The 132,125-nt window shown below is 33.0% G+C and overlaps 4 protein-coding genes and 1 long non-coding RNA gene across 11 annotated transcripts; 2 read left to right on the top strand and 3 right to left on the bottom strand.

The window, feature by feature from the left end:
• The first annotated feature begins 14,772 nt into the window (after nucleotides 1-14,772).
• On the top strand, nucleotides 14,773-23,933 carry LOC136275748 (uncharacterized). The gene is made up of 2 exons (XR_010714247.1): nucleotides 14,773-16,206; nucleotides 23,793-23,933. It is a non-coding gene; the product is annotated as an uncharacterized lncRNA (long non-coding RNA).
• On the bottom strand, nucleotides 19,939-23,557 carry LOC105335392 (uncharacterized). 3 transcript variants are annotated; one of them, XM_066085663.1, is made up of 9 exons: nucleotides 23,302-23,557; nucleotides 22,254-22,489; nucleotides 21,813-22,001; nucleotides 21,451-21,657; nucleotides 21,247-21,353; nucleotides 20,864-21,078; nucleotides 20,708-20,782; nucleotides 20,519-20,618; nucleotides 19,939-20,340 (listed from the first exon to the last, which is right to left on the bottom strand). In XM_066085663.1, exons 5-9 carry the CDS (start codon nucleotides 21,289-21,291, stop codon nucleotides 20,080-20,082), a joined length of 696 nt encoding a protein of 231 aa, XP_065941735.1. In that variant the 5' UTR covers nucleotides 21,292-21,353; nucleotides 21,451-21,657; nucleotides 21,813-22,001; nucleotides 22,254-22,489; nucleotides 23,302-23,557; the 3' UTR covers nucleotides 19,939-20,079. The 3 variants fall into 3 exon arrangements, with proteins under 3 accessions (XP_065941735.1, XP_065941737.1, XP_065941736.1); XM_066085665.1 differs by having other exon boundaries at nucleotides 20,864-21,013; XM_066085664.1 differs by lacking the exon at nucleotides 23,302-23,557 and having other exon boundaries at nucleotides 22,254-23,254.
• Nucleotides 23,934-37,723: 13,790 nt separating the features above from the next.
• LOC117692401 (uncharacterized) lies at nucleotides 37,724-72,563 on the bottom strand. The gene is made up of 24 exons (XM_066085457.1): nucleotides 72,397-72,563; nucleotides 60,640-63,037; nucleotides 60,164-60,385; nucleotides 59,900-60,069; nucleotides 59,435-59,617; nucleotides 52,664-52,810; nucleotides 51,979-52,103; nucleotides 51,411-51,539; nucleotides 50,585-50,683; nucleotides 50,117-50,269; nucleotides 49,909-50,017; nucleotides 49,224-49,480; nucleotides 48,921-49,148; nucleotides 48,321-48,762; nucleotides 44,689-44,882; nucleotides 43,592-43,813; nucleotides 43,252-43,422; nucleotides 42,452-42,612; nucleotides 41,452-42,290; nucleotides 41,047-41,285; nucleotides 40,744-40,918; nucleotides 39,347-40,606; nucleotides 38,738-38,835; nucleotides 37,724-38,657 (listed from the first exon to the last, which is right to left on the bottom strand). The coding sequence occupies exons 1-24, from the start codon at nucleotides 72,455-72,457 to the stop codon at nucleotides 38,439-38,441; spliced, it is 8,301 nt and encodes a 2,766-aa protein (XP_065941529.1). The 5' UTR covers nucleotides 72,458-72,563; the 3' UTR covers nucleotides 37,724-38,438.
• Nucleotides 72,564-76,882: 4,319 nt separating this feature from the next.
• Nucleotides 76,883-105,399, bottom strand: LOC105335227 (uncharacterized). Of its 3 annotated transcripts, none has more exons than XM_066085454.1 (24): nucleotides 105,259-105,399; nucleotides 97,590-99,861; nucleotides 97,197-97,418; nucleotides 96,926-97,095; nucleotides 96,609-96,791; nucleotides 95,775-95,924; nucleotides 95,072-95,196; nucleotides 94,831-94,986; nucleotides 92,974-93,072; nucleotides 92,700-92,852; nucleotides 92,108-92,213; nucleotides 86,830-87,086; nucleotides 86,477-86,704; nucleotides 85,887-86,328; nucleotides 85,564-85,757; nucleotides 85,153-85,374; nucleotides 84,776-84,946; nucleotides 84,458-84,618; nucleotides 83,492-84,324; nucleotides 83,100-83,338; nucleotides 82,816-82,990; nucleotides 81,435-82,694; nucleotides 79,433-79,530; nucleotides 76,883-79,348 (listed from the first exon to the last, which is right to left on the bottom strand). In XM_066085454.1, the coding sequence occupies exons 1-24, from the start codon at nucleotides 105,320-105,322 to the stop codon at nucleotides 79,100-79,102; spliced, it is 8,229 nt and encodes a 2,742-aa protein (XP_065941526.1). In that variant the 5' UTR covers nucleotides 105,323-105,399; the 3' UTR covers nucleotides 76,883-79,099. The 3 variants fall into 3 exon arrangements, with proteins under 3 accessions (XP_065941526.1, XP_065941527.1, XP_065941528.1); XM_066085455.1 differs by having other exon boundaries at nucleotides 76,883-77,198; XM_066085456.1 differs by lacking the exons at nucleotides 81,435-82,694; nucleotides 82,816-82,990; nucleotides 83,100-83,338; ... (6 more) ...; nucleotides 86,477-86,704; nucleotides 86,830-87,086.
• Nucleotides 105,400-117,529: 12,130 nt separating this feature from the next.
• Nucleotides 117,530-128,237, top strand: LOC105335221 (outer dynein arm-docking complex subunit 4). Of its 3 annotated transcripts, none has more exons than XM_011439016.4 (11): nucleotides 117,530-118,443; nucleotides 122,572-122,703; nucleotides 123,871-124,024; nucleotides 124,442-124,497; nucleotides 124,656-124,917; nucleotides 125,031-125,795; nucleotides 125,947-126,154; nucleotides 126,265-126,351; nucleotides 126,442-126,638; nucleotides 126,732-126,800; nucleotides 127,076-128,237. In XM_011439016.4, exons 1-11 carry the CDS (start codon nucleotides 117,985-117,987, stop codon nucleotides 127,531-127,533), a joined length of 2,847 nt encoding a protein of 948 aa, XP_011437318.2. In that variant the 5' UTR covers nucleotides 117,530-117,984; the 3' UTR covers nucleotides 127,534-128,237. The 3 variants fall into 3 exon arrangements, with proteins under 3 accessions (XP_011437318.2, XP_034336014.2, XP_011437319.2); XM_034480123.2 differs by lacking the exon at nucleotides 117,530-118,443 and adding an exon at nucleotides 119,856-119,992; XM_011439017.4 differs by lacking the exon at nucleotides 117,530-118,443 and adding an exon at nucleotides 120,911-121,083.
• Nucleotides 128,238-132,125: the final 3,888 nt, after the last annotated feature.

The raw sequence follows: 132,125 nt of genomic DNA, 5'->3' as shown, positions 1-132,125 counted from the left end.
TCAAAACAATTAGACATATGTATGATAGTAAGAAAGTAAAAAATATGGAATATAGTTAGCATTATTCGACATTCTGTTGTTGAAATATATAATTGTTGGACTATAAAAAGAGATAAATAACAACACTCTCATTCATTATAATGTTAAATAGTATGTAGAAATTAGAATTTATATGGACAAGATCAAGTGTAGAATTCATAAAAGATATTTAAATGAAGGAAGAAATAATTTCGCATGTAAAAATGTCCGCTAAAAATGTTTAAAAAAAAATCAAAATTCAGGAACATTAGCATTAGATAAGTTAAGGCTTTTATTTGAAAAGCTGTAATATTATTTTTGAAACAAGATACATAATGAATAACAGTCTTTTATGTTGATCATACATCTTCTGAATGTCTCGTCTTAAAATATCTTTATCCCTTTTATTAGACGGGGGCTATATAACAGCCTCCGTATATTGTAATTGTCTTGCCCGTTACGTCAAATAATATTAATGAGGATTCCTGAAGTACCATCTAGCAGTGAACGAAATAATGAATTATTATGGGATTCAATGAATAAACATGGTATGCCTCTTTTATCTCTATCGTATATCGTTCGCGTTTTATTAATTAATCTACCGCGGAGGCGTATATTTCTTTAGAGCTGCAACAACATCCCCCCATTCATTCTTAACCTGCTACACCACTGCAATTTGTGCGATTATCCGTGAAACTTTCAATAAATTAATTCAAAATTCCTTTCAGTACTTAAACCGTGAGCATGTCGTAGTATGACATGTTTTCGTTAAACATGTCTATTTTACTTTCTATTCCTTTTTGACTATATTCATAAAGTGTTTAACATGCTAACTATAACGATAATGAAACAAAAAAAATTAAACATCCAGATTTTACTCTTTATTTAGTGCAAGAGAAAACGATACAGTCAGTACTTGGTGGAGAGGCAAAGTACTTAGGCCACGTGCGATGAGGCGTGACCAATAATGATGTCTGTCCAGCACTGTCGGTAAACAAAATGATGTCGGAAGTCAGCGTTTTTTAACAAGCTCATAAGAGTGTTGCGCGTGAAAAAATAGATACATTAATTTGACAAAAATATTTTTATATAATGCAAACAATAGCCATAATATGTATAATTAAAACTGGTATCATATAATGAACTTGGGTTTTCTACAAATTCAAAACAAATAGCAAAATAAAGTTCATATGTTTATTGTGTCCACATTTCTAATCGAGAGATTATTATTTTCTGAAAAGTTATATCATTTGCTACCTATTTTCTTTTTTAACCAAGCAGTTTAGAATAATATATGATAATAATAATTGTCTTCTGAACACAGCAACACAAGCTGTAAAAATTTCAAACTAGTAGTCATATATTAAATAAGAAACAAATCAAATTTAAAAAAATTACTTTGAAAAAAAAAAGTAAAACCACTATAATAATTTACGTTAGAATATGTCGTTTACACACAATTTCCCCCTTAATCGAATTGGTAATGGGGAGATTCTTCAACTTCTTAGATTCAAAATTTTAACAGGTACAGTGTATGCGTATAAACACTGTATTATATCAGGCAAGAAAATCTGAATGCCAGTCTGTAAATGGAATAATGCATTTACAATATCTAGACCTATATCATATAAAAGTAGTTTTAAAGAGACATTATATTAAAGGGACTAGAGTACCAATTCATTCCCCATAGGGCTCAATGTTAACCTAAACACATCTGGCTAGTTTGCTATTTCCTTAAAGACATTCTTGGTCACCTTTGAAAGTTCATTCCAAGCACTAACAAAAAATTACTAGTAAACCATAGGATCTCATGACGTTTATAGGTCAAAATTGAGTTTGCATACAACTTACAGCGATCCACAGCAAATAAATTCAGGTCTTAAAAATGACACCCACCCCCTATTTCAACCCATCTTACTTCATTACCTTCTGCAGTACTTCTTCAATCCATTATTAAATTTATACAGTGATAAATTTACTTTGAAATATCATCATTATTATTATTATCAGAAATTAATTCAGCCAATCACCTTAGCCATATCTTTTTCTGCGCGGCCAAATCTATTAACACTTCTCTGCTGTCAACATTTGGCGCATTGGTACTCTCATTCCTTTCAGCTAATTTTACTCATGTTGGTTATTTCCCTTTTTTAACAGAAGTCGAAAAAGGAACAGAATTTGTGCATAAATTGAATGATTGATCTACCGGGTATTTTACTGCATTAAAAACTCGCAATTGATTGTTCAAGACCTTTCCGGAATTCAAAAGTTCTTGAAATATTCATTAAACTAGAATGTGATTTTGAATGACAGCAGTTGTCAAAGGATAAACACTTTAGAGTTGACCCGGCATGCCTTCAATCTAATTTCTCCTAAAGATGCACGCTTTATTGCAGGTGTAAAATGCTGTATGTTATTTACATGCAACTTGCCACTACAATACACACTCTCCATATGTACTCTCTGCAGTTTTATTTCCGTTTTCGAAATATCATGGCTGACAGGTACAAATCGACAAATGTAAAGTCTACAAGTTTGTCAAAATTTGACATGACCATATATGAAAACAGTGACGTCGCCGATAGAAAAAGGCTAGTCGCAGGTACAGGCATGCCGTAATCGCCAGAATAGGGACGGAATAAAAAAAAGATTAGGTAGACCTATTATTTTATTATCTCTGGATAAGAACATTTCTTAGAAAGTATTATTTTTCGGAAAAATAAATTATGAGATTGGTGTACATTTTACATGTATCAAGAGAATGTATAAAAGAGGCGAGTGAAGAATTAGATCGTCTTCAGATATCTTCTTAGAACTGGAAAAAATACATTTAATGACTTTGTTTGAATATACGTGTATATCGATATACACGCATATCTATTAGAGTACATGGAACTAGTTGTTAAAGTATGGAGCTCGGCTGAATTAAGAAAATATCTCCAAAAGCCTCCTTATCGCTACCACAAAGCTAGAACCCCCCCCCCCCCATCCACCCATCCCCGCGAAAAATTTACACGGGGTCGGCCAGCTGGTGAATTAAATAACTGCAAAGTTATCGATAAGAAAAAAACTATATTTAAGAACATTTGTTTTTAAAATTTTGATTAATATGAGACATAAAAAGCGACACCCCCTTTAAAAATAAATAAATAACAATTCCAATGATAAAACAAAAAATTAACTGTCGTAAAATAAAAATAAGTATAAATTATTTTTAAAAATATTTCATTTTGCAATGTTGGCAATAAATAGGGAAAAGCCTATCATGCAGGTGAATTTTTTTTAATTTCAAGCAATTATTACGGGACATGAGTATGACGTCATGAATGTCGGTTCAATACTGACCCACTTTGTGAAGTTGGTTGATAAAAAAATTTCTGAAGAGCTCTTATAATACAGTTTTACAGCCACATATGAACATATACTGTTTACCATAAAGCAGCTACAATATGTTCTTAATTTTGTAAAATTTTCGTTTATAATATTTTATAATTAAAACTCTACCAGTTCATATACGATCAAATTCATCTCACCCACACCGTTCCTTACTTTCAGAGATCCAATTTCCGAAGAAAAAACATAATAACAAAAACATAAACATACTAGACTAAGTATACCCTTACTATTTCTTTAAAACCTTTCAATTTTTAACAAAACTTGGTGCTTTATTTAATAATTATAAAACTTCTTTTTACTTACAACAGTTTTAGATTGTTTTATTATTTATCTTTCACTTGCACAACAAAATCATTTTAATATTTTAAAAAAAAGTATAAATACATATAATTATAGTTGCATACATTTTCCCGCGAAATTTACCAAATCTTTGCAAGTCCTTCATTCTAACTAATTCAAAAAATAACAAGACAAAAGCTGTCAATGTGACAGCAACCGGGTTTTCTTTTGTGTAAACAGTATCCATAATCCATTTGTCAATCCTAAATTGATAAATACTACCTATCCATAGAAATGGGATACTCTATATGCAATGTTTTTGCCAAAGTTCAACAGCTGATATTTAAAAAAAAAATTATCAGAAATCAAAATCCTACCAATTTGCATACCTATGATATATGTATAATTGATAAAAGAACAGTTACTACGTGTCTTGAAAACTGTACGGGGTGATATCGGTACAAAAAGGGTACTTTTTGGCAGCCACTCACCCACCCGCCATTTTCACTATTTCAATAATCGGAAAACCCGTTTAAAAATTCTCTCTCAAAATTCTTAAAATTCATAAGAAGTGGGGCTACAAGGGACCTCACGGCGGTCTCTGAACCCCATGCTGCTCAAAATATATTTACCCTCTTAGGACATGTCTTGATCCGTCTCATTTCTAGAAAAGAGTACGCATTAACTTATATTCCAGTTTAAATAACATGTCAAATTATTTTTAGAGAAATAAGATATAAGGCATTTCTTTTTAACCCTTATCTTATATTAACATGAGAATTATTTTACAGAAACTAGCGCATTCAGCACATCGGCAACGATTCTTATATACATGAACCTCTTCCTGTTTGGTCCAGTTTCAATTATACCTCAAAGACCTTTCTAAAGATAATACCGGTATTTTTGATAGAACAAGTGTCGTTCATTAAAAGCTGATTGCAGTTAAGGTGAATATTATGTTTATTTTTCGTCCATTCCGGCGATTACGGCATGCCTTTTCCCGCAGCAAGGCAGCTGCCATATAAGGTCATGTCAAAATTCGACAAACTTGTAGACTTTACTTTCTTTCATTTTTCATTGTACTATTGCCGAGCCTGGAGATACAAATGCAGAAACTACGGATTGAAAGTATGCAGAGTTGAAGGTTTAATTAACCAATGAAAACAATAAAGCTCAAAAATGTGCATCATGCGAGGAAACTGAAACACAAATCTTACATGTGTGTTTAGGCCCGAGTTTTATAGGTCACACGATCAGAATTACTCATATTCATACTCTGGCTCACACACCAACACAATTGCATATTCGGATTTACAAGTTTACATGTCTGGATTTTTGAAAACGATTACCCTCTATAGTGTTAAGACTTTCCTACACTTAGTACGCCTCTGAACGTAATGTAAATGTCGAAATTCGAGCTCCTTTTTTCCTCTTGCATTTTTTAAACAATCGATGCTCATACTTGTACACTGTTTATCAGAGAGCTGAGCCAGCAATATTTATAAACCGTCTAAATTATTTATTTTTACAACTGAAAACTTTTAAATTCAAAGCATTGTTTTTGCAAAGTTAATACTTTAAACTTTGCAAGAAAATTCACTGAGGTTCAGAGAAAAATATCATTTCATGGTATTTGTGCAAAGTAAGCTGTCAGTGGCGTTTCTCTTATATAAATATTATATATTTATATACATGTATATATTATTTATATAGATATAAAAATCTGTATTATTTCATGAAATGCTTAAAATTATATTTATTCAATTTCCACAACCGAATCATACTTTCAGTAAAATCTCCGAGATTGAGATCATATTACCTTACATTAGGGGTTTTAAGCAGGGGCAATAATGTATATGAAAAATAGTTCGCTCTTCAAGTGTTTGAATGTATTGATTATATTTGCATAAATTTTTGTACATATTGTGAATTATGCATTATAATCGTAACTGCTTAATTATTTTTTTTCCTTTTTTGTAAATAGTTATTCGTGGATTCCAAATAAGAGCATGTATATATTAGTTTCTCAACCTCTGGGTTTTTTATTCATCGTTTCGATGCGGTTTTCGTATTAAGGAGAGAAAAACATTCATTTATAGGAAGAAAAATTATATATTTTACATTGTAGTCCTTCTAATATGGTGCCGTTTTTCATTTTCAAATTACTGTATTTATGCCAGTGAACTCTGCATGTTTATTCAAAAAGTCGAAATTATTCACCCTTATCAAGGAAAATAGAAAATGAAAAAAATTCTGTTTTATTATAAATCTATAGCTACCTTTGTCATAGCATGTCTTCCTTAAACACACAAAACATGAATATCAATTTTGATATTTGTTTACAACTTTATTATTTCGTGGTAAAAAAAAGACTTTTGACTTCGGGTATATAAATTTGTAAATCATTTCCTGAAACTTTAAACCCTGAGTAAACGTAATTTTTAAATTCAAATAGATAAATTTAAAGACATTAGTCTCATGGGCTGAGCTGCAGGTAGTGCAGGTCTGTAGCTCCCGGTCTGAAAAAAAATCGGATGGACGACCATTTACAGTGCCTCCCATTGTAAATTTCTGCAATTTACGGCGCACAAAATATGCGCTTGTTTTGACTAATTAACCTTATTTACATACGATTTTTGTGGAAAAAATTAGTACCAATAAACTCTTCAGTCAATTTACTACTGATATCGGTACTTTACCTGCCTAAAACTTTCTCTTAACCACGCTAACCTACCTCTGAAATTGAAGTACGTTAAAATCACGTCGAGATCGAGAGTCGTCATTTTTACATGTAAAAGCACCACTTCAACTTACGAAGCTGGTGATGGTGTTTAAAAGAATATCAGAGGCAAGGAAAGTAATGGTATCTATAGTAAAATGTCCGATAATTTTTTGGGAATCAATTGTATAAAACTTGTCCGAAATAAAGTTAATCAGTCCAAAACTAGCGAATTTTTTGTGTGCCAAAAATTGCAGATTTTAACACTGGGATGCACTGTAGCTCCCAGGTCGTCATTCCGAATTTTTTCAGACCGAGAGCTACGGGCTTCACAAGATTTGATCACTTAACCAACCAACTTCATATCCCGGTGAACTTTTTAAATTGCCAATTTTTCTTAAAAATACCATAAGATAACATACCATAAATTAATTACCATAAAGTCATAAAATTTAAATATCTCAACGAGTTTTTTATTTAGGATTAAGCATATCTGTATATGCTTACACGGACTATTTATAATGGACCAACTAGACCAAAAAAAGGCACTCGATCATATTTCAAGAATAACAGAATAGCAGTGACCAATGTTTTTAAATAAACCATGCTGTCAAAAATTATATGAACATGTAGCAAAAAAAAAATTAGAAAGATTCTGCGATCTCTCAAATTTAAAAAAAATACCGTTTTCAAAGAATATACGGTTATATATGTATTACGTTATTTCTGTCTACTCGTGTATGCACGTGAAGGTAAAATGTTCTACAAAATTTCAGTACATGCACATAGGCACTACAATATTTGCACTCTGTTTACACGTTTTAACTTTTTTTTCTAATTTGTTTCTAGGTGATTAAGGGAATGAATTTTTACGTTTACTTACAAAGTTTACAATCGTGCCATATTGAAAAGAATTTACATGATCGATATAAGTGAGGAATTAACGAAATGATTTAAAGTGGCTTACAATGAATCTTAAAATAAGATTTAGTCAACTGCGTTACGCTGAGAAGTTTTGTGAAACAGCTATGATAAATAGTTGGAACTTCTTACGTGTAAGTTATAACTAAGGCATATATTAAGTTCTATCTTAGGAAATATTTGAATTATCAGATGTTTTAAAAAAAAGATTGATACAAAACTATTGTGCTTTTAATAATAAGAACACTTAACAAAGTGCGTAAAAAAAAACTTGAATTAAAAAAAAATAATAAGCGCCTTATATATCGTTTGATTTGACAAGTTAAATTTTTAACTTTACAAAATACATGTATTTAATTAAAGTACATAATCTAATCAAATATAAACTTTAAAATTTTAATTTTGAAAAACTTACCACTTGCTAGACTTAAAGTGTTCAGCCGAAGAAAAAGAAGAATAAACCAGTGAAGATGCTGCATGATTGTATGTTTTTGCGCACTACCTAAGATCTCTTCGGCACAAGGTACCCATGCTCAATAGCTGAGAATATCTGATAATTGCTGGACTATTTCTATCTATGGGGCACTGGGCATGCGTATATTGGGCATGCGCTTATTTCATGCTATGTTGGTTTATTATTATTCAAACAAATTTCAAAATTCCAGTTCATCTCATTTTGATTCCTTGGAGATTATATCCTCAAATAGATTATAAAAACCATTATTGATGTTGGTTTTCGACAAATTTCAAAATCTTGGTGAACTAAAAAAAACGCAAGAAAAAGAAAAACATTTTATTTCATATCCTTATATATCTTAGAATATAATCCGAAATCGTAATCCTGACTTTTATTAAAAAATATTTTAATCCGTAAATAGAAAAGTAACATGTCATAATCGTGATACATGTATCAGACATATATAGCTATAAAACGAATAAATATTCTTTTAAAATGCTGCACATTTTTTTTAAACAGAAAATTGGTGATTAAAACCTGCTCCTTCCCAATCATATGTTGCATATACATGTACTACATGTATATGTATTCATATAAATGTCAATATTCAAATGTATTACTCCCTAACAAACATTAGAACTACTTTTAACAAGCAACAGCAATGTGACGTAGGCCTGTCCATCTCATTGCTGGACATTCAGCCATGGTTCTCTGAAATCAACAAGATATGTCTGGCTTTTGAGCTAAGATAACACAATTTATGCATATCCACTCGAAACCAATCTAAAACTTGTTTTGATGCAAGAAATAGATATTTAGGTCATACCGAAAGTCCTGTTAAAATAGTTCTATTAACTGAGCACAGTGACGGGTATTAATTTTTCATGAAGGCAGACATTACAAAAGGATGTAACTGTTCACAGCCTACGTTATCTATTTCAGACTGAGTACAAAGGCCTTTATGCTATAAATCTTTAAATATTAAAAATGTTTTAGGCCTACATTTATGTATTGATTTCCTCTACATTTACACTTTTGATTATCAAATATTAAATAAATGCAATACAACGTTTTGATAAAGATTCGATTTTAATGAATATTCCAAATTGTCTTTACTTACGAATTATTTTTATCGACTTCATGTCTGATATTTTAGAAGGTAATGAATCATTTCAGGTTTACCAATCTCATAAAGAATTTGACAGTTTTGGTAGTTAAGGAATTGTTCAGTTCTCGGAAAACTTTTTGATCGTCTTTATTTTGAAGCATTGTGCTTGTGTTTATTATATTAAATAATACAGTTATTGCTCGGAACTGTAGATATCTTTGAATTCCAAACAATTACAGCATATAAAGATCCGATAAAATAATCACGAATGAAATACAATTGGTAAAATATCAATAATTAATGCGACACTCCTCATGAATCATGATCAGCTGTTCATTTCTGACTATGAAATATTATACCCATATTACATGACTTTGAGGGCGACATATCTCAATGACAGGAAAGGCTAAAAAACTTAAAACGTTTCGGTGAAAATTGGCCCAATTTACCCAACAAATGAATTTATATGATCATGACATGCAGATATTTAGTGAAGGGAAATATCGGGCTACGACACGAGCTCGTCGTATTTACCATAAAGAATTTGACAGTTTTGGTACTTAAGGAATTGTTTAGTTCTCGGAAAACTTTTTGATCGTCTTTATTTTGAAGCATTGTGCGTGTGTTTATTAATTTAAATAACACGGTGATTGTTCGGAACTGTAGATATCTTTGTTTTTTAAACATTGTTGTATTACATAAAGAGGGGATATAGTTTTTTTATTTAAAAATTGTTTGTTTTAAGTAACTTTGTGTAATAAATGTATACATTAGATTATAGACATATCACAAAAGGATAATTTAAAGAAAAAATTATTTAAGTCTCGTGGGTCTAGATACTTGGGGGTGACGGGATGGAGGGGAGTGAGGGCTGTAGGTCCATTTTTCAAACGCCCGTTCTTTTTGCTGCAGATTTGATGACACTTAAGTAAAAGAAAAAACTCCTTGAATGCGTAGTTGCCATTTAATAGTGTTCACAACATACTAGTACATGATAAATATATCTTTCAGCGAAATATAAATTGTACTTGAACTATACAGTTTGCGTTGTATAAGTTTTAAGAAATAAAACTTATAATTTACAGGGCAAAAAGTAGTCTGGTCATTATTACATGTTCAAATATATAAACATTTCTAAATACTTACTTAGGCCGGGGTCGACCTACATTTTCTGCCACCTGGTAGACAATTAAGCACATAAGGGAAAAAGGGCGGAGTTAACTACATCACTGTCAGTGTTGCTGATAAGACCGGACTCTGCATGCAGAGAGCCTGAGTCAGCAGTGTTTATAAACATACGGGGAAACCCACACATCTCTTTACATCAATGTGTTTTTGTGATTAATAAGTAGGGTGTAATTTTTTACAACTGTTATCTAGCAGTAAAATTTGAAAACAATTATTTGTACTGAACTGAAAAGAATGTATCGACTATATAGTCAATTTTGCAGTATATCCCAGTCACTAAAAAAAAATAAAGCAATCAGATAATACTTTATGTATTTGGATTTCTTCTTTTTCTTAATACAGATTTAATATATCTATTCCAAATATTTTTCTTAAATTGATAAGTACATTTCTTGTAATTTTTCTTTCCTTTTAAACTCCGCGGCATTCTATGGTTTGGTTTCCAAACTGACGTATATTCCCTATCAACATTCTCATTCCAGTGACAAACTGCTAAATTAGCCCTTGCATTATACTGTTCATCAGAAAATGAAATTCTTTTGTCCTGGTATACATTCACAACATTATTAAAGCTTTCAACATAATATGTATCACGACACAGTCTGTAATCTTGAGGATTTTTGAATATAACTGAATTCTTAATAACTCCTAATAAAAGTTTTTCGGCTTGTGGATTTGTTAAAACTTTCCGTGAACTTTCATAATTTGGATCCTTTCTACATCTTGATGTTGAGTGGCATGATCCATGATCGTTTTTATAATGTTGTACAATATTTAGCAATAGGGACTGAAGTTTTTGGGGGTTCTCCTCACAGTTCCTGATAGCCCAGTGAAAATTGGTGGCCACAGGTTCTACTTTGTCGTCTAGCTGGTTTGACCAAGTTTTACCCTCCATATACGCTGGCCCACATGATATTTTTTTCAAGGCTGCTTTTACAAATTTCACTGCATGCCAGGTGTCATTCTGACTTTCGGAATCACATTCTTCCCTAATAAATTTATTGATTGACAAGTTTCGATCATGGGCATGAACACCTGCTGTTACATTTTGGTTCTGTAGATGTTGATAGATTTTTTCAGTTCCAAATCTTTCATGCCTCTGTGTCACAGAATCATCAGATTTGGTGACATGTTCACAAGACAGAACTTTGTGGGTCTTTTCTCCAATGGCCACAACACTACTGTCCTTTGCATTCTTCCTCCAACCATGCCTGGCATCTGTCATTATATCAACTGTGCCTAGTTCTTCATTCTCATAGGAAGCAACTTCTTCAAGGACTGAGGTATAAACCGAGTCTTCATATTCCTCCTGTATATGCATTTTAACTTTTTTAAAGAATGCATGTCTCTTTTGTTTGGATATCTTTCCGATGCCAGCGCCATCTACAAATCTGACATAATGGGATGGTAACATACCACCGCAGGAGAATGAATGGTTAACTCTGGTGTTTACCAAATATTCTTTATTTGGTAAATAAGGAGAAGAGGACCATAAAAAAGTGTGATCACAAGATCCGTCTCCAGAGAGTTTTGTAGAAATGACATGTCCTTTCTCAATGATTTTCTTAATTTTTAGGTGTTCTTCACAGTATCCTCTGTGATGCTCAGTCACTTCCCTAAGTCTCTGTAGAGATTGCTCTGCGCATAAAAACACTTTCTGATTTGTATCCCTTTTGGAGTGTACTTTTACGTAAGTACTAGGTGCCGGTAGCTTCTCTTGAACACTCTCTTGTCCATCAGCAGCTTTATCAAACCAAAGTTTGAATAAATGTTCAATAACCTGAAGATTCCCCACAGGTTTGTTATATCTGGTGGTTAATTCACTCCTGATCTTTTGTAAATTTTCCAAAACAGAATGTTTTTCATCATCATTTCCTGCGAATTCAATGCGGAAATTTGGATTTCTTTTTCTCTTCTTTGCTGGACTTGCCATATTCAATGAAAACTGAGTGCTATTTAGCAATTAGGAAAATAGGTAACTTTTGTTTTAGGATTGGTTTGTTCCATATTACATTGTGTGAAGCAAAATGGCTGGGTCGTACCTTTATGTACTGCAGTATTGTTTACCATAAACTAACTTTGTATTCTTTTATCAAAAGAGACACATTTTAGTCTTTTCACCAGTTTGTTTTGTAGTTTTAATTTTCACATGTCAAAATTAATTGCACACATTTTTGTTTTAATACACCCCTTTAATGAAAATGGCTCAATCTGACACCTAATCCTCTCACCATTTAGCATTTCCCCGCCAAATTCCTGATCTTTCATCTGTAGGTGACATAATCAAGCTTAGAGCAGTTATAGGGGAAGGGGGGGGGGGTTCTGGGGGAGATGAAGAATAAACCAATCTTTGTTTTAAAACTTGATAGAAGACAGGGGTTGATTATATATAAAAATATTTTAAATAGATATTGTAGATACAGAAGTAGTTTATTTATTTGCATGTAAGTTTTGTATATTACTAGTAAAATATGTCATAAAAATAAATATCATACCCCTTATGAACCCCCGAAAATGGTCTAAATTTCTAGCATCAGGCCGGAGTAAAAATGGAGGGAACTGAGGAGAGATCTATTTTAGCAATTCAAGTCACTGAAACTCAAAGAGAAACAATTCGTCATCTTTTTAATCATAATGATTGGGATTTCTAAGAGGTACCAATAGAAGAGAGCACTGACCAGAGTAATCTGTCGAATAATGATCAGGAAACTGAGGAATTCATCATTTATCAAAATCAGGAAGCAGAGGAGTGCCAGTATTGTCTGAGTCGCCCTTGTATAACCTCTGAGACAAACAGACAAATGTGGTGGATTGAGGAACCAGAAACGCCAAACAGAAGTAATACCCATCGAAGAAAGGATAAATATAAACGATTCTGGACAATGCTTTTTCATAGAAATGTTTGGGCAGATCCAAGATATAAGGAGCGAAAAAGAAGATTTCTGCAGCATGACCCCCGTAGACGAAACCATGCATACCATAGGAGAGATATTATGCCTAAATGTGTAGTTGATTTAGTGAGACATTGGCTTCCAAATCTGAAAGACCAACCTTACATGGGTCACATGTGGGAATAATCTTACACTCATTTCCGTTATAATATTTTTTAAGTGTTTTATTTATCATTCTCATCAATTAAAATGCTTATTTGCAACTGGAGTTGTAGTTATGGATTTATAATTCAAACATCAAGGTATGCTGATTTAATTGAACAAAAATATAAACATTAAATAATATCAGGGTGATATCATAATCAGAGATAAAAAAGAAAACCATTCTTCACCCTAAGTTGTGATACAAAACAAGGGTTTAATTTATTCATTTAGCAATAAAAGCTAAGAAAAAAGACATGAAAACAGTGTTTATAAGCTCCTCTGAGCACATGGCCACAGCCACTTCCTGTGTAAACAAAACATTGGTTATTTCCGCCCACAATGTCAATCACTGAGGAGAAATTCAAAATTCTGGACAGCTTCAGAACTTTATTGATCAAATACACATTTGATAATTTTTTTTCAACCATTATAAGATTGAGACTTTATTCTTAAACAAGGTAACTACTTCCAAGCCAAAAATGAAAATTTATTATATACAGGAAAAGCCTATTTTTTCAAATTTGCTTCTCAAATCTGAAAGCTGCATAGAAAATTGAATTTCCCCAACATTTTTCGATTGGCTGCTTTTTATACCTGGGCCCCGGCCTTTAAAGGAAGTGAACATGAAAAAAAATAACTCTTTTACAATTAACTTGAAAAGTCCTGTACAACTTGAAAGTTGTAGCTACTTAATTTATTTATTTTGAGAGATTTTATCAATTAAACACTCTCAGTGAAAGGTTTATGGAGGCCATCAATTATTTCCCAGCATGCATCTGTGCTCTGACGTAGATGAGACATATTGCTGCTGCTGACTGGGTCAGTATTACAAACTGATCGCAATACGGGAAAACATGCCTGAATGTCAAGCAAAATTTTGCACTTTCAGAAGGGGATTAGGATTTAATACATTTTCTATTCCTGACCCTAAGCGTGACTATGAATTGTGCAGAAGATGGATTCATAATTTGGGGAATGAGAAATTAAACATAAAGACTTTTGTGTTTGCATATCATAAAATTGTATGGTAAAAACACTTTGAAGAGGATTGCTTTGAAGATGATCTTGAGGTAGGAATTTGCTTTAATGTTTTCAATTTAAGTTAAATATGAATTTGATATACGAATGATTTTCAAATACAGACAAAATATAAATATTTTGATAAACAATCTTCAATAAATAACATATTTTTTTAATAAAGGCACGCCTGATGAATTTCAAACCAAGAAAAAAACTGAAAAAGGGGGCAGTTCCTACTATTTTCCTTGCCAGCAAAACTCCAAAGAAAAGGGAAACAAGTCAAAAAAGAATAAAAGAGAAGGAAAAAGTGGAAGTGAGTACAGGGTAATTTTAATAACTAACGTGGATACAGTCAAATTCATGAACAATGAATCTGTGCATTAAATAAAAGCCTTAATTTGTATCATTCTTGAATTCACAGCTACTTGAAAATATTCTTGTCAATGCTGAAGATGATGACAATATAGATGAGCCAGGCTGTTCTTATGATACTGGGAGATCGGGGCAGAAAAGGAATTGAAAAGAGAAACAATTCCTGTGGGAAAATAAAAAAAACCAAAGGTAAGAAATTTAAAAGTTTAATGTATATATCTATTTTGTAAAGTAAAAGCAAAGGCATTTTACATTTAAAATCATACTGTTTTGTAGAATTCAAAGAACACTGTTGATGTTGGAATTCAGTTTGAATACATGGATGAAAGAACTATGAAAGATATGGGAACACAATGTGACACAAGAACTGAAAAATCAACAGAATTCTGTGTCAACTGTAGATCAAGAGAAAACCCTGGTCTAGCAACATCTGATCACGGAATTCAAAAATATTCCAGGATATTCCTTCAACATCAGAAACTGACACTATTTTTTCTCCTCTACACCTATGAAATCTGCACAGTGCTTCTCGCACACATTTGAATCGGATGAAATATCGCCTGTCAAATCAATTACTACCAAAGCTGACCCAGATTTCTCTTTCATTCCATCAGATGAGTCAACAAATGAGTTATCAAATTTATCAAGTGATGAAGAGCAAGATGTTAATCCTACTGAGGATTCAAAATTTATTGTCTTTTGGTCATGTATCAAATCTCTTTTCTGTATGTTAATGTGCCAAGTTTGCACACAACCGTTTGATGCCAATGCTACAAACCATTATGTCCATGGGACAGGATTGTCTGTGGAGTTTAATTGCATGAACAACCATAAATTTACTTGGAAATCACAACCCTTTGTAGGGAAACAACCCATTGGTAACATTATGTTATCAGCAGATTATCCACATATTTTAGTGGATTAACTTTCTCAGGCATTTCAAACTTTGCTAAGTGCATGAATTTACAAATAATATCTAGAACAACTTTTATCAATAACAGCAGAACATAAGTGTTACCTGTCATAGATATGTACTACAGAGAACAACAAAATGATATTCTTAAAAAAATGAAAAGAAAACCACTAGTATTTGTGGAGATGGTAGATGTGATTCTCCAGGTTTCAATGCTAAATACTGTACATATACAGTCATGGAGGCCATGACTTCTGCAATTTTAGATTTTAATGTTGTTCAAGTAAGTGAAACGGGGTCATCTTCTACAATGGAGTTAGAAGGATTTAAAAGATGCTTGTCAAAATTAAAAGAATCCAATATATCTATAAAAGCTTTAGCAACTGACAGACATGTACAAATACGGAGTTTTCTTAGAAATGAACACCCTGGTATGAAGCATCAGTTTGATGTTTGGCATTTAGCAAAACGTATATGTAAAAAGCTTCTGGTTGTTACATTTACGATGCTGTTTTAATTTGTCTTCTATTTTTAGTTATCCTGTACTGGACCTCTTATTCTATAACCCTTTCTGGTACCCCTCGATACCTGTATATATCCACCTGAGTTTGGGTTTTTGGCTCTCTTTGGACCGGGTAAAATCACCTGCACGTTCTTCCTGATATTATCAGTTTCGTTAGTTCAATTCTCTAATTTTGTAATACAGACACGGCTTCTGAGGTGAGTAAACCATTTTACTTATTCAATTCTCTTTCTATTTGTTTATTAAATGGTCCTGGGATAACTTTGTTGTTTCAATGTGTTTTATTTGTAATTTGTATTGTTTGAATGTCCCTTTCGTAAGTTATTAATTTGTTATGTTCGTCATATAGTTCATTACTAGTATTTCTTCAGTTATATATTGTCGTGAGTAGAGTATATTCATAGGGCTGCCGTAATTTTAGTAGTAATGTGTATGTCGTGTTTAGCAGGTTGGGCACAATACCCCAAAATGGTAATAGTCTCGATAAAACGGGATTATCCCTCTTTACAGTAATAAAATATATCCCATAAACGCGGAATTTTTACACTTCTTCCGTTTGTATACGTGTTTTCCTTGTAACGAAGAATAGGCGGGAAGATGTCAACACATGTGGTAATTATTTTATGCAAACATTGTACCTGCATGGCAAAAAAACTTAAATTTACAGCTGCATTTTCATAAAATACAGCATTGAAATACCATGGGGGCACATTTGGTGCACATTTTCGAGGTAAAATCAACATAAAAATGGTAGTACTCACTAATAAACTTCAAATCCAACTATCATACTAGAAAAGTCAGTCCTTTGGCAGCCATATTCAATGTACCTTCATTTAAGATTGTGTCTCGACCAATCACAATGCGCAAAAGATCATGCAAGATTGCACATTTTCTATGGAAGCTTTAAAGTGTTATAATTTAATGCTTTTAGTTTTTGATAAGTCTTACATCAAATTATTCGTATTTTTCTAATTTGTAATAAGATGTGTTAATTACGACATGTATTATTTATAAACATTATAAACCCATGGTAATGTATTTTTCAACATTAATGTTTGAAATTTGCATATTACTTTTCTATGAAAGAATATTATAAATTAAAAAAAATATTAAAACCAAATCACACACATACTGAAATCAATGTTGTTATATATTTTTTAGAAATAGGTAATATGCTTCATAATTAAGTCCAACACATTTTTTATAGAAAAAAATAACAAAATCTGGTAAAACCAGTTTTTTTGCCATCGACAACAAAAAAAGAAAACGTCAACCAACAAGAAAGGAAAAGACCGTGAATATTACCAAAACGTTTAGCGCAAGAAAGGAGACAATGTTCACTAAGGTAAAGTTCCATAAAGCATTCGTCATAGTAATTTTTAAAGTAACCCATACTAGGCACCCGATCCAATCTCTATCATTCTAGGGCTCCATGTTTGCTCTGCTTTGAATTGGTATTTTGTTCTATGGATTTTTGAGGTGGATGACAGTTAATTAATGTCATTTTTCATTGTACATGTATACATAAGATAAAAAAAATCAGTTTTGACTACACACAGTCATTCCTTCTGTAAATCCTTAAGAAAGTTTATGATACCCTCTTTTTTCCCTTCTTAATCTTCTGCCATTCTTTTTTCTTTGTATCCCCCATTGAATGTTCCTCAATTTTTGTTTTTAATTCTTCTTTTGTAAAAGATAAGTAATTTTCTGAAATAATTTGTTGTTTCTTGGAAATGATAATTGGCTTAGGCTTCAGTCTCTTTTGGAGGGAGTGTGTTTTGGAAACTTCCTCTGCATAGTCTTTAAAATTTTTCATGCACACTTCATGGAAGTTGCAAAATTCGGCAGCAAGCTTCTCTCCACACAGCCCCTCTGTGGAATCAGAATCCACCATTTTACTCTCTTTGATGATGGATCTTAAAACAGAAGTTGAAACATAAAAATAACGATATTGAGAAATAAAGAAATAATAATAAAGTTATATAACATTATTGCACCCCCCCCCCCAAAAAAAAAAATCAAAAAAATAAATGAAACATACCTAAACTGTAGAATTTCATTCTTAATTCCGTACATATAGGAATACTCTGGGTCTGTAGAGTCAGATATGCCCAGTATATTTACCATATATTCGTTCACCTATAAAATGTATAAACATTATGAAAATATTTATATTAGGCAAGAGACCTAGAAATGACTACGGGGGCCATTGTAAAGATGGCCATCACGGGTCCATCAGGGACGAAGTATGTGTATATGGAGAGGTACTAGTATTTTCTTTTTTTTTCAACTTTAAAATTAACTTCCCACCCCCCGTGTTTATTTGGATTTTAATTATATCATTAATCTTTTAAAGGATTTTTCAAAACTTGAACACGTCTTATTTATTTAGGATGATTTTGTTGTATCTGAGGGCCAATCAAAGGCAACAACTCATGTGGCCACTCAGACTGAAGAACAACACATGATAACGAACTCGAAGATGTGTCGTGTATGCGGGGAAGGTGAACTTGCAACACGAGTAAGATGGATCGGGTGTGATGGGGGTACCAAGAAAAGAGACTGTGAATACTGGTGTCACTGTCATTGTTTGGGTTTTAGGGTGAAAACCCAGGCTGCCCTCTCCAGACTACAGTGGTTTTGTCCGGCACATCGGTCCGAGGCCATGAAATAAATTAAATTTTGGTTACATTGTCTTGTTGTAAACTTTTAATGTACTAGGTTAAGTTTTTTAAAAAATATTTTTGAATATTTTTTTTTGCAAACACTTAAGAAAACTTATATAAGTGCTCACCCAGAATAAAGTATTAACGATATGAAATAAGCACATTTATTTGTCTTATAGTCGGGGGTGACTGATTTCCACTTAAATTTAAAAAAGTTACGAAATTGTGAAAATGACACATCATTTTATTTCGTAATTTTCATATTATTCTATTTATCAGGGTGAACACTTAGAAGTTCTGCTGATTGTATAATTACATTATATATTTTTTAAGCTTAAATTTTATTCCTAACTAGTTAATTCATAATTTACATCATGCCACTTTTGAGTGCAACGTCTAAACACGAGGTACAATACAATTAAAGTAAAATTAAGGTATTTCTTTTTTATTACTTTTGCCAGTCTCTCCACATTCCTGCATGCCCTGATCCAGCCTTGCTCATTTGGTAGGCCCGATGGAAACAGCCGCTTGACGTTTCGATTGAAACTTTCAAGCACAAAATCTCCACCCTCTCCTTTGCAATCGTTTCCTGAAACACTATAGGATTCGTGCTTCTTCAGAAAATTCAGCAATTCTGGCGGACATTTAGTTCGCAATACTGAATCTCTAAAGAACGTTTCCATATAGAATGGCATGCTCAGTCCAAAGAACAGTGGTGCAAAACGTGCTTTGGCAACGTTAATTGCATCGGAGTTGTTCCTCCTAATACCTGCTCTAAAGACGTGCAGTGCCAAACAGTAACCAAACACAGCATCTGATAAAAATCTGTGCATTTCAGGCCGATGAGGTATCCATTGGAAATACCCATCGGCTGTTGGAAACTCCTGCTGGATACGGGCATAATCGACATATTGCTGCAAAAGTTCAAACGAAAAGCTGAACAAGAAAATCTGTATTATCTGCCAGCTTTTGTGATGATCTAAATATATAAAAAAATTAATATAATTATAAAAAACTTCAATTAAAAAAATAGTAGTAAATTACTTATTTCTGTTTTAAAAAATCTTAAAATTGAAATTACCTGTTGCATTTTGGCAGGACAGCTGGGCTTTTGGAGAACAAAACCCAAGCATTTTGGCAAGACTGTAAAAAGTGTATACAGTTTTGTATATTTTGGTGTTAACCACCCCCCCCCACCCCCCCCCCCCCCCCCAATTTCTCTGTTTCTAATACATGTATTATGTACAATGTACATATAAATAATTTACCTGCTTAGTCCAACATCCCACAGGAGTTTAAACAAAGCTTTTACCATGTTTATTTCATAGTGTCCCAGTCCTGTGGTATACAGAAACATGCATTTATTCGAAAATCATAAAAGTTTGGAAAAAAATACATAAATGTTCAAAAATAACAATACAAATCATTACCTGGTACAAGCATAATATGTTTGTATTTGCGACACAGTTTAGGGTCACAGTCGTGTTTATTCGTGTTAGCATGGTCTACGAGTTCCGCTTTGGTTAAAAATTCGTGGTGGCAACTTGGGCAGCTATGGACGTTTTCCAGTACACGGTGCCCAATCGTGTATGGCAGGGCGTCGCATCCTACAATGGCCCAACTTCTTTTGGACTGAGAGACTGTGCTCAAAATGTCGTCGAAAACCTAAACATTTCAAATAATAACAATTTTATCAAACCTTGGATATGTCTAGACTGTTAAAATCTCTCTCTCTCTCTCTCTCTCTCTCTCTCTCTCTCTCTCTCTCTCTCTCTCTCTCTCTCTCTCTCTCTCTCTCTCTCTCTCTCTCTCACACACACACACACACACACACACAATTTACTTTTTCAACGGATTCGTAGGAGCAGGGGTTCTCGATTATTGGTTCACCCATGGAACACAAAGGTCTTTCCCCAGAGTGCCCACTTTCAATAAACGTGTATCTGTCATAGAAAAATATTTATTAGCATTCTCATATCTAATATAATGTATTTCATAGTTTATATCAATAAATATCTCATTATTCGTTTACCTCTCGCTTCCGGAATTCGGTTCGAAAGCAACACCATCCATTATCTTCTTCAAGATATCATTAATAAAGGTGTCCCTTTAAAAAAAAAAAGAAACATGCGTAAAAATATTGTAAATCATTTTAATTAATTATCAGTACGAGTAAAACTCAAATTACCTGTATCGATTAAACTCGTCATGTTTCATTCTAATGTCAGTGATGATGGAGTTCACTTCCTTAGTCGACACTTGAGGACTCCACCATACAGCTGGAGAAAAATTATCTTCTCTTTGGAAATCAGATTGCATATCAGGTACGATGTTGACCCTTGTGGTGATGACGCTAGATTTAGACTTGTAATCTGCTTCCACGTGCCATTTTCTTTCGATTACCTATAGATAGATAGATAGATAGATAGATAGATAGATAGATAGATAGATAGATAGATAGATAGATAGATAGATAGATAGATAGAGAAAGAGAGAGAGAATATCATTTTACGACTTTTGTTTACCAAAGTAATGTTTGTTACCAGAGAACAATTGCACAAATTGTCTAACCTGATTATTATCAATGAATATAAATGTATCCCCTTTATTTGGCATTTGAAGTGCTTCTGTATTTGTCAGAAAATTTGTTATTGTGGAATATGATCCTGATGGATTTCCTAAAAATGTGAAAATGCGTAAAGTTAAAAATGGATAAAACCTACATTAATTAGTTTCTTGATATTATAAATAAGGGCAACTAGTAAAATAATTTACCGGCTGAGTTTATTTTCACTGCAGTCTTGCTGCCTGTTAAGAAATATGTCAACACGTTCTGGAAAAAAGAAAGCGGTGCCACATATTGTTTATTTGCGAGATAGTAACATGCATCAACAGCTTTTGCAATCTCCAATTGTTGATCACAGTGACCTCCAATGCCTTCCAAAAAAGAAACCAGAACTGGGTTTTTGTTCTTCAACCATTCTATATTAAAGAAAAAATGCACACGCTATAGTTTAAAAGTGGGGTTCAAATGGGAAAAAAATGTGATTACTATTATTTTTAATTGAAATTTTATAATACAAAGATGATGAGAGAGATATTGTTCAATTGTATTGTGATATGAGAATTTTATATACCGGTTAGTTTAAATTCCTCTAGAAATGTGTCACTACCATAAACCTTTTTATTTTCATAAACGTCTCTGCTCAGAGAATTCGAAATCTTCGAACCCAGACACTTGGCTATGGAAGACAGCTCCTAGACAGTGAATTTGTCCCTCATAATACCATCCATTACTGCCTTACAATTAATATCTGTTGGTAATTCTGTTGAGAATATATATATATATATATATATATATATATATATATATATATATATATATATATATATATATATATATATATAATATTATTATAATCATTAATTTTAATAGACACTTTATAATTCTATATTTTCTTCTTTAGGATTGATGAATTAAATAGGTGTATTACATAGTTTTAAAATTTATAGGTTTAGTTTAGTTTAAACTAAACTAAACTAAAATTTATAGGTAAACGCAATAACATGTTTCGTACCAGTCAGCTTTCTTTTTTTATTTGTCATCATGTTTTTCTCGGCGTACTGCGCACATCCCTCGCAGAGGTACATGGCTCTATCTGAAAGAGCTCCATTCGAAATAAGAGCTCCTATAACTTCTTTTTTTATTTTGTATCCGTCAGTTCTGCGAACAGGATAGCTGCTTTGTTCATTGCCCCCACAGTATTCACTGTGTTTTCTACAGCTACAGGATAGTTTCCTTTTTGGTGGCATTCTTTGAGGGAAATATATTTAGAAGTAGTAACATTCACAAATATATGTACATGTAGTGAATAAACGGTTGTGTTATCATAACAGTTTACTAGTATATTTTTAATTATTTAATAAATTAATCATTAAATATGTAACAAATATACAATATGATTGACAAGCAACTAGTACAGAACGATATTACAGATTACAAATTACAGAACGATATAGGCTGACATAGTGTCTTATTTCTCTTTTCCAAAAAATCTACCAAACAAGAAAAAAAAGGGGGGGTATAGGTTACGATCTTGAATTATTAATAATAGAATTTTCCAATACGTTAAGGACACATTATTCAAACAGATATATAGATGCATGGGTTGTTATGCATTTGTTACATTTTCATTGTAAATTGTTGTTTTTTTAAATCATAAAATTATATGAAATACATGTATGTAAAGCTATCGTGTTCAAAATTTGATATTTCCTCATAATCTCTAAAATTTTATGCAATTTTTTTTCAGTATATTTAACATTAAAGTGAAATTTTCAATAAATAATTTGTTTAAAAACGAAACAAAAAAATAACGCTTTCTCATATAATTATCTGTCCTTTGAAAATTATTGCAAGTACAGCGTTCCATACTTTATACGCCTTTTCCAAGATCAGATATTAAAATATTAATCATTGGCTGATAAAGGCACGTGATCTCTACTTCCTGTTAATGGTTGCAAAAGTCTGAAGTCAATGAAGAAATTCTCGGTAAATACTACTTCTTAAATAAATTAATTAAGACTTAGAAGGGAAAAAAAATTATCACATGCATTTTAACTTACGATTTGCGATGGTGAATAACGTCCTACCCTCAAATGCAGCTGTGAAGGAATGTAAAATCTGCCCAGCTGGGTTACTTTTATAGAGTAAATTCGCGCCACATTGTGTTTTCCATCCGCTTTTTCTGTATTGCACGGGTTTTACGTTTTATAAAAAAAACAACATCAATATCCTTGTGTTGAGTAATGTTTTTATTGCTGTAAAGAGGGATAATCCCGTTTTATCGAGACTATTACCATTTTGGGGTATTGTGCCCAACCTGTTTAGTGACTCTAACAGTGTAATTGGCAAGTAACTGTCGTTACAGTATTTTAAGTTACGTGTAAAGTAATTTGGTTTATCATTATGTATCGTGAAATGCAAGTAAATGTAATGCAGCGCTGCCACGTGTACCACGTTGTCTCACTGTTATGTACGGTGGGTCATGTGAGTCATTACTTGTATGGAACTTTATGTGTATGTGTAACTTAATGTGTATGTTCTGTGTACGCAGGTCCCGAATATCGAATACTGAGTAGTGTTTGTGTACAGGAATGGAGTGACCTGTGAAGTTCAGTGTACCAGTGTCCTGACGACGACTATCAGCCCATGAATTTGTTTCAAATTGCGTGTAATATAAATTGTGAAAACGTTACTTTTGGTGTTTTATTTTATAAATTCTGGAGGTGTTTTGAAGCCTGTCGGCCAGCCCGCAACACTGGTAGCATCAAAAAAGAAAGGATGTGAAGATTTAGCTCCTTGGATAAAGAGTGTAAACAATCATATTTGGTATTGTGCATGTCGATGTAGAGGTGATCCTGATTTGCTTGTTGAAATGTGGAGGTCTTTAGAACATCATATTTGTAATGTGCACGAATTTCCTGGTAACAATTATACAAAATGTGGTCACCCACAACTCTCAACAGAGGAAACGAGAAAGAAAAAATGGCTGCTGAAAGGTAGCAAGGCCCACAAAGCCCTATTGACTGTTATTTTTCACAAAAGACTTCTGAAAGATATTCGCCACTTGAATCTGTTTTGTCATACTGGTGAACTTGAGGTATATCATTCAATAATGCTGAAGTATATTCCAAAGCGTCAAGAATTCAAATATGAGCAAATGGTAGCCCGTACACAATTGTCAGCTATTGACCATAACTTCAATATTTGGAGAAATAAAAAAACTGATGATGAGGGTCAACCAAAATTTTACAGAGTTTTCTCAAAAGTTACTGGGAGATGGACTGCCAAGAGACTCTATGAAGAAAAAGATTATGGATTCAGGTTAGACTTGATGGATATGGTTCTGGAGCAAACAGAATTAAAATCAAACTTAACAACAATGCATCAGACAAAAAAGAAAACACTACCACAGAATATTGCTAAAATTCCAGCTTCGTTGAAGCCCATATTTCAAGATTTAAAATTAATTAAATTTCATCCACCTTATTCAAGTGTTTGATATATAGATATCAAGGTAACTGGGTGGTTTTTTTTTTATCAAATGGTATTTGATACTGTCATGTCATTTTTACAATGAATACATGCATGCAAGTATATAGGTATACATTAGGTAAATATCTGTATTCTTAATTACAGTCTTTTTACACTGATAAATATATGTACTTATTCAGAATCTGAATCAGTGTCCGAGGCTTCATGAAATCCTTCATAATTTTCATGCTCATCGGGAAATGAATTCCTTATTTTTGTCACTACACATGATGGAATAACAACTCTGAACTTTTTCCAAAGAGGCTGACCTCGTATCACCCAATTTATAAACTGTCTGTAGGCTATTAATCTTGATTGTCTGTAACAGAATTAGATTGTATCAGATGTATGTGCAAGTGATTATACACAAATGAGATGTTTAAATATTTCAAATAAATATTGATTGTATCTGAAATCATTCTTTGGGAGTCTTACTTGTTATCTAAGTGCTCTGGGGCTCTTCCGCTCTGGCTTTTACCACAGGGGCTTGGTTGTTGGATAGTGAAGTTCTTAATTATTTGTTCCCGAAGAAAAAAATGATTAAGATTGGAAATCTGAGATGTATTTCTGTGTATTGCATTAAATAAATACATTGAAACCCCCGTTTCAGTCATATTAAAAAAGTGTATTCAATGTATATTTAAAAAAGTAAAGGGACGACACTCGCCATCTTGGATTTATAGGGGGTCCTCTTTTCAAGCTATGTTTTAAACAAGTTCTTTCATTTCTCCAACGATTTCTGACGAGATCTAGGTTGTAAAATGTTAAACTGACTTATTCTTATCGTCTGACTACATCTGTACGCTGCATAATAAACACAACGTTCCGAAATGTACTAGATACTCGCCAAACTTATCGAAAGCAACGGAAGTTGATGCAAACTCTCCATGTAATCACTGAGGAGATCTGAAAACATTGGATAAACCAAGAGGAATATCTTTTTGCGGAATTTTTGCTCTCTCGAGATTTATCATACATTTTCGGAACATCTCAGTGATTATATAGAGAATTTACGTCACTCAAAAGTAAAGTTCCGTTGCTTTCGTGAGTTTGGCAAGTATCTAGTACATTTTAGGAACGATGTGTTTATTATGCAGCATACAGATGTAGTCAGACGATAGGAATAAGTCATTTGAATATTTTCCAACCTAGATCTCGTCAATAATCGTTAAAGAAATGGAAGAACCTGTTTAAAACATAGCTTGTAACGAGGACCCCCTATATATCCAAGATGGCGAGTGTCGTCCCTTTACTTTTTTTAATGTACATTGAATACTTTTTTAACATGACTGAAACGGGGGGTTTCAGTGAATTTATTTATTGCAATACACAGAAATACACATAAGATTACCAATTTTAATCGATTTTTTCTTCAGGAACAAATAATTAGGAAATTCACTATCCAACAACCAAGCCCCTGTGGCTTTTACCGGTATATCTTAGATAGATAATATAAGCTGTCTCGAGGATGACAGAACTAAGACACACTGTATCAAAATCTGGGTGCTGGGATATGCAATTAATGTGCTCATTAATGTAGTCCGCCACATAATTTTCAAATTCATAGCAACAAAGACATTCCTTAAATGTAGGTAGAATTGTACAGTTTTCACAAGTACACCAATCCAATGATGCTCCTCTCTCATTCACATTAACTGCAGGTGGAGGGGCATCATTCTGGGCTTCAATTTCTTCCTCTGTAAACTCTGGTTCAAATTGATAGCCCTCAACTTCAATTTCATTGTTTAATTCACTTTCTGACGATGACATTTTGAGTGTTGATTAACCAATGTGCCATCAGTGCTGCCCTCTCTTAGATGCTTAGAGATAACCCAGCAGGGAGGTAACGATTTTTATCAATATGGCGGCTCCCTTGGATTGCAAGAATTAGTTACTTTTAATGGAATATCTTCTTACTGAGGAAAGCTATGTCTAATTGGTTTAACAAAATCATTATAAACATCAAACTGACAAATTTGAGCCCTTGATAATTTTTTCATGTCCACTTCCTTTAAAAAGACAGTACAGCTGAAAACACAGGTGTGAATAACTTCATATTAACCCACTGTATCGCTAGGAAATAAGAAATAACGTTGATTGTAATAGTTTAATTACATAAAAATCCCTTTAACATACCCAATTAACGTAATTATGGGCTTCTGGAAATTTAAGGGTCGTTCAAACTGGAATAATCTTATATCGTTTATTTGTACCTCGTGGACTTTGATTGACAGTAATTGACAGGTGCTGAAAACTACAAGATCTTCGTCCGACTACAGTCATCATGGTATACGAGTTAAAAGGTCTCTCTAAACGAAACACATCATCACTTTCTCGATAATTTATTTATGGTTTACAATTTCGGTTCATTTTAAAATGAACAGACATAAATACGTCAAATAATCCCTCAAGGGGCCTCATTTACAAAAATGAATTTAGGTTGTAGCAACTCCTATGATAAACACGCAAAATACATGCTTACAAAATAATAATTGTGGCTATTTTAAAAGCTTTGAACTATTAATACCTAGGAGAAGTAGAAATGACATATTTTTATCAACAAACATGTCCAGGAAAATCTTCGCGAGCCCTGCATGTGTTTTGTTTACAGTAAATACGCATGCGTATTAGTATAGAAAGCTGAGCCCCGTAACACGTTGCGATATTATGTATAGGTTAAACGTAATTATTAATTTTATTGAGTTAGATTTATTTCATGGAGAACTTTGTAATTTTCTGAAAGTATATACATTCATGAATAGTACAAAAATACCGAACCCGATAGGAAACATTCTTCAAGTCGGTTTTTTTTTTATAAGTTGCGCCGTACTGTCTCTTTAATAAAGAAAAATGGCTGTGCAGAGGAAGGGCAACAATAAAGTAAAAAAGATCCCATGTTCATAAAAGGAAAAACACTAAAACAGTTCACACAGTGAAGAGAAAGTGGATAAAGGAGACGAAGCTGAAAAATCTGTGGCTTCTACACAAAGTTAAAATTAAGCTGAAATTAAGCTTTCCGTCGTCAGCAAACAGTTAATTTATATTAATCAGTTGAAAGGGTCACTTTACACTGTACCCTGTGAAACGTAAGGTGTAGTTTCCTAAGGTAAATGATACTTCTGTACTGAGGTTTTTCGAAGCTAATCTCTTATAAATACAAGATATAACGTTATTTCAAACACATACAGAAATATGAACGAAAAAGAGCAAGTTCCTGTATCACTAAACAAGAGGCCAAATGGCCTTAACTGTCATCATCAGTTACATAACCCATGCACAAACTTGTCGAAAAATCTTATATACTGTGTTTTCATCAATATTCCTTGAATACCAATTTTCGTGGATTTCGTTATTTAGTTGATCCATGAAATTAAGGGAGTATGGGACTGACACCAAAGTAATTAAATTTTTTAAAAAATTGGTTCAACAAATAGCATTGCATTTTTTCTAACAAAATATAACAATTTTTTGATAGGTTAATATGTTTGTTTCCATGGTAACGGTATCCAAACATACCCTTGTTGGAAATACTTCCGTTCATCAAAATACACCACTTACAACAGAAATGAAGCAATGCTACATCGTTTATAGTAATTTTATTTCATTTTTCTTATATGCTATTTATAATACATTGACAGAAGAACAATTTATTTAAAAAAAAATTCTGAAAGCCTCCTCAGTATCATACAATGTGCGACCGAATTTCCTCTGCATGGTTCAAATTTGTTACTTTTTGTGTTGACCTTCAATGCAAAATGGTCAAAATATCTGTTTTGATATAATTGGAAGTTTTATTTTTGAACTTAAACGAAATAAACAAATGTTATGCTTTCACTGGAAAAGGAGAAACTCATATGTCAATGACTTAGATAAAAAGATATTGCAATCTGAATTTACTCTGGTCTGTTTTTACAATTTCGCGCCATTTTCACTTGATCACTATTCTAGTATAGATAAAATAATCAATACCAACTTTTTGTTCAATAAACATGGAGTCAATTAATAATATCTTTACTACAATGCTGGTACTTTATAAAATTCAACAAAAAAGTAAAAAATTATTCATTTAAATCTCAAATTTCCTCTGCTTAACTTGAAATTCCTCTGCTAAAATACAAATTTTTAAACCATTTGCACCTTATAACACTATACCAGGTAGGAACAAAACAATTCTAGTAGGTATAAACAAATAAATATTTAATTTATGATTTGCTACATGTATTATAATTATTTTTTTCAACTCTGAAACATAAAAAAAAGATTGAAATCAGCATTACATCATGTACAAAATGCACAGTACAAATGCCGAATATAATTTTAAGCTATTTTGGCAGAACAACATCCATTACTATTACAACCATATATTATGGTATGAATTTTTTTTTAAACTAATCAAGTTTATACTGGACATTTAACTCCTCACATGTATATGTACAATGTAATAGATCAACAAACTTATACAAATAATGCACCCAAATCAAAAGCCCTTTCAACATTGTTACATGTATTACCAATCTAGCATAACTAATGAAGCTGACAATTACCGCTCCAGAACGAACGCTATCAACAATTTTATTATATATCTAACATAAATATTGAAGCAGACAAGAGCACATCCTTGGCTTATCCTTGCAACATCTGCTTTTTATTTGGGCAAAGATGTAGTATAAACATCTTTTGAGATACTGTATGACTTTGAAAGTAAAAGTTGTGTGTTATTTTTTCACAATATAGATGGCTCCTTAAGATTTCCTTCACATGATAAGCATCCAATGTTTTACCAATATTTGTGTCAATGTTTGTCCGAAGTTTTGAAATCATTGTGCTATCTTCATCACCAACTATTGTCTTTATACAAATAGACCCATCATTCACATCCTTGACCATCTCTTCTATCATGTCACTCTCCATGGCCTTCATTGAACTTTCCGTTCCAGTTGATAATGCAATCATGTGGAGGAGGTGTTGATTTGGAATTGAGAGACAAAGTACATGTGCGACAGGATTTCGATCTTGTTGAAAAGTTTTCTATTTTTCCAGAAAATGTCCCGATCATAGATGAATGACCTGAAAGATGGGGTATAGCATCAACTTAAATACTTATACATAAAGAAATATCTAAAAACTGTTGTGACATTCGAACACAAGGATTTCTTAGGATGTACAATTTATGGTTCACAAAGACTAGGCCTCGGACAATTCAGGGTTTATTCAACTACATGTGGTTCGATTTCCATGGCATTCAAAAATTATATAATTTAGAATTTACTGATATAATAAACAAACGTTTTAAATGAATGAAAGACTTTCAATTCGCACACTCATGCTAGGAGTATTAAAAAGAATAAAATAAATGACAAAAAATATATTGCACAGTGATAATCTCTGGGACTAAGGATTCAGTCAAAATATATATGGAATAATACATTAACTTTTACCTTACTGTATGGGGGCTTTAATTTGTTGATATGAAAGAGTATACCCTTGAAATCCATGAAAATTTAAACCAATCACAGTGATACACTGTACCAAACGAAATTACCCAGTAGTTTATGTACTAGTAATTTATCAAATACCTGATAAACCGTCATGACTTCACTCTCTCTATCTATTCTGCCAACCAGCATATTTCTATGTATAGCTCTTCTTCATTAGAAGATCAATACAGTCTAAAAATGGCCTCGACCATCGGGCTCTCTTAAATGCGTATCTGCTTACATCCCTAATTCCACCAAACTCCTCCACTGTCTCCAACCACAATCAGACATTTGGACAACTTCTTCATGGTCAACATCTGTAATATCAAGTTACATAATCAGGAATTTTTGCACCATGAGAGAATTTTAAATGGAACACCAGTTGGTTGCAAAGTTGATCAGTAAAACAAATATATGCATGTGTACTTGATATTATAAAGGCATAAACAGACTCTAAGGTTAACTCAGATTTAACAAACATAATAATATTTACTAAGAGAGGAATAGTTAATATAAGACAATGACTTCTGAAATCTTTACTTTTAAATTACATGTTCTCCAATCAGATAAATGCAAATATTTCAACATGGAGAAGGGCATGGGGCTGTGAAAAGTAATTTTTGAGGGAGCATTATTGTGAAAGACTGAAAGTCACATAAAAGCTCCAGACACTGTACAGGTGTTTTAACGGGAAAAAAAGATACCATCTGAGGTTGACAATGTACTTGACATCTATTTCACACCTATTTGAAATTTATTTTGCTGTCAATATGTAAATTATGAGTTAATGTGTATACCATAGTGTATATCATTACAGAAAGTGTTCAATCTGTCTTTCTATTTTAAAATACATCTCCAGACGTCATGGGTTTCCAATAGTATAACTCTTAACCCCACACATAATGGCTGTCAGTTTACAATTTCTATCAAAACTAAATCATTTTTAACCTCACTCATATATAGCATCAGAAATTACTGATACAAAATCAAAGTAATCATCATTTGCAGTCTCAACTTGTAGCTTATAGTCTGTCCCGAGTTACTGCTTCCATCACTTTTTGATTATTTTTAATAAAAATACACATACCTGTGAAAGAAATGCTGTTGAAGTCGATAAAAGGGAAAATATACAGGATATCTTGATTGACAAATTATCATTTTTCACTCATAAAAGTTCACTGGAACAAAAACAAATTTCTTACAGAGATTTATAATGGGAAATGTTTACATCTTTTCTCCATTCGGAAGTACTCCGAACACCTCGCACAATTTTTCAAAGTTATCATCCGGGCTTATTTATGGCTGATGCAATGCAAATGCAAAATCTCAGCAGACTTTTTATTTTGGGATGTGTATTGAAACCCGAAGAGGTAGAGGGGGCGTTTCAAAACATATAATCTGGACATTTTTTATAATAGTGGATGAACGTAGTTTGAACTCAAAGGTATTTATGATTATCGAAGTATCAAGCGAAAAGAAGTGGAAGCAAAAACTCGGGATAGAGTATAAATATAAATTGAATGCCAGATAATTTGACTAATGAATATGCATAGAGACGACAGGAGATTTCGTATGTGTGGTATGACATCATTTTGAACCATGCATTGAAAATCGACTACTGGAAACATCTGATTATCTGAAACATGTGACGACATGATACACATTCTGATATATGTTAGAATTAAGTTTAACTATTTAAATGAGAGACATAAAGAATTCTACTGTGTTCTGATATGTGTATTGAACCATAGTGGCATACTGTCAAAGACTTGTATAAATAATTATAATTATTTTTTTTATTATGAAATTACATCTCAGGTGCTTGGGGCTTTACTAACGAATATGTACGATGCTTACTTTGATAGGTATAGGTATCTTACATATCAATGCTTGCGCTTGTGCATTACAACGCCATAGCATTTATACAAGAAAAAATTAATGATGTCCATACCAATTTTACTTTTACTCTAGTCTCAGCAAGATTCGCCGAAACTGAAAATCTGAAAAAACGTCTATCAAAAACTTTCAGTCTCGACGAACTTAATCCTGCTGAGATTACAAATACTTTTACTCTATCAATGAATGTAAGTCAAACCTGGACATATCGCTTTTGCTGGCGTCGAGTCATCTTCCTCCATCTCCGATGAGAATTTTTCAGCTGTAATATCAAAATATGTGATTGATCTGCCCAATAGAGCGTCCACGTTCGCACTACACTATCCCTTTTCTGAGCTTTAGCAACCTTTATCTGGCGATTGGTCTTCTCAGCGTTCAAAATCAAATCCACGTTTCCTCCGCATTGCCGAAAACTGAACCGATATTTATGTCGTAAAAAAAGAATTTTGGGTTAAATTAACTCTTATTATCATTTATATTCACGATTTATTATTTACAAAACCTATAAAACCCTTTCCACTATAAATTTTATTGTTTAATACCTTAGAATTGAACAAACAGATTTAACGACCGCGAATTGGTTTACGTCATTCAGAGTTGCGCGGTAGATTCAAAATCGTGAGTCCCATACTTCCTTAAGTGTTCATTGAAGTGCAATTTCTATTATACTCAGTCCCGAGTTTTGCTTCCACCACTTTTTGCTTGATATTTCAATAATAGTAAATACATGTGTGCTCAAACTACGTTCATCCACTTATATGAAAAATGTCCAGATTATCTGTTTTGTAACGCCCCCTCTACCTCTACCGCTTCAGGTTTCAATACACATCCCAAAATTGAAAGTCTACGGAGATTAACGGAGATAAGCCCGGATGATAATGTTAAAAAATTGCTCGATGTATTCCGAGTGTATTTCGAGTGTATTCCGAATGGAGAAAAGATGTAAACATTTCCCATTATAAATCTCCGTAAGAAAATTGTTTTCGTTCCTGTAAAATTTTATGAGTGAAAAGGGATAATTGTTTAATGAAAATATCTTGGATATATCTCTTTAATCGATTTCAATTGTATTTCTCTCACATGTATTTTTATTAAAAATCACCATAAAATTGATGGAAGCAATAACTTGGGGCAGACTATAGCATTTTGTATTGATAGGGTCATTGGCCACGAATTTACGTATCCTTGAAACTGTGATTTTCACTTTATCCACGAAAATTGATGCCTTTGAATACTAATGAAACCACAGTATGCTTGTAATCAAGTTTGATTGTGGAGTAAAAAAATTATAATTTTATTATAATTATGATGACCAACCCCCTGCCTGAAAACTATGAAACCAATACTTTTAGCGGAAATCTTAAAGATCATCATAAAGATTTCCTATTTTTGTTAACTTTCAAGATGTTTTCATAAATAAACTACATGTTTTATTTCAAACAACCTTCAAATCCCCCATTCGAGGGACATAGAGAAAATCTCCATGTTAGCACTTAAAACAAAAACAGTTTTAAAAGCAATAAAGTGTTTATCACTTCTCCTGTTTTAGCTTTTGAATATTCAACCTTCATTAACAATCATTGTTAACAATCATACCATATGCATCTGGCAGTTATACAAAAATTATTATTTTACATGCACTGTTATCAGTGATTTGGTAAGTGAATTATTACTTTACTAATAACAAGTCTATGCGTTTATTTAGAAAGTTCAAACACTGTTTTTGTTTAGAATGATAAAAATACTTACATTACTCTTTTGATCATACAACTTCAAAATTACAGTATACTTAATGATTAAATACTAAATATGAACAAGCAAAGAATGATTTGGAAGAAGCAAGGCAGGATAACTCCATTAACTGCCTAGACTCTTTCCAAACGGTTCACAATATTTTAACTTTGATAGACAGCTCCATTATCTCATTGTGGAAAACAGCTTGTAAAACTAAATCAAACAATATGGGGATATATATTTTCAAGAGACTATCAAACAAAAACTAGCCGGTCAAATAAGATAAAGTTTTTTTGTCAGCAAATATATAAATCTTAATAAGATTTATGTTTAGTAAAAATAGTGAGTAAACGTTTTAGAAATTTCCATTTCTATGAAATTTTGTAAATTTTTGGCAGAATTGTGTAAAGAAATGATTTTTTTTTTTTTTTTGGGGGGGGGGGTATATTATCTGTAGAAATTCAATAAAAGTTTTTCATTTAACAACTATCATTAGATTTTCTTACATTATAACCTCAAATAATTTACTTCAGTGCGAAATTAATAATCATGAGATCATGCATCATAGTCTTAAAATTTAGCAGCTGAAAGTTTGAGCCTTGTGAGCTGAAGCTCACTGCAGGGAAACAAACGTGAAAAGGTACAAATATTTTGGCCTCTTTAGGAAGTTTCCTTGAAGGGGCCATGAATTTCACAATTTTTACTCCCCTTTACCCAAACATGCTACAGGTATAATCCAACTATGGCTGAAATCGGTTTAGTGGTTCCAGAAAAGAAGTTAACCTGTTTAAAAAATTACGACCGACATACGACGATTGACGAACGACTAACGACGACGGACAAAAACAGATAGCAATTGGTTACCTGAGTGACGCAGGTGATCTATACCAGGTAACAAATAACCCAGTTGTTTTCTAGTAAAAGTTAAAAAAGAAAAATCCTTAAAGCACGACGGACGACGCATGATGACAGACGAAGACCAATTTCAATAGGTCAACTGAGTGACTCAAGTGACTTTAAAATTCAAAACATTAGATGGTGAAAATAAAAAGGAAATGTAAAGTCAATTAATATATTTTTAAAGCATCGCCAAGTTTTGTATTGGGATGTATTTGCTTGAGTCGTTAAAATCATGTAACACAACATCTACACGTGACGTGGATACAGCGCCAAATCGAGAGATGGCCCTGTCTTTGAAAGCATCTTCATCGTTGTTCTCTCTCGACAGGTCACGACCATTAGAAGAATCAATTTTGAGAGAAATTGCGGTTGCCTCTGATATCGAATGACATGATTTTTCGTCGGAACAATTGCTTTTCTTTATCGACTAGAATTGAATCACAATATAAGGTTTAAAAAAATGAAGAAAAATGTTTTTTCAGATATTTTCAAATAACGGCGTACGAACCTTTAGTTCTTCATTACCCATAAATGGTGACAATATTTCAAATTAACATCATGACGTTGACAGCATTAATCTCCTTTTTTGATGAGTTACCTGCTAAATTCATTTATGGAAATATCGCCTGTATGTTGGAATTATTACGTATCGAATCAAATATAGACTTCGGTAAATCAGACAGTTAATTGTTTATCTGCACAAAATGATCAAAATCTGATGCACTAATAACATATTTTATTATGAATACAATACATTCTTTTGGTAATTCGGTACGATTTCTACGTTATGGTTGATTATAATGAAACGTGGTTTGTTAAGATAATCTGCATTTTCAGTCTAAACGGAGATTGTTTTTGCTGCTAGAAATATATAGGTATAAATATATTATGAAAAATAAATTGTACTCTTTCTTTGTTTTTAATTTAGTGCATGTTTTCTTTTGTTTTAATTGTTTACAATTTTCTTATTACTAACCATATTCAGCTGTGTCAAGTTTCGAATTATAAGCAAGATACAGAGCTTTGCTCACAGAACTGAGGCCATGCTTTTGTTCATTCTGAATAGGAAATACAAAGTTATGTATCTTGCTTATAATTCTACGATTGACGCTAAAAATGTTGATTGATCAATAGAAATGTCTTGCCAAAAGGATGATATGATGTAACTGCTTTCTGGTGCACCTTCTTCAACGATGAATTGCATAAAATCTACACAAAGAAGATGGGTGAAGAAGGCGTGCAAAATGCCCATATGAGGAATGATTAGATACTGCAAAATTAAAATATCATTAAAATCTAATAATTGTTTTAAAAATAATTTTAAAAATGTATATTTAACGTAACATCGGTTTGTAACCCTTAATTATTTCAAATACTTGTAATAGGTTGATTCAAACTGGCGTATGTGTCTCAAAACCTCCAAATAGTGTCATTTTTATAACTTCTATGCCTTTTCTTTTATAGAGTGGGTCTGAGCTCCGTATGTTTGGTATAGTCTGATTGCAGTTTAATTTAAAGGAATTTAAACCGATTTTAATCAACAAAAATGTGGAGAGATGACCCACTATACTTTAAAAATGTCATTTTGTAGCCCAACAATTGAACTGTTTAGAAAAATAATACAAGTCCGTAAATTCGTGGCCAACGTCTCATAAAGCATTTCATCAACACACTTTGTTGTGAATAAAATGGCTCAGTAGTTAGAGCACCAGACATTAGGTAACTTTATAGACTGTAGGTTTTTAGTTTGTATGTTCGATACCAACACTTTAGGACTTATTATTTTTTTCTTATCATTTTTTGAAAAATTTCAAACTGAATATAGTTAGAAATTACCCTTTTGTTAACTTGTATTATGACAAATCAAATATATTTAATTGAAAAAAGTGTTAAATTTGAAGTTGTATTTTACGACTAAACCAAATGAACAGTTGTACCATTTTATTCCCCCATCTTCTTTTTTATAGTTTTTCGAACACAAGTATATGAAAACGACACTTTTTAAACAGTTTCCATAGTCCTGACACATTATTATTATGAGAATAAAAGCATTATCGCTGTTCTTAAAAAACTAATGCAACGGTTAATCATCTTCGTTTGTAGACATTTGTTGTTTTTTAATAACGATGAAAATAATGGGTGGGCCTTGGTACAATAGAGCGACATGCCTGCCAATACATTGATTTGAATTATAGCTCTTTAACATATGTGAGAACATGTTTTAGTTAAGTTTATTCTTCAATCAAGTGAGTAAGAATATGAAACATCATGCGAAATAAATTCATGCCTGGTAAATGACAATCGTTTATAATGGAGAAGGCCAATTAAATTTTTCAATGTTTTTATTTTGAGGAATTAAGCGCATTTATTCTTGTGCATTGAGATACACTTTTCTTCTTTCATAATATATAGGATTTTTAAAAATAAAATACAATAACTAGTAAATAGTGGAGGGAGAAAACGTACTTTTATGCTCTCATGTATTTAAATCTTTTTATAAAGTGATTGGGGGGGGGGGGGGGGCTAAAATAAAGGGAACTGGAAGTTAACCGTGAACACCAACTGAAAATATAGTTATTTATATTGCATATAATCTTAATTTCGGTAAAAATGGTATTCCATAAAGGTAAATATGTGAAAGATTAAGTACATTTATATGCTAAAATAAGTGTATAATTCGGATATTCATTTTTGGTTAATCTACCGAGGGGCCATATGGCACAATATCCTTACAACGACCATATAAAGCCAGTGTTGCTCAGGTAAGCGATGTGGCCCATTGGGCCTCTTGTTTCCATCCCCTCACCAAGGCTCGGAGATAGAAATCACACAACTGATTTTTGAATAAAAATAATATACCGTCGCATATCATGAGAGATCCTATATTTTTTTAAAACCACGAGACATTATTATCTGAAATAATATTTTATAAGATAAATAAGAATGAAAAAATAAGAGTTTATTAAGAAACGTTTATACATATTACAACATCAATTACATTATATATTAACAACGGTGTGAACGGTATAAGCGAAAAAACTGTCTTATGAGTATTTGTAAAGATCTAACCGAGAGTATAAAAGCGCACAATAATGAACTATGAATATATATAACCCTTTAATGCTTTTAACAACTTACAAAATAAGCGTAAAAAAAAATGTGTTTTTTATTAATTTTTGCATTCTATCAACTCAGACCAAAATAAGCGTATTTCAATTCTTTTGTAAGGACATCCAGGTTCTTAGACTTCAATATAATATGCATAATGTTTAAACTGTTTGAATGTTTACATCTCTTGCGCTGTGCTTGCGTCATCATGAAGACAATGATTGATGTATTTACAGTGTAATATGAGAACACCAATGATTATAGTCACAAAAACTTTGTTCAATTGGATTCAGCAAAAATTGATAACTACTGTACTGAAATTATTCGAATGTTTTTTCTCTTGATTAATTTTTCTCAAATAATATTTATATACAAACTATACAGACAATTAATCAAAAAGACGAAAACAATCTTCAGAAAACGTAACTCCAATATATGAAATTCACGTGTAACGGGGAAATTCAAATGTCAATCGCAGTAAAATTAGAATGATGACGTGGTAGCAATCATGGTATAAAGATCATATATTATCTAAACCATCGTCAATTTCTTCATTGGTGCAAATTGCATGAATCCTCCGAAACATGTAACTTAGCATCTATATTTGAGATGGATACAGCATCCAATCGAGAGATGTGTTTGTTGTTGGAAAATTCTTCGTCGTTGTTCTCTTTTACTAGGTCATGACAGTCACAAGAATCAAGTTTGAGAGAGGAGGAATAATTCTGTGTGCATTTTTCTTCGACGTTGTCGTTGCTTTTCTCTTTTAGCTAAAATGAAATCATATAATCAGGGTTAAATGACAAACATTTGAAATTTTTTTATGTTTTCCTTAAAACGACGTACGAACCATTAGTTCTTTATTCCCATAAATGGTGACAATATCTCGAATTAACGTCATGACGTTGACAGCATTGATCTCCTTTTTTACTGTGGGCTCTTCAGATTCTATTTAAAGATAATGATATATTAAATTAAAAAATATAGTTTTGTTGAAATCAATATATTAATAAAACTTTATATAAAGCAAACTTTCGAAATATGATTGTGTATTAGAAATTTTTTTGAAAATGTAACACAGTAAATTAAACTTTGAATTTAAAGACATTATACTAACAAAATATATTTACACTTTGTTGTGAAAATATTTTAACGATAATTTAAAAAAAAAATTCTTTGCTAATACCGTGATATTATTACATTTTTCATTAAAAGGATGTTTTTTTTCGACTGAAACATATCTAAGACAACGATGTAATTTGTTTTATCACACAATGACTATTCAATTAATATTTCTCAAAAAGACAACCTCAAAAAGGGCACTATATGCATTCGTTTTAGTATCGTGGGTATTGGTTTTGTTTTCTGGAAAATAACGACTAGAAATTGTTTATTTTATAACAAATCCTTCCTAAACCTATTACACAATATTTAAGTCAGTTTAGAAATTTTAACTTACTCTCATATTTAACGTTCTTTTTAAATTTGAGGAATTTCTCATGAAAACGTCTGAATACATCTTTCACGATGTACAAGATTCCCAGAGAGTCTAAAGTCATTGCCGTGTCCGCTCGAACTGCTGAAATACTGTTATTCAGGATCGACAAGAAAATTGTTAACATGAACATGATGACAAAAAATACATAAGTCATGTAAAAGAATTGGGCTGTCAACGGCGAGGCAATTACTAAAGGATCAAGTTTGTTTTTGCCAATAAACGTGTTTGCTAGACTTCCACATGTGATGTATATAGACTTGTAGTTTTCTAGCCTTGATCCAAAAAGTAAATAAGCTAAGAATACAAATGCAATTAGTAAAATCGCCAAAAGAACTCCAAAAGAAAGCAAATCCTTTCTTGCATTTGTAATTACTGCTAGAATTTCAGTAAACCGTTTATTGTATCCTAGAATTTTCAATATTTGTATTGTTGATACAAAAACAAGAACAGCGAAGAAAATATTCAACGCGTTATCCCAAATAACAATGTGACCATAGTTTATGAATCGATTGGCACCAGTCAATTTGTCTTCATAGAACATGTTCATAGCTGTACTCGTGTATTTCATTTTAACTACAATTATCACGAGACAGGAATATGCCAAACATGTACTTATGCAATCTACAATGTTCCAAGGCTCTTTAAAATATGTGATGCAACCAAACTTGGAACAGTTCCAAAGAATTTTAAAAAGCAGGAAAATATAGTAACACAGTACTATTATATACGCCATAACCAGTCCAAATCCAAGGGAAGAAAAGTTCAATATCGGCTTAAATGCTTGAATGTCTGTCCAAGTAACAACACCTCCAACCTCGGGAAACTCGGTAAGTAGCATTGCATAGACAAAAAGGTTCACGTTTGGATTGTACATTGTGAACTCTAAAAAAACAGCACGTGTTTTCCGGTCAATCCAATCATGTTCAACGAGCTCTTTCAAAAGTAAGTAAGCATTTGCTCTATTCTTTACAAACTTTAAAATATATCCACCCCCGCTGTATGTATTGTACTCTCCCATTCTTGTTATTCCCCATATGTCACTAGCTTTAGTGTATTTCCAAGAATCGGCTGTATAAAAACGATTTTTATAATCGTTGGTTCCACAAATGCTTTCATTAAAGGATTTCCATTCCAAGCAATACAAACTCTGGTCTTCATTTAGTTCGGAATACGTCTCTATGCATGGGTAGGTCCCAACCAACTTTGAATATTTACAACTACCTAAAATTGAAAAATAATTATAGCAGTTTTCATGTTAACTTAAGGTAATTTTCAAGTTGAGTATGGTAGATTAAGGTTAAAATAAATAGTATCTTTGAAATATTATGTGATTTTACATTTTGTTTTGTTAACTGTACCTGACTTCATTCGAACTTGTCGCAGCCGGGCAGGTCCAACACGAATACTCGCCATATCTTGAAACCATTGACGATCTACAACCGTCAAGGGTTTACTTGCGTAATTACTGACTGGATAATAAGTTGGGATGAAGGTTTCATTCAGCCATGTATAAAAACCTTTTTTATCCGTTATCTAACACAAACAAAAATTATTTGATTAACAACCTTCATAATAAAAACTTAAAAAGATTGTTCGGAGAAAAACTGGTAGGCAAGATAGTATGTTAGTAATAAAATTCAATTTCAATAAAATAAACTTACAGCTGAGGGTCCTTTCTCCCCAAACATTAAATAGTTGTCCAAATTTTGTTTTATATGAAACGATCTTTTATCGCGTTCAAAGTAGCTAATCAGGTAAATAGCGATGATGTAGAGGGTGAAAAAGATTATGTTCCGTAGAGCTGATTTGGCTTTTGATTTTTCTTGACATATTTTTCTCAAGTTTGCCCGTTCCTCTTCGGAAATCAAATCATACGTTGGAAGTACGTAGTTAGTGAGATCTTTAAAATCAATTTTAAAAAACCACATAGAAAAATATGTAATAAAAACAGGTATTGTTGAATTTTTTTTCATTTTGCTAATTATCTATCAAATTTTACACCTCTTGGCACAAATAGGATTTTGATGAAAAGAAACATTGTGTATTGTAGTATCATATCTTATTACCTGAAATGTTTGTTTCTTTATATCCTTTTGAAATCAACGATATTTTTCTTAATTTTCGTAGATTAATATTGGGTGCCCTCTCTTGGTACCAGTTTGTTAATAGAGTTGAAAAAGAAATTACTATAATAAGTACTTTCATCGGATCAAACACAACTAAAGATTCTACTAGAGAGAAAACAAAAGAAGAAAGCCATTCTTCTGATTTCGTACTCCCCCATTCCATGCTGTATAGGATTAAGAAGAAACAGGATGATAAAACGGACATTGTTAAAATTATCCAGGCCAAGTAGTATATCCAATGAGGAAATTTGCCGTCTTCTTGTTGAAAAACATCGGTATCAACGTCGGACAGAGAAACTGAGATATCATTACTCTTATAAGGTCTGTTGATATGTTTAGATTTAGAAGATTTTTGTTTTGTTTTAATATCGTTGTTTATATGTCTAAACACATGGGAAGCAAATAAAACAGGTAGAGTTGAAATCAAAATTCCAATACAAGACACGTATAGTGTTGATGAAGAAATTCGAAGGAATCCAAACTTCACTTGATCCACATTTTGGTTCTCTGAGGATGATCGAAAAAACATGGCATTTGATATCATGGTTAAACATGACAGAGCCAGTAAGCACGAGATTCTTTGAACACGCGTGAATTTACTTTGTCGTGGACGGAAAAACAGCGATAACCACAAATGGTGTTCCGTAATTTGAGTCTGTGTTTCGTCAGATAGACGTTTTTTAAGAGAAATAAGATTTGGAGCAGATACTGGAATAATGCGATCAAGAGTACAATCTCCATCATCAATAGCTATCCATTTGTTACAATAGAAGAAATACCTGAAATCAAGAACACCATGCAACTATTATCATTTGGATAGTACAACGGCTATCAAACACTTTAAATGTCACTTGTTTTAAATATACCTCCCGTATTTGCTTTCAAAAGTGGCTTTCAGAATCGACATGATAATGAGCTTTTAATACTGTATTTTAAATACCTCTTTTTGGTTTGCAAATCGTCGATTATTACTTTGCCCAAAAACCAACTTTGATATCCAGATGGACCTGAATTGTCATGCCATATTCTTATATACAATAAATCTCCTAAAGGTTCCGTTGTTCCAAAGAAAAACTTGTTAACACTGGTTGTAGAGAATTCCTTGAAATAAAAATGTAAATGACTTAAATAAGATGTAAATATATTTATTTTAAGGTAATGAAAAAACGTCCAAATCAAATTTAAATAAAGCTTCAGGTAATATATTAATATAAAATCACATTAGTTGAAAAGTAATTTAAATATTTTTTATAAAATTAATCTTAAAAAAAATAATTGTAATGAAAATAACGTCAGAAAGGTCTGTGTTGCACAATGATAAATCAATAATGTATTAGGACGTTGATAATATCACATAAATCTCTATAATGAAATATTCCCCATCATATGTTTGCTGTTGCCAAACTTTAAAACTCTACTGGGTAACACAGGTTAAGAAATTGAACATGACACAACTTTTTAGCATTGGGGGGGGGGGCATTTTTGCGCAGGTTGTTATTGATATTGCATTTTCTAAACATTCTTATTATATATATTTCTTTTAAAAATATTTCTCGTATAAAAGGTTTCTACCTTTTATTTTTGTTATATACATGTATGTCAAATGTAAAATGTATAAAGTTAGTCGAGGAAACAGGCAGACGGACGAACGGCGAATAACAAGAAATTCGAAAGGCTCACTTGAACATTCGGTTCATGACAACTTAAAATAAAAAAATCTTGTTTTGTAAAAGCAAATACCTTTGTCTTTCTATCGTTTAAAACACGAATTCCAGAATCACAAAGGTCTCCTGTTACAATAAACTGTACGTTTGATTTTGTGCCAGCATCTCTCCGTAATCCAGTATGAACGCTTATCAGATAGAAGTACACATGTGATGTAGTATGGTCAGAGAGAAACGTCACTGCCCACTGTAGAATGTAGAAATAATTCGTCTGTTTTAGTGATCTTATCTAATCTATGAACAAGTTAAGATTTCGATATGTTTAAGGGGGGTTAAGCCAATCTCAGTTGTGCAAACATATACATGTACAAATTACAAGTCACATTTTAAATGATTTTTTATTCAGATTAATAAACCTGATCTACATCCTTTCTATCTTGTCTTCTAAGAAAGATTACTGCCACCAGGTAGATTATAAAGACGCCTATTAGTGTTCCATACACGGACGCGTTCGATGCGTCAAATTTCCCCCACACCGTCAGAAAATTGATGACATTTGGAGGAATATAGAACGAGGAAGAGAACGTGTTTCCTGTACATCGACAGACTGTGTAGTTTAAATCACTCATTGGAAGTACCTAGAAACATAGTATTGATTGAACTTAAATTGTTTGACACAGAAATTCGAAAATAACATATAAATTTGATTAATGTTACCAAACAATTCAAATTAATATTTGTGGAAAAAGATGAAAAAGTCGTATTCTTAAAAGGCCCATTTTAAGAATAGGGTATCCTATTTTGAGGAAACGTTGCCACTTAAATGAGCAAAATTCAAACTTTTTCTCAATAAATGGTTGTAGAGAGGAAACCAATGAAACTCCTTCATAATTTTTCAGATATTTAAATCTTCAAAATGAGTCAGTTTGGCCAGTTTCGGGCAGAAACAAGCCAGTTCAAGAAAAGTTTACATTCTTATCCTTAAATGTACAAGATGGCTGCACATCCCTTTTGAATTTATAAAGGAATGATATAAGAATTAGTCGGTCCGCACGCTGAATAATTAAGTGCGAATGAAACCTTATTTTTTGCTTGCGTAAATTGGAATTCTTGAAAGGAATTATATTGACAGTCCGTGTTAGAGAAATTTGAAGAAGTTATGAAACTGGTCATTTTGTAGGTCAAAGTGCGCATTTCGAAGACTATCCAGTATCGTCCGCAGCCACGTTCTATATCTTCCCGACTCTCTTAGCGAGTTTCGAGAGGGAATATATTGGCAGTGGTTTACCACGGAACCATGAAATTCAGATTGCTATATTTGCAAATTTACAACTTTAAGTAATAAATAAATGTAGTCATAGATTAATCAATATTTTGATGGCTAACACACATGTACCTAGCATTTAAAAAAGCTTACCTTCACTCTGGCGTTAATAGTTTTTTATTTCTTTCTTACTTTTACATCTGTGCTGCTACTATATGTGCTTAAATGCAATCTGAATACAAAATTTACCGTGCAACCCTCCATAGTCCATGAATTGTTATCATCAGTCCATGTACGACACCCTGTGGTTGTGAATATTAAGCTAAAGTTTGCCTCAACTGGCATGAACTCCAGAGATGTCGCATTCCCAAATGGTTCCTCAGTTGTGGTATTACTTACTGCTCGTTTTTTTCTTGATAACAAATGTTTAACTGAACTGGACCCTGGAAAGTTGCAAACAAAAGGATAAGGCTTATGATCGATCGCTTCATAGACATAAATATTAAAATTAATATGTGATACTGTTGTGGTATTGAATGTTTGTAAATTAAAAATCTGATATCTGCATCCTTGAAGACATGCTTTTCTCTGTTCATGAGATGTGGGTCACTGTTACAGATTGTTTCATTTAAAGAATTTTCATCTTTTGTAATCTTTGCTTGTTTAAAAAGACAATATTTTGATACTTAGTTGAACAGATTTTGTATTTCTCTCGAGTTATAGTGCTAAATCATATTTACAAAACATCTTATTATAAACTTTTTTATCTATTATATCATAAAATCAAAATGAATATATATGATTACAATCTACAAGTGTGATTAATATTCAAATGTCATGTTTACATTTCTTAAATACAGGAAAACAGAAGAATTGTGATCGAGTAAAGATTTAACAAAAATCTCAATACCTGACTGTGCGTGCGTGTGCGTGAGTGCAAGTTGTGTGTGTGTATGTGTGTATGTATCAGGCTTGGGGCGAATTACATTGTAAAGTAATGCATTACATTACCATTACTTCATGAATTTGGGCATTAAATTACCATTACCATTACTTGATTTTCTTGAAGTAATGCATTACATTACCATTACACGAGTAAAGTAAAGCATTACCATTACCATTACTTTGTTTTAAAAAAGTAAAGCTAATAAAGAGTTTTTGCAAATGTTTCAAATATAAAACACTCTTTAACATATCTACAGCTTCATGCTCAGTATCAGGTTCAAATTCAATGACTATACAAGAGTCATTCTTTATTTGCTCAATATATAATCATCTTGTGGCATTATGAACAACATATTACATAAGTAAAATGATATCTATAGACATTTGGCATGATACAATGAAGGATACGAAACAGAGACACAGAATTACATGCATAACAAAAAACAAATTATGGAATAATGTTGCGGTTATCAAAAGCTAAATAGAGATATTTCCCCAGATTACACAAATCTTTATAATTTTGGACACTGAATTGTATTATAATTCATAAACAGATGGTTTTCCAAGTTATATTTCTTAAGATACTGTATTTGAATGTATTTCTTTCTAATGAGGACACTTTAAGACAAAAGATTGCTGTTGCACTTTATGATCAAAGTTTCAAAGGGTTCATCTTTTAACTGCATCCTGTTAGTAATCTTCCCAGCTATACTAAATAAATGTTTTACAGGAGCAGTCGAAGCTTGGACTGAAAAGTACTGTTTGACTATCTTTATCTTAAGATATATTAAGTGCAATAATAGAAAAAATACATGAATCTTGTATTTTCTATCAGTCCAAACTAATGTACAGTGTACTTAATATACAAGAGAGAGAGAGAGAGAGAGAGAGAGAGAGAGAGAGAGAGAGTAAAAGTAAGTAAAATTATTTTCAAATGGGCTATAATATTGGAAGTGATATTGATTTTCATCATGGATGGACAGTGCATTCATTTTGCTTTTCAAGGTGCATGTCTGTCTTCTATTCTATTTGGACATAGCGAAGGGAAGGGGGTTGGGGTATTTAGCACTTCTTATAACAATAGATTGTTTTGATACTTAGATTATCCTGGGGGCATAGTGTGTTGTTGACACATTTCTTATTGAAGTGCAAACTAATTGGAGTAAATTGTTTAAATGATTAAAAACTCTTAATAACAACACTCCTAAAAATGTTATGAAAATTTGCTGTAATATTTAGTGATATTAACAATTCAAAAATAAAATTTTGAAAATCTTTTTTTAATAATACAATTAAACTCAAAAATTTTATCTCAAGAATTATTTCTTTCTTCTTAAAAAATAAATTTAGTCAAATTCAATTTCAACTATTCATTTACATGTATTCATCACATTTTTTAAAGTGAACATTCATAAATAAGCATAGTAATGCAAAGTAATGCCATGTAATGCCAGCATTACACTAGATTTTGGAAAGTAATGAATTACATTACCATTACTTGTAATGCTAATTTTGTGGCATTACGCATTACTAGCATTACTTTGAAAACATGTAATGCATTACAATGCATTACCATTACATTTAGCATTTCCCCAAGCCTGGTATGTATGTAAGTATGTATGTGAGTCCATTGTCAGCTCTTAGCAAAATTCCAAGATAACCCTCACATGAATACTAATAACACTTCTTTGGCATGGCAAAAGGACAAATCCTATAGATTTTCAAGTCAATTGATCCAATATTTTTTAAGTTATCGTAAAAAAAGAAGTTAAAACAGGAATTTTATGTACGACTTGACAATAGACATTTCCGGTAATTTTATGTACGACTTGAAATAAATCGCTACCGTATACAGTTCAAATTAACAATTTGACATTTTTTGGGATTTAAATCTAGTAAAGGTAAAAAAAACGAAACCTTTTGTAGTATTGGAGGGTGAGAAGATTGCCCATAGTTAAAAGTTGAAGCGGGCAACAGATTAAAGTCATTCAATAAACATCGAAACAAGCAGTCGATTTATGGACAACATTTTCCGTATTGCTTACAATAGAACTAGTCTAAAATTCAGAAAACACTTTGACAGATATCGCACATTCATCACCGGAAAATTGTTGTATACTAATAATTGCTGCATATCTACTACTATGGGTTGACATACGACAAGCGACTAGAATTGTCCATCAGAGCAGACTACTGATCGCTGGGTGTTCAGCTATTCTTTACAATGTATATGGATCGTTTATGTATGCTTATATAAAAATGACTGTCACTAAATTATTAAACTCTAATGCATATGTATTGAGTTTCTGCTATGAATAGGAAAACTGTGCAACCACGTAAATGTAATTACCCTCCCCCAATTTATAAACCACAAAGCTATGGGATTGGGATAAAATAGTTATTATGAATTCAAAGTGGTTTTAAAAATATTTGTGTCATATTTATTTTGATTAATATTTTCATGTATTTTCCTAAAGAATGCATTTCCCCCTATAACAAGTCATGTCGTGAGGGGATACTCCGCTTAGCGTTGCCCTTGTTAAGACTTTACTTACCGTATTGGGTAGCAAATAGAAACATCTCGTTTAATACAAAATTGAGTAGAAACAATAGAAAATTTTCATTTGTTGTCATAGCAAACTAGCAAAACAAATTTGTATAAAACATAATTTTCACAACAATGTAAACAAAAACATGGCACGAGCTTTGTTTTGAAAAAAAAGAATTAAAGATCTATTTCTGACAAATTGTCAACTGACATTCAAAATTAGCTCTTGATGTTCTTTATTAAAGCAATATACCTGTAAAAATTTAAAAACAAAAATTAATTTTTTTTAAAAATCTCAGCTAAAATCGTAACAATGTTCTTTTAAACTTTTATTCTTTTATGTAGTTTTCCTCTCGAAATACAAACAGTTTTACAAGAGAAATAATACCTGCATGTGGTTGTATTCCAAGAAAGCAGTTCCCTTTCCGACAAATACCTCCTGGTAAAAAAACTTTAAAACCATAGTCGGTCCAATCTCTGACTCCCAAGACTTTTAAATAATCAAAATTTGTAGCTTTGGGAAAAGTTTTAGAACTAAAGAAGAAAGAATACAATGTCATGTTTCTTTGGCTAGTTTTATCAAATCCATCAGGTTTTATGTAGATAATACTAGCATCCTCATCATTAATTAAATCAAATGTGAAATAAATCATTTTCTCTGAATATGCTGGGTTCATTAAAGGAATGTATCTCTTATACACAGGTTTGCCGATATTTGGGACATTAGAATCCACCGATACGTTTTGCGGTATTTTTATGACAGGTACGGACGAAGTGGCCACTGATGCATTTTCCCCGTAAATATAGGGGTTCCTTAAAAAATTTGCAATCTGAAAAAAAAATTTCAAAATGGAGCATATGTATCGTCAAATCAATATTACTTCTCTCAGAGTATTTTTCATAAACAAACACATGCAGACTCATATGGAGCCTATAATTCATTTTGTATTTTTCACAGAAGAAACCTGCTTTGAATTAAATACCATACCGATATTGTCAAGTAGGAATAGTGATGTTCGGAATTATTTCTTTGATACAGTCCAGCAAAAAATGGATCGTTGGTGTTTGATACATTGTTGCCTGATACTTTTCGAATCATTATTTCAAGCACATGAAGACCATTAAGGAATAATCGCTCTCCAAGAGCGATTGTGTTCTCCATAATTTTAATGAAGACAGACAAAATGTTTTTAATGCAAGGAATGTTTCTTTGTGCCTAAAACGTTGAAAAAAGATTGGTATTAATGGAATACAATTATTTACTCCAAATTCGAAATATTACAAGACTTACCAGTTCTCTTTGTTTAATCTGCTTGGATCGCTCATGTGACCTTATTTGAAACAAAAACGAGGCTTGTAAATTGATGAGGTGATGGTCTAAAGTTACGTTTCCTTGCGTTTTTTTCAATAAAAATGTCTCTTGCAAAAATCGAGTAGTTTGTACAATGATGGTTGATCTAATGTCTTCTTCTGAGAGTTCCTCATCTAAATTTTGAAGTTTTTCTGGTAGCATTTTGTTCAATGTATTATCCAGTACTCGGTGGAAAACTACAAAAAATAAAATATTCAAAACAATATATGTAACACATTAACAATAACATGAGGCACGGCACACTATCCATAATCAAAATCAGTTCCTTATTCTAAATCTTTATTCCAATACTAAATGAATATCGACAATATCGAAATATGAAGAGAATGTATATCCATATGGTAGTTTGTTTCTTACCATATCATGTTTAGACTATCGGTAACTTTGTTAGACTTTAATAAAAGATACGAAAAAGTGTGATGCATAACGAGAACCTAAACATCTGATATTCAGGTCATATGTCAGTTTTTTGTAGAAGTAGCAAATGAGGGCGGGGCTATGTATGCTTATAACTGTACTCACATAATACAGAAACTATCGATATTTTTTTTTACACATGACAGCAATTCGTATCTTTAAATTATCAATAATAAAACTCTCTTACCCTTGGCTAATAATGTTAATTTGTCCAACATTGTTGTCGAAAGAGGGCGATCAACAGTCTCAATTTCCAAACAACCAATAACTGTTTTCAGAATATCTGTTGTTGTGTTCTATATTAATGCAATCAATTTTAAATCTATTGACATTCAGTATTGATAAAAAAACCCTGACATTTTAAGCAAAAAATACGAAGTCTTAAAAGGCCCTACCACAGCTTCAAGTGTGAGGTAAGGCTGGTAACGAGTCAGCGCATCCAGAGTGCTGTATATGGTCTGTATGTCTGCTAAGTTGTATCTTCCGTGTGTGTTGTTGCAACCAGGTGTGATGATCTTTTCTACCAGTCGGATTAGCTTTAATACCCTCTGTTGGTAGACATTAATTGTTGATATAAAATAATAGATAAAATTAAAATCACAATGTATTATAAAATTGTTCATTATGGTTAATTTATTGTATAGTAATTATCATGAATTTGTATCGTATGTGAGAGTTTTCTTGAATATAATACTATATTTACATTTGACAGTACACTTCTTTTTAAATGTATGAATCCACTGATCGTTTTTGTGTGTAAAATCAATACAACTGAGTGTCATCTGATTTTATGCGAAATTTATCAGTTTTGAAGTAATTAGAAGAAATATTCTAAGAGATTAGTAAATATGCCAATGTATTACTTGTTGATAGTTTATAATTTCAGGTCCTCCATCTGTATCGTCAATATATATAGACTCCACTCCACGGAAGACATCTTCTTCTTTTGTAGTTGCATCAGTCTGTATCATTAAATGATAGGACACACGACAAAATATTAATATTTTACGTAAATAAAAATATTTATTGATTTTTTACATCTCTCCGATATTTTAAGGATATTAATGATTAGATGATGTATCCATTTATACTTGTCTATTTACATAAAAGTTGGAATTATTAATTTTTTTTATTAATGATTGTCCAAAATGGGCAATTTATGAAATCAACATTAAAAACATAAAACTATAAACATATTAAAGTTAAAATCCTAAATGAATACAGCTTTCTTACTGATAATTGAAATAAAAAAAGTTTTTGTAGTTGTATAAATTGATATTTCCCTGTACCATTCATTCTCGCAAAATTTTAAAATCAATCGATCGACAAGGGTATCTCTTGATAACTTCGTTCACTCAATGACTAAAAGGATTTATTCCATAAAGGTATTTCAGATGTTCAAGTGTGTTTCTTTTTTTATGCCAGTAACAGACAAAGTCCAACTGCTATAATTTATGTATGATTTCAGTAAGATTAGTTTCATTTGCATGTTGAAAGGTCACTTTGACGTTCCCTCTTACAAGACTTGTTGCTCTTAGATACCATAGAAAAGTCATTATGATCATAAATAAAATTAAAGCAAGTTGTGAATTTTGTTTTTGCGCATTCAAATTAAGAAACATATGTATAGCTGTAAAACAAATCACTCTGTTTACATATCTTAGAGGTTTAAATGCGCAGAGTACATACGTAAGGAAGCTGCCTCAAAGAAGAAGCCGCTGCTCCTATAAAATTAAGCGTCTGTATGTCGTTTCCAGAAAGGTTATATTTACTGAACTGTTCATCAAAGCTCTCGGAAGATACTTCATTTGAAAACACCTACAAAAACACCACAACTTTTAATAAAGTTACATAAATCAATATCATATTTTTATTGAAGTCAACCTGAATTCATCTTTAAATAAATTATAAAATTCTTGTTTAAATCTGTCATCTATCTACATTTTAAGACAATCAATTTATAAAGACAAAAACAAGTTTTAGATAAGGGAGACTATTTACTGAGGAATCATTAAAATTCGTGGAGGTAAATTTTTGCGGATTGCGGTTTTTTGTGTATTCGTAGGTATGTAATTTCGTGGATGCATAGGTTTTCATTTTCAGTAAAAAAGATAACTCTTTCTAAATTTATTTTTGTTGAGTATCTAAACTCTTGGGGGAGGGCTACCCATGAATACCATGGACATTGAGCCACTACAAATTCTAATGATTCCACAGTATCTTAAAACAGAATGATTTGAAATATGCTTTTGCTGACCGTGATGTTTTTCACAAAGGTTGCGTAATCCCCATAAATATCAAAGATTCGAACTCTGACCGTCACATTGTAACCAAAAACTGGATCCCCGGCCTGAACAGGCACATCTGCAATACTGCTTTCACCTAAATCAACAAAAGTTTCAAGGCCACTGAAACACTCTAGAAAAAAAAACTTGTCGAAACGATAAAATGTACATAAATAAGGAATCCTGAATATTTGTGGAAAAAAAGTTTAACATTTTTTACACCAGCGGTAAATATTAAATGCAATAATATTAAATATTATACATTCACTGATCATTCACGTGTAAACGGAAAAAAATAATCATTGCATTGAAGATCAAGCAATCTTAAAAATTTGAGAAAAGGGTAATTAATTAATATTCAGCTGTTTTATGATACTTTATAAAAATCCATGATCTTTATGATAGATATACCGAGAAATGTTGCATTGTTTTTATTAATTCAAGTGTAGTTTCTTTCTGCATACATTACATACCCTGGGTCATAAAAGTTAGTCGAGCCCACCTTTGATATACTTTTACACATGAAATCTATTGGTGGAAAGAGAGACTGAGATCAAAAGAGAGCTCATCTAACTTTTTTCGCCCCGGGATCTGATGTTATTTTCATAACGACTTATATTTGATATCTGATATCCGAACTGAATGTAACATACATACTTCCTTCATAAACAATTGAGACAATGTCATCTATTCCATGCGTCAAATTCCTGCGTATTACTGTTTCATACAGGTACACAAACGTTTGTAAACTGTCATCAGGGTCAGTCCAGTTTGAGCAATTAACGCTTATCAGAGTAACCGCATCTATGAAAAAAACCACAATATTCATAATAAGTGCAAAGTAAAACAAAGAAGTTTATTCTATTTTTTGCATTTATGTCTTACGTATGTACGACGCTGTTATCAAAGTAGTGCAAATATTGATGTCGCCTCATGCTGGGAATTAATTACTTCCATTGGGTATTTTAAATCATGCGCATACAAATCCCATCTTTCGTCTTACTACTGCAACAATGAGGTTTGCCATTTTATTAAAACCAAAATTTTCCTCGGAAAATCAAAGTTTTCAACAAAAACATTTTTTCTCTCTTAACTTTACCTTAGGTAGCAAGGGACAGTTTCGAATAAAGTACCCGTCAATATTTTTGTAAAATTGAGAGTTGCTGTACTTGAAGGCTTATGAGTGTTGCTAAAATTCATGAAATGATTTTTAATGATTATTATTAGTTAGAGGGGTGTCTCTTGTTGAAATTGATATGCAATATGTAGGCCCCTTATGTTAGGTACATGAGAATCAGAAGTAAAATGCGAAACCTGCGGCTATGACTTGTGCTGACTTTACACAGTGAAATTTCAAGTTACAGACGGGAGGTAAAATAACACGAAAAGTAGAAAGATGGACATTGTAAACTATACACCGGTAAGTTTCTGACATTTGATAGTGCAACATGCACGCGGTACCGAAGGTCAACCCTCTGCAGGGAATTAGCTGGGGGAGGTCTAAAAAGCTGAAAAATCATGAAAGATTAGCAAAGTATGAAAGGGTCAAAATCTCATAAAAACCAGAATGTAGAGAATTTTACAGGTTTTGATTAGTAATTTTCTTCAGAAATTGGTGATTGGCCTTATAAAGAGTGAATTAAAGGTATTTGTGCTGAATGGGAACTGAGGAAATTCTTGTTACAGAGTTCCGAAGACATGCATCCCTTGGCTACAATTAATTGTATAAAAAAAAAACTGTCCCCTGCCACCTTAGTTAAATTATACATGCTGGGCATAATTTTTCCTATTTCAACATCCTGTAGATGTCAAGTGTAGATGAACGTAAATGGTCATCCGAAACCTTCATAAGCAACTGCCTCAACCAGTTGTACAACTACTAAGTTATTTCAACCACCTCTTTAGGAGACTCAGCCACCTCCACAGGCTCTACAGCAGTTCCCACTTTTAAGCCCCCATTATCCAGGAGAAGGTAATAATATATTACCGATACAATCTATTCATAACTGTTCTAGTCAAATTTATTGAACTTTACCTTTTTTACCACAAGTAACAAGAAACGCCTCCTTAGAAGTGCAGGGGAGATTATTACAAAGGAAACTGAATAAAAAAAATGTGTTTTTTGAAAATGGACAGTTTCTATGCATATTTTTGCATTTTGCATCTAAAATTTTAACTGCATACCTTTCCAAGTCTGCTGAATACAAAAGTATATTCATACCGTAAGATTAATGGCCGCAAGTGGGCACATGGTTGGTATGAACATGACAAACAGTTAACACTTTACAAAGCCACTAATCCAGCCAGCACTTGTGGGGATTGTTTTAGAGTTGTGGCTCATATATATGAGTATGAAAGATCAATCCCTATCTCATTACACACAATCAACTACACCTGCGTACAAGTATTTCAATTATAACTTTAAAGGAATTTGCACAAAGACTCATTGTTAGTACTCACACACTAGCTACTGTTGTGCTGGCATGCACTCCTTAGTTAGCTGGAATCAAACAGACAACGGTCTTATGCACATTATGATGATCGGTTGTTAGTTATCCCAACCGCTCCGTTATACCAACAACAATGGTGCAAGTACCACAAACAAATCAACCAACCACAATTATTGGTTTCAACCACAACAACAATAGAGACAACAACAACCGTCCCAAAAATTTAACAACCGAGTAATCCTAAAATATATTGGAGCTAGGGAACACCACAATCAATAAATCTGTTTTAAAACAAAGACTTGGTCAAATATCCAAACTGGTCCGTAGGAAATGAAATATATCAGGTTTTCAGTTGTATTTCGATTGCATTACTCTGGTCCAAGAACCCATTTAGAATGTTTCAATTTAGTTTTGGCACATCAACAAACATCCCCATATTTCCTATCTCTAATGTAAGCGTATCAACAATATGAATTGTTCCTAAAGTGACAAATCATGGTGGCGTCTTATTACACACACCTGTCTTTCTAGAGGGCAATAGTGTTAACCTATTCATTCATCAAGAAGAGTGTACAGTACACTACCCATCATTCGATTTATTTGTCCAAATCTTAACAAAACAAGGCACGGGGGCATGTATTGGTAAGATGGACATTAAGTCAGCCTTTCGGATGTTACCAATAAACCCAGCGGATTTTGAGCTCCTCGGAATTAAAATCGCCGGAAATAAATTATTACATAGACAAGTGTCTCCCCATGAGTTGTTTGGTATCATGCAATGTTTTTGAAGAGTTGTCTACTATTTTTAGTGGACTATTAAACAGAATTCAGGCCTTTCTACCATTAATCATTATTTGATGACCATTTGCTTGGAAAGATTATGACTCTTGTTAAAAGTTAATAGACACATTCAAACAAATTACCTATGAGTTAAGGGTTAAGGGTTTCATTGGTAGATAAATCTACTTGTTCAACACATAATCTCACATTCCTAGGATTGGAATCCCAGCACAGACCAAACCATTGCCGATCCCCAGTTCCTTCCAGCATTTTGTATACAATACGAATTTAAATCTCTTGGCCACCATCCTCAGAGTATGTGGCTAATGTTGTAGTTTACTATTCAGTTGAAGGCCTTTCTCACGCAGCAGAGCGATCTTACTTATCAATCTAATCACATCTTACAAAACTTTAAGGTTTCCAAGACCCAACAGACCATTTTTTTTTATCTAAGCTGTTGTAAGGTTTAAAGCGCATCAAACACACCCAAGACGTTAGATCACCAAGTGACAGTAACCCCAAAACAGAATAAGAGGTTGCTGATGAGGGAATATCTCCATATCGACGAATCCGATTTATTTTTACATTTGCAAGTAAAATGTTTTTAAAACCGACTAAACGGGTAAGGGAAACAAACTGTATATACAAAGCATACGCGCTCACAATGTTATTATTGACATTTCATCATTATACAGACCCATTGTTCTGTCATTAAAAAGTAACAAGATACCAATTTTCGTTAGTATTGACCAAGGCAATATCTGTCCTCCATCTTGATACAACCGTTTACAAGTCACATTCATTTAAGATTGGGGTAAGCACTAATTTGACAATGATATGTTTTTCATCCGACATTATTCAGACTTAAGGAAGATGTCAAATCGTTACAAAGCGTACATATGTATTCTAAATTTATATTTAGGGCTTTTCGACTTTCGGTCGAAAAGACCTATTGTTTTTGTCTTTTTTTATTATTATTTTCTCGACAGTTTTTTGTCAACAATTTCTATAAAACTGGAAGGTATATAGATACAATTATGCAACGGTCTTACAGCACATATATCAATCTATGGAAAGTAAGGTTTTGAATTTCCGGTTCCGGTACTTCCGGTTCATATAAGGAAAGTTGTAAAAATTGAACGAAACGCAATATTTTGTTTAGTTTTTGAATTAGAACGTTCAGCTTTTGGAATTATATACATCTTGTCTTGTTGTACAAAATTGTAAGCGTAGACAACTTTCTATATCTTACCGTTTTTGAGATATTAAATCCTAAACTTTAGAAAAGGCGGGATGAAAAACAAAAACTTTCAAATGACCTTTAAAAATTTAAATTATACCTTACCATTGTTAAGATAGAAGTAATAAACGTACATTCCGAGTTTCATTGACATATATTGACTACTTCCGGTTTTATAGGTCGATAAATTCACCTATGGGAGTTTCAATGTTAAACAAAAATCACGCGTCGTTCGTTTTCTCAAAAAGTTTTCTAGTTAACATGACAATATTTCAGATGTATAATGGTACACACAATGCACAGACCGGAAACGTTTTTGGGTAAACAATTTGAAAAAATTAGGGATCTGCAGGGGCCAACGTATAAAACAGCAATTTATCTGTAACTTTTTTATTTCTCTTCCGATTTTAAAAATCTTTTCAGTTTATTGTTAGGAATAAAGAGTACAGTCTTAAAATTATGGTCCGAGGGGCCACTTTTTGACTCCTAATAGGGGTTTGGAAGGCCCAAAGATCATCACTTGTTTAAATTTCAAAATGTTTTTTAGTAAGAGATATCTCGCTTTGCTGTAAGAATGTAGAGCACAAATACAATAAGCATACTAAGTTTTGTGTCCGAAGAATGAATACTTACTTCAATATGATTTTTTGAAAATATTCCTCTGGAAATTAGAAGTGTAGCTACCTGTAAAGTTCTGGAGTTATCTTTCTTTTCACATTGCACTACTCATAAGTTCCTATCTAAGCAACTGGAGATACCAAGGCGTTTAGAACACATGAAATAAATTAGAGAATAATTTTTTTTGGACATTCAATTAAAAAGGGATAATGGGGCTGTCGAAAAGCCCTTACTTTTTGCTGAAGACAAAAAAAGTTCTAGTTAATTTAAAAATTATTTCAAATTATCCGATTGTTTGGATGTTTGGGTAATCACATATCGAGAGAGAGAGCATTTGCTCCGACCTTGTGGGTCTAATCACAATCAAGAGAAACAAAATCACTTTATGGTGGCAGCATTATGGTGAAAGGAGTTGCTCAACGCTATTTAGAAATTAGAGCTACTGAAGCAAGTAGCTTGATTTAGCTTGTAGCCAAAATGATATCTTTATCCATTGTGGGGGCAATGATCTTAGCAAAACTTTTGTAAGAAAAATTACGTTAGCATTTATAAAATTACTTCAGTATCTAACAAGTGAGTTTCCACATGTACACTTCATCAGTCATTTTGCCCAGACGTACATGGTGCTACTTTTACAATGCAGTGGCCATGGAAAGACAAAAGAAACGTTTTTATTCCTTCATGGTGAAAAAGGCCTTTGAAGATTTCAGTAATCCAACATCCAGACATCTCGAAGCATCCCCAATTTTTTCAAAGGGATGGGGTCCACTAGCCTTATCAGGGCAACCAAATATTTCTTAACACCATTCAAAGTGGGCTTGAAAAGATTATGAACCACAAAGTCTCGATCCATTTGTAATCATATTACCTCTAAATTCCCCATGGCGAGACACGGCTTACCGGATGCAGCTCTAAGCCCCACCTCGTGGTGACGGAGACCCAATTATGAGTGTTCTTAGAAACCAATCTAGGTTGGATTCTATGGCGCATTGAACGACTTTTCCATGATTATTGAAACTTCGACTTTGATCTTTGCACCTCAAAGGGTCATGGTCACATGGATTTGAGATTTGATTTGCTTGAATGATTTGATTTGCTTGAATGATTTGATGTGTTGAACTTTCACCTTGAGTCTGTAGCTCTTACAACCATAGTCACTTATTTGATATGTTGAATGTTTGATGATACAGTTGTGCCTTTAGGCCTTGTTGTTTGAATGCAGCCAAAATTAATTATTTGCTTTGTAAGTAATTTGATATATGTTTTGCTGATAAGCAATGCCCTTTAACTCCAAGTAAATATTAATAAATACTTTCTGTGTTTACTTGCAATATCTGAGAATTCATAATTTCTTTCACGAAAAGAAAAAAGATAAACATTTGCTCTAAAAATCGTTTTTCCATTAATAAATTTAAGTCTACTCAAATTTTTTATGGTAAGTTTTTAGTGTCCTGGCCTCCTTGAAGCTTAGCGTTTAAAATGCTGTGTTCTGATGTATTGTAATAATTATTTGATTAAATGTTATAGAGAAGGCAGATATTGTCCAGTCAAAATATAAAAAGTCCGGTCGCGCGGTGGGTCAATCTGCTTCTTCTGCCTTCTACTGCCTTGAATTGGGGGATGGGCGTTTTCTCATGCCTGTTATAGATCGTCCTCCACTCATTCTCCGCGTTTAGTCTTTAATTGGCCACTACCATCTTGCCCTCTTAAATACCACAAATATGTGACAAAGCAAGGCAAACTGTTTACAGACCTTTTATTTATTAAAGGGGTACATGTATAAAACAAGGTGTTCTAGTGATCAGGAGAATTGTAGAAAAAATGAGCAATTCAATAGGTAACTCGGCTATCATAATGCATCCTGAAATATTAATAATATTAAATGGGCACTGCTACGCTGTTGTTTTTCCGTAAGCCGTAATTATTCTCCCCACTTAAAATTTTCGTTTGTCTTTATAAAACATTTATATGAAATGTCATTTAGACGCAGAAAGAAAACGATTATTTTTTAACATTGAGTGGAAACTAAATGGGTAGCTCGGCCATCAAAGTGCCTATTGTATCAGTATAAAAAAAATTCCTGGACCCGTAAACGTACGCTGTTGTCTTTCTATTTCAGGATAAATTATTCCCATTTTATCTAGTATAATGTTCTTCTGTCTTTATAAAACACTAAACTGAAATGTCATATAGACACAGATACTTGATATGACAGATAATGAAACGAATATTTTTTTAACATTGTATTGTTGTGTCAACTCATAGAAAGTAGAGAGCAACGTAAATAATTCAGGTAAAATACAATTATTTAAAATGTTTCCCGTTTTAAGCTGACCTTACCTGTATCTTTAGAGACCGAACATACTCCATCGGTAGGTGGTGTGTTGGTTTGTATTTTTCTGTAGATTTTCCTTTCATGTTTTGTATGGTTGGCAATTGTGACAAACAGTGTCACAACATACGATTTACCAGATAGTAAAACAAAACTAGGCACATTAAAAGCTTGGCTGTTACATGTAGTATCTAAAAAAAAGAAACACTTTTATGTAACATTTCGTATTAAACATGTGAAACGAACACGGGAATTTAACATTTTTATATATTTAATATGCTAATATAATATTAAGATGCAATTTAAATAGCATAACTTCGTTGTTTCATCAATACTCGTTGAATACTAATTTTCGTGGATTTCGTCGTTAACACGCATTGATGTATCTTTGAAACTGATATTCACTTTATTCACAAAAATTGATACCCTTGAATTTTAATGAAACCACAGTATGTATTGTACTAAATTTTCACCGTTTTCTTGACTTTCTGTTGACATTAGAACACGTTCATATCTTCCATTTAGATTTTGCCATAAATGCCAATCATATTTAACATCATCGCCTGGCACACAAGACTGGCACCAAGCAACAAGAGTCAGTTTGGACGACACAGCAACCTTGTCGTTGCAATTTAAGCTACAGCTGTGAAACAGAATACAAAAAATGGAAAAGATGATAACAACTTGTAATAATTATGAATGAATGAAGGGAGTATCATTACTAAATTGAAATGTACTTTATAGCTAATGATGGTCCTGTTTCTGTCATTGATGCAATCTGTGTAAAGGTTCTTTCTAAGGATCCCCCGTGTACTGTCACCGTAACGGCATAATCTAAGTGAGTTGACACCACGGAGCTAAGCTGAACAATACCACGTGACAGTTCTTTAACGAAACAGTTGTCTAGTGGTGTTTCATCGATGCGAATTTCAGCCACACTCATATACGCACGTGGAAATCTAGAATTCATTGAATAGTAAATATTGTATTTCTATTTGAGGAGGCGTGAAACTTTATAAAAGTAACCAAATACAGCAATCAGTCTTTGTCTAAATAATAATAAAGATATATGTAAAAAAAAAATTATAATCATTTTCCTTTAAATAAAAAATATTGGTAACTTTGCCAACTAAAAGAGATACAATTCACTTAGAATACTATTGTCAAATGTACACAAAATAGATTGATATTATATCTACTTCTTTATAAGTACCTTTTACATTTCCAGGTAAAGGTTAGATTTCCCTTTATACCAAGGTCTAGGTAAGCAACTCGTGATTCAGACAAAGCGTCGAACGTCATATTTTTTAACCCAATGACGTAATCACCTCCCACAATGTAAGCAAAAGGATGCGAGCTATGGAATTGAATATACATGTATTCCGTTATCCAAGTGGTACTAAGTGTCACATTGAGATGTAAGAAAATTAAACCTTCCCTTAGCGTATTTCTCCTTATTAGCATTCTACCTTGACCTTCTTGAATTGGGTTTTCATAGTCAATCGTTAAACCTAATTCTTCCGTGTTATTTGTTTCCAGTTTCCAATAAAACTTAATATTGTCTTTACAAAATATTTCCATTCGATTTGAAATGTATAGCTCATTTGCAGAGAAGACTTTCATTGGATTTGTTGGTATTGAATACTGACGATCAAATATGCCGCGAGTATCAAAACAGCTATTAACAGTCGTTACATTTTTTTCCATTGTTTTGACAGATATGTGGTTTGAACACTTAATGGCAACAATATTCGTCCCAAGGCTTTTATACGCATAACTAAATACCATTGGTTCGGTAGATGATACATTTTGTCTTATAGTGAAAACGCTGTCGCGGTCAACTGCATCCCCAGGTTTCATTTCGCAAGTGACAAATGGCCTTGTAGTAGTCGAAGATGAATTCACGTAAATAGAAGCGTTTCCCGGAGGAAGTGGTATTTTCCTTGGTTGAACATTTAGACTGAAGACATCATCCACAGAGAGGTCTGCTATAAGTGGTTCATCAAGATATACTGTCTCTCTCTCGTTGTTAGTGTGTATTCCATAAACAGACGGAATGTAGAACCCAAATTTTGCATACCTGAAGGTGTATGTCGTGCCATTCATATTTTGGTTCACTTCATATGTTTCTTTTGAGACAACAGTGTTAAAGTCAGAATTTACATTAAAAGTATAAAATGGATCACCAGAAATTCCCTCTGCTTTCAATTGTACGTCGGTAAACCTTAAATCAAACTTTTTAGTATTGCATGTTAGTTTAATAACTCCTAATGTTATATTTTTGTAAACTGTGTACTCACTATCACTGTTATTCATCTTGATAACCATGTTATAAATTCCACGTTTGCCTGCAAATATGTGGGTTACAGTCGATGACACAAGCTCAAAATGTTTAAGAGGTGTTCCGTCATCAAAATCCCAAAACACTGATATTCCAGAAGGTAAGTTTGGAAATTTGCTTATCGAAATGGTGAAAGTCACCTTTTTTTGAATTGTTACTGATTTAAAATAATGATTGTATTCTAAAGTTGGAATTACTTGCTCTAACTTCATACTCATGGGAACTGGATTTTTATAATGAAAAAAAATCTCAGATAGCTTATAAGTTTCGAGGTTAACAACTGTTTTTACGACTTGATGAGACAAATCATTTGTGCATGTAAATACCACATTCATTTGTCCCGCTGTTTTATAAAAGTGAATCCGTTGAATTGATTGCTTATTTGTTAAGTTTACAGCGAGGGTTTCATTGTTATCTCCGTAATCAAATATACATCGAACATTAGAGGGATCGTGGTTTGTTGATGAGTAAGATAAAGTGAAGGTTGCCTTTCCATCTGGAATAGGAATTTTGTAAGCAAATTTATTGACGGATAAACTTCCATTGGATATCGGATACTCGATCCTTATTATTGTGCTGTTAACATGGGTATACATTGAGTTCCAAGCATGTAGCGTTACATTATACAACCCTGGAAGTGCATACGAATGAACTATACTACGATCCATAAAGGCAATTTGAAATGATCCAGCTCGGTGTAGAGAAATGTTATTATCTCCAAAATCAATTGTGTAATAGACGTTCCACTCCGGAGGTGATATGAAAACGAACTGAATCTTTTCATCAACTGCTGCAATGGATTTGGATGATATATCCATGTTTATTGGGTTCCAGATGTAAATTGTTTTATTTGGAGTTACACTAACGAATCCATTGCATGTTAGTTCCCCATAAACTGAGTAGTTACCTTGGTGAGAGTACGAGTGATTAATCGGCACTGCAGTGTATAAACTTTGAATTTCTGAAGCTGTTGAGAAATAAGTAAGGTTCGAGCCGTCCCCGTAAAATAACGTTATGGTAATAGCATCATTGGAATGGGTCACGTTTGTTTTAGCACTGATATTTGAATCGGTTATGTTTATTTCAGCAGTGATATTGAATTCGGTCATGTTTGTTTCAGCAATGATATTGAATTCGGTGACGTTTGTTTCAGCAGTGATATTGAATTCGGTCACGTTTGTTTCTGCAGTAATTTTAAATTGAATAGGTTGGCCTGTTGTATATACACCAGACTCAATGAAGTGAACCGCTGGATTTTTTAGGACATCGCCTGAATTAAACAAAAACGTATACACATAATTCTATTTAATTGATGAAGGATTTTTTTTTTTGGAAATGAATATGCATTTTATGCATTGTAAGCTCAACCTCACTGTATTTAGCTTACAAAAAGCTTATCAATGCACGAAATAATTAGAAAATCAACAAATATTTTATGTGAAGAACAAGCTCATATAATTCAATACTCTAAATTGATGTCCGTTTTTTCACAAAGTGATAATTATTGTATGATTCTGATTAAAAAGGTAGACATTATTTTTGACAGTAACATCACAAATAAACAGGACGTGCACGGTTGTATGTGTAAATATGCAAAATGTCATATTTTTAAAACTTTGATTAGGAAAAATTAAATATTTATTGATTAAGTTACCAATAAATAATGAACCTGCTGTATAAATTTGTGTTCTAACTTTTTTTTTATTTTGATGATTTTAGTGTAAACTTTTATCCTGATATAAGATTCGATTATACATCAACTTTTGTTTAATGAATTAATTTGTTTGTTCTTATAAACAAAATTTTATTGAGATGTTTCAAAAGGTCATTACTGATGATAGTTGGTTTGTGAAATAAAGTTAAAAAAATAAATAAAAGATTCGCTGGTTGAGATGTTTTGTAACACCGTTGCAGTATTAATGGACAATGTATATAGTAAATTCATAGATATATTTCTAACTTGGAAAAAATAGTTATTTTCCAATTTCAATTGGATTGTGGCGTTTTTTAAATTCTGTATATTCCACCTTCTTTTATCTACATGTAAATCTTCGTATGTTTATTGTTTCTGTTGGTTCATCTGAAATGTTTTGACGACAAGTGTGTACGTAATAACAGGTGCTATGTCTTGGTCTTATTTGCTAAATTTAACTGTCCTGCGTTATGCAAAAACTTTTCCCAATCAGAAAAGCTCCAAAGGTTGCGTATTTGTTTGTCTCTTGGTCAATCTTCTATTTTTAAATCGAATCTGAGAATTCGATAGGATTCGACCAATCAGCTTGGCTTCTCAAATTAGTGACTTCATTGTTTGTAAATCAGAGGAGAAGCCACGCTCAAAGCTGCTAAGAAATATTTTCGGCAAAAACTCTCCATCCATCCCTTTCTTCCACCTTATGTTATTTATTTCACTTTTAATATGATGTATAATGTTTGCGGTTTATTTTGTGTTTGCTTTTTTGTATTTTGTATATCCTATCCTTTTTTGATGATTGGCATATCAGGGCCATACTTTTTAATGTTTATTTATGTAGGGGGTCAGATGCCATATTATATGTTGCCGAATATTTAGAAAATGTATCAGCGGTGTTTTCTTAGTCCCGTCTGACCCCCTCAATATTTACAGGGTTGTTTTTTTTTTTACATTTTTGTCATTTATTTGAATAAATGGCCTATTTTCATCTTTAACTATGTTATGTGTTTCTAATTCATCAAAAAACCTAGTGCAGTTGTGTTTAATTACAAAGGAACATAATCAGTTTCTTTGATATTCGAGTAGACATAACACAACAAATACATTTAACCAAATTTGTTCCATATATGATTGAATCTTTAGATGGGAAATGGTATTGATTTTATTTTTTTAAAGGCTTCTTGCTTCACTAGTTTTTAGCTCACCTGAGCCAAAGGCTCAAGTGAGCTTTTCTGATCACAATTTTCCGTTGTCTGTCATTGTCGTCGTCGTTGTTGTAAACTTTTCACATTTTCACCTTCTTCTCAAGAACCACTGGGTAGATTTCAACCAAATTTAACATAAAGCACCACTAGGTGAAGGGAATTCAAGTTTCTTCAAATGAAGGGTCACGCCCTCTTTAAAGGGGAGATAATTGAGAATTATTGAAAATTTGTTGGTATTTTTCAAAAATCTTCTCAAAAACTATTCGGCCTTAAAAGCCAACTGCTAAGACTTGTGTAGAGGCATCCTCAGGTAGTGTAGATTCAAGTTTGTTCAAATCATGGTCCCCCGGGGGAAGGGAGGGGCCACAATTAGGGGATCAAGTTTTACAAAGGAATATTTAGAGAAAATCTTTAAAAATCTTCTACTCATAAACTATCAGGCCAGAAAAGCTCAAATCAAAATGGGAGCATCCTCAGATAGTGTAGATTCAAGTTTGTTCAAATCATGGTCCCCCGGGGGTAGGGAGGGGCCACAATTAGGGGATCAAGTTTTACATAGGAATATATAGTGAAAATCTTTAAAAAATCTTCTTCTAAAAAACTATTAGGCCAGAAAAGCTCAAATTAAAGTGAAAGCATCCTAAGGTAGTGTAGATTCAAGTTTGTTCAAATTATAGTCCCTGGTGGTATGGTTGGGCCACAATGGGGGAATGGATTTTTACATAGGAATATATAGAGAACATCTTTAAAAATCATCTTTTAAAAAACTATTAGGCCAGAAAAACTCAAATTTGAGTGGAAGCATCCTTATAAAGTGTAGTTTCAAGTTTGTTCAAATCATGATCCCCGGGAGTAGGATGGGGCCACAATTTGGGGATCAAGTTTTACAAAGAATATGTAGAGGAAATCTTTAAAAAATTTCTTTTAAAAACTATTTGGCCAGGAAAGCTCAAATTTGAGTGGAAGCATCCTCAGATAGTGTAAATTCAAGTTTGTTCAAATCATGGTCCCCGGGGGAAGGGTGGAGCCCAATTGGGGGATAATTTTTTATACAGGAATATACAGAGAAAATCATTTTAAAAAATTCTTTTAAAAACTATTTGGCCAAGAAAGCTCAAATTGGCGTGTAACCATCCTCAGATAGTGTAGATTCAAGTTTGTTCAGATCATTGTCCCTGGGGGTAGGGCGAGCCACAATGGAGGATAAATTTTTATATATAGAGAAAATCTTTGAAAATTTTCATCTCAAAAACTATTGGCCAGAAAAGCTCAAATTAAAGTGGAAGCATTCTCAGGTAGTGGAGATTCAAGTTTGTTCAAATCATAGTCCCTGGTAGTATGGTGGGGCCACAATAGAGGAATGGATTTTTACAAAGGAATATATAGAGAAAATCTTTTTCTCAAAAACTATTAAGCCAGGAAAGCTCAAATTAAAATGGAAGCATCCTCAGGTAGTGTAGATTCAAGTTTGTACAAATCATGGTCCCTGTGGTTAGGGTGGGGCCACAATAGAGGGATCAAGTTTTACATATGAATATATAGAGAAAATCTTTAAAAATCTTCTTCTCAAAAACTATCAGGCCAGGAAAGCTCAAGTTTGAGTGGAAGCATCCTCAGATAGTTTAGATTCAATTTTGTTCATATCATGGTCCTCAGGGGTAGGGTGGGGCCACAATAGGGGGATCAAGTTTTACATAGGAATATTTAGATAAAAAATCTTTAAAAATCTTCTTCTCAAAAACTATGAGGCCAGGAAAGCTCAAATTTGGGTTGAAGCATCCTCAGAAAGTGTAAATGCAAGTTTTTTTAAATCATGGTCCCCGGGGGAAGGGTGGGGCCACAGATAGGGGATCATTTTTTATACAGGAATATATAGAGAAAATCTTTTTTAAATTTCTTTTAAAAACTCTTTGGCCAAGAGAGCTCAAATTGGCGTTTAACCATCCTCAGATAGTGTAGATTCAAGTTTGTTCAAATCATTGTTCCTGGGGGTAGGGCAGGGCCACAATGGGGGATAATTCTTTACATATAGAGAAAATCTTTTAAAATCTTCTCAAAACTATTAGGCCAGGAAAGCCCAAATTTGAGTGGAAACATCCCCAGATCGTAAAGATTCAAGTTTGTTAAAATAATAGTCCAGGGGTAGGGTGAGACCACAATGAATTTTTACATAGGAATATATAGAGAAAATCTTTAAAAATCTTCCTTTTAAAGACTATTTGGCCAGAAAAGCTTAAACTTGTGTAGAGGCATCCTCGGGTAGTGTAAATTAAAGTTTGCAAAATCACAGTCCCTAGTGGTAGGGCGGGGCCGTGATGCCGGTTTGAATTTTTACATAGGAATGTATAAAGAAAATCTTTAAAAATATTCTAGGAAAGTTTTCAGTCCAAAACTCAGTACTAAGTGTGAAAGCACAGGTTATGCAGATTTAAGCTTGATGAAACCATGATTCCCTAGAGAAAAGTGGGACCGCGAAATGGGGGGGGGGGGTATAAAGGAATAGAGAAAAATCTTCTAACAGGTACAACAACAAAAGGGCCTTGGTATTTACCACAAAAAAAGGGGTGGATAAAAATTGGCAGATTTTCATTTGTTTAGCAAGATCTACTGTACTTAGTCGTCAAGATGTTTTGATACTGTAATGCAAATTTGATCAGAATTAAAGCAATTGTTACGCAGGTGAGCGATGAGGCCCCTGGGCTTCTTGTTTTTACTTTTATTCAATAGCATTAAATAGGTAAAAAGCAAATATCAAATCATTTAGTATTTTATGGACACTTTTTAACACACGGGCCCATAGAATGTATTTAGGACCTAAACGTTCAGAAAAATGAAGTTTTAAATATTGATTGTTGTTTATTTTCTTTAAACATAAAAAGTTATAATTGACTTTTAAGACAGGCGATAGACAATTTAAAAAAGTAAGTACGTGTATAAAGCAATTGGAAAACTTGTAAATTAAAGAAGGAATCCACCAGAAGTGTGAAATTTCTTCAATTATAGGTTTTAAAAATATTATAACATTTATCCATTTTACATTAATTCAAAAGGCATTAAAATGATTTGGAAAATGGAATAGCGTTCCGCAAAATATATTTACAATTGGCATTTCAAGGTACATGTACATGTAATGCACTGCAATGAATTACTTTATCGAGGGTTGAAATAAACATCGTAAAGAAGTAAATGCCACTTTAAGATTTCTGTTTAGAAATATGTTTAGTTTTTTAGTTAAAACTAACCTTATATATGCATTCAGGAGCACGCTATAACTTTTTTTTTAGGGTAATGTATAATTTCAGGTTAAAATCGAAAAGAGTCCGTACGTAGAATTTCTGTAAATAAATGGCTGCATGAGGAGCTGAAAAAAGGGTTCTAGTACATGCTTGTAATGTAATCTCCATATCGAAACAATTAGACATATATATGATAGTAAAAAAGTAAAAAATATGGAATATAGTTAGCATTATGCCACATTTTGTTGTTCAAATATGTAATTTCTGGACTATAAAAAGAGATAAATAACAAAACTATCATTCGTTATGATGCTATATAGTATGTAGAAATTTGAATTTATACGGACAAGATCAAGTGTAGAATTAATAAAAGATAATAGAAGGAAGAAATAATTTCGCATGTAAAAATGTCCGCAAAAATGTTTTACTCAGCCCCGAAAAAAAATCAAAATTCAACAATCTTAACATTAGATAAGTTTAGGATTTTAGTTGAAAAGCTCTTTATCCCTTTTAGACGGGGGCTGTATAACAATGATCTTGCCTGTTGTGTCAAAAAAATGAGGATTCCTAAAGTACTATCTAGTGGTGGAAGAAATAATGAATAATTATAAGATTTAATGAATGAACATGCTGTGCCTTTTTGTCTCTATCGTATATCGTTCGCGTTTTATCAATTAATCTCACACAGAGGCGTATCTTTCTTTATAACTGAAACAACACTCCCCAATCCATTGACTGCTACACCACTGAATTTGTGCGATTATCCGTGAAACTTACAATACATTAATTCAAATTTCCTTTAAGTTCGAGGGTTGTTCGGAAATTATTGAGACAACTCGAATATTTTCTTTTTTTAATTGACGAATTTTGGTGAAAATTGGCATAGACACTGAAGAAACGCCAACAAATAATAAAACAAAGTAATTAAAAAAAAATATTTAATATTTTGTTTACGACGGTAGATAAACAAGTCGGTGGTCGGTGTTCATTGAAAACCCTCAAACTGGTGGAAATCTCAGAAGAAGACATTTTAAGGCCACACAATTGACACACTTACTGTTGTCAACAGTTCTAAAATATATAAAGAAAATGACTGCAGGAGACATTCACAGTAATTAGCCTTTCGGAAAAGAAAAATCGATTTTTTCCCTAAAGAACAAGAATGAGAGAAAATGTAAATGATGTCATCTTGAAATGAAAGCAAAAGAGAAATAATTCTTATATCCGTTCGTTTGAAGGGTGTTTAAAACATGGGAGCAATAAGAAGCGTTAAAATGACGTTGCAAAAAGTTTGCAGTTGCACCGGTGTAACGAATAATTGTGAAAATTGCCGCGGGGGTCAATTTTCAATCAATGTTGAATATTGAGGCCAGGTGTTGAATTAAGACCGCAATTGAAAATTGACCCGCATCGTAAATTTTGATCATGAAACCGGTTCAAAATTCAACAGCAAATAAGCACAAACTAACAAATCAATATTTATATCTTCGATTTATGTAGCATTTTTTAAATATTTATTCTTTGGATTTACATGTTTTAGCAGTTGGACGAAAAAATGAAACAATTCAATGATTAATTTTTCGAATTGACATATTATCACTTTAAATATGTATTAGCTATTTTATTCGTAGTTTACTATTTGCGTATCACAGCTGTTTTGTGTGGTATTTATGTTTCATTGATATTGATTTAAAAGAATATTAGTATATTTGGTTACACGATAGACTAATCAAGTTAAAACGTGATTATTTTAATATTTGCTGAAAATGTGTACAAATATAAATTATTAGTACAAATTACAATACGTCATATTGTTTAATTATGGTTTAACACTCACCAAGTACATCTACAAATTGTGATATTGTTCATAGTAAAAAATTTTGTGAGTGTTGCAATAGGACATATTGTTAATTTGTTCTTGAACCTTCTTATTATATGTTAAAACTATAATTATCTGAATTTTGTATACACACTCGCCCAGTAAATTAACATATGATGATACGATAATCTGAACATAGAAGTTTTGAGATACACTCGCCCAGTAAATTAATATATGACAATACGGTAATACGAAGTTAGAAGTTTTGTGAAAGAAAAAAAAAACAGCATTTATTTTTTATTAAAAAATTAATTTTCTAATATTGGAATTTTATTATTTCCGAAATGTTCATGCATACTCTTTCCTGAAAGATACTTTATCAACTATATATATCTTAAAGTCGATTTTTTTGCAGTACTTTATTTTGCTGTGAAAAATTGCAAAGTTTTATTTTGCCGTGAAAAATTGCTAATTGGATAAATCAGGTTGTATTTAAATATGATGAACATGATTGAAACCAATCTTTATTTTTTCTAGGCATAACAATTTTTTAATTGGAATGTATAGCAAGTTTGCAACCTACAGAATTTTGTACAGAATGACAATAATGTAATTTTGCTTGTGTGGTTTTAAATAGCTTTGATTATAAATACTTAACAGAAGTTTATTAGCCATAATTGTTTTCGTCAATGAAATTATCTTGCGTCGGGGTCGGAGTAGGTAGTTGACTTTCATATCACAGGCACCTACATTATTAACGAAGAGGGTATACATTTGAAATTATGAGAAAAAATTTAAACGTAGTTAATGAAATTAAAAACTCAAAACAATAGCGATCAATTGAGGAACTTTTTTAAATTGCTAATTATTTCTTTAAATACCGTAAGATATAGTAAAGTCATAAAAAAAATATATGGATATCTCAACGAGTTTATTTAATTTAGGATTAAGCATATCAGTATCACCCCTGACCTGCGAATGTGTTCGGAATGTTTTCTTTATCGTTGCTAAGTATGTAATAAATCCAGAGGTGCTCGAATGAAAGTTCACGAGACTTCACTGAGATTTGTTCAGTTCCTGTGAAATTTCGACCGGAAGTATTAGTGTTCGGATAATATTCTCAAAATACGTAAGTATTGGTCGTTTTTCGTATCATATCCTACTTGGATTTATGTTAAAACATGAAAATCTTTGAAGATGTATGTCTTATTTCATCGTCTAGCGGTTATTTATATTAAACGATTATATTCAGAACCGAGTTATCGTTCGTGTTCAACCACGTGTTATTTATATTAAACGATTATATTCAGAACCGAGTTATCGTTCGTGTTCAACCACGTATAGAGTGGTTGAAAATATAAACATTGGGTTGCTTAATAAAATCATAGCCATGTTTAATGCTTGTGGTGTGCAATACCATGTTTTTAGAAAAAAAATGGGTGTCTGTTTTGCATAAAAACTTAGTATATCGAGCCATTTTCAAGGAACATTTTGCATAAAATAGTATAGTCTGTTTCACTATTGATGCTATTACTAGGTCAGGCGCAGATCGAAAATTAATGCTCAGGGGGGATCTCTACAAGCATGTTAATTGTTGCAACAGCAGACAAAAACTTTTTTTGCATTGTCGCATTTATTTCTAGTACACATTTTAACCACCAATTTAGGAAGATTAAAGATAAAGTTTAAAATCAATAAGCCTCTAGATTTTATATTTTACTATAAGTACCTTGATTCTATGAAATGGACTATAAACACGAGGCATGAATTTTACTGCGAAACTGAAAGGGTCAAATAAAATCACGTGATCTAAAATTTAAATGACAATAACATTCGCAGGGGTGTGTATATGCTAACACGAACTATCTTTAATGGACCAACTAGACAAAGAAAGGCACTCGATCATATTTATAAAAAATAACAGAATTTCTAGCAGTGACCATGTTTTTAAATGATTCATGCTGTCAAAAATTATATAACATGTAGCCAAAAAAAAACTAGAAAGATTCTGCAATCTCTCAAATTAAAAAAAATACCGTTTTCAAAGAAGATACGGTTTTGCATATAATACGTTTTTTTATCTACTCGTGTATGCACGTGAAGGTAAAATGTTATACAGAATTTCAGTACATGCACATAGGCACTACACTATTTGCACTCTATGTACACGTCTTAACTTTTTTTTCTTATTTGTTTCTAGGTGATTAAGGGAATGAATTTTTACGTTTACTTACAAAGTTTACACCCGTATCATATTGAAAAGAATTGACGTTATAAGTTAGGAATTAATGAAGTGATTTAAAAGTGGCTTATAATGAATCTTAAGATAAGATTTAGTCAACTGCGTTACGCTAATAAATTTTTGTGAAACAGCTATGACAAATCTTTAGGACTTCTTACATGTAATTTATAACTAAGGCAAATCTAAGTTCTATATTAGGAAATATTTAATTAACCAGATTGTTTTTTTTTTAAAGAATGATACAAAGTTTTGTGCTTTTAATAGTAAAAATACTTTACAAAGTGCGTAAAAATAACATTTGAATTAAAAAGAATAAGCGCCATATATATCGTTTGATTTCACAAGTTTAATTTTTTACTTTACAAAATACATGTATTTGATTAAAGTACATATCTAATCAAATATAAACTTTTAACTTTTAATTTTGAAAAACTTACCACTTGCTTGACTTAGCGTGTTCAGCCGAAGAAAAAGAACAAACCAGTGAAGCTGCTTCATGTTTGTATGTCTTTGCGCACTACCTAAGTTCTATTCGATGCAAAGTATCCATGCTCGTTATCTGAAAATATCTGATGATTGCTAGACTACTTCTATCTATGGGGCACTGGGCATGCGTTTATTGGGCATGCGTTAATTTCATGCTATGTTGGTTTATCATTATTCAAACAAATTTCAATATTCCAGTCCATCTCATTTAGAATCCTGGGGAATTAGATCCTCAAATAGATTATAAAAACCAATATTGATGTTGGTTTTCGACAAATTTCAAAATCTTGGTGAACCTAATAAGACCGCAAGAAAAAGAAAAACATTTTATTTCATATCCCTATATATCCTCGATTATAATCCGAAATTGTAATCCTGACTTTGTATAGTTTATTAAAAATATTTTAATCCGTAAATAGAAAAGTAGCATGCCATAATCGTGCTATCAGACATAATTTGCTAAAAAAAAACAATATTTGCATGTTTTTAAAATATAGCTGTAAAACGAGTAAATATTCTATTTAAATGCTGCACATTTTTTCTTAAAGAAATTTGGTATTTAAAATCTGCTCCTTCCAAATCATGTATTGCATATACATGTACTATATGTATTCATACAAATGTCAATATTCAAATTTATTATTCCCCAACAAGCATTAGAACTATTTTAACAAGAGCTTGGACTTTGGGTAGTTGTGTCGAACAGCAATGTGAGCCTGTAGGCCTGTCCATATCATTGCTGGACATTCAGCCATGGTTCTCTGAAATCAACAAGATATGTCTGGCTTTTGAGCTAAGATAACGCAATTTATGCATATCCATTCGAAAACAATCTTAAACTTGTTTTGATGCAAGAAATAGATAGTTAGGTCGTACCGAAATTCCAAGGTCCTGTTAAAATAGTTCTATTAACTGATCACAGCAGCGGGTATTAATTTTTCATGAAAGCAGGCATTACAAAAGGATTTAACTGTTTACAGCCTACGTTATCTATTCCAGACTGAGTACAAAGGCCTATATGCTATTAATTATTGAATATTAAAAATGTTATTCAGGCCTAAATTTATGTATTGATTTCCTCTACATTTACACTTCTGATTATCAAATATTAAATAAATGCAATATAACGTTGTAATAAAATTTCGATTTCAATGAATTTTCCCAATTGTCTTTACCTAAGAAATATTTTTATCGACTGCATGTTTAATATTTTAAAAGGTAATGTTCAGTTCTCGGTGAATATGAGCCAAATTTACCCAACAAATGAATTTATATGATCATGACATGCAGATATTTAGTCAAGGGAAATATCGGGCTAAGACAAGAGCTCGTCGTTTTTACCGGTATACATAGTTTATTAGCACATTTCAACAATTATTCACCGGCAGTACTTCTCGGCAGGCAGACTATATTAGCAACATTGTTGTATTTAATTTACATAAAGAGGGGATATAGTTTTTATTAGTTCACCTGAGCTGAAAGCTCAAGTGAGCTATTCTGATCACATTTTGTCTGGCGTCCGTCTGTCTGTCCGTCCGTCTGTCCGTCCCTCTGTCCGTCCGTCTGTCTGTAAACTTTTCACATTTTCAACATCTTCTCAAGAACCACTGGGCCAATTTCAACCAAACTTAGCACAAAACATCCTTAGCCTAAGGGAATTCAAATTTGTGAAAATAAAGGACTACGCCTTTTTGCAAATGGAGATAATAAGGAATATATTTTTCGAGAAATTTTCAAAAATCTTCTTATCATGAACCATAAGACCAGGAAAGCTGAAACTTGTGTGAAAGCATCTTCAGGTAGTGAGGATACGAAGTTGTGAAAACCATGACCCCCTGGAGTAGGGTGGGGCCACAGTCGAAGTTTAACATAGGAATATATAGTGTAAATCTTTAAAAATCTTCTTGTCAGAAAATAATCAGCCGGCAAAGCTGAAACTTGTGTGGAAGCATTCTCAGGTATTGTTAATTCAAAGTTGTGAAAATGATAAAAAAAACTTCTTCTCAGAAACTAATCAGCTGGCAAAGCTGAAACTTGTGTGGACGCATCTTCGGGAAGTGTAGATTCTAAGTTGTGAAAATCATGACCCCTGGGGGGAAAGGTGGGGCCACAATGGGGGGTCGAAGTTTAACATATGAATATATAGAGGAAATTTTCAAAAATCTTCTCATAAACTAATCAGCCAGGAAAGTTGAAACTTGTGTTAAGGCATCCTCAGGTAGTGAAGATACAAGGTTGTGAAAATCATGACCCCCAGGGGTAGGGTGGGGCTACAATGGGGGGGGGGGGGTGAAATTTTACATCGGAATTGACAGAGTGAATCTTTAAAATTTTCTTCTCAAAAACTAATCAGCCAGTAAAGCTAAATCTTGTGTGGAAGCATCCTCAGGTAGTGTAGATACAAGGTTGTGAAAATCATGACCCCCGGGGGTAAGGTGGGGCCACAATGGGGGTCGAAATTTTACATAGGAATATACAGAGTAAATCTTTAAAAATCTTCTTCTCATGAACCATAACACCAGGAAAGCTGAAACTTGTGTGACATCATCTTTAGGTAGTGTAGATACAAAGTTGTGAAAATCATTACCCCCCCGGGTAGGGTGGGGCCACAATGGGGAGTCGAAGTTTTACATATGAATATATAAAGTAAATCTTTAAAAATCTTCTTCTCAGAAACTAATCAGCCAGGAAAGCTGACACTTGTGTGAAAGCATCCTCAGATAATCTAGATACAAAGTTGTAAAAATCATGACCCCTGCGGATAGGGTGGGGCCACAATGGGGGGTCGAAATTTTACATAGGAATATACAGAGTAAATCTTTAAAAATCTTCTTCTCAGAAAGTAATCAGCCAGCAAAGCTGAAACTTGCGTGGAAGCATCCTCATGTAGTGTAGATTCAAAGTTGTGAAAATCATTACCCCCGGGAGGAAGGGTGGGGCCACAATGGAGGGGGGGGGGGTCGTTTAACATAGGAATATACAGAGTAAATCTTAAAAATCTCCTTCTCAGAAACTAATCAGCAAGGAAAGCTGACACTTGTGTGGCAGCATCCTCAAGTAGTGTAGATTCAAAGTTGTGAAAATCATGACCCCTGCAGGTAGGGTGGGCCACAATGGGGGGGGGGGGTCGATGTTCAACACATGAATATATAGAGGAAATCTTTAAAAATCTTCTTCTTAGATACTATTCAGCCAGGAAAGCTGAAACTTGTGTTAAGGCATCCTCAGGTAGCGTAGATATAAAGTTGTGAAAATCATGACCCCCGGGGGTAGGGTGGGGCTACAATGGGGTGGGGCGATATTTTACATAGGAATTGACAGAGTAAATCTTTAAAAACCTTCTTCTCAGAAACCAATCGGCCAGCAAAGCTGAATCTTGTGTGGAAGCATCCTCAGGTAGTGTAGATTCAAAGTTGTGAAAATCATGACCCCCGGGGGTAGGGTGTGACCACAATGGGGGATCGAAGTTTTACATTTGAATATATATAGAGTAAATCTTAAATAACGTTCAGAAACTATTCAGCCAGGAAAGCTGAGACTTGTGTGAAAGCATCCTCAGGTAGTGTAGATACAAATTTATGAAAATCATGACCCCTGGGGGTAGGTTTTGGCCACAATTGGGGGTCAAAGTTTAACATAGGAATATATAGAGTAAATTTTTAAAAATCTTCCTCTCAGAAACTAATCAGCCAGGAAAGCTGAAACTTGTGTGAAAGCATCCTCAGGAAGTGTAGATTCCAAGTTGTGAAAATCATGATCCACAGGGGTAGGGTGGGGCCACAATGGGGGGTCAAAGTTTAACAAAGGAATATATAGGGTAAATCTTTAAAAATCTTCTCAGAAACTAATCAGCCAGATAAATCTTTATAATTGTTAAGACTTTGGCCCCAGGACAATTCTTTGGCCTCACGAGAAGGTTCAGAGTTTGATGTACGTTTATATCCCATATATAAACTATTGTTAAGGAGCTTTTTGAGAACTGCAATACTCAACATATGATATGACTATAAAATCATCCTGTTAGCAAAGGGACTAATGATTTTAAACATAAGAATATCCAGGGGAAAAATGGATTTTATTTATACAGGATCTACATGTATTATTGTACATTGTCCAGATAGTTTGTATTATGACTCCATTAAGCTGATTTTATCACACCTATTGTTCCTCAAGTGAGCGATGTGGCCCATAGGCCTCTTGTTTAAAAATGTTTGTTTTAAATAACTTTGTGTAATGAATGTATACATTAGATTATAGACATGTCATAAAAGGATAATTTAAAGAAAAAATTAGATAAGTCTCGTGGGTCTAGATACTTGGGGGTGAGGGGATGGAGAGGAGTGAAGGCTGGTCGGTCCAGTCTTTTTGCTGCAGTTTTTAGTACAATTAATTTAAAAAAACTCCCAGAATGCGTAGTTGCAATTTATTATTGTTCACAACATACTAATATATAATAAATATATCTAAATATAAAATGTACTTGAACTATACAGTTTGCGTTGTTTAAGTTTTAAAAAATAAAACTTATAATTCACAGGGCAAAAAGTAGTCCGGTCATTATTACAAATGTATAAACATTTCTAAATAATTAATAAAGAAAAATGGTTGTACAGAGGAAGGGCAACAATAAGGTAAAAAAAATCTCATGTTCATAAAAGGAAAAACACTAAAATAGTTCACACAGTGAAGAGAAAGCGGATAAAGGAGACGAAGCTGAAAAATCAATGGCTTCTACACAAAGTTAAAATATAAGCTGAAATAAAGCTTTCTGTCGTCAGCAAACAGCTAATCTATATTAATCAGTTAAAAAATTCACTTTACACGGTAACCGGTGAAACGTTAGGTGTAGTTTCCTAAGATAAATGATACTTCTGTACTGAGGTTTCTCGAGGCTAATCTCTTATGAATACAAGATATAACGTCATTTCAAACACATACAGAAATATGAACGAAAAGGAACAATTTTCAGTATGAAGTTCCTGTATCACAAAACAAGAGGCCAATTGGCCTTAACAGTCTCCTCAGTACCATAGCCCATACAAAAACTTGTTGAAGAATGTTATTTACTAGCATACTTGTAATCAAGTTTTATTGTGGAGTAGAAAAATTATAATTATATTATAATTATGATGACCAGCCCCCTGCCTGAAAACTAGGAAACCTATACTTTTGGCGAAAATCTTAAAGATCATAATACAGTGCAAGAACTATTATTAAAAACGTGTAAGCCTCTGATAGAAAATAGATTTCCCATTTTTGTTAACTTTCATGATGGTTTCATTAATAAACTACATGTTTTATTTCAAACAACCTTCAATCCCCCATTCCAGGGACATAAAGAAAATCTCCCTGTTAGCACTTAAAACAAAAATAGTTTTAAAAGCAATAAAGTGTTTTTCACTTCTCCTGTTTTAGCCTTTGAATATTCAACCTTCATTAACAATCATTGTTAACAATCATCACCATATGCATCTGGCAGTTATACAAAAATTATTATTTTACATACACTGTTATTAGTGATTTGGTAAGTGAATTATTACTTTACTAATAACAAGTCTATGTGTTTATTTAGAAAGTTCAAACTCTGTTTTTGTTTCAAATGATAAAAATACTTACATTACTCTTTTTATCATACAACTTAAAAATTACAGTATACTTAATGATTAAATAATAAATATGAACAAGCAAAGGATGATTAGGAAGAAGCAAGGCAAGATAACTCCATTAACTGCCTGGACTCTTTCCAAACCGTTTCAAAATATTTTAACTACAGCTTCATTTCTCAATGTGGAAAACAGCTTGTAAATCTTAATCAAACAATATGGGGATATATATGTTCAAGAGACTATCAAACAAAAACTAGCCGGTCAATTTAGATAAACTTTTTTTGTCAGCAAATATATAACTCTTAATAAGATTTATGTTTAAAAAAAATAGTGAGTAAACTTTTTAGAAATTTCCATTACTATGAAATTTTGTGAATTTTTGGCAGAATTGGGTAAAGAAATGATTTTTTTTTGGGGGGGGGGGGGTATATTATCTGTAGAAATTCAATAAAAGTTTTTCATTGAACAACTAGATTAGATTTTCTTACCTTATAACCTTAAATAATTTATTTTAGTGCAAAAACTAAGAATTATGAGATCATGCATCATAGTGTTAAAATTTAGCTGCTGAAATGTTGAGCGTTGTGGGCTGAAGCTCACTGCAGGGAAACAAACGTAAAAAGGTACATATATTGTGGCCTCTTTAGGAAGTTTCCTTGAAGGGGCCATGAATTTCACAATTTTTACTCCCCTTTACCCCAAAAATGCTACATGTATATGCCAATTATGGCTGAAATCGGTTTAGTGATTCCATAAAAGAAGGTAACATGTTTAAAAAATTACGACCGACGTACGACGATTGACGAACGACTAACGACGACGGACAAAAAACAGATAGCAATTGGTTACCTGAGTGACTCAGGTGACCTAAACATGGTAACAAATGACCCAAAAGTTAAAAATGTAAAATCGTTAACGCACGACAAACGACGCACGATGACGGACGAAAACCAATTGCAATAGGTCAACTGAGTGACTCAGGTGACCTTAAAATTCAAAATATTATATGTGAAAATAAAAAGGAAATGTAATGTCCACTAATGTATTTCTAAAGCATCGCCAAATTTTGTATTGGAATGTATTTGCTTGAGTCGTCCGAATCATGTAACACAAAGTCTACACTTGATGTGGATACAGCGCCAAATCGAGAGATGGCTCTGTCTTTGAAAGCATCTCCATCGTTGTTCTCTCTCGACAGGTCACGACCATTAGAAGAATCAATTTTGAGAGAAATTGAGGTTGCCTCTGATATCAGATGACATGTTTCTTCGTCGGTACCATTGCTTTTCTTTATCGACTAGAATGGAATCACAATATAAGGTTTAAAAAAATGAAGAAAAAAAATGATATCTCAGATATTTCCAAATAACGACGTACGAACCTTTAGTTCTTCATTCCCATAAATGGTGACAATATCTCGAATTAACGTCATGACGTTGACAGCATTGATCTCCTTTTTTGATGAGTTACCTGCATACTCTTTTCCAAGGCAAAAAAAAAAAATTCAAAGGTTTTCGAAGATATCAGAAGAAACCCAAATTTAAATTGAAATATTTTGGAAGCAAACCTTATTAAGAGGTTTTAAAAAAAATCAATTATTGTTCTTAAAGCAAACTTTAAAAAGACACTTTTCAGGAAAAAAAATTGATTTTTTGCAAAAAGTAACACAATGAATTAAAGATTTGAGAAATATGATATCCTAATATCAAAACATATTCATCCAATTTTGATAAAAGTATATTTACTATCATTCAAAATATTTTTTTTGTTAAGTATGGTGGCTCACTACACCTTTAAAGATATTTTCTTAAATCAGCAGACATTTAGTTGTTTATGATAAATATTATAATGGATAAGAAGATATTTAAGTCAAATAGGCAAAACATATGCAATTTTGGATGAAAAATGACATTTTTGATAATTAAATCTAGTAAACATGAGCAAAAGCTCCGGGCGCATTCTAACTCATAATCTGCGGTTCAGAAGCCCAATACTTTAACCACTGAGCTACGACGTTATACAACCCAATCGAATGATATAAACAGTTTAACAAAACATTTAAATCGCCATCTTGTGACGTAGTGTCTTAAAAAGTACAAGTCTAGGTTTAGTGAGGTACCTTAACATTATAAATTTAGTTCAGCTTTTAAATAGAAAGATGTTTTCACAACCGGAACAGCTCTGCAACAGCGATGTTACATGTTCTTAATTTCTTTAATATCTCTATTTTGGATTTTAAAATTCTACACTCACAGCTTAACCAAAATTCAAAACAAAAATTGGGGGTTCATATGCTTCTTTTTGTGCTACGGTGCATTTAATATGGCCTTTCTGGACTAAAATTGCAATTTAAAGATAAATCTCTTTTTCTTCTTTTATATATATCGGAATGAACCATGGCATCAAATACATATTTATTCTATTAAAAATGAATAAAATTAAAACTTTTATGAAAAAATTGTTCAAAATTCCATCCCCTAATTAATATTTTGACCTTTTTGTACCAAAAAACCCCCTGTCTTCAGTCTTTAACAATTCAACATGCAAAATTATAATTTAAAAGTCTCAAACTTTTACATAAATTATAAAAAAAATGTTGAAAAAATCTTACAAATTACGAAATTAAAACCATAAATAAGGGTCTTTTATGTATTTTTTTAGATATGGTATGAAATAAGCTAATTTCGGGCAAAAATTGGAGGCAATGTTTTCTAGACCTTTTTGAAATATAAGCTAAAAAAATGCCAATATTTGTCGATCGAAATGTAAAAAATTGCTCAAATACTTTTTTCAGAACAAAATAAAGATATCCCAAAGCAGAAACTATCTGGAGACTCTATAACGATTGAGTTATGAAAAACTTTTTTTTCATCTTGAAAACTATCCACCACAAAATATTATACCTTACTTATCTCTGTAAATTCGTAAATTTCCCTTAACAGTTTATTCAATATATATTTTGGCACTGTGAAAAATAAATATACGAGTAGAATAAATATATGATGTATAATTCATAGACTATAAGTTTTCCAATATGGAACGAACCTATTTAAATGGTTTATAAGAGACCTAAGTATTCAAAATAAAACATTTAAGTTCCTGCAGGATTCGAACTCATGACTGACCAATTGCGCTACGTTGTTAGTTAACAATTTTGGGAAAGAAAATATGAATAAAATTGTACTTGATATTATTGTTTATTTCGATTGGAATTATCTAACAATGCAGAAGTATCCTATTCCACCTTAACTATCCATAAAAAGATATCTGCAGGAGTCTTTTTTTTTTAATGAATAATGTAAATTGAATGACTATTAACCCATGCCAGACCCGAAATGAAATTATTACGCGATATTTGAATCACTGTTGAAAACGTGACTTACTTTCTGATTTTTCTCTCTGTTTGAGTTTGAAGACACTCTCAATGAAGTTTCTGATTGAATTTTCTACGATGTGCAACATTCCTAGAGAAGTTGCGGCTCCGGTAGTCTCAGCTCGAACTGCTGAAATACTGTTATTCAGGATCGACAAGAAAACTGTCAACATGAACATAATGACAAAAAATACATATGTCATGTAAAAGAATTGGGCTGTCAACGGCGAGGCAATTACTAGAGGATCAAGTTTGTTTTTGCCAATAAACGTGTTGGCTAGACTTCCACATGTGATGTATATAGACTTGTAGTTTTCTAGCCTTGATCCAAAAAGTAAATAAGCTAAGAAAACAAATGCAATTAGTAAAATCGTCAAAATAATTCCAAAAGAAAGCAAATCCTTTCTTGCATTTGTAATAACTGCTAGAATTTCGGTAAAACGTTTGTTGTATCCTAAAATTTTCAATATCTGTAATGTTGATGCAAAAACAAGAGCAGCAAAGAAAACATTGAAAGCATTATCCCAAATAACAATGTGACCATAGTTTATGAATCGATTGGCACCAGTCAATTTGTCCTCATAAAACATATCCATAGCCGTGTTTGTGTATATCAATTTCATTATAAATGTCAGGAAACAAGAATAGGCTAGAAGGGTACTTATGCAATCAACAATGTTCCAAGGCTCTTTGATGAATGCTAAGCACCCAAACGTAGACCAGTTCCAAATAATTTTGAAAAGCAAGTAAATGTAGTAAAAAAATACTATCGTATATGACATAACCAGTCCAAAGCCAAGCGATGAAAGATTCAATATCGGCTTAAATGCTTGAATGTCTGTCCAAGTGACAACACTTCCAACCTCCGGAAACTCTGCAAGTAGCATAGCATATAAAAAAAGGTTCACGTTTGGATTGTACATCGTAAATTCTAAAAAGACAGCGCGTGTATTTCGATTGATCCAATTATGTTCAATAAGCTCTCTTAAAAGTAAGGAGGCACTTGCTTTGTTCTTTACAAACTTCAAAATGTATCCGCCTCCGCTGTATGTTCTGTACTCTCCCATTCGGGATATTCCCCAAATATCACGAGCGTCAGTATACGTCCATGAATCAGCTGTGTAGAAACGTCTTTTATAAATTTCAGACCCGCAAACACTTTTATTGTAAAGCTTCCACTGTAAGCAATATGAGCTCTGGTCTTCGTCTTCTTCCGAATAAGTCTCTATGCATGGATAACTTTCTAGCAACTTTGAATATTTGCAAGGAGCTGAAATAATAAAAGAAAATGCTTTCATGTATAAAATGTTATGTAGTTTTTTTATTCAATTCAGAATTGCTGAATAAACTAAAAGTTTAAACACGTACATATGATATTCACACTTTCTTACTTGACTTCATTCGAACTTGTCGCAGCCGGGCAGGTCCAACACGAATACTCGCCATATCTTGAAACCATTGACGATCCACGACTGTCAATGGCTCGTTTGCATAGTTATTGACGGGATAATATGCTTGGATGAAGGTGTTATTCAACCATTTATAAAAACCACTTTGGTTTTTTATCTAAATTTAAAGTTGAATAGTAGTAGTTTAAAATAACTTAACAATATTGATTTATAAAGTGACAAAATACATTTGATATATAAATTGAATTAAAACAAACGAAGCTTACAGTTGAGAATCCTTGTTTTCCAGTAAGAAGATAGTTTTCTAAGTTCTGCTTTAAATAAAAAGACCGTTGGTCGCGTTCCTTGTAGCTAATCAAGTAAATAGCGATGATGTATATGGTAAAAAATATAAGGTTCCTAAGAGCTGCTTTTGCTTGGGATTCATCATGACATTTTTTCCTTAACTCTTTAATTTCTTCTTTGGAGAGTATATCATATGTTGGTAAAACGTAATTTGTTAAATCTGAAGAAAAACATCATCATAAAAAGACAGGCAAACAAATCGCTATTCAAGTATCAAATGAAAAAATATTTTTGATATCGAATCTTTCACTGTCATCTTAAAATCACATTCTCGGGTATTTTCTAGAATATTCAAATAAACGTGTCTTCCTACCTGAAATGTTTGTCTCTTGATACTTATTTGGCACCATAGCAAATGATCGTACTTTTTGTAGATTAACCCTAGGCGCGTCCTCTTGCATCATATTCTTCAATACTGTTGTAAAAGTGATTGCTAAAATGAGAACTTTTATGGGATCGACTATAGCCAAGGATTCCACTACAGAGAAAACGAAAGAAGAGATCCATTCCTCTGATTTTGCATTACCCCATTCCATACTGTACAAAATTAAGAAAAAACAGGATGATAACACGGCCAACGCTAAAATTATCCAAGCAACATAGTATAGCCAATGTGGAAACTTGTCAATTTTTTGTTGGAAAACATCCATTTCTGAGGCGTCAATCTTAGTAAAGTGACTGTCATCTTTTTCACATGTTCTAGTCAATTTGGAATAGTTCCGTTTGGTAGATTGTTCGTTGTTAATGTGACTAAATACAAATGAAGCGAAAATAATAGGTGGGTTAGATATCAAAATTCCTATAATGGATATAAAAAACGTCGACATAGAAATTTTAAGAATTCCAAACTTCACCTGGTCTACATTTTGGTTCTCGTCGGAGGATCGGAAAAACATAGCATTTGATATCATTATCAGACATAAGAGAGCCAGTAAGCACGAAAGTCTTTGAACACGTGTGAATTTACTTTGTCGTGGACGAAGAAGCAGTGATAACCATAAATGGTGTTCCGTAATTTGAGTCTGTGTTTCGTCAGAAAGACGTGTTTTGAGAGAAATATTATTTGCTGTCGAGACTGGAATAATGCGATCAAGAGTACAATCTCCATCATCAATAGCCAGCCATTTGTTGCAATAGAAGCAATACCTAAAATTGATTAAATAGACATATCATTGCATAAGCCGTACAATAAATTGTAACTAAACATTTAAATCATTTCAGTGTGTTACATACATGTATTTCATTTTCACGTTGTATATCAAAATATATTGTATAATACCTTTCTCTGCTCTGCAAGTCGTCGATAATTATTTTGCTTAGAAACCAACTTTGAAGTCCAAGTGGTCCAGTGTTGTCATGCCATATTCGTAAATACAATAAATCTCCTAAAGGTTCCGTTGTTCCAAAGAAAAATGTGTTTACGCTCGATGTAGTGAATTCCTTTAAGATATAATATGCATTAAGAAAAAGGTTTTAAAAAAATGAATTTACTTGAAATTAAAACATACATAAATATAGAAAGCCATAATAAATAAAGATATCTTTTAATGATTCTAGTAGATTTAATTCATACATCATTTCATTGAAGGTTCTATACCTTTTTTCTTCCATCATTCAAGACACGAATTCCTGTATCGCATTGCTCTCCCGTCACCATAAAGTATACATTTGATTTTGTACCAGCTCCTTTTCGTAGCCCAGTATAAACACTTATCAAATAGAAGTATACATCTGATGTTTTATGATCCGAGAGAAATGACACTGCCCACTGAAAAAGATTTTCTTTTAAAATATTTTAGCACCTATCAGTTCTAAAATAACTTACTTTGAATGTGTATAAGGTAAAAAGGAATACATATTTATTTTTCGATTGCATGATTTTTATTGCACGTTTCTGCATCACTAAGAAGTGTCACTTTTTTTTAAAAAAGCAAGACTCACGATTTTTTAATCAAAATGTTTAACTTACATTACCTTTTCTGAATCCTTTCTATCTTGTTTTCGTAGCAAGATTACCAACACCAAATAAATTAAAAAGACGCCGATCAGCGTTCCATACACCGATGCGTTTGATGCGTCAAATTTGCCCCAAACTGTAAGGAAATTGATGACGTTTGGAGGGACATAAAACGAAGATGAAAAAGTATCTCCTATACACCGACACAGAGTGTTGTTTAAATCACTCATTGGAAGAACCTGAAAGCACAGTTTGATAAAAAAAAAAACAACCAAATGTTAATGTGCCAAACAAAGATTATATGATTTAAGTGTGCATTTAACACTGTTTCGTTTATTAATGATAACTATTTCATAAATCTCGTGTGACCTTTCATCACTTATTCAATCGAACATTACGTAAAGTAAAATCTCAATTAATATTTTTACAGTGCAACCGTCCATTGTCCATGAATTATTGTCATTATCCCATGTTCTACATCCGGTTGTTATGATTATTATGCTAAAGTTAGCTTTCGCGGGAACAAAATCTAATGTTGTCGTATTAGTAGTAGTTTCATTAGCGCTGGTGTTTCCTAATGATCGTCTCCTCCTTGATTTCAGCACACCTAAAGCTTTTGTTACTGAAAAGAAACAAAGAAGAATAAGGTAATTGCTAACCAATGTGTTTTCAGAATTTACGCAGAATTAGTTTCACAGACTGGATTCTTTTTAAAGCATAATTATTTTGAAAACAAATATTTTGCAAATACCTGTAAGTGGTTTGATTCCAAGAAAACAAATTCCTTTTCCACAAACTCCTCCTGGTAAGAAGACTTTAAAACCGTAATTAGTCCAATCTCTTATTCCTAACTCTTTAATATAATCATATCTACTAGATGTTGGAAAAGTTGTGGAACAGAAGTAAAACGAGTATAAAGTATTGTTTTCTTGGTTGGACATATCTAAATCATCGGGTTTTAAATATAAAAGGCCAGCATCTTCATCATTTATGACATCAAATGAGAAAAATATCATTTGTTCTGAAAATGCTGGGTTCATTAATGGAATGTATTTTTCGTACTTTGGCTTCTGATTATTCGGAATAATGGAGTCTACTGATGTGTTCTGTGGTATTTCTATGACGGGCACGGAAGAAGTGGCAAGAGATGCATTCTCACCGTATATAAAAGGATTCTTCAGAAAGTTAATGACCTAAAATGATACAGGTTACTTATACATGTAGCAAAATCATTTTCAACGTTGAAATTTATCATTTTTTCTTTCACAAAAGACAAAGGCATTATAAATTTAAATGATAAGTTTGCACTACTGGAATATCACAAGAAACTGGCTAACATACCGATAATGTCAAGTAGGTAGAGTGTTGCACAGAACCATTTCCTTGATTGATCCCAGCAAAAAACGGATCTTTAGTCACCGACAGACTGTTGACTGATACTTTTCTAATCATGAGTTCAAGCACGTGAAGTCCATCAAGAAAGATTCGTTCTCCTAGTGCGACGATTTTCTCCAAAACTTTAACAAAGTCACGGAGACTGTTTAGAATAACAGGAATGTTTATTCTTGCCTAAAATGTTGAATGAAGACCGTACAATGGGTTGCTTTATTCATAATTAAAACAATGTTTATTTCATAAATGAAGTAAATTGGTTACAGAAAACTGTTCAGTGCGGGCGATAGAATATTACTAACCATTTCACGCTGATCAATCTGCTTGGATCGCTCGTGTTCTCTGATTTTATACAAATTGGAGGCTTGAGTATTGATGAGTCGGTGATCTAAAGATATATTTTCTTGCTTTTGTTTTAATAATGATGCTTCTTGCAGAAATCGAGTGATTTTCAAAATAAGTTCTGTTCTGATGTCTTCTTCTGAAAGTTCCTCATCCAAGTTTTGGAGTTTTTGTGGCAACATCTTGTTTAATACATTATCCAATACTCGATGAAAAACTACAAAAGTATATTTTTAAACAAGTTGCTGTCCTTTAAAAAATGACTACAATACGTGGACCATTTGCATGTGTTTCCAACGAAAACGCGAAAGCCTTTAGATTATCAGAGATTCCACCCACTCTAGCCCCTGCTTTTAACCACCAAATTTTTACGTTGTATTAAGTATATGTACATGTATAGATATCAAAAAATTGTACAGCCCTGATATTTTATCTCAGAATTTAAAGGGTTCATACTTCTAAGATACTTATGATATATCTATTAATGAAGTTTGCATGTATAGTATCAGGCATTCGGCGAATTCTACTATTGTTAACCAACTTTTATTCGCTTGCGAAAAATTTCCGCGAGGTTTACGAGGGCCTCGTTGTCGCGAATATTTCTCGCAGCGAACCATTTGTTGTTGTATGGTTGTTATAGTAAGACTGGTATGGAAAAGGCTTGGCCGCGAACATTAGTCGTAGCGAACCAATTTATCAGAAGTAAATCGCGAAATAAAGTCGTTGCGAATAATAGTAGGTTTACAATATTTGCGCACACTTTACGATTTGCACTACTTTGTTAACTATGCAGTGACAGCTTTGTGTAAATTAATTTCATATTTTGATACATTTTTCTTGAGATTTAAACTTTTATACAGTGACATAAATATTCAATCTACGGAAGCATATTAGTGCCACATATACACTTCACATTTTTCTATTTTCTACACTTTAAAGTGTAAATTTTACACTTTAATCTGTAAATTTTACACTTTAATCTGTAAAATTCACACTTTAAAGTGTAAAATTCACACTTTAATCTGTAAAATTCACACTTTAAAGTGTAAAATTCACACTTTAATCTGTAAATTCTTCACTTTAATCTGTAAAATTCACACTTTAATCTGTAAATTCTTCACTTTAATCTGTAAAATTCACACTTTAAAGTGTAAAATTCACACTTTAAAGTGTAAAATTCACGCTTTAAAGTGTAAATTTAACACTTTAATCTGTAAATTTCACACTTTAATATGTAAATTTTACACATATATCTGTAAAAATCACACATATATCTGTAAAATACTATGTCAACACCACATGGCTGTTTTAATTAAATGTCCGACATTTCTCTGATCTTGCTTTAATAATAAACATTGCAATCGAGAAATGAGTTCTCATTAACAGTATTCAATTTTTCAAAAACTGAAACAGTTATAATTAAATTCTCTTAAAAAATGTATAATTGTCACATGGCCAAAAAATGTTCAACGCTAAGGGCTTTTTATAATGCAAGCCGTTTCTCTCGTCTCTTCAATCAGATTAAAATTTTCACAAAAACTGAAAAAAGTGATAATTTAATGGACTAAAAACTAGCGATCACCACTAATTTATCTGACGCCCATCCGGCCACCACATAATTATATGGTGGCCGCAACATAAAATGTAGAATTGTCTGTAACAATGTTTTGGGGTTTTGACTTTTTGTTCACTTTTATGCAAATACTCAGTCTTCAAGCCTGCTAAATGTATACAAGACTTTTTTACTAGTTTAAAGCATCAATTTTATTCATTTGTATACAGTACAATTTTATTTAATCAAGTTTTTGTAGTACGTACACAAATCAAAGTTCTGAACGTACTTATGCTAAATCGAGGTTTAGACAGAATGATACATAATGTATATTCTTTGAATGATCAGTAATTCAACACTATTTGTTATTTTTTATTGTAAAATCATCACAAGCTTATCTTTTAAAAAGATTGGTGAGCTAACGCCGTAGCCATCCTAAAACACAGAAGCAGATTTCTTCAACATTGGTTTAAATTCCTGAATCGATTAATTAACAATAAGAAGGAACAGTGGTGTACTGGAATTGTGTCTCAATTTAGAATTGTGAATCTAGAGTGGGCTTCACATCGGCGATGGCATAGCTCATTGACTGTGCCTTAATCATTATGTTTCTACTGTAATTTCAATTTCGAGGTGAACATTTTCAAGAACCATTGCAATCGTATCTTCTCGGGCCTTTCCGGCAAGCTCGGAAAACATATCAGAGGTTGTTTTCCAAGCTTGAAGGAATTTAAGATAAAGGTAGCTATTTATTATAATATTTAGAATAACTTTGCATTATAAAACCTAAGCTACTGTTACTTTTTTACATTTTCAATAAAACACAAAACTTCACGTGAAGATGATAAAACGAAACTCAAATAGTACAGTTTATCTACAGTATTCCCAGAATCCCCTACTATGGAGTCGAGCATGCGTATTCCAGTGAAAATAACTAACGTAGTTGCTAGCGCTCGAGAGCGCTAGCAATAAAAAAGTGTGGAAAAAAGCCGAGGCATAAAACCACTTATATCGATTTGAAAAATCCACGGGTTTTTTTTAAATATCACTGTGTAATGATGTCACTGTATTTAAGACAAAGTTTGAAATATTTACTAATTAAAATATTTCAGTCCATAATGCTTCGATCAAACCATCGGAAATGATACTCTCCAATGTATGTGTATATATGAGCCAATTTTACAGGATATTGTGTAAATTTAACACTTTTAAGTGTAAAATTTACAGTTTAAAGTGTATATTTTACACTTTAAAGTGTGAATTTTACAAATCAAAGTGCGAATTTTACAGATTAAAGTGTGAATTTTACAGATTAAAGTGTAAAATTTACAGATTAAAGTATGAATTTTACAGATTAAAGTGTGAATTTTACAGATTAAAGTGTGTGAATTTTACAGATTAAAGTGTAAAATTTACAGATAAAAGTGTAAAATTTACAGATTTAAGTGTAAAATTTACACTTTAAAGTGTGAATTTTACAGATTAAAGTGTGAATTTTACACTTTAAAGTGTGAATTTTACAGATTCAAGTGTAAAATTTACAGATTCAAGTGTGAATTTTACAGATTAAAGTGTAAATTTTACAGATTAAAGTGTGAATTTTACAGATTAAACTGTAAAATTTACAGATAAAAGGGTAAAACTTACAGATTAAAGTGTGAATTTTACACTTTAAAGTGTGACTTTTACAGATTAAAAAGTAAAATTTACAGATTAAAGTGTAAATTTTACACTTAAAAGTGAAATTTACAGATTAAAGTGTGAATTTTACACTTTAAAGTGTGCATTTTACACTTTAAAGTGTAAATTTTACACTAAAAAGTGTAAATTTTACAGATTAAAGTGTAAAATTTACAGATTAAAGTGTAAAATTTACACTTTTAATTGTGAATTTTACAGATAAAAGTGTAAATTTACAGATTTAAGTGTAAATTTTACATTTAAAAGTTAATTTTACAGATTAAAGTGTACAATTTACAGATTAAAGTGTAATATTTACACTTTAAAGTGTGAATTTTACAGATAAAAGTGTAAAATTGACAGATTTAAGTGTAAAATTTACACTTTAAAATGTAGAAAATAAAAAAATGTGAAGTGTATATGTGGCACTAATACGCTTCCGTTTCAATCATTCTTACCAAATGCTTAAAACATTTTAATCGGGAAGTACTCTAGCCTCGCCTACTATTAAAGTAAAGTTAAGTTACATGTGTATTCGGAAAACAACAAAACATTGCAAATATGCTATTTGATGCATGTTGTAGTTTCGGCATAACATTAACTTATTTCATAATACTGACAGTTCATATCACATGCCGATCATTTCTTTGAAAGGAATACTTTGTTTCTGTACTGTTTACCGACAACTTTACAATTAAAGCGCCTTTGAACTTATGTGTGCATATGGCATGTAATCCCGATCCCGAATCAGATAAACGTATGCTTGCCTGGTTCCCTGAGCTACCCATTACGCACAGGAACCAGGCTAGCTCATGCACAGGCTGAATTTTCCCCATAGCATCCGGTTTAACCTCGCTTATATAATTTTTGCGTGGACCTCAGGGTCCACGCAAAAATTCTACGTAAACTATACACTGAAATTTGTGAAAAGAAAATGATTCCTTATTAAAACAGACATTTTTAAACAAGTTTACGTCAAAAGTATTTCATATCATTTATTAAAAAAATTATCTATTATAAAAATGACATGTAGTGACAACGACCAGTGATCAAAGTCAAAAGTCCAAAGGAAAAATACTAAACAGAATCAGAGCAAACATGGACCTCTAATACAAAAAGAGGAAGGACCAAGTGCCGTTGAAGAGTAAGCATCCTCTGCTGATTGGTCACATGGCCATGCGCATAATGTCATATCGGTAAAAATGTCATTAACTTTGAAATAGTCGTGATTTGTGAAAAATATCATGATCGGATGAATATCATGATCGGGAAAAATAGAGAAATATTCGTGGACAATTCGGTTTTTAATCAATAGTCCAAAGCAGAGCAATCACAGGCCTCTGGAAACTCTCAGAGGTAGAATCAAGAGCCATGAAGGAGTGAGTATCCTCTGTTTACCTGTCACACCCGCCGTGTGCTCTTTTACTTAATGGAAAAAAACGGAGAAATCTTTAGACAATTAGGTGAGTATTTATGGTTTAAGAATAAGTATGAAAAACGTCAGTCAGCGTGTGACCCATTAGAAGATTGTATTTGCTCACAAGGTCGTTGTATCGACCATAGAACTTACAAAACGATGACTTCAATCGGGACTATTGGTAGTCCTGTTTTATCAACTTGTTTGTCAGAGAATTGTCTCGCTATAGAAACTGTTCATACGGGCCCTTGCGTAACGAATTTATAACTGAGAGACAAAAACTCCATATGCAGGTGATTAAGGTATATTGCTACATAAGTAAGAAACCAATACGTTCGCAATCTAGCAAGATCTTAACATACTTACCTTATTTTGAATAACTGACAGGTAGGCATGTCGAAGTATCTTGTCATTATCAATTCAAATTTGAAGCAATGAAATATTTCAATATTTTTTAACAGTTGTAAAAGGAAAGGATTTAGTGAACTGAGACAACTTGCTTTGAAGCTAATATAAAGACCCGTCTTTGCTAAACCTAGAAAAGAAGCAGGAGTGATGACTCTTAATCAAAAATGTGATCTTTTCTTACCTTTACCCACTAATGTCAGTTTGTCCACAGAGTCTACCGAAAGAGGATCTCTTGCTCCATATTCCAAACACCCCATCGATAATTTTATGATATATGTTGTTACGTTCTAAGTTTTAAAAGATAGTACTTAATATTAGTGAAATTGATAATCGATAACAAATATGAAATTGAAAATAACGAAAAGTCGACAAATAAATACAAATTAAATATAATCAAAATGTTGTAATATGATGTTAAACTATAAAATACTAGATTGCAAAACAAATACTATAAATCACTATGATAAGCTTATAGTATTTGAATACTTAATTAAATACGCCTTGATTAAATATGCAGTACACTGTACTTTAATTCTTTCCCCATTTAAAAATAAAACAAGTCATATCAGTGCTTTCAGCGTGCGTTAGAAATTTCAAATCTAAAAATATTAAATACGAAGCCTCTAAAGTCCCTACCACAGCTTCCAGATTCAAAACATCTGTTGCCGTGTTCTATATGAATGCGATCAATGTTAACTTTATTAACATTCAGCAATGAATAAAAAAAGACTTGAAATTTTAAACAAGAAATACAAAGCACCCAAAGGACCTACCACAGCTTCCAGTGTGAGGTAAGGCTGGTAACGAGTCAGTGCATCAAGAGTGCTGTATATGACCTGTAAGTCTGCTAAGTTGAATCTTCCTTGTGAGTTGTTGCAACCAGGTGTGATGATCTTTTCTACTAGTCGCATTAGCTTTATTACCTTCTGTTGATATCAAATTTTCTTTTACATGATAATGCTGGGATGGTTATTGAAATTTTATGTCAAATGTTTATTATTAATCACATTCAAACAATTAACATAAAAAACTGGTATGTGATATTACTTTTTGATAGTTTAAAAATATAGGTCCTCCATGCGTATCATCAATATAGATAGACTCGACTCCTCGAAGCACATCTTCTTCGCGTGTGGTATTTTCTTTCTATGAATATTAACAGAAACATAGGCCATCTAAAGTAACACATTGATTATCATAGTTTTGAATACATACTCTATTATATACATGTAATGGTAATATGCTTATAAAATTACATGTTTAATCTTAATTATTTCATATGAGCTTCAAAATGAAAATCACTTGAAAAATAAGCCAAAATGAGACTAGAAGAAGTGTGTATAATTGGTATTATTATGTCTCCTGCCAGTTTGTCGCTATATATTCAATACTCATCTATTTCGCATAGTATACAAAGGATTTATATATAGTGTAAGCATACTATGCCGAAAAAGAGCACGGCAAATGTTTTCAACGGAAATCTTACAGGTGCCGTCAGTGGGTTTTGAACTCACGACGCTAAAATCGTTCCAGCTTGAAGTGCAATGCGTTATACCGCTACCCTATATAAGCCGATAGTGTACCTGACAGTATATATATATATATATAAAACACGTAGATATATACGACTGACATCAAGCAATTAAAATTATGATTTACAGTCAAGTCGTACACAGACCAACTCGTATACAGGTCAACTCGTATACAAAATTTTCCGCATAAAAAACGAAAGTCAACCCGTATACAAAAATTTCCGCATAAAAGCTTAAAGTCAACTCGTATATAAAAAATTCCGCATATAAAATAGGTATGCTTAACCGAAAGTAATAAGGAGTGTCTTAATTAGCCTTTGAGAAGTCATCCGTTTGGAGAAGCAAGAAACACCGCGCTTGATGTTTTAACAATTATTCTTTTGATATGTAGAAATAATTACCAAATAATAATGATTGGATTGACACAATTAATTATCGTTAATTTTTTTGTTGTTTCACATCGTTACCGAGTTTAATGATAATGCACAATTATACGAGTTTAATGATAATGCACAATTATACATGTATGAATTTTGCAATCTTTGTAATAGTTGATAACATCCATTTTATTCTTATATGTCCTGTTTACGCTGAATTACGGAAGCAATATATAGAGAAATTTTATTACAAGAAACCAAGTGTTTTTAAGTTACTTTTAAATTACTTTTACGTTTTGTTTCTAACTTTTTGTATACGAGTTGACTTTCGATTTTGTAACGGGATTTTTTTGTATACGAGTTGACTTTCGGTTTTTTATGCGGAAATTTTGTATACGAGTTGACCTGTATACGAGTTGGTCTGTGTACAACTTGACCGGACACCAAAATGATTATTCTTTCTAAAAACACTTCATTATAGACGGTAATTTTAAAGTTAAATTTTCTGATAAACTTTTGAACAAATTGATTGAACATTTTTCAAAGAAATTCTACATGAGAATCACAAAAACACTTTTTTAAATGACGCTTGATAAAGAATGTACAATAAAAAAAATTAAATAAAACATTTCGACTTTTCTTAGTAAGATCAAACGTCTCTCATTTCTTGAAAAGAATATAAACCTTTGTTGACTTTTTATTGTACAACAACTTGTTGATTTAATAAACAATCAAATCAATTGATTAATTTGGAAATAAAAACAACCGCTTGCTTTTCCGGGGATTATTCTTAAGGACTAGCCTAGTCAACACTCAAACGTCACAGCACGTCAGTATATTCAACAATTGGCATAATAACAACAATAGTGTTGTGTTGTGCATGTACTATGCCTAAATAGTAGTCAGAGTTTGATACTTAGTGCACGAGCCGGAGGCACAACACAACACTCTTATATAAATAGACGATCGATGTATTCTTAACTTATCGTACGTACGTAAGGGAACTGCTTGAAACAGGAAGCCACTGCTCCAATGAAACACAGTGTTTGTATGTCATTTCCAGACAAATAATGCTCGCTAAACTTTTTATCAAAGTGAACAAATGATGCCTCAATAGAAGATTCGTCCGTAGGATAGTATGGAGGATACACCTGTTTAGAATTGTAACAAACTTATGAATTGCCAGAAAAAAATGAAATCACACAAAAGTTGAGAGAGTAAAAAACAAACTCGTACCGTTATGTTTTTCGTAAAGGTTCCGTAATCTCCATAGATATCAAAGACTCGCACTCTGACAGTCACAACATAGCCAAAAACTGGATCCCCGGCCTGAATAGGCACATCAGCAATGCCACTTTCACCTATTCGTAACATTAAAAAAAATTAACAATTCAATGAATTGATCATTTAACAAACACACAAATTATTATCTAAAATTATTAAAGCTATTGCAATAATTTTCAAATGTACATGCACGACTTTGCTTACTCGATCAAAAGACAAAATTTAAATGTGATAAATTGACGTGGTAAACGCCAACTATGTGTTAGAAAAATTTTATAGGGTATCCTAACCTCGCAGACTTCTGCATGAGTAACATCATTTATTACTTTTGATAGACAGATTAAGCAAACCAAAAAAGCCCTTTTTCCACCTCCCTCAAACATATATTAATTTTAATGTCAAACGTTTTGATATTTTGTCACAGATCAAGGGAGCGCTCCGGCTTTATGGTGTTTCAAACTAGACATGGCTATGCGTGCGACCCGTCATTGCTAGATTTTGATGAATTTATAAAGTACCGGTGACGGTGTAACAAACTCACGGCATCGACATCTGACTATGGAATGCCATCAGATGATGCATTTGTCCAAATAATAATTGATGCTATGTATCATTTAAAAATGCACAGTGTTCGAAGATAGAGGATTACACTTACTTCCTTCGTATATAATTGTGACAACATCATCTTCGCCGTGTGTCAGGTTTCTGCGTATTACTGTTTCAAACAGGTATACCAATGTTTGTAAACTGTCATCAGGGTCGATCCAGTTTGAGCAATTAACGCTTAAGATTGGTGATACAATATCTAAAAAAAATTCGTATTTGTTACCAGACATAGTTATTATATATAAATGCGAAAGTCGAAAAAAAGGAAACTACGACATTAGAACTAATAAGTTTTCAGTAAGTCGGATGAAAGAGAAAAAAAATTATTTCGATTTTAAACATTCTTTTATTGCTTAACCCTTTGTATTTATGCCTCAATAGAATTTGTTATAAATTTAACGCTTAAAAGTGTTTTATAGCATGTGGGTTTCTTCAAGCTTCTTTTGAATGATACAAAACTCTACAGAAAAATGTGAAAATCAAATTAATAATTAAAAATGTATTTCCAACTTAATAATCAGAAATAGATATGATCTTTACATGAACTCTTATTCTGAGTATCAACAGGGGATCAAAAACAGTTCTTCTTTTGAAAATAATGAAGATGGTAACATCAGAACAATAGGAAATATCGAATAAGAGATGAGTGATTCAGTATTATTTAGACGTTATTTAGTATTTAAATAGGGATAAGTGATGAATAAGTTTTTAAAATCTATTAAAATTCAATGATAAAATCATTACAAAACATAATCTATAACAGCATAGCTAGCTTTTAAATATTTTTAATTTGCGTTGGTTACAACTTTAATATTATCAGATACTGATTGTATGATTTACCGTTAAGTTGATTTCAAGTTAGTTCTGAGCAGCACATATTTACCTGTTTGTAATGTAACGGAACAAATTCCACCGGTAGGTGGCACGTTTGTGTGTATTCTTCTGTACACCTTGCCTTCTTGTTCTGTTTCGTTGCCCGTTGTGACAAATAATGTCACAATGTACTTCTTACCAGGATTTAAAACGTTGCTGGATATCACGAAAGCTTCTTTTTTACTTGTTGTATCTAGGAATTATAAATCTCCCATTGAAATACAGAACTGTCATTTTTTTAAATATATTCAAGAATAATTCGTCAAGTCGTTGCCAATGGTTTCATTTTAGTTTTGCAAATAAAAAGTAGCTGAGCATAAACTGTACCGTTTTCATATAAATCTGCAGACAGTTGAAATACATGGTATTTTCCATTTAATTCTTCCCATATTTTCCAGTCATACTTAATAGCCTCCTCTTGTACACATGATTGACACCAAGCCACTAATGCAACCTTTGATGATATAGCAACTTTGTTGTTGCAATTAAGGCTACAGCTGTGAATGAAGACGAAGAGTAAGGGTAAGAAACAATATGTCAAATATTAAAAAAAATATTGAATATTAATTTACTAATTTTGATGACTGATTAAATGTACTTGATAGCTAATGTTGGTCCCTCCTCGGTAATTGATGCAATCTGTGTAAAAGTTCTCTGGGAAGATCCCTGGTGCACTGTCACTGTAACAGCATACTCATAGTCAGTTAAAATTCCGGAACTCAGCTGAACAACCCCATGTGATATTTCTTTGAAGGAACACGTACTCAGCGGTGTTTCATTAATGATTATTTCAGTTTGAGTAAGTTGTACACGTGAAATTCTGAAAATAGTAATTCCTATTTCATATGATTAAGGATACATAACAAACATAACTTTCAAAATATCAAGTGATTATAGCTCTGTTTAACTACATATTCAAAGAACCGTCAACTATCCATCGACACTAAGAATGAATTCTACAAACTGGTCTACTGGTCTCATTAAAAATTACCTGGTACATTTCCATGAAAAGGTTAAGTTTTCGTTTCCTCCGAAGATTTGGTAATCAATTCGTGATTCAGCTAAAGCATCGAACGTCATATCCTTTGATCCAATGACGTAATCACCTCCTACTATGTAAGCAAAGGGATACGAGCTATGGAATTGAATAAACATGTATTCCGAAATCCAAGTGGTACTAAGTGTCACATTGAGAGTTAAGTTGTACAGTCCATCTGTAAATGATTTTCTTTTTATTAGGAATCTACCTTGACCTTCCTTCAAAGGATTTTCATAATCAATGGGTAAACCAATGGTGTTGGTGTTGTCCGTTTGGAACAAATTCCATTCAAAATAAGCATTTTCGTCTTGGCAGAGTATGTTCATTCGATTTGAAATGTAAAGATCGTATGCAGAGAAGACTTTCAATGGATTGGTTGGTATTGAATGCTGACGATCAAAAATACCATGAGGGTCAAAACAGGTATTTACCGTAGTTGCTACTTCTGTCATAGTTTTGACAGATATGTAGTTTGAACAATTTATTGTAACAGTATTTGCTCCAAGGCTGATGTAAACATATTTGAAAACCAATGGTTCGGTAGATGATATATTCTGTGTTTTAACGTAAACACTATCGCGATCAACTGCATCCCCTGGTTTCATTTCACATGTAACAAATGGTCGTGTGGTACTCGAAGATGATATTACTTTAAATTCGGCGTATCCTGGGGGAAGAGGTATCTGTTTGGGCTGAACGATGAGACTCAAACTGTCTTCTACGGAAAGGTCTGCTATCAGAAACTGGTCAAGAAACACCGTTTCCCTTTCTCCGTTTGCATGTACTGCATAGACGGATGGAAAGTAGAACCCATACATCATGTACTTAAAAGTGAAATAAGTTCCATTCATATAATGATTTACGTTATATGTGTCTGAATATATGCCAGTGTGAGAATTGGTGTCGACGTTCAAGAAGTAGGAAGGAGAACCATATATACCTTGTGCATATAGATATACATAGGTGTCCCGCAAATCAAACCTTTGAGAACTACACGACAATTGTATCACCCCTAATGTTATTGTAAGGCTATATGTTTTCACGCTCTTTCCGGATCCTATTTTGATAACCATGGCATAGGTCCCACGTTTGCTGGAAAAAGTGTGTGTTACTTGGGGTGACACCAACTGGAAAGTTTCGGGAGGTGCTCCGTCTTTGAAATCCCAAGTAACTGATAAACCGGGCGGAAATTTTTTAAAGTTTTTCATTGAAATGGTAAATGTTACATTAACAGGAATTGTGACGGATTTGTAAAAATGCCTATATTCGGATGTGGGAATGACTGGCTCTAATTCCATACTCATTGAAACGGGATTTGGATAACTAAAACTAAAGTCGGATAATGAGTATGATTCTACATACATTGTTGCGTGTACAGCTTGCTCGGATATACCATTGGTGCACGTAAATACCACATTCATAGTGCCTGGTGCCTCATAAAAGTGAGTCCGTTCAACTGGAGAATTATTTGTTAAATTTACAGCAAGCGTTTCTTCTCCATCGCCATAGTTAAATTTACACTTTACACTTGTAGGGTCCTGATTCATTGATGAGTAGTGTAGGGTTAAAATGACTTTGCCGTCAGGATAAGGGATATATTCAGTTGTTGGGGAAATAGACAAACTTCCAGTTGGTATGGGATGCTCTATCTTTATCATTTTGCTGTGAAAGTGCGTATACATCGAGTTCCAAGCCCTAAGCGTTATATTATAAGGTCCAAGAGCTACATAGGAATGAGCAATGGTACTGGGCACGAATTGGTCATGGAAAGATCCCGCTGTGTTTTGAATGGTGTTATTATCTCCAAAGTCAATGACGTAATAAACGTTCCAATACGGAGACGAAGTAAAGGAAATTTGAATCTGCTCGTTCACGGCTGCAAAATCTTTTGTTGACAGTTCCATAGTTATCGGATCCCAGATGTAAACTGTTTTCCTTGGAGTAAAATAATTGGTTCCATTATATGACAACAATCCATATACGGAGTAGTTCCCCTGGTAGAAGTACGAATGGAGACGTGGAGCTGCGGTGCTCAGATTGCGTAATTCCGATGCTGCTGTGTCGTACTGACTCTCACTACCGTCAGAGTAAAACAGAAAAACCGTAATCTGGTCATTGGAAATAGTCAAGTCAGTCTGAGCAGTTATTTTGAACTCGATGGGTTGTCTTGTTCTGTATACTATGGAATTATTGAAGTGGACAGTCTGATTTTCCAGAACTTTGCCTGAATGAAAGAATTTCATTTAACAATTGTTTGTATGAATAAGTGAGTGAAAAAATAAAGCTTAAGCATGATGTCTCCTGTGATATAAAAGACAACTCTTCAAATAGTTTAATTAATTCTATCCAACTTTTACCGGATTTTTATTTTATTTTAATTTTTATAACTTTATCTTGTTTATAAAGCAACTGTCAGTTATTACGAGATACTGAATTGTACGGCAGACATTGCCTCTTTGTCCGTATATATTGTGCGTGCAACTCAGTATCTCGTTTGAAAGACTTATTTCATGTACGTTCGACTTATTATCATGAAATTAACAACTCAATGACTTGTTTGTAGGACTTAATATCCAGTATGGTTGATTAGTTATCTAGAAATAACGACTTATGTCTATTCGTAAGACTACTTCTACAATGAATCCTACGTACGGCATTGAATTTCTTAGAACATTCGAAATACAAACTCCTAATTACGAGATACCCACTCTTACATACATATTTTATCTTCAGTGCGACTTAATATCCCCTATGTTTAACTTGAAAGTTATATCAATTGACAGTACTGTGGTTTTATGTATATCTGAATTCAAATTCATATAAGAAATTATCCCAGATAAGGTTAAGAATTAAAAGTATTTTTCGCTGTTTTATATACTGTATAACTATCTGTAACAGATGCCTGAAAAATACCTGAAATTATATAAAGTTAAACCCTCGTATTTTCAAGAAAATGCCTTGCAATTACAAATGATGAATGCAACTGTTGAACAATGATTATTCTTTTACATAAACAACAATTATATACACTCTAGGCCTGTGTGAAGCGTTAAAGTTGTGTTTTAAATACCTTGACATTCAAGTCGATGTAGTTAAAATTCGTCCACTTAATTTGGTAATTGCAAACATATAATCCAAAAAAAAATTAAGTGCGCATCGATTCTAACTAGTTTAAAGGAAATTTTATTTCAATCAATTCCAAAAAGTCTCATAATTAATACTGTCCAATTAATAGTTCGACAAACATTAAAGTCGTTGTACATGAAAGTCGCTGTGATTTTATAAATGAAGAAGTTTCAAGGGATCAAGGCTAACGTTCTTCAGGATGATTTTTAGAAGGTTTCAAAATTACATTCAATTTGCTAAATTTGTTCTATTTATTAGACGACTTAAACATGAAATCAACTCATAAGATCGAATATCGGGACATATAATTTCTCATCAATGGTGGATTTTCCTTAAATAATGAAAGAAGTCGAAATCAGGCTCCAGGACCAAGAAGCAATCGTAGACTTAAGTCAAAAATTGTAAACTGTCTTAATGTCTCTTGGTTAAAATCACTGAAAAAATAGAAATTCAATTAAAAGTGTCTTGATACAAAATTGTCAGTTAAAAAATTTCAATCCTCCAAATATGATAACAATCATTTTATGACTGACTGAAATTTTGACTTAAGTCTGAAATTGCTTCATGATTTTAAGACCTAATCTAAATCGTTTGAGGCTGAGAGATAGTGGGCTTAAACATTCTTATTTTTTATTGAAGTCTGTGCATATCGAAATAAAGTATCAAAAGTATATTTAAAATCGCACTGAAACATGCAAGAAAGCAAGTATATGAAATGAAAGCCTTAATTGTTTACAATTATATATATTATTTTATTTTTTTTTTTTTCGATAAAGGGGTGATATGAAATGTTATGGAAAACAATGAAGCAACGAAAAACTGTCAAAATTAATAATTCAATATGCTATTTATTGATCTTATACAAAATTCTGGATATAGGAGAAGGCAAAGTCTGTACATTTTTTTTTCTTCTTATAAAAATGCAGCCGGTTCAAAAATATATGCAACAAAATTGAAAAATTAATTTAAAAGCTTAAGAGATGCCTCAGACGCTAATTTTGAAATTCCAGATCTGAAGTTTTTTCAAACAATTCGTGTAAATTATCTATTATAATAATTTCAGAATAGCCACACAGTAATACCGGAAACCCTGGCCAAGTTGCCACACTTTTCACAGTTAACATGCAAGTAGAAGCCACTGGGTTATTTCTGATCATGCCCAGTTGTAAATAAGACGGCTATTTAACAATTCATGCAAATTGCTGTGACCGATTGAACCTCATCCAAACATATTTATTATAAAGCCGGGGTCAATAGAACCTCATCTAAACACATAAATCCGGGGTCGTGAATTTCAATGATCCTTCCTTTAAGGTCCTTCTGACTCACGTAATCACTGACCTTTTGCTACAAAACATTTTTCTTTCGGCTTCCGACAATAAAAATATTATCTTTTTAAATACTACTATTCATTTAAGTAGGGCCTGTAGGGTAAATGAATTTCTTAACCTCCTGAAGGGGCCTCAAATTTGATATAATAAATTTATAACAACTGTATAGGTTATTGCTCTTTAGCTAACCCGTGTCACACAGGTGACCTATTACAATTTTCTTCGTCCGTCGTCGTGCGTCCTTTGTCGTCCGTAACAAGTCCAAATTTTTAACTTCTTATTTAAAAATACAGTGTTAATTGTTACTATTTTTGGTTAGGAGCATCTCTTGGATAATGGGAATCTAACAGTGTTGATATTTACTATTTTTGGTTAGAAGCATCTCTTGGATAATAGGAATCTAAAGTATTAAAAATATTGCCTATCCAATTCTGGGGTTTCATGGGCGGGGCCAAATATCCAAAGATACCAAATTTTAAAAAAAAAATGTAATCTACTACCGCTGTGGGGGAAAACCAAGAAGTTTGGTTATAATGTTCATGGCCCCTGGGTCAATTTTGGCCCGAAGGCGGAATTAATACGGCCCTTTACTGAAAATGTATTAAATCTTAGAAAACATCCTTCTCTACTCCCCTATCTTCTGTATTTGGAAAAAAACTGAGTTTTTTGGGTTTGTGTTTGGTGTCCTTTATTAGGAGGGGTGGTAAATAAGATGGCCATTCAGTGAAGATGTATTTTTTAAGGGTCACTTTGGTCCATTAGATAACAATTCTTCCGTTAACAATTTTACATTTTTAACTTCATCCTGAAAAAAAATTCCAGTGCTTGGTATGCTTGTACATATAGCAATAAACTGTATGCATGTTGTGTCAGTTATTAATGAAACTGTGTTCGTTATAAAAGATTGACCATTTAAGGTCCTTTTTTCCCAAAGTTTACAATTATTTCTTGATACTGGAGTTAATATAGATAATTCAAGATTCCTCTAACTCTCCTTTCCTCCGCCCCATCTTCATTAATCGGTGTTTATAAACATCAAATTGTAGAAGCGAGTGTGACTGTCAGAAGAGTCTCTGATAAGGGTTAGACTCTAAGATAAAGATTAAAATCGAACATGGGATTTTAAGGATATGGCACTCAGGTGACCGACAAGGCTTGTCTGTCTGTTGTTTAAAATTACATTCCTAACAAATAAAGTATAACGTATTTGATATTTTTCCGTTATGGGGGTTCGTTTATAAGGGAGGGGTTTGCTCTACCAAATTAGTTGCTTCGTAACTGTAACATCAGAATTAGTGGCCAAGTTGCTAGGGCGAGCCTTATTGGTTAAACGGTGAAACTACATTCATCTTTAAAATCTGCCAGATTATTCTATTCATTGGCTAGAACGGGTCCCCAAAAAGTGTGAGGTAAATTTGTATAGTTTCTAGAAGAAAAAATGGGTATCTTGTGATTATCTATAAAGCATTGATGACCAGAAGGGAGTCTACCAATAGTGTAAGTTTCATGGACCAGTGTAAGTTGTAAGTCGGCCCTTTATATGAAATATAGTGAAAATATTATTATTATTTATTCAGAAATTCATCCTTGGGCAATACAGCCCATCAGTTTACAATAATTCACATAAACATTGGACTCTTTGGAGTCTAAAATTGGGGAGGGGGGAGGGGGGGGGGGGGTTAAACCCCTGATCAAGTGTTCCACAGTTCCACACATTACATATAGTAAATTAAATGTATTAATTAATTATATACGAATTGAAAATACAGTTTTGAGTCAACAAGTGTTACACAAAACTAAAGGCATAGTATAAATTTATAACATATGTTAACATACAAGAGAATATGTTTCTTAAATATATTGAATGAGTTTCATGCAATTTAGCAATTAATTATTACGGATTAATAAAGCACATTAAATATATTTAGCAAGACCAACCAGGGTAGATACGTGATCTAAACCAACAACTGAAGTAATTTAAATGTACTTGGAGACTTATAATAGTATTCGCTTAAATATTTTTTTCGTAAATTATAATATTTGAGACATTGAAGAATAAAATACATACATCTTTATATCTACCCCTTGCTTTTTGACAAACAGCATTACATTGTAAGATGGCTAAGTGGCATTGGCCTTTATTGACCATATAAACTTTTTAAGAAGGAGAGCTTTGTATAAATATATTCAGAAATATTTGGATTTTAAAGCTAAAATAATAGAAATGTTTCATTACATAATAATATTCTTATGGCTGAAAATATTATATATCTAAAATTCAAAGATTAATCTGATGGTTAATTTAATGATCATCAAGCATCCTTAATAGCAATGGTAATAATAGCAATGGTAATAAGTATATAGCATAGGTATTACAGATACGAAGAGACGTAAACGATACCATAATAAAAGAAACATTGAGGAGTGGTGTAAATAAACATAGACACTGCACTCTTTCTAGTATTGTATATATAGTGAATGTTTAAAAATAAATGTATACATGCATTATGCATTTCTTTCGTAATAAGACTTAATCACGAAATAAGCCCCACTTACATGCACATTACTGCATAGATAACTGATTTTTTTTTAATTCCCCTGAACTAAATTTCAATATTCATGCATGTTTGTATAAATTATAATTTACTATATACAGGTGAACAGTAGTTACAGCGTTATTGTTGACAATTTATGTGCACGATCCTGGTACACGAAAGATTACACAGGATATTACAAGAATTACAAAACATGTTAAAATCATCTGATTCAAATAGTTTACGCTTAATTAAAGCTGTATATTTATCTTTGGTCTATGCATTTAATAAAATTTTATTTAAAATTAAAATTAATGTTATAAAAATTGATTTGAAATTAAATTAAAACGAAAATTACGGTGCTTATACTAATGTGATACCTAAGGATTGTGTTTTAACAAAAAATAAATAAAACTTCTCATATAAAAGTAAATAATTTTTCAAAATTATTTTTCTCCTTTAGATTAAATGAGCATATAATATACCGTTGCATTTCAAATATTCCATTACTTTGTTAAGCTTTGTCTATCATTTACAGAATCTAAATTAAATAGATATTTTTTTTTATATTACGAATAATTCAAGTTTGTCAAACATTATTTCAAACTTTATAATCTTAAAAGAACTCACCATCAACAGGATAAAGTGCGATTAGCAAGGGAAGGAAAAGAATAACCAGGCAAAGTCGCTTCATATCTGTAGGTCTGTGCGCATACCATTCCAGTCGTTCTCTCTGCGACACTAGTATGCCAACTCTCTAATAAGAAGGCCCGCGGCTTAGTCAATAAGTTCAGCTGCATAAGTCTGTGGGCATGCGTTAACATCACGCTGTGTGGGTTTGTAATTATTCCTTTTATTTTAGATTTTAATTCTAGATTTTTCCTTGGAGGTTTCTATTTTGACAAACGTACATAAAAAATCATTTAAATGCATGGATATGGCCTCCTCATCGAACGACGTTTTATGTGATGTAGAGCAAGAAAGCAAATTGCATCTCATCTCAACTTTAGTTCATGAATTGTCCATTATAATACAGGGTATCGGGGTAAAATAATATGTTTGAGTACTTTTTTCTTTGTTTGCTTTTTTATTCAAGTTTCTTATGTTAAACATGCTTGTCCATAGAACAGGGAAAAAAATTAACTCTATATATCAGTTTTAATAAGCTGTATATAGTTTTTATCTGACATCAACTTTTTGCAAAAGAGCAGATAACGTGTGCAAATGCGACTGAATAAAATCTAAGACGATAATGAGAGAGAGAGAGAGAGAGAGAGAGAGAGAGAGAGAGAGAGAGAGAGAGAGAGAGAGAGAGAGAGAGAGAGAGAGAGAGAGAGAGAGAGAGAGAGAGAGAGAGAGAGAGTACTTAAGCGCCTGATTTAATTGTATCTTCTCCTCCTTAAATATCAATTGTTCCATTCCGATCGTACCACATTACCACCATTAAACAATCTTTAATGTCAAAGTATGAAAAGCCAGAGAGCCTTGGGAGTCAAATCCATCTTCATATAGATTAATCCAACGCCAAGTAATGGGTAAGCATACTAGTAATTGTTTGGACACTTAAAAAAACAGCTGGGTAAGAGTACGGTTAATATTGAATCGGCAAGACACAAAAAATGAATAGATAATTCGAGCGGTTACCCAAGTTTCGAAAGGTGACAATTCTTAACATATCTGAGCCTTTGCATGTACATGTAACTGGTCGGATGATTCAACTGTGCATTGATGGTGGATATAACGACATCATTAAATTAATTAGTTCATGCAATTAATTATGAATAAAGTACACGTTGATTTTAAGACTCCGAGGAAAAGTGACCAAATCGATATTGCATAATTTCTCAATAATCATTGAACTCTCTGAATTCTAAATTGACATCATATACCCAGATGCGAAAGATCAATTATAAATAATGAAATTTATTAATCTTTAATCTTTATTCCTAGATAGTCAATACCACGTACACCTTTATTAAATCTGGCATTTGCAGCAGAGAAAGGATTTTAATTTAAGAATTAAAAATGCTCAAAAAACAACCCTAAAGAAAACAATCATAGTACATCTCTTAATAGTAAATGTGAAATTAATTTTTCAATGTTTCTGTTATATCCAATACAAAACATACTTGTAATCATAGAGAATACATGCTGGAACAGCCTTGTATTGACGGGGGGGGGGATGGATTTGTGAGTAAAAATTTTCAGATACACAATAGTTTTTATACGGTTACCTTAAGTTTTAGACATATAGCACATTGTTCTGTTTGAGAACTTTCCACACTATTCTTAACGTGAAAATAAAAGGTAGTCAGTTCATTATAATTCATTTTTCTAAACGTTTTCTATATGTTTATGTAACAAAATTATCGGTCTCCAAAATGACCCTTTTCCTTTTTTTTTAAATTTTTTATTTGCTGCATGTCCGAAGGCTTAAAATGGTTTTAATTTATACTACTTTCTACAAAAAATCATAAAGTTTTACTTCTAATACTATGCAATGCAATCAAAAATTATAACTATACTAGTACTGATGAAATATAGTAAATGCAAAATATGAACGGTACTAAAATCCATGTCAAATACAATTTTCAATAATCGTTTGACTAAATGTTACATGGATGTGTATTATGGGAAATTTTTATTAAAAAAAAGTAACACATTTAGCTAATTAGGGTCTTCCGTCCTCTTCAAATTTTCAGGGCTGATGCCTCTATATCTGCAGTTTGTACCGCCGTGACGATTTTTTAAAGTCAATTTTGTCTGCGACGTTTCTCAAAAACGAGAAAAAATAGAGGGCTGAAAACTTCAGACATGTTAGACGTTAAGTTTTTCTGGTGCAACATAGTCATATAAACGTTCGTCGTCACTTCCGGTCGTCACCGGAAGGAAAGACAAAAAATCAATTTTTTCATCTTTTGGCTTTTTAGATATTTTTCCAACGGGTTGATAGTGAATCTTTTTCTGATGCAGAATATGTAATTTGTTTGAAAATCGATAAATGCGTTCCCGAGATATTAAGCATCATGGTCCTGATGCGATGGTCCGAGTAGCTCAGTCATTAGACATGTGCCTAGGCGACCCAGGTTCAAGCCCCGAGTGCCAAAAATTTTTTTTACTAAAATTTTGCTTAGATATATGATTTTATCTTTAAAATGATGGGCTTTATCTCATATATTCGAAAATTGGACGGAAGACGCACTCGTTGCTCGCAACGAGAACAATCTAGTTATTCTTTTTTCCCCTTACACTTTTTGTGCAGACGATTTCTCAGAGATGGCGCGTTCAATTTTCTTCAAAATTTCAGGGATAATGCCTAGTGCACTGAATTTTATATCGCCGCGATAATTTTTGAAAATTCACTTCCAGTCGGAAGTTATTGTTGTTTTATGATTTTTAAAAGTCAGTGTTGTCTGCGACGTTTCTCAAAAATGAGTAAACACAGAGGACTGAAATTTTCAGAGATGATAGATCTACCAATTTTCTGGTGTACCTTGGTCAAAAAAATGTCCGCCGTCACTTCCGGTGGTCACCAAAAGCAAATTTTAAAAATGAAAATTTTCAACTTTTTTATTTCATAATTTTTTTCAAAAAAGATGATAGGGACCCTTTCACTGATTCAGAATATGTAATTTGTTTTAAAATCGATTTGCGCGTTCTCGGGATATTAAACATCAAAGTCCTAAAGCGAAAGTTCGAGTAACTCAGTCGATAGGGTCGTGGACATGGCCATTGCGACCGGGGTTCAAGCCCGGAGTGCCACTAAATTTTCGCTTAGATTTACGATTTTGTCTTTGAATAAAATAGTTTTATCTAATCTATTCAATAATCAGACAGAAAGACCCACTCGTTGCTCGCAACGAGAACGATCTAGTTTTTTAAAAAATAATCGTTTCTGTGTCTTCAAATTATTAATCTTTTTAAATATAACAATATTATTATAAGTGGGAAAGGCAAGTACACATTAACAACGTATTTACAATGTATGTGCAAACAGTTTGTACTTTAAAATGGTAATTTTTTAAAATAAACAGTTAAACGGATATTACAGGAATTGACTTTGTAAGATGCAAAGAAAAAAATATTGGTGTGCATTATCCATTATTATGAAGACAGTTTTTCTTAAGCAGCTGTTAAGCGGTTTCATTTTGTAGATTTGTAACTATATTGCGTCGCTCAAACACGTTGTACAAATCATCTTCTATTTTAAAGAGTTTTTTAAAATTAAAATTTGAAGTAGTATTTGAATTGTTAATGCTCTGACAGCCTTCTTGATTTAAAAATTGTCATACCAGTACATTTAACTGTCACAATAGGTTTTCTACAAAGTCAAGCCAAGTAACTTACATAATCAAAAGTGTCGTTTCATCGTAAAAATTATGCATGATGTAGCTGGAACTTTAACATGTGAAAAAGAGCATAAACAATAAAGTCGTGTTATTTTCATTGCTGTCAAACACAACGATAAAATATTCATTTTTGCCATAACGATTTCACATAGAATCTTGCCAATCACCATTGTCAGCTCTTCTCTATGTATATATAATGCATGAATGTTTCCTGTTGAAAGCTTACACAAGTACTGAGCCTTTTATTTTATTCACACGATCTTTTTTAATATGATTGTTTTAAATATATTTTTATATCGAATACAAACTATAGTTTAATTAATTATTTAAAATTATTTATTTTAGAAGACAATGTTCTTAACGATGTCCATTGAAAACAGATTCTGACATTTACAAGCTCACAATCAAGCCCATCTCTAAAGAGGCTGTAATCATCCTATACATGCATTTACATTCAGTGTTTATATCTCCTTATGTTTATTGGAAATATGCGACGCTCAGTTTCCTGTGAATACACAAATATAAACATATATATACTACTATATTAAATTAATAGACTTGAATTTTTCGGCTTTAATACCGATAAATCAGAAGAGTACTGTCTTTTGTTTTATATATTTTAAACATCATTGGTACGTGAAGATTACCAATTTGTTTTTATTTTTTCTCAATCAAGCTTCGCTAATTAATAATCAACGAAAATTCCTTTTAAAAATCCGGAATTCATCTGGATTTTTTGGATTTTACAATCTTGTACATGCGCATTACATTTACGCTAAATCACGGAAGGCTCTTTAGTTTATGTTTCCACAATATTTGGATTTCACATTTGGATAAACTCAGAAACGATAATACAAATATGTGTAAATTTTCATTAAAATTTGCTTATATATTCTGTTCATGGAGATAACTCTTACACAGTGCATTTATCAGAAAAAATCCCGAGAGTTCCGTGCACTGTGTTAAAGTATTTCGTAAATGTCCGATATCATATGCAATGTCAACCCATGCACGCACGGGTCGAAGTCTAGTATTTTTAATCAATTTTATTAATTTTATTAATTGAAACGTTTAAACTTATATAATTAATTTGATATGTACATGTACCAATGGAAAATAATCGTTAAATCATATTTTTTCGCAGAGACATAAATAAATTTATGTCTCTGCTATTCGTCAACAATAAAGATTATTTTTTTTTTTTACAAAGTTTCTGGCACTATATTTAGAGTCGCGAAAGCGATCTAAATACCATGTTGATATGTTTCATATCCCTAGCTAATAGCGTATATAAGTTCAGGTTTCCTAATTTATTTAAGGAATTCGGTTTCAACTATATCCTAAGGATTGCGAGAGCATAAAATCACAACCGTCATCCACGGCATTTTGGCTTAAAAGGGCGAGGTAGATGGAACTTTCATAAAATGTATTACGTTTAACTTCTAGAATCACGTGCTCTTTTTTCATTGGTCATATAAAATGGAACATAATAAAATTTTGATAGATCATGGGCAACTCAGTGCATTGAAAACAACGATACAAAACATTTAGAGTAACTTTTTAACTTGTGCATCTTTAAATATCAAACTCGGGGGGACAAGCACCCTCGTCTGTTATCTGAAGATACACTCGTTAAAAAGTACTCTATATATTACATTCACAATATGTTGATATGCATCTCCGGGACGAAGATCCTCAACAGAATTACTGGTTGCGGCCCTTTGTGTTAGAGGTACATAAACAGAATGGCAGTGAATTTTCTTGATGAACATGACGACCTTATTGCCGTTTTCCGCAAAGTTTTAGATGTTTGCATGAAGGAATTATTATCAAAGGGCTCAGGTACCAAAAAGCGACAAGTTGATTCGATAATGCCGGAAGATGAGGAAAAAATCTGGACTCGTGGAGAACACCGGATTTAGATAATTGTGTATTTCATTTCGAGCCATAATTAAGTGGCTGTTTAAGCAGTAAAAAATGATAAGTTTTCGTGTTATAATTTTTATAGCTGCTTAAAACATTTCACAGAAACTGGTATGTTCTTTGAACTTCATGAAGCACATGAATTTGTAAATGATAAATACAATTTTCTTATTTTTTGCTACTCTTTATTTTTTTTAAAGTGTGATCCATCAGAAAAAAAAGTGTGATCCATCACAGATACACCATAGAAAACTGTTGTGTATCAAGAAAAAATGAGTTGCTGACATCAAAAGAAAAGCTCACAATGATACAATGCCTTAATAGCGATGATACACAATATATTATACAAGCTGACATCAGAATGAATATATAGATATAAGCATTGAATGCTTACTAATTATCATAAATTGAATTTAAAGACAATTTAATATATAATCAAAGATATAATATAAATTATCATATATATAAATATGTATGATAATTTTTAAAGACAAATTAACATACCGCGCTAACGTGTGGTATTCAATTTGGCTGCATCGTTTAGTGTGTTAGGACCGACGACATCCAAAAATTAGCAGTTTATGCATAATTAACGTATTGTAGACCAAGACGAGTTTTGAATACTAGTAGTTGCTGAAATACATGTACAGGGAATGGAGCTCTGCTTGTTTATACATGCAACATAATTTTTACTTACCGTAAAATTTCTTTTTCTCAAACATATTAGATATATTATTTAGTATGACAAAGTATTTGAATTAGACCTACGTTAGTATCTACATGTAGCTCAGCACATTAAAACAGTACGTTAAGGTATCATTATAATGACTCCTAATAGCATGACTGGTTATCATTTCAATTGCGGGAAACTAAACATTTATATTTGCATTCGTTAATTAAAGTACAATATGTTCAAATCACATCATAGGAAAGTCGGATTTCGAAGTTTGAAGTTTATCATACGCCGGTGTTCTGGTAATGTATGGCCAAGGCAGTTTGCAGAGAGATTTCATTTGACAATGATTCTCTTTATAATTTGGTATATATTCCGTGATATTTAAAATGTGTTCCGTTATGGTACTAACCTATTAATTTTACATTAAAATAAATATACCGTTGGTCATTGCTACTGTAATGCATTTTTGTCTTTGATTGTCGTTCAGTGGTCTATAAATTAACATACGCATAGATTACTTTTTGCAGTTTCAGGGATGTCAGTGGCGTAGCGCCCTTTACGCAAAAACGCAAATGAATACACAAAATTTTGCAAAGCATAGGTCTTATGATTTGAGTTTCCTCCTTTGCACGTAAACAAATCGTATTGAGACTCCACTGAATTGTAATCTGCATATTTAGTATTCAGTTCTCATCGTAAACCATGCAATTACTACGATTCCGGAAAATACCGTCATTCCATACTTTACATTAAAATTAATTGGAAGTTTGTTAAACTTATTAAAATGAGATGAACAACTTTTAACTCCTTTCCAAGTTTAAATATTCATACTAAAATCTGAAAACACATCAAGTTTTGAGTGTTTTTCCGTAATTGTATTCTGTAATTTTAAAGAAAATATTCGAAGAGTACAAGGTAAATAATGTTTGTCTCGGAATTCAGCAACTTTTGTTCATATTCATTGGAAACATAATGCTTAAAAAATGTCATATTTTTAAGGCTATTTTGTCATTCAAATAACATAAAATCCAGGAGCTTCCGGGGGCTTCGCCCCCTGGGCCCCCACCAGGGCTCTGCCCTTGACCCGCTGGGGGCCTCAAGGCGCCCAGACCCCCTACCTTTTTTTGAATACAGTAAATTAAAAGGTAGCTACGCCACTGGATGTTGCGGGCTTGATGTTTAAGTCAGGGCTATATATAACCTTCATTAGAAGTGAAACAGAACAAACAATGTCCCTGACCGTGTGGAACAGAGAGATTGACTCGTGTCTATGTATGAGTATGGGACGAAGGCCTCTCTCAATATGAATCTTTTATTAGATTCATACACTGGATATTTTTCGATTGAATACTAAATAATTTTATTGTCGTTTGAAATGACAAAAGCTTGTAGGTGATGGTGCTCTAGTCGAATAATGATAAGATAATGCTTTATATTTACATCTACCGAGTATGGTTCCCTTTATTTCTTACGGAAACTTTAATTAATTCACAGCTCTATAGAAATTAACAGGGCTGATATCGACACGTCCCGTTTATCGATTGGCCGAAACCTACAGCAACCTAAGATAAATCACAGACTGCACGAAATCATAATGATGATGTCAGACTCAAATTTCCATATAAGACGATTTGGCTGGGGTTTTTTTTTATATCTTACGTACTGATGTACATTAACAAAAGTTTAGTTAATTAAACTTATTTTACAATCAATCAATTTATAGATTTGATTGAAAAAAATGTAAATATAGACCAAAAAAATGCTTTCTTTGATGATTCATGCGGGTTATGAAGGTAGCGATTATTGCACAAAAAATTTACATGATCTGCGTTCTTTTTCTTATTTTTTCTTATTTTTTTTTTTGCAATGGCGCCATCTTCATATCTCGCAAGAATCACCAAAGAAAGCATTTTATTGATTCAGTAATCTTCATTATCCTCAGATCTTCTACTTTTTTGAGTTTTTGTCGAGGTATGCCACTGTATGATAACGTCGTTTCTCAAGATCGAGGGTAACACGTGTGGTGGGCATCATTTTAAGGTACAGAGTCATTTCGACCATAATTGCGGGTGTGTAACATGAACATAAGGACAAAGAATAATGATAGAAACCTTTAAATATATTTTGATTTTCTCTCTCTGGTCAAATAACACCTTTAAAAACCGTTGGAGCAATAGAAATGCCAACAACAAACATGCATGACGCAGATGACATGACATTATATTTACCTTTAGCTCAATTTATTTGTCTCAAACAACGGTAGATTTGATCAAACTGTTGAATCTGACATTTAGCTAGCTACACACATTGAAAAATAAAAACACCAAGAAATTGCGGGTAATATCAAAATTAATTGTCATTTTCCTCAAATATGAAACAGGTAGATTGAAAAGAGGCTATTGTAAATTGTTTTTCTGGCAGTGTCTAGCCAAGGCAGCATACAGCATAGATTTAACAATCACTCTCTATGTAGTTTTCCGATGGCATTTAAAATGTGTACAGTTATGATCATGATCCTCTTTTTATATTAGAATACGTATATTCTCTGGTGAGTGCTTTTCTACTGCAGTTTTGTCCTTGAATATATTATATCAAATGAAAATATACCGTGATTTTTTGGGGGCAGTTTGAGTAATATTGTGGGTTTATTGTGTACCTCTGATCTAGTTATTATCCAGCCTAAATATTGGCCAATGGTTACCAAACTACCATAGATTGCAAAGTCCCTGGCAGTGAGAAACAGAATGATTGATTTGTATCTATACTAGTATCTTAATAGGGAACAAAGGTAAATGCATCTCTATAATGAATCTTTTATAAGATTCAAATAATGGACCTTTTCCTATTGAAGAATAAAATCTTAGTGAAAACGCTAGAATGACAAAAGCTAATAAATGTTGTTCTAGTCGAATAAAGATATGTGTGTATAACAGCCAATGATAGAGAACGATGATTAAGAACTTCTGATGTTATGTATTATTGATGATTACTAACTGAAAAGTTAACACCATGAAATACCATCGGAGCGGTGGTAACGCGAATAAATTAAACAGGTCCAAGACTCATTGATGATGAGTGATTAAAACTAGCAAACTAATTCTATATGCAAAAACAAAGAAACATAAAAAAAAAATTACGAATCATTGATTTTCATTGTTAAAAAAAGGTTTTCAAAAATGTTCACGTATTTTCTATCGCAGAGAGCATCATCGTTGTTTTCATGTTGCATACTTTCAAAACTAACGTCAGAACACATACTTCGTGTAACAAAATTATGTTTACAAGTAGATTCATTACCTCTTCGTCGTTGGATTGCACCATACAAAATAAATTGCGTGGTTTCAACGTTGATCACCCTTGATACACCGATTTGAAATCATATTTCAAAATTCGAAGTTGAAACAGTGTCAAAAAGTATCACCGTCCATATGATAGTGAGTGCCTTTTGTGCCAGTTACGCCTTTCAATTATTCGTCGATATCCACAAATAATCTACTTTCTGGGGAGTTTTTGGCCAAGTTAAGCCCTTGTATAAAGGAACAATTTCTACAGACCGAGTATGTATGCTACTAAACATCATTTTTAATGCAGAATTATTTCGACAACATGTCATATAAATGAGGGTCAATAAGAAAATACGAAGACAATGTGACTGTCTATTATATATTATTTTCCAAAAAATCATAACTAACAGATTATTAGTAATTTATCATTAACACTTCTTTTATTCATATACGAAGTCTCATTCCATTTGATGAAAAGGTATTTTTGTTACCCGATTTTAAAAACATGTTTCGTCCAATTTGTACAAAATTGATAATATAACACAAGTTTTGACCGTGCGCCGTTACCTCATTTTTGCAGGATTAATTTTTGAATAGTTCTTAAAAATAAAGGACTATATTTAATTTGTTGGTTTCAAACTGATTAAAAATATTGCGAAATTATTTCTAGTAGTAATAAGACTTTTAAGAAAAATAGCCATGGTAAAAGCCTTCATATTTTTTATTGGCCCTCGTATCATAGTACGATCTTTTATTTTTCCTTGTCTTTATTGTTATTTGTTATTTATTAGAAAAGCCAAAGCTAAATAATTTCATATCGGTTTTGCTTTTGTGAAATTTATCCATTTCATTATTTTTTTTTTTATAAATGTTTATCCCGGATTTTACCAACAGCATGTGCTTTTTCGAAACAAATAATTTCTTATCAAAACATTTTGGTCTAAAAGGCCATTTGTATAACTGATATCGTAATGACCGCGTACTACAGCAGTCGACTAAAACGCTAATATTCTATGTAAGATACGAACGATAACTCTTTGTACAGAATCTCTATGAATTTTTATCAGCTTAACATGAATACATGTAAGTTTAATATTTTTAATAAAAAATAGCCTCGATTAATACATTTTTCATTTCTTAAAAAAAAAATAACTTAAAATTAATAAAATTAACTTTTTTGAAAAAAGCACAATAGTTACAAGTAAATAAATCGTCATAAACTAAACATTAATTGATAATTCAGGCACGCATGGGTTACGTATGATAAAAATTATTCCGCACCTTGTAGTGTTAGATGCAGATTTACGCTCTAAAAATCAGATGAAATGAAAATTTCATCAGTCTGAGTAGTTTGCGTACATTCTTACTTGGATGACTGAAGAGCCTATAGTTTTGTGATGTGGGGGTTTTATGGTGGGTTTTTTTTATAATTATTTTTATTTTGTAAATTGACTTCCAGTACTCGAGCAAATAGGTTCCTAATTGTATACTTGTTTCCAATTATAATTACAGGAACCACTGGACAGGGAGGTTTCCGAGTCTAATCTTATTTTTCCATGTACATTTCATCACCAATTACTTGAAAAACACTAGAAACTGGATATCTGAATTGAAACGCATCAGACCAACTTTAACTTTTCTTAAAACTTACAATATACATGTATGTAGGAATTTTAGAATATTACGGTCTTTCAAAAATCCGATTCCATCGAAGTTGCATTCAATGTAATGTGCATTAATAAATTGTTCAGCATAACAATATTAAATAATACATAAAGAATTTCACTGGAAAAATTAGACCCCTACATTTTGCTACATAATTAAATATATAATTCACTTTTTATCTTTCATAGTTCTGTTGTACATGTAAAAGAAAAAGCCCAAGTGAATATCTAGAGTGCCAACGCGTCATCTGTACGCCAGTTTTCGAGTCGGTTGAGAAACTTGCATGTAGAATTTCCTCAACATTTATATTTAACATGTACATGTATTTGTCACTTTGGTAAATTTTGTGACGGTAATAATTTTTAAGAAATACAATGTATTTCGTGCTTTGATCATTATAGCAATCTAATTGGAACGGGTCAAAGATCTGGTTTTAATTAGATTGCATTAGTAATATCTGAAATTGTCCCATACTGTACTTACTTTAATTTTACAACTTATCAGATTTTAAACTGTCTGCCTAGCTCTTTTGATAAAGTACCTAACTTTGCTGTACATGTATGTGAAGGATAGTAAGTGTATAAAATAGGTAATGCGTTGTTTAAATCATTAATTTTTTTGCACTCCAATACTATTCACTGATAAAGAAGTAAGCAAGATTTTGAAAAGGTGTTATAAAGACACCATATAGCAAAATGCTACACACAGTAAATGGGTTAGATAGTCCGGTGTAACACTAGGTCGTCCAATACCCTACCCGATATTGATTGTCATTTTTAATTTTCACCCGACTTTGATCTGATTATCTGGCAGCAATGTGTAGGGTATTTAATAAAACATTTATTGTCCGCTGCAGTGTATACGATGTCATTAAAACGTAGCAATACAAACAATAGGTAATGGACTTTGTCTTTTTAATCTTAATATAACAGGTTAGTAATTAATCTTTAAAATGCACCCATTTGGACAACAAAGACAGTAATAAGCCTTAGTTCCGCTGGTTACGACACGACACCCTTCTCCCCAAAACCGATACATTGTAGGATTGGGATATGAAGCGGTGTGTGTACACAGCTCTCGCTCATTGTTTACCCTTTTAGTATCGGCGATGGGTGTCCACGCGCTTGGTCGCGGCACCCTTCACTTTCGACAGATAACGCTGAAACTTGAGAAGAAGTCTGAATAACTAGTGCTTAGAGACATTAGGTAAAACAAAAGAATTTGTCGCCCTCGGAGGTGATCGAAGGTGTATTTGCATGTAACACTTGAAGGGAAAAAAAAACCAGAAAAAATACCAGTGCATACCTACTAAATATCGGAATTATTAAACAATTGCGAATTGGAATATAGGATTAAGAATGAAAAAAACGAAAAGAAGATATTTTACGAAATACTGTGAAAAATTGTGACTTTGGAAAATAAAACTGGATACACGAACGAAACCAAAATTCAAGTAACAATGACAGCGTCCATTGTCGGACCTCGGTCATCGACGCCAAAGCTCACCCAAGCCCAAAACAGGACACTTCCAAAGGTCCCCAAACCCCAGGTCACCGAATCCAAGAAGCCTGGCAAACATGGAAGAGCTCTTCCGTTGGTGCCTGCTGCCACACAGCATCAAGAGGGTCACAAACTATCTAGATCACTTCCGAGGGTGCCCGCTCCTCTTGTCCTGAAGACCCCTCCCGGAACATCAGGCTCGGGGTCTTCAAACAAGAGCAACAACACGAACCCGGCCATTCCGACGGTGCCCAAAACTACCACCAGACAGCTGCCAAAGATACCGAGGACAATCGCGATCCAAAACAAGAAACAGGAACAGGACAGGAAAAAGTACATGCACTCCATCTACAAGTCCGAGGGGGACGACCACTTAAGGAAAGGCGAATTGGAGAAAGCTCTTGAATCGTACCACAGCGTAAGAAATCGTTGCTTCATTATTTAAAACTCTTTCATTTTTAATAAGTCGACTGCTTGAAGTGGCGGATGCCAAAAATACTGAAAACACTTCCAATTCAGATTTTGATTCATCTTTAAGGATTGTAAGTCGATTGTTCGGGGCCTAAATAAGCATTTCTATAAAATATCGATTCTTTTGTCATGTTAGTAATTGTTTCATCGATTAATATTTTATAAAAAAAAATTTCATTGCTATTCTGTACGGATAAAAAATACTCATAATTTTGCCTGGGAAGAACACCTTCGGATAGTGCTGTAAATTACTCAAGAATTTGTCGTGTTTAAAGAGAAAGAAAATATTTTTCTTTTTAAGTGTATACACAGGATTTCGAAAGTTTCATTTCCTTTGTTTTATAATGAAAGACCTTTCATCTCTAAAAAAAATGTTTTGTTTACAGGAACATGTCAACTGTGTTCTTATGTTGTAACAGAAATTGCCATTCATCAAGAATGGCGACTTCTACTGTGTAAAACTAAAACCTACTTGTTCAAATATATCGAGTACGGATTTGTTTCATCAGCAAATATTTACACCCAAAATAATTTCTTTCTGATTCGATTTTGAAATCAATACTCTGGGATTTAAAACAACAAACATATTTTACATGTACATGAAATTTAAAAAAAAAAAACAGAAAAAGTCAATTTGAATATCATTTTTCAAAGTATCCACTTCAAAAATTGCAAGGGTACTGTCCATTTATATATGGAGTTTCATTTTGAGTCAAAGGCCGAACTTTTAATTCCCGGTTCGTGACAAAGAGCGACAAATATCGTTTTCTCCGCGAGATCAGAAAACTTATACAAAACGCTATTGAGAGTAATGGAAGGCATTTAATCGGGATTCTTTGCCAGATCGACAGTTTATTACGGTACCCCCTGGGCCTATAAATGAGATAAACCTCATACATTGTACACAGCTCCGAGAGAAAACTATTTCCCACATACTTATTACTCGTCCTATAATGCTGACCCTTGGGCACTTCTCCGATTCGCTCAGTTTTTACGACCATGAAAATGTCCAATCTTACTGCTTTGTTTACCGATTAAAAAAAGGATGTTCAGTGATGAAAATAATTTTAACACCTTAAAGTGCATACATGTATTTTCGTACGATTGTTATACATGTATATATATGAAAACAAAGAACACCTTGGCAAAAAGAATTTCATGCCTTACTTGGAACAAACCCATAGCTTATTGCGCTTTTAAAATCGACTTGTAGTTGGCAATGTCTCTAATTTCATTAATTTTAATCCTCAATTTCAATTTTACATGTGACACATTCTCGAAGCATTCGTAATGCGCGAATTCTGGCAACAATTTCACAACAAACAATTTAATCCGCTAAACTGCACAGCAACAGTTCGTGACTATTGTTTTGATTTGCAATCAAATCACGGAACTTTAACTTAACCATGTGATGAGGTTTACATAAACAGTTTCAATAAAAGAAACCGCGAGAATATGCTGAAATGGTTAACTTAAACGAGAGAAGATCCTCAAAGGTTGGTTAAATATTAAGTTTTAAAATCTGTTCATTAAAATTTAATAATTAATTTATTAAGACACGTTTGAATTAGTGCAGGATAGTTGTAGACTCTACAAATATATAACATCGTGTCCAATATATAATATTTTTATTATTCACGATTTTCTGTAGCTGTCAATTTGATGAGAGCTCTTTGGCGTGATGATGGCGTTACAGTATGGACAATTATACATATATATGTAACATATTAAAACGTTGTACTATGACTACTTAGAAATACTTGTACTTTGCGTACATACGTACGTAACGTAATGTATTAGACGTCACGCTGATTCTGAACGATCTCCGAGTTTCCTCGCACTTTTGTAGGTACAAGGGCAACAAATCTAACAGGAATACATATATTAACCACCACATTAAAGTACACGAAAACATTTTGAATTTTCACTTCAATTTGAGTATTAGATCTTAAAACTGATAATTAACTACATTTTGATCACGTTCCAATAATTCTTTATGATTAAAACCCAAAAGCGTGCAAGTGCCAAAAACGTTCTGAAAAATAAACAGGAAAATCCTACACCTTGCAGTTTAAAACCTTTTCCACTAGATTTTAGACAATGGTTTCACCTGAAGATGTGTTTTAATAATTATGAAACTAGAAAGCACATATGGCAGCGTATACAATTCAATTTCGATCATAATATCCAAGTTGGGGGCAATTTCATTATGTTTGAAAAGGCATTGTAAAGCAAAGCTGTCTCTCATTTAAGAAAAAAGAAATACATACAGCCTATTACAATGATAAAAAAGGGGATGATCTACCGGGGGTTTTCTCTTTTGAAATGTGCATTTATGAGTTTAAATTGACGGTCATTGTAGATAATATTAAAGAATTAAACCCTGTACAAAACATAGAGTGAAAAGTAATTGAAGTGTTTTAAATGGGCAGAGAAGGCAGGGGTTAAATCGAATTACTGAGGGAGAGACTCTAGGTGCTGGTTCGTTTCTGATTAGAATTGGATAACCTGCTAATGTTTGTCAACAATCATGTATACGTTCAATATTTTCCTGGGTAATGGATACAAGGATATCAGAGTTTTAAATGTAAGTTAATGAATTTATTTTTTTTTTACACGTAGTGTAAACTTTATACCGAATGATATTCAATAATTTGTTTTCATGCACTGTACATTTGAAGTAAATATCATGTAATTGTTGTGTTTCCTGAAAGACAACGTAAAAAACACCACCACAACAACAATGCATTCACTTAGATTTCCCTCTTTTTGGAATTCTGAGCTTTCTTTTTTCTCAATGCAATGAATTTTGAATTAAATAATTTATTTTAGAACATGAATGTTGAAAAAAAATTGCAGTAACTTTATTCAAGAAATATTTTAAAAGGGTCTCTGCGCGCGTGTTCGTTGTATCTTTCGTATTTGTCAAACGGGATACATACTATCTATATTACCTTGATAAGGCAAGCGCGGGTCTAGATGGGTGTGTGTGGGGGGGGGGGGGGGTTTGAAAAATTCACATTTCTTAAATATTCAAAGTAGAATTTCTGAAAATTACCTCGGACCCTCTGGATTCTTAAATATCCTTCGCACTACAACAACCCCCCCCCTTCTTGGAAAATTAATTCTGGATCCGCGCATTTAATGTTTATCTGTAGCAATATTAATCCAATGACAGTCAACACATGATATTAAACACAAAATCGGATTTTTTAGACGTTGGCATGGATTTTCTCTACTCCGCTTTCTATATATAGTAAAATAAAACTTTTCTTATTTGATTGGCAGCATTAAACTACCCCGGGTCTCTTTGGAGAGAGAGAGAGAGAGAGAGAGAGAGAGAGCATGTAAAAACATAGATCCAAGTGATTAAATTTTGACGTACATTTTCCCTATTATAAAAGGATAAATTATATGAAATAACAGGATTAACTGCGTATTGGTGGCATGCTTCGCCTCGTTTAAAGTTTTTAATTTTTAAATTGCGTGTGTATGCTTTTCATGAAAACATATTAATACCGGTTTTTTCATTATTATCCTATTTGCTATAAAAATATTCAGACTATATGTGTCAGGGAAATTACTTTTAGCAGGGCAGAGTTTTCCTGGCGAATTGACAGTAGATTTCTTCAAATCATTGCAAACTTGAAAAATCAAATTTTGTGTGGGGGGTGGGGTATACTGCTTCCTGATTTCTTTTATTCTTTTTCACATGCACTTGTATTGCATGTAGAAGACGATCTAATAATATTTATTATAAGTAATCAATTTGATATTCAAATGATGCGTTTGGAGTTATATTTTTTTATATCTTATTTTTTTAAGGAATTTTTAATTGTGGGCTGGAAAACGATCACCTCTTGCCCAAAACCAAAACCACCCTAATTTTTTGTTTACTTTTTTGGCAAAATAATTATTATTATTATTTCATTTGGTTAAGCGTAAAGAAACAATCTTCTGTTGTCCCCTTCCCCTCCAAAAACATAATTCATTGGGGTTAGGTATATTTCTAAGAAGTAATATTCTTCTAAAGAACTAATACTGGTCTATAGATCTATTATTGGTCTATTTGCAGGCTCTGAAGTTGATCCCGGAGGACAAGTCGACGTTGGTGGCGAGATCAAGATGCCACCAGCTGCTGGGGCGCCACCGGAAGGCCATGCAGGATGTGGAGTCAGCACTGAGTTTAGACCCGCTCTGTTACGAGGTAAATGGATCCATTAAAACAACGCCATGATTTTGTTTTTGGGTTTTGGGGGTTTTTTTGGTGGGGAGGGGGGTCTTTTTTATGCATTTGTTTTGTTATAAGAGTAAATGAAATCAAATAAATTATTATATATAAATTATTATTAGAAAATTTATCAAAGTATTATATTCATCCTCAGTACATTTAACTGATATTTCGAGGTATCCTAATCAATATTTTACAGTTATATGTACACGTACTTCTAGATAATTAAAACCACTGGCACATTAGTTTCATCGTCAAGCAACAGGACTTGGTTAAAAACTCCATTTACTTGTATTGTGATGTAATGTTGAATTATCAATATCCAACCTTAAATATTGTTTGAGAATAATACGAAGTCATTCCAGCATTTCATATTTTTGCTGACCAAAGTGAAGTAACTCTTATCACTATTTAGACATGTTACTTATGAAAGGTGTTATATATACTAGTAAAAGAATGACATTGGTGTAGACCTTTGACTGAGCTCTTGACTGACAAGTCAAAACTAAAAGTAAAACGTCGATTGTTCTTACTTCATTAAGAATTATTAGCATTTCTTCAAACTACCCCTGCAAGGAGTCACCTTTTGGTATGATCAAGAATGAGATAGGAGGACAGATGATTAGTGGTTTTCTGGAGCGAAACCGCTACATCTGGAACTGCAGATTAATCAAATCCCCGTGTGTAATGTTAGTTATCAGTCCAAAACTAGATGTTATCACAATCATCAGAAGATCCGAGAGATTATCAATGGACGTTATCGAGCGTTTAAAACAGGGCAAACATTGCACCCTGTAACGGAAATCCCTTGCTATCTGTCCACTGAACTAATACCGGCAGATATTGGATGACATGTTTACGAGGGACCGATTCCATTCTCAGGAACTTGGGTGGGAAGTTCAGACCTGTCACTGGGTAGATCTGTGAGGCTTTGTGGTTGTAGGATCAAAAATAGAGGGAGATGACTAAGCAAATTTTACATTCCAAAACACTATTTTGAAACCTTTTTAAACTTATTTATTCAATAGGGCACATACAACACATTATTTGACTTTTAATTCACACAAATCGTTGTCAATAACAAAATTTATATTCAACATTATGTTGGAGTGTGTCTAAAATTGCATCGTCTTCGTTTGGCAGGCCTTGTATCAGAAAGCAGAGCTTCATTATCAGCAGAGGGAATACGAGATGGCGCTGGTGTTTTTCAACAAGGGACACAAGCAGAGGCCCGACATGAAGGCTTTCCAAGAAGGACTAGAGAGAACGCAAGACGCCATTAACAGATCCGACTCTGGTGTGTAGTCATGACAACCATGGCTTTAAACAGTTGGAATTTCAACCTAAATCAAATAAGATTCGATATTTCTTAAAAACTTGTTATATATACAATTGTCATGTATATGTAAAGATCAAAATGGTTTGATTTTTGGCGATGTGCAAACGGATTCAAAAAGGTCTTAAAAAAAAAAATTAAGGCATACGATAGTAAATGAAATATTACACTAAATTTTACGTTTGACATTATTATGTCTCTCCATACTTTGTAGGAAAATACAATTTTTTTCATATATATATTTGTGTTACTAACAAGATTAAATTTAGTCCATAATAAACGTATAGCAACAAAAGAATCATACAAAAAAAGTACGTAGTAGTACGTAATACAATTCCAATCATAATAAGTTAAAAATTTCGGTCCTTATTTTTTTAGCTCGAAACCGACGGTTAGCAAAGGTTGGAGACATCTCCTTTTTCCTTCCTAAAAAGGTATGGTGCTCGTGTTTCTTTTGAATAAAGTAAAAAACAAACAAACAATATTATCCATGAAAATTAATTACCAAAAGGTTGCTGAAAGAGAACCCAATAAAGGGTTTTCAAGATGTTATAAATTAAGCCGTATTTATATGATGGTTTTGTTTCTACAGAAGAAAGATACAAAACGAAGAGTACAGCTACCTCCTGAGCCTCCAGATAAAAAACCTCGAGATCTCGCAACCCCGGGCTTCCGGCTACGCCATCAAAACCCATTGGTCAAAATAGAGCGGGGGTCCAGAGAGTCATTGGTCACAGATATTAACGATATCGAGATGACCAGTGAAAATGACGTCACAGAGAAAAGGATGAAACAAATTCTTGGCAGGATGTACAACGACAAAAAATACCTCGAACAGCTGGTAGAACAAGCAGGTAAAACAACTAATGTGATTTTATGATGTGTGTTAACAATATAATTAAGTTATAACATGCATTAACTTTCAAAAGTAGATTCTGTTAATTATCTATGGTAATGTGTTGAACAGGTGGGTTGACTGTGGGATCCGTTGACCTTCACTCAATGGCCGAGAATGGGCTCGACTTCCTGTATGACCGTGTGCTGTATTGGGTGAGACAGGGGAGAATTATCCCCCCTGAAGCTCCCTCAGACCCAGCGGAGAAACCCACACAACACGACAGCAATAGTATCCTGCCCAGCATTAACTCCCCCAGGTCCGACTCCAGCAGGGATACCAAGGTCAACACCAAGCCCAAGGTCTCTAGGAAACAGATGCTACTGAATGAGGATAAAACTCAGCCAAAGTCATGGTTTCGATACCTGGAGAAGAAAAAAGCGGCAGAAAATTCTACGAGGAAGAACAACCAAACTCGGTTTCTTCACGTGCTCGAAGGCCAACGGTTACAGCTAAAGGAGAATCTAGAAAACCGGAAACCTCTTACACCAATCAAACAAACCAAACCTCAGATAAGAGACAGAAAGTCGAAGAAAACGGGACGAAAGTCAAAGGAACGGGATAGGGATCAGAGTGTTTCTGACACAGAATCTTGTCTGAATATTAGTTTTAGTACCTACCGACAGCCGAGTGATCTGTATCATGACCACCATTCTCTAGAGGACACGAGCGCCTTCCACACAATAAGAGAGGAGTCTCCGTTACCACTAAGGGTTGTTCCTTTGCAGAACTCAAGAGTACAAGGGTGGTCAAAGAAAGACAGAAGTTCACAAGAGGCCGCCAAAAGGGAGCAAATTCAAATTTATATAACAAGGGAGCTTGAAGATATTGAAATAGGTATCGTTGGAGAATTTTTTAATGCTACTTTTTATGGAAGCTGTTTCAATGTACGTAGTACAATTTGATTTAGAATTAAGTTAACTTAACTTTCACTTGACAGTCGAAATTGTACCCAATTCTTATACTTATTTTCTGCTTGGTATTTCAGCATATGTGGATGGTCGCTACGCCGATTGCATGCATCAGTCTGAGTCTTGTTTAAACACCATGAAATCCTTCACCGAAATCCAAGTTCCCAACCTTATGTCTGTCATTGCAAAATTACATAGTTACGTTGGCAACGCTGCCATAGAGACACGTGACTATCTGACAGCACTAGACCATCACGAGAGAGACTTGCTTATTGGAGAAGAAAAGTAAGTGAATGCTCGACTAAGTACAAAAATTTCACTAGTAGTACAATGCCCAAGATTTGAAATGAGCTCAATAATTCTTTAATGTTATGCCATTCGGGTTTCTTTTACAGTAATGATGATGATGCAGTATCAAGAGCCCTAGGGAATTTGGGCAGAATATTTGTCTTCCAGAATAAACACCAGCAGGCTTTAGAACTGTAAGCTATTACATCTAATGAATTCTTGTTCATTTTATTTAGTGTTTACAAGCAAATGCTATTAATAGCTGTTTATGTGCGTTTTAACAGGTTCTCTAGAAAAGTTCCTTTATGCAAGACAAGGCTGGAGACTGCATGGCTCTACCACGAGATCGGGAACTGTTTCCTTGTTCTTGGCCAGTATAAATTCGCCATGGAGGCCGCCCACCGATCGCTGAAGGCTGCCGAGGAGGCGGTGGAGTGGAGCTATCAACTTCAGTCTCTCGTCCTCTTGGGCGTGGCTGAAGGTACGTTTAGTTTATTGTCCTAGTTGATCTTTTCTTTTCTCTTGGAAATTCTTTATCTTTGTTCTAACAATTCTTTGTTTTTTTTCATTGTAGTTAAATTAAAACATTACACCAATGCAATTAATACCTTTGAACGAGCAAGAGAGCAGGCGCGGATGCAAGGTTTGTAGAGCATTTTACAACATATGTATAAATGTAAAATGATGGGCACAAATAATTGTAAGCCGTTTTCCTTGGCTCTTAAAAAAATGCAAGTTTCAAAATCGATTTCATAACTTTTTTGTATTTTTAAGCTTTTGTACAATTTATTATTTTATTTTAAAGTAAAACAAAATGCTTTTATGCAATAATTTGATTCACCAAACCAAATTTCATGCAAGAAAAATTTATTCCAAAGCAAACGTTTTAAATTTGTTTTATCTTATGCTTTAATGAAGGGGACAACAAGGCCGAGGAAGCTATAACGGAGGCATTAAATGATGTAAACACAAAAATGATAGAGGAAACGAGAACAGCTCGTGGCGATCACAGCAGATCAGAGCGAGGCTATCCCCGATCACGTGCCGAATATTCGGACAAGTATACATACAACCCCAGATCACGTGCTGAGTGGTCAGACTATTCAAGCATATTCATTCCTGACGATGATGGCGACGTGTCTCTTACCGAAACCGGATATGACACAGACAATTTGCATCTCGATCTCGATCAATTAAGGGGTGATTTGGAAACGTCTTTGTTTGGATCTCAAGCGGCTTTACGAAGCGGGAGACATTCAACAAAGTTACCTACTTCAGAGGTCCGCAAGTCAATGATGAATCTTCATCTCATGCAATCACCAGGACGGAGACCAAACTCCTCTACATACATTCGAAGTAACACGGCGATGGGCTAAGAGAAAGCTCAATTATATGAGAATTATTTCGACTGTGATATTATTGTTCATTTTTGTTGTTACTTCCTTCTTCATGACTTGATCATTTGAGTTGATATCATTTATACATGAATGTAAATAATTTAGATGTAATAATCGGCACCCTTTAGATGCACTCTGTTCGGCTTACGTTGTTTTGTTGTGTCGGCAGTAATCCACACGAAACCTTCATGTAATTAGTCTCTCATCTTTCTTATCAATGTATCAACGAGTGAATTGAAACTCGCTCACTTTCTCTTTTTCACTCTCGTTGTTTGTGGTGCTAAAGTTTTTTGTATGTTTTATTTTAGATTTCACCATCATTCAGTTGGATTATGTTTGGTCTCGTTTTATTTTCGGAGACAAAATATGAATATCCGTTTTTCCTGACAAACATTTTTCATTGATTAATCGTGTAAATCATGGTTACCATTTGCTATTTCATATTTTCGGTCTAATGCAGATATAAAAGATTCCATGCATCCCTTAATCTCAAATACATGTACATATTTATTCTTTAATTTACATATCTTTATATTCAAAGTATCATATCACAAAAAAGTCCAAACATTCATTACAGAAATTTAATATTCAAAATTCGTAAATGACACATTTTTTGTCGGGGAGGGCTTGGTTTGATAGTTTTTTAAAATCATTCATTTTCAATTTAATTTTAATGTGTTGTTTTTTTTTGGTTCTTGTAAATTTTTTTATTTTTTTTGGTTTTTCTTTTTTTTGGGGGGGGGGTGAACAACATGCACTTGACACAGAAATAGCTTCATGAAAATAACCATACATCGTATCGCATCCATCCATAAATAAACAAATGCAAGCTTTTCTCCATCTTGAGTATAATTTTGTTTCGTTTTCTGGAAAGCAAACATTTGTTACATATGGTATTGATAGCATACTCACGACTCGTTCTTTTTCTACGCAATTGATTGTCTCAGTAAATATGTACTCCATTTCGTTATTTCCGGTTTTGTCCGTTATTTCCCGGAGTATGTATTTACACGTGAAGACATAATTCGGTTCTGTAACATTGATAAGTACCAATTTTTGTATAAATGCTAGTACTTTACACTGTTTATACTGCATGCAACAATAAAGTATTATCAATAAAAAATATTCAACTTTCGTTTCCCTTTTTATTAGCTCACCTGAGCCGAAAGCTCAAGTGAGCTATTCTGATCACATTTTGTCTGTCGTCCGTCCGTCCGTCCGTCCGTCCGTCTGTCGGTCCGTAAACCTTTCACATTTTCAACATCTTCTCAAGAACTACTGGGCCAATTTCAACCAAACTTAGCACAAATCATCCTTAGGCAAAGGGGATTCACAGTTGTGAAAATTAAAGGTCACACGCGTTTTCAAGGGGAGATAATTAGAAATGATGAAAAATTTCGAGAAATTTTCAAAAATCTTCTTCTCAAGAACCATAATGCCAGGAAAGCTGACACTTGTGTGGAAGCATCCTCAGGTAGTGTAGATTCCAAGTTGTGAAATTTATGACCCCCGGGGGTAGGGTGGGGCCACAATGGGGGGTCGAAGTTTTACATAGGAATATATAGAGTAAATCTTTAAAAATCTTCTTCTCAGAAACTAATCAGCCAGGAAAGCTGACACTTGTGTGGAAGCATCCTCAGGTAGTGTAGATTCAAAGTTGTGAAAATCATGACCCCCGAGGGTAGGGTGGGGCCACATTTGGGGGTCGATGTTTTAAATAGGAATATATAGAGTAAATCTTTAAAAATCTTCTTCTCAGAAACTAATCAGCCAGGAAAGCTTAAACTTGCGTGGAAGCATCCTCAGGTAGTGTAGATTTATAGTTGTGAAATTCATGAACCCCGGGGTAGGTTGGGGCCACAATGGGAGCTCGAAGTTTTACATAGGAATAAAAAAGAGTGAATCTTTAAAAATCTTCTCAGAAATTAATCAGCCAGGAAAGCTGAAACTTGTGTGGAAGCATGCTCAGGTAGTGTAGATTCAAAGTTGTGAAAATCATGACCCCCGCGGGTAGGGTGGGGCCACAATGGGGGTCGAAGTTTTACATAGGAATATAAAAGGGTAAATCTTTAAAAATCTTCTTCTCAGAAACTAATCAGCCGGGAAAGCTGAAACTTGTGGGGAAGCATCCTCAGGTAGTGTAGATTCCAAGTTGTGAAAATCATGACCCTTGGGGGTAGGTTGATGCCACAATTGGGGGTCGAAGTTTTACATAGGAATATATAGAAAAATATCTTCAAAAATCTTCTTCTCAGAAACTAATCACCCAGGAAAGCTGAAACTTGTGTGGAAGCATCCTCAGGTAGAGTAGATTCCAAGTTGTGAAAATCATGACCCCCGGGGGTAGGGTGGGGCCACAATGGGAGGTCGAGTTTTTACATAGGAATATAAAAGAGTAAATCTTTAAAAATCTTCTTCTAAGAAACTAATCAGCCAGGAAAGCTGAAACTTGTGTGAAAGCATCCTCAGGTAGTGTAGATTCCAAGTTGTGAAATTCATGACCCCCGGGGGTAGGGTGGGGCCACAATGGGGGGGGGGTCGAAGTTTTACATAGGAATACATAGAGTTAATCTTTAAAAATCTTCTTCTCAGAAACTAATCAGCCAGGAAAGCTGACACTTGTGTGGAAGCATCATAAGGTAGTGTAGATTCAAGGTTGTGAAAATCATGACCCCCGCGGGTAGGATGGGGCCACAATGGGGGGTCGAAGTTTTACATAGGGATATATAGAGTAAATCTTTAAAAATCTTCTTCTCAGAAACTAATCAGCCAGCTGACACTTGTGTGGAAGCATCCTCAGTTAGTGTAGAATCAAAGTTGTGAAAATCATGACCCCCGGGGGTAGGGTGGGACCACAATGGGGGGTCGAAGTTTTACATAGGAATACATAGAGTTAATCTTTAAAAATCTTCTTCTCAGAAACTAATCAGCCAGCAAAGTTGACACTTGTGTGGAAGCATCCTCAGGTAGCGTAGATTCAAAGTTGTGAAAATCATGACCCCCGGGGGTAGGGTGGGGCCACAATAGGGGGTTGAAGTTTAACATATGAATATCTAGAGTAAATCTTTAAAAATCTTCTTCTCAGAAACTAATCAGCCAGCAAAGTTGACACTTGTGTGGAAGCATCCTCAGGTAGTGTATATTCCAAGTTGTGAAAATCATGACCCCTGGGGGGTAGGTTTGGGCCACTATGAGGGGTCAAAGTTTAACATAGGAATATATAGCTTAAATCTTTAAAAATCTTCTTCTCAGAAACTAATCAGCCAGATGATTCTTTTTAATTGTTAAGACTTTCGCCCCAGGACAATTCTTTGGCCTCACAAGAAGGTTCAAACTTTGCTGTAGGTTTATATCCCATATATAAACTATTGTTAAGGATCTTTTTGAGAACTGCAATACTCAACATATGATATGACTATAAAATCATCCTGTTAGAAAAGGGACTAAAGATTATAAACATAAGAATATCCAGGGGGAAAATGGATTTTATTTATACAGGATCTACATGTATTATTGTACATTGTCCAGATATTTTGTATTATGACTCCATTAAGCTGATTTTATCATACCTATTGTTCCTCAGGTGAGCGATGTGGCCCATGGGCCTCTTGTTTACAAGTGCATGCCTTTTCAGGATTTGGATGCTTTCTGTGATGTGGTCATTTGGATAGGTTTCGCTCTGAAGATAAAGCAGAATGGTTCTTCATTTGTTTAGTATAGTCTTAAAACTTGAGAAACAAAATACTTGTATTCATGAATAATATTTTGTAGCGTAAGTTTATTAGAACCCCTAAATTAAATTTAGATTACTTGGCAAAAAATCTATTATATTGTTATTCATAAATTGACTTGTTTTACTACTACATGTAGTATACTAGCGCTACTGGAAAATTCCTATTGACGGATGATACTGTATGTCTCTCCATTTGCTTGACCAAACGTTTAAGCAACTAGCACTGTCACACGGTGTACGTTTGGTACAATACTTTGCAAGTATAATACATGGATAATAATAAATTTGAGCTTTGTGTAGTAAGCATGCTAACAATTTAATTCTTCTGTAAATCAATTCATAAACACAATTGGTCTATGTTAATACCATTAAATTACTATTAATGATCAATTCACAACATAGACCTATTTGGCTTATGATTTGGCTTACGTAACTTGATGTGTGACAGTTCTTAATGATGATTCAATGTATAGTCTCTCTCTCTCTCTCTCTCTCTCTCTCTCTCTCTCTCTCTCTCTCTCTCTCTCTCTCTCTCTCTCTCTCTCTCTCTCTCTCTCTCTCTCTCTCTCTCTCTCTCTCTTCTGGACAAAGGGGGATAAAACATACATAGAACAGTTGAATTCTAGCTTATCTTCCTTTGCACATTCAACTTTACTATAATACAGTTTTTAGGACTGATGTATACGTAATTTAAAAACAGGCTCAAATCTTACTTAATTTGATATTAAGTAAATAATTTTAAGGCTGCATTCAACCATTTTCATTGATGCTTAAATAACAGATTAACAAAAAATATTCAAATTGAATAATAAAAACATCATATTCATTTGTTCATGCT

This window comes from Magallana gigas, chromosome 5, assembly GCF_963853765.1.
Source record: "Magallana gigas chromosome 5, xbMagGiga1.1, whole genome shotgun sequence".
NCBI lineage: Eukaryota > Metazoa > Mollusca > Bivalvia > Ostreida > Ostreidae > Magallana > Magallana gigas.
This window is presented reverse-complemented; position numbering and strand designations above follow the sequence as displayed.

Coding starts and splice junctions, on each gene's coding strand:
- LOC105335392 (XM_066085663.1), bottom strand. CDS start 21,291: ATGCCAAATAAAGGGGATACATTTATATTCATTGATAATAATCAG. Junction 21,079..21,246: donor TATTCATTGATAATAATCAG/GTTAGACAATTT, acceptor ATCTATCTATAG/GTAATCGAAAGAAAATGGCA. Junction 20,783..20,863: donor GACGAGTTTAATCGATACAG/GTAATTTGAGTT, acceptor TTTTTTTTAAAG/GGACACCTTTATTAATGATA.
- LOC117692401 (XM_066085457.1), bottom strand. CDS start 72,457: ATGAAGCAGCTTCACTGGTTTGTTCTTTTTCTTCGGCTGAACACGCTA. Junction 59,618..59,899: donor AACAGAAAGTCAAGAAAACG/GTGAAAATTTAG, acceptor TCTTTTTTTTAG/ATACTACATGTAACAGCCAA. Junction 42,613..43,251: donor TAAACGATAGAAAGACAAAG/GTATTTGCTTTT, acceptor TTTTATTTCAAG/GAATTCTCTACAACCAGTGT.
- LOC105335227 (XM_066085454.1), bottom strand. CDS start 105,322: ATGAAGCGACTTTGCCTGGTTATTCTTTTCCTTCCCTTGCTAATCGCA. Junction 96,792..96,925: donor TGCAGATTTATATGAAAACG/GTACAGTTTATG, acceptor TATAATTCCTAG/ATACAACAAGTAAAAAAGAA. Junction 82,695..82,815: donor ACAAGTTCGAATGAAGTCAA/GTAAGAAAGTGT, acceptor TTATTATTTCAG/CTCCTTGCAAATATTCAAAG.
- LOC105335221 (XM_011439016.4), top strand. CDS start 117,985: ATGACAGCGTCCATTGTCGGACCTCGGTCATCGACGCCAAAGCTCACC. Junction 124,498..124,655: donor CCTTTTTCCTTCCTAAAAAG/GTATGGTGCTCG, acceptor TTGTTTCTACAG/AAGAAAGATACAAAACGAAG. Junction 126,801..127,075: donor AGAGCAGGCGCGGATGCAAG/GTTTGTAGAGCA, acceptor GCTTTAATGAAG/GGGACAACAAGGCCGAGGAA.